Genomic DNA, 144,179 nt, shown 5'->3' on the forward strand with positions numbered 1-144,179 from the left:
TGAGAGATGGAATGGGCCATATCTCATAACAAGCTCTGCGAGTATAACAATCAGCCAAATGGTACAATAATAATACTAATAATAATACTAATAATAATAATAATAATAATAATAATAATAATAATAATAATAATAATAATAATAACATAATAATAATAATAATAATAATAATAATAATAAAATAATAATAATACAAGATACGGGTTATAGATGGATTTCCTTGTATTTTAAGTGGAGTTACTGTATACACATTCCTTGCTTCTGCAAAATGAGTTTGCGAATAATGTTGACGTGTTTTTGTTATCTTGTTTGAGCTATTCAAAACTATTCTGTTTCTTTTATGTTTTATTTAGCAAACGTTGTGTTTCAAATCTTCATTTTGACGAGTCAAATCTTTGAACAAATCACAGTGCGTGATTTCAAATAATTAGTCGTGAGGAAATGGAATTGGAAATAAAAGATTTTTTGTTAAGTGGTTCTCTGAAAACTGTCAAAATTGCTTTTTTCCAAAGTGGGTTAAATAAATTTTATCAAAGAAGTGCAAGATTCTCATTCTCCTCGTGATTTTCTTTAAAACTATACAAAATAGCTTTTGAAAACAAACTTTTCAAGTTTTCACAAAAATGGTTGAAAGGTGCTACATTTTCTACAACATCATAAAAAACATGATATTTTACCATTTTTATTTTGCGACTGGACACTACGAATCAGCCGTAAAGTCGGCCCGGTTAATTTTGTTTTATTTTGTATTTAGAAAATATATATCATAAGCTTTAAAATAGTATATCATTTGACTTCAAACGATATCCAGAAGCGGGGTTATGGTTTGTTGAACTCTGCTCCTTCAACAAAATGGTAGCTTTTTTTTCGGCTCTACGTGTGTCTCTTTTTCCACATTGCTGGTAATAAAGTCATAATTGGCGGTCATTTCAAATCATTCCCAAGTCAACGTGGTTCAGGAATGTTCAATATTGTTATTGTTTGTTATACATACCTAGACAAATACAATGCAATTGTAACCCACCACTTGAACAGGATTTAGCCAAAGTAAACAAAGACTAGAACTATTTAATGATTAGATTATTATCCGCTTCAGCAATAGGATTATTGATTGGTTTAAACGCTATCAAATGAGAAACATGTCGCGTCTAATTAAGACACCTATGAATACGACCTTCACACACATTTTGCACTGTATCTCAGAATACAATTTGCCGACTTTACGGCTCATTCGCAGTGTCCACTCACATTTTGGGTGAATATATCAAGATTGAAAATAAAAAAAATGTGTGTATGAATATAAAGCAACTATTCAATACGTGACTGTTATTTTTTGTGTTAGGTTGTCCTAAAAATCTGGGTCAAATTTTGTATTTTTTTAGCATTTTGCCACGCAAAAAAGAGCATTAACCTGTCTTTAAATATGTATCCTCTTTGTACTTTTAAGACCAATAATTTATCAGTTGTTAGGCCCAAAGTTTCCCATACATCCAGGGTTAAGACAGACCTTAATTGGCCAAATAGTGTTAGTGTTGTCTATTTATGAGGTATTAGTACATGGTGTAGACACTGATATTTTACTTTAGGGCACTGGAAAAATGATGTAGATAGTACTATACTGCATATTTTGGCTTGATTTTATAATAAAGGAACCCGCAACATGACAGAACAATACTTTAAAAAAAAAACACCAAAAAAAAATCGAACATTTCTGGTCACCGTATTTTAACTTGGGGTATGTCAGTTTTCTTACTTTGCTTTTAGGTTCGAAACTCAATAAAAGTCTTTAAAAACACCGTTTATATACAGGTTAATATTTTAAAGAGAATTCTATCAAACACACATTCAGCAAAAATGTTGCATGTAACAAATTACACACTGTACATGATTTTTAAACTTTTAGCACACAACTTGCAGAAAACTACAGCATGTTTTTAACATGCAGCTATATGCTACACATAAAATACTAATAAGAAATACCGGAAATATTCATACATATAAGATATTCATTTATATTGAGAAAACAAAAAGCAATCAAAAGATTGCTTGCAGAACCATAATTAACTTGAACACACATTCGCATTCCTCTGATGTATCAGATGTGGTGCTACCCTCTGTAAAGTGTTTAATAATAGCTTTATACATGGACTCTAACCTACATCAATCTAATGGCATAGCTTAAGACTCGTTTAAAGTGCACTAGTTTACCCAATTTTAGTGGGGAGACTGAGTAGCATAAGGATTAACCCAACATTAATCACATTAGTAAATAGTGAACAGTTAACCAACTCAAAGTGTTATAATTTATGGGCATATAAACGAAATCCAGGCCGGTGCACAACCCAGCTGAAAAAGCAAGGAAATGCACCGATATGGGATTCGAACCCACGAACGTTCACTTACTCTAGTCGGATGCCTTGAAAGCGATGATTAAAGCTAGATACACAAATTAATGTAGGTATTCGGGGTATACAACACACACACACCTCTTGCAGCGAGCAATCGTTCCCCATTGTGTTTATATGTGACACGATCTAATCCATGGGGCCAAATAAGGCACATTTGAAACTAAGACATAGGCAAAAATATGGAGTAACAAAAGCCAATAACATGCATAAGAAAATATGCATAACAAAACTTATGCTTATAACAAAAGTATGCTAGACCTGTGATGTTGTCAGTATATGATAGCCAAATGTTTGTATATGGTAATACTTTTACTTAAAAGTAACCCAATTGTCCAAAATGCCTCCTTTGGCCACATGGAACAGATCGTGTCACTTGTTTCTTGAGCAGGATGTATATAACCATGCTTTATTCACAGCATTCTTCATGGAAAAATATAGTAGGAATTGTCGTCTATATCGGTAATTCCATATACAATTTGAACATGTCAAGCATTATACAACCAAGAGATTAAACATTCAGAATTATTGAACAAATACACCCAATAACCACACAGTCATCACGTTGACTTGGACAAGGTCCAAATCTTAGATAGGAAGCCCCAATATTTTGAGAGTTAGGAAATCTATCGACATCAAGCCCAGCTAAACATCAAATGGTGCTACCAGTTACCAAATGTATTTGACCCGATCATTACGTGGCACATCAACAGTGCGAGATCGGGCTATTCAGTAGATGAAGGATGAAGTAACAACAGCTGAATATTAGGTAAACTAGGTGGGTGTGAGGGTGTGTGTGTGTGTGATCAAGAGTTTCAAATACCCAGGTAAATAATGTATGTTAATGTATGTCATATTGTATGGTGGTATTAGGCCTGGGTGCTCAATCTCGCCGATTAACACTTCGGCGTGCCCGGAACCTAAGCCGCAGACCCACACCGATGCACATATACTGAAATATAACAAATAACAAATGTGTGTCTACTCAATGAAAAGCCATGTTCAGTCACCCGTTCATCGGCTTGATCGGCCCAACTCCTGCATTTCTCGCAACCGGCTTATAACACTTGACGACAATACCCTTTACAAATTAGTGTCCTTGAGTGCGTTGATTCTTTGCCGGATTATATCGACTGATGCGCAAATTGCTCACGCCGGTGCCTTAACCACCCCCTAGCACCCCCCCCAACGCACCCCCCCACACACACACACACAAATTAGATATCCACCATAGTTTTAAAACGGATTTTGCCGGAAATTCCTCTTCCAGATGAGAGCATTATACAGTGAGACCAGTGAAACGTAATTTGTATCGCAGAGAAAGTCACAGAATACAATCCCATAATAGTCGCAGGCCGTATAAACACGTTGTAGATATGCCAGCATACCGACAATAGTTTCAAATAACACGACTTCCTGTCACTTCCACGACTAAAGCAACAGCACGTCAAATCAGAGAATAATTTTGTATATTCCTTGGGTCTCATGACTTTATAAAATTACGATGAAAATTGGGTGATGGGATGTCAGTAGAAAAACGAATGATGACAATCGTAGAAGAAGTATTACACAATATTTAATATTACCCAGCAAACACAAAAATAGTCTTAAAACGTTTATTAAAAAAGTTTTAATAACACTTAAATATCGGTTTAAATAAATGTCATGGATACGTTTTTACAACGTTATCATACACTGTTTTGGGTAAATCCTTGTCAACACCGAGATAATAGTTTGCATCACGTTATAAACATAGTTCATGAATGTTATTAAAACGTTTTTACACCATTTCTTTAACCCGACATTTAAACGTTTCGTGTAAACGTTGTGTGTTTGCTGGGTAACTATAACATCTGGCATCAGCTATTAAAATCTGTTGTTCTTGTGTGGCGAAAACTTGAATTACTTGCGTAAGATTTGAATGATCCTATTTTTCTACTCAAACCGCCCCTGTTTGTTTTTCGACAACTCAACGCATCTTTAAACGCGTCGCGAAATTTAGTTGAGATTAAATTATATAACAGTGGATTAATCGATGAATTGATATATAACATAATCCTGTTACAAATAATAATGACCATTACTGTATTGAATCCTACTCTATTGAAAGCCTCGCTGGAAGCAAATATCTGCCATAATATCATGACCCGAATAGGTAGCCAACAGATGAAGAAAACGATGACGACACTACCTAACATATATATAACACGACGATGAGTTTGACGGCTGGAAGCCGTAAAGGCGTCCCCGTGGTTCACGGCTGGTGATCTCTTATACGCTTCCCCACCACAAAGTCGATCTTTCTCTGCTTTACGTTCATCGTTTGGAGTCGTAGCACATTTCACATATCTGTTATTTTTAAAATTACAACTCTTAACAGGTGATAACTCAATCCTATTTTTGTCCGATAAACGAGTGGACGTCTCCTTATCTTTGATAGCATTCATATACGCATCATGTTTTCTCAGCGTATTTGCAAACAATGCGTATACGATTGTCAGAAAGAAGCACGGAAGGAAGAAAAATACAATGGTAGTTCCGATTACGTAACTTTTACCTAGAGCACTAGTAATATACGTTATGCATGTATGTCCAATACGACCATCCCAATGCTCACATGATGAATACGCTACCATAATCACAGGCGGTATACTACAAAGTGAAGCTAGGAGCCACACTAGAAGGCATACCATTAATGTACGTTTGGGAGTACAGGTGTAGCTGACTTCCAAGGGTCGCCAGATGACATAGTATCGTTCAACTGCAATGGCCATTAGCGTCAGTATCGAAGCTTGGGAAGTGACGTTTTCCAGAAATGGAACAATATAACCTGTATCAATAGAGAAAGCAGAAAAAACACATTAGATGTTATATTAAAATTAAACATAAAATGTAATATTTTCTTCGACAGTTATTGAGAGAAAATATATTTTATGGTATTCGTATAGATATTCCAAATGATTGCTTTTCTATTTGCAGGTTCAAGATTACCAAACCAAAGAGTTACGAGCTTTTAGAGTGACTTTAATCATTTGGCTTCCACAAGGATCCATTCTCAGCCCATATAGTCCTTAAAATGTATTGTTAATACCCATGACCTAAATAAAGAAATGCCATTTCATTTTTTACAATACATTAATATAATTTGCGTTGATGAACACATACTGAAAATCCCAACTGAACCATAAAAAACAAACAAGTCTTTCGGCTGTTTTCACTTGTTTTGTTTTACATCATGTCACCTTTTCATAAAGGTGTAAATCATTTGATGCTATTTATTTTCATTCGTGTCATACAAATAATTGTTGTACATACTCTTTGGAAAAGATATGTTCTTTCTGTTGGGTACTTCCACTCTATTAGTGTCAAATATTATGCTACTGTTTGTAATATATGGTATGGTATCGTTCTTGCACTTATTTGGGAAGAAAGTTTAATAACTGAATATTACTGAACAACAAATAATATTACAGTTGAACTATAAAATTCTTCTAAAATACGTATTGAATGATGCGAACTTGTATTAAATGCGCCTTTAATGATATAACTTCGATGTATTGTCTTTATGTGTTAAAGAATCAGCAGTAGCAAGTCCGTATTCAACTGAGTAAATTGGATATTTCTTGAATATTAGGCAGCATTGACCACAGTTAGAAGGTTGAAAGCGTCTAATATTGCAAAGTGTGACTCAAATTCAAGGCACAAATAAAAGTGGAACATGATGCATTATTTATTGGGTATTTAATTTGTAGAAATTTGCCAGTGGGTTAATGAAATCAATCATTAATGAGGTCGAGGTAAATATGCCTTTTGAGTTTGCAGAATATAGTATAAAGTCTGCACAAAAAGTAACGCAGCTGTTATAAATACGCCTATAGATTCCGAACTAATAATTGTTTTCACAATATTTAGAGAGAAGCATGATTTATTTACACGCATTTTGATACCCCATTCGTCAAATGTCGTTCAATATTAACAACACAGTAGTGCTTTTACAGAAAAATACTAGAATTTAAAAGTTGCATTTTAAAGCGATCAATACCATTCAATGGTTATAATGCCAGCACTGTAAACACGTAAAGCCCGCTATTATCTTCGCGCTTACTTCAAATCAATACAAATAACTGCAACTTTAAAATTGGGGTATTTTTCTTTCAAAACACTGCTGTATTGTCAATATTGAACAAAATTGGACAAATGGGGTATCAAAATGCGCGTAAATAAATCATCCTTCTTTTTATGTTAAAATATTGTGAAAACAAATATTAGTTCTGAATCTATAGGTGTATTTATAACAGCTGAGTTACTTTTTGTGCAGACTTTACAAAAAGTACACTGAAGATCGAACGTAACATATAATGTGCGCTATTCTGTCAAGTGATTGATTATGTAAATCTGGCAATTGAGGTTTCGTTTCCGAATACAACAGAGAACGTAACAAACTGCCTGTAGCTATTAGGGTATAAAATTAACGCTGGGCATACAATTCTTGTGTAACAGGCTACTCTGTTTTAGGCTAGTTTGATTATTCTTCCTTGTACTTTATTGCAAATGGGATATAACATTTAATTGTTCACAGTAAGAACGTTTAGTACTTGTATTTTACGAGGGGCGTATTTTTGTTTATTCTTCGCAGGTCTTAAATAGTACATTTTTTTTACATTATTAAGCTGCTAGTATATTGAGCACTGCATTTGCCATCTTGGCTTTATATGAAACGTTTATAAGTTATCAGAATTCCTTTAACTTGTTGAATACAACTCTCCAGATCGTGCAAATACACGGACTTGACGGAAGGTTGACATCTGACGCACTCACCTGGGACTCTTTGTGTTTATTTATTTTGTGCGTATTTGCACACGTTCTACGGTAGTAGACATTTTAAAGTATGGCGTTTGTCGTTCTTCTTCTTTAAACACAATCACGAAATAGTGCCCATGTTAAAGAAAGTATACTCTAAAAACATGAATACAAATACTTACTCAAAATTTCAACGAGTACGTTTTGTATTACTTTACACGAAGAAGTATGGGAGGCGTTGCCCAGAGTTAACAGTTTCCCTAGTAATTGAGGTACATGTAACAAGTTAAAGTGTTCAAAGTATGTTAGTAAATAAAGCTGTCAAATCGTATGCAACGCATTCTACAGTTTTAAGTGTAAAGTAATAACAATTAAACACGGTAATGATACCGGTTTTTAGAGTGTGGGCTAAATCCAAGAAACCTGTAATTTCATAAGTATGACATAACTAAGTAAAAGTACTTTTATTGTTACTCTATTAACACGTTACTCGCAGTACGATTGTCGTGTTAAATGAATAGCTTTCAAATACAGCTAAGTAGAAACAATTCACAACGCAATGTGGGATATTTGCAAAGCAGAGGACAAAGATATGTTGGTAAATATTTTAATTATAATCAATATCAATGTCAAACTAATCGGTTCGTGTTGAATGAAAAGTTATAAGCGACAAGAAACTCATTTCACTACATTAAAAATTGGAACAGTCGTCTGTACTATTATCTCTTCGATACACTCGATCACTCTTGATATCAAACATTACCGCAAGTGTTTTTGATAGCCCAGTAAACGTATTCCATTAAACATGAATGCAGGACATGTATTGAATAATTATTTTGTAGATATGTATGGACGTGTCCTGTGTGTTGCAGAAGCTGTTCCTTGACAAAACATTACACATAATCTACGTGTAAACATTTCTGAGGAATCCCTTTCAGGGCCCGGTATGTTAACAGTTATTATATATTCTGAGATAGTTCACATGGATACTCAAAACATTTAATTGTGCGCTTGATATATCTACCCAAAAAAAGTTTCAAAACGTGACAGTGGCAATGAAGTTGAAAAATGCTTTCCTCTAGTCTTTTCATTATTTTAAACTTGGTCCCAATAAGGAACGTTACATTGTAAAATATATAACTATGCAAGTGCCCTCAATAAAAGATCTGAGCTAGTATCTAAATGTCGCCATGGATACAAACCAGCCAACCGTGCTAAGAAAAAATAAGACTGTGTGATCACTGTCATATCATTCCACCTGATGATTGCTACATGCTTGTAGCATGAAACTCGGAGTAGTGGACATGATGTGTTAATTAAACTTAATTAATTATTTTATAATTAGCTCTACTGACAGTAATGTTAGTATTGAGCACTCTTGTATAAGGCCTATGATAACTTTTTCATTGGATATAACTATGCATACATTTATTTTGGATTCGGTGGGTTTTTCCCGCAGTGTTCTTTCGCAATGTCCACATCAAACAGCTTTATATCCATTTTAAAAACACAATTTATTCACATGCACATGAAGACCTGAGCTCAAGAAGACTGTAAGTCCACTTTTGACGAAATTGAGTTACAAGTGGTTTTAAAGTTATTGGATAATGACATTTGGCCTCTTCTTCATAGAGACATGTCAAATTACTCGTCTTATCACAACAATTGCGACAATATATAATTGATCATACATTTTGAGCTCGGTAAATGAGTTAGAGGATTACTTCCGGTTAAAGGTCAGCTGAGGTCAAATTTTAAAACAACCTTCAAATTCAACAAACAAGGTGTCAAATTGCTCGTCTTTGCACATAGATTACCAATATGTTTAAATATTTCCAACATCTGCATTCAACGTTGAGTTATAAGTTTTTGTTTCAATCCGAGCGCAAGAAGACCGTAAGTCCAAAAATGCTAAATCGATCAATATCGATCAATATTACATGGTTGATATACAGAATGATTCTTCTTGCCTATACCCATGTACCTGAGAAGTCTTTTTGGTTTCCAATTTATCTTATTTTAAAAAGTTTAAACGATCAAAATGCCAAATATGGACTTACGGTCTTCTTGCGCTCAGGTCTTCATATACACTGACGGACGCATGAATATGGTCTAAAGTGCTCCTAAAAAAACTTTCCTAAATGCATAAGCGGATGTCAATTTTGAATACAACTTTTTATTAGTGAATACTAAATTGATTAGACTGATAATAAATGTGACCACATCTAATCCAATCGGGTTAACGTCGGCAATAATGAAAGAGAGGAGAAAAACAATAAAAAACATAAGAATATGGACATATCAAATTCTCACGTAAAACAGTAAGTGTAGGTACTGATCAAGCTTGCAAAAGGTAGTAACTCATTTTTCAACATTTCCGACTTTGGCCTGAGTATATCAGATTAGGTCACAGATGGCCATTATGAGAGTGAGGTAATCAACTAGACTGATGTTTAAATTAATCGACCCGTTTTTGTTCATTGTTGAATAAGTTCCCTAAATAGTAGCAGGTATACAAATGGTGAAAAGACAGATAGTAAAGCATTTTTCAACTTTGGCGACTTCTTACGCTTTTTAAAATAACGTTTTGGGTAAATATTTGGGTAGAACTTTTATAAGTAAATAAGTAATATAGGAATATAAATGGCGGTCACATTAAGCTATATTTCCTTATAAATATGGATATGTTTAGTCTAGGAAGGCTATTTTTGTGACATACTTATTAACAATACACAAACACTAAACCAAACAATGTAAATATTAACAAAACCATTTCCGGCCATCTTATTTTACACTCTACCTGCTAAACGTATTTGGAAACGATTGTGAAAATAAATTAAATGTAGTATGTACTGAAATTTGTGAATTTCACGGCTGATTACATTAACAAATGCTCATTTGGAATATGGTCAATTAAACAACAAGACAATCGAACATTTTGTTAAATGTAGATTGCAAGCATGACAAAAACTGACGTTACTATGATTACAGCAAGGTCATCAATCTAATGATCGAGACATGTTAGTTGACAAATATTACGTATATAGGGCATAATTTTGTAACAAATTGCCCTCATCAAATTTCGTAAGCTTTGATTTGTATATTAACTATTTGATCGACATTTGATATAAACGTAGGTGTTGTCATAGCCAATACAAGACTGCAACTGTAAATGACATGTAGGCCTACACAGAAAGAAGTCGTTCGAAATTTGAGGTATTTACATCAGCAACATAACAGTATAAACAGTATTCTGCTTCTTCTTTACTGTCAACTGTCACTTCTATGAGTTATCTAGACACATTCGTATAATGTGCCCTACATATTGCGGTTTAGATTGGTGGGTATCTTAAGGCGTACCTGTTAACTTTGGTAATAGACTGAAACCCGATGACATTCCTCAACTAAATGTATATTGCAAAAGATACAGCTTAGAAGTTGTCAAATTGTAATTGAAATAAGTAAACTTATTTCCCTCAGCATATTAATATTACCAGTTAAAAGAAATGAAAGTGTTCCACGAATATGCTGTGGAATTTTGTCAGTGAGGGTCTTCACTTCGTCAGAACTGATCTTTTACAAAAACAAACGCCAATCCTGACGAAAGCATGAGACGCTTACGTGTGCGAAGATGTACTTTTTTGAAACGTGTTACTAATAAAGATTCTTGGACAGAGCACACATGAACTCGTCACTTGTTATGTCACTCTCTCTGCTATGCATTGGAGACGACGTATATTGAGTTTGATGAGCGTAAATAGATTGACATTCGCTACTGTCAACTGTTTGTGGTTATTATCGAAACTAATTGCTCTTTCGTGTAGACCATTGATAAAAGTAATAGACAAGCCACTTCATGCCCAGGGATTAAATGATATATTGTTTATGCTTTCCCGTTTAACGTTCACCTTCCATTTACATTAACGACAAACGGGCTTTGCGTTGACTAATATGGTAGCTTACACTACTAATCATTCTCCGACATTTCCGTAAGGGTGAAGTACCTCCACGTGTGTTTTAAGTTGCACTAAACTGGCTGTTTATAAATAGACCTTTCTTTTTTGGTGTATAGCAAAGAAGTAAAATGTTATAATATTATCATGGATATACAATCAGTGGTATGTTTGTCATCAATTTTAATTAAAATTCAGTTGATTTGCACAGTTAAATGACATTAAAAAAACCGTTCGAAAAATATTGTTATTTAGATTATTTTGCTATTGCAAATTGTCAAATTAGATGTAGATATGTGTGTGAATGTAAAAACAAAATCGCGATCATTTATAAAGTCACCATTAACAATGTAGGGCTTATAGGAAAAGTTACAAAAGCGATACCTGTTTCCTAGGCAGTCAATCTGACCGGACTGGTTAAAAAAACTTAACTGGGAAATATTCAGGTGACATATTTTAATGGATCGATTGGGGGTGTTATGGTTCTGACGTTACTATGATCATATCAAGGTAAATTAAATGAGCTATTAAATTTCATATGCATTGGATATTGTCTACAAATTGGCTTAGAATTATCACATGATATTAACATGTCTTACATCATTGTTGTTTATTTTTTCTACAATCTAACTCAACATAGGGAGAGCGGAAATCAGAATTTACTCTATTTTAATTCAGATGTTGCCAATTAAATCAGTATTTATTATTATATTGTTTTATCAGAAGTATACACATGTACTCTGGCACCGTCTCTGGATACCGTGTTCCTTACATTCGTACCTTTGGATACACTGAATGTTTAATGCCAGAATCAAACATGTTAAAAAAGAATTGTATGAAATAACTTATTTTTAATCCATTTCATCTAAAGAAACAGGCACTGAGTTTTAGGCGTCTATTATCATTATGTTTAACTCATAGAATGGATTAAAAATTAGGTGTGATTTTTACACTTGATTAGTTAATTGTCAAAATTATATTATTTTATTTCTCAACAACATTGTATAGCCGTTTGGGTAGGTTATCTAAAATATCGAACAAACAATGAAAACGTCCTGCGTACAGCTATTCCATATCAAGTCAGGCAATAAAGTTTGCTACACCGATCATCATCATCAGTCGGCTGCGGAGTAGGCGACTACAAGTTTCCTCCAACTATTGCGATTTTGGGCAAGCGAAACAAATTTGTTTGGCTGCAGCATCCCTTCAGTATCTCCCAGGAGGTGCTGAACATACTGTAAGTACAGTGTGCACGACCGTCCCGGTTTCCTCTTCCCATTTGGTGGAATATAAAGGGCATATTCCTACACCGAAACCGTTATATGTTAAAAAGGATAAATGAGCTGTTCCTTTCAAGATAGATGTGTTAATAATGTACAGAACGCATTTTCTGGCAATCCAAAGTGTCGGTGAGATTTTTTTAAATCACCTTACGGCAAATTGAGCTTGGATTTATATGCTCTATTTCATCTGTACGAAACGAACTGATGCTATTAATAAAACACCTCAGTTTATACAGTAGGATCCCGTTAGCGTCTGCTGTCAATTATATGAATCATGTAAGCACCAGTCGTATGTATGCCCTACTTTAACAACAGAAATGTGCACGTCTTTTTCACTTTCTGTTAACTAAAAAGATGAACAAACGGGAAGAGATGTGACAATTTGGGGTAAAAATGTCAAAAAGCTTTTTAAAAATGTGACATTTGCTATGGAAACAGAATAGAACGCGCGAGTTACAAACGTAACAAAGTAGTATAAAACAATGTTCCAGACTTTTCTGAACATTTATATACATGATTTGTTATCCATTTGAAACATCAGTAATAATATGATATCGTTAAATATACGTCTAGCCCTCTTCTTTTGTTCCATTATCTATTGTATTTCTTTTGTTCAAAGTCTGGTCAACTGTCGATTATATCAAGTAATGTGGACAGGTCAAGATAATCTGGACAGGTCAATATAATCTGGACAGGTCAAGATAATCTTGGTCAGGTCAAGATAATCTTGGTCAGGTCAATAAATTTTGAACAAGAGAAGTACATGTTCATATTTAGAAACACTGGCCACATTATTTGACTTTTTGGACATTTCAACAAACTTAAAATGCATCAAAGTTTAATATATTTTACACGATCAGCATAAATTATTATACAAGTTTATGCATATTAGATTTAAATGAAGATGGTAAACAATACTTGTGTGTATTGAATGACACCTTCCGAGCGACTAACATGCTCACCATACCTCAACAAGACACCGATTATCTATGGTAATGGTCTACATAAAGCTCTCCTCTACACTGATTCAACGGGATATTGGATAAATGTTCAAATAACAGTTTATCGCATCCTTCTTTTTCGGCGATGTTGCTATACATGATTGTGTGCAGTAGTTGAAGTATGTAGTTGGCAATCACCTTTGTGTTTCCAGAAACATGCAGCACTATTTTTTTTTTTTTTTTTGATTAAAAAAAAAATCTAAACATAGCTTAATCCTAATCCTTTAGTTAGTCCTAACTGGCAATTCAAGTAACATTTTAATATTTGGTCAATTTTTGTAAATAAGGGCCAACAACGTACATTTCTAGGGCGTTTTCGACCTTATTTTTCGTATATTTATTAGAACCTACTACTAAAACTTTCTCTAGAGTACAAGTTAACATGTGAGCCCTTTTTATTCAAAGTTCAGTGAACGATGGATCATGCACTGCAAACTCATATAAGGCTAATACTATACAGGCTGAGTCAAAAAGAAGCAAACTCATGTTTAAGGGGCTGTAACTCGAGATCGGAAAGGAATCTGCTAAAAGGAAAATACCACTGGAAAGAGTAAATTCTACACGTCTAAATAAAAATAATAATAGTTGCAATTGCTCACAGCAAACGAAAGTTATGCTAATTTGAATACAACCACCCAGTTTTGTAGCTGCACACGGCTGATTGATTTTCATCCATTTCAATTTCGACGAATCAGCAAAGTGCTAACAGGATTTATTGTTGGAAAGACAACTTTTGCTGTTAATTAATATTCAACAAAGTCCATGACGGTACTTTAGTTTGTAGGGATAACAATTCAAGTCTTTACGAACGATCCGGCAGAAGCTTGAAGGATTGAGCTGATCTTTAGTCTTGCTGTAACGCATGTCTAACTCCAGCAATGTTCATTTGTGATCTAGCAGTTCGTGGTATGCCTGAAGCTTCCGGCTGTCTGTTCCTTAGTGTCCCATACACATTGAGCTTGTTCACATTCTTATATACTGCTCCCTTACATAAAACCCGGTTAGCAGTGGGACATTGGAGACGAAAAAGACGCTGAACGTCAGTGGGACTCTTAGTTTCATGATACTTCGTCGACAGAAACGTGCGCTCCAGTGCGGTAAATTGTGGTGCCATGTTGTCATATATTTGGCCCGTTTTATTATAATGTAGTGCAATGAGGTAAAATTCATATTGAAAAGAGCCCTTTAACATGTAGGAATTATTGATTGAAACCACACCTTCCACAGAATTTTATTTCCATTTGAATATCGCGCCTTACCAATCAATAGATATGCCCCTACTTGGGAAGTGAAACCGTGTGCAGCTACACAAATGTGTGGTTGTATTCAAATGAGTATAACTTGAGTTTGCTGTCAGCAATTGCAACAATTCTTTTTTTATGAAGACGTGTAGAATTTGCTCATTTCAGTGGTATATTCATTTTTAGCAGGTTTTTTACAGATCTCGAGTTACAGCCCCTCAAACATGAGTTTACTTCTTTTTGACTCAGCCTGTAGAAACACAGCGAAACTATTAAAGCTTCGGAAGCTCCCAGCTCACTTCAAGTGCTATCCTATTCAAGTATGTACTTTTTGAAATGTGTTGCTTTTAAATGTGCCTGGTCGGAGCACATATGAACTCGTCAATTGCTATGCATAGGTGACGACGTATATTGAGTTCAATGAGCGTAAATAGATTGACATTCGCTACTGTCTACTGTTTGTGGTAATTATCGAAGCTAATTTGCTCTCACCAAGCAATTTAAGCTTAGGAAGATCCCAACACATTTCAAGTGCTATCATCTCACACGATGACCTTGAACAAACCATTAATTTTGCTATTATTGTCATTTATTTATTTATTTATTTATTTAATTTTTTTTAAATGTATTTAGTTAACAGAACGTGTGCTTAAAACTGCAATAACCTGAGTTATTATTATTATAAATTATGATATTTAAAGAAACAAACTACTGAAGCGACCGAAATTAAGAACATGCATATATATATATACTTGGTGTATCAAAATAAAGTATACAGTTTGAAAAATGTCACTAGATTAAAAAGTATGAGATATAAATTCAAAATGCTATAGTTAAGAACTGAAGGAACATCTTGTCCTCCCATAACTGCAAAATCACTGACGTCGGATCATTAATAAGGACTCGGTGACTATTTTTGTGAGCCAAGTAAAAATGCAGTTGCACGGAATCAATTTTACTGAAAGCAACATAAACATCGCATGTTTAACCACTTTCCTCTTAGTAATTGAATACATGAATCCAAAACCCACCCAAGTCCATGGGAAGTGATTTTGAGAAAAAAACCTGTGTATCATTTTAATTCCTTCAGTTAGATTTACCTGGTCAATATGGTAGGTTGTACGTGCAAATGGGCGGGTTAAACTGTATTAGGTATGACGATTAGCATTTCAGGGACTTCGTGGGGTTCATTTTGAATTCTGGACTTGGGTGGTTTTTTGAATCATATACTAAGAGATTACCACTAGTAAGATAATACAAAATAAAGCACACAGTTATGTATAATGTTGATAAGCAATCTGCCATGTAATATAACCACACACTTACCTTGATTAAACCCATTTTTTTTCAAAAGTAACTCTCCAGCAATGAATGTGTTACAAGTGGACTTTTATACATACTGGATTTCAATCAATGTGTTACAAGACTCAAATCATGGACTTGGGTTGATTCTTTCATACATGCTATTTTTCACATATTCAATAGACACAGAGGATGAATTTGAGTTGTTCTTTCATACATATGACAGGCCTTTGTATAGCAACACTTTCCCATGCTTAACTTAATTTGGCCAAAGTATGGACTTGGGTGGCTTTTTTTTATTCATATATTCAATTGTCAATCTTGGTCTTCCACATGGCCACCACTCCTCTGTATGTAGATATCAGGTCTCCTCGACATCCTTAGCATGATATTCACAACACGTCTTGTGAGAGACATAGTGCCTGGGATGTTAACTTGTGCAATTATGGGAGCCTGAAGTTCATCAAGCCTGTATGATGACTTTTGAAATCCTTTGATTTCAGACAGCTCCACAAGAAGAAATCCAGAGGTGTAAGTTCAAGAGACCTCAAGGGTCATTCCACTTTGATTTGATTTGATTGGTTTTTGACAACACTATATGTGGCAAGAAAGCCTATATTGATTTTTTCTTTCCAATGGGGTCCATTTGAACACCAGGACTGGTTGGGCACAGTCAAGTGTGTTAAAACACCCTACTCTTTTCTAAACCGGCTGCGTGATATATGTATCTATTAACATGTGACCGACGGCTTAACGTCCCCTCCGAAGGAAGAGGTGCTTTTATGATTCATTTACCCAATTCTAAATAAAGCATTGGAAGAGCGGAAGTCTGAATTTAATCTACGAAGGTTGCCAATTAATTTGAGACAGTTTTTCCAAGTCAATGCCCCAGCAAATATCCACCGCCGGGAATTGAACCCGGGACCACATGCACTAAATACAAGTACCCCAACCAATAGTCCACTGGGTACTTCAAATTAACACGCGATTGTCCAACAATAATGAAAGGCGTCTTTTTTAATTACTGTGAAGAAAGTGGTGAAACCCATGTTATTTTAATTGACTTCGCGCGACTGCATTTTACGCTTATTTTACACGCCAGTGATTTTACAGTTGTGGGAGGACAACATTTTGATTTAGCTAGCAACTAAATTAGTTTGACCAAATACCTCATACTTTTTAATCTAGTGGTAATTTTCAAACTGCAAACTTTATTGTGATACATCCTGTATTAAATGTCCTTTAAATTGCACCTCTTATTTTAACCTAGACGAGTTTCCAAAGCTTCGCCGAAAATAGATAAGTAAACACATGTAGCAATAAAACGCAATACTTGTTCTACTTCCAACCCTAAAAACTAGTGTTTGACGTTTCAGTGCAGCTTATTCAAGTGATTCTGTAAATCCAGACATTTATTCAGCAATATTTTGTATAGTCGTTTAGCAATTTTAACAGAATTCCTTTAATACACGCCTCTTATTTTAACCTAGACGAGTTTGCAAAGCTTCGTTGAAAATATACAAGTAAACACATGTAGCAATAAAACTCAATGCTTGTTCTACATCCAACCCTGAAAACTAGTGTGTGATGTTTTAGTGCAGCTTATGCAAGTGATTCTATAAATACAGACATTTATTCAGCAATATTTAGTATAGTCGTTTGGCAACTGATGGTAATACAAAATACAAATGTACAACCGAACACTCCAAGCGCTGAGAGAAGGGATAGTTGAGAGATTGAGATTTCTGACGGCAAATGTAAGGTTAATTAACTTTTATGTGAACATCGGTTAAATCAAATGAACGTCTGTTTGTCTTCAACTATATTCTATACCTCACACCCAAAAACCTTCACATACAACCATCCCACACATACACATACCCATAAACGCACTCACGTATATATATTAATATCATCAAAGAAAGCAAATATAATAAGCCCAAATCAACAAATTATATCCAGAAGACAGATACAATGACATCGACCCAGTCCTCTATCTCAGTAGCATTGACCCAAGTTATTTGCATACTATACTAATACGTTGTATTGGGTTACAGGCGCCTTATAGAAAATGTAATATTTTTACGCTTTTTTAGCCAAATCGATGGCAATAACTCCTTCACTCAGATACTGCCTGTAGCTGCTCCTGGGGTGAGACTGTCATTGTGACAGCCAAATGTCTCAGTAGAAGGTCACATGCTACATATTACATAACAGCGCAAGATACATTCATTGTCCCAGTCGGCAAATTATGTGTGTGTGACCCAGTGTGGGTCATGTACTGCCTGTGGTTATGCAACACATTATGTGGATATGACCCAGTCTTGGTCATGTACTACCTGATGAAACATATTTATGGGTAATGTTGCCAATCTAATAAAATTGAACCACTAGAATAGTTATAACAAATTGGTAGTTATCTTTAAAAAAAAAAAAAAAAATCCCTTTAACCTCCCACGTGCGAAGAAGAAAATGATAAATATATAGGATTTTTTTTTACAAAAGGAGGTATATCCAATGGATGGCAACCATTTTAAACTCTGCATTGGAGAATTTTTAGGAGACAATAAATGATGCTGAAAACAGGTAAAAAATCCGTTAAATATTATTTAAACTTTAAAATGTTAAAATATACCAGAAAAAATGTGACACAAGGTAGCTATTGGATTTAGCGCCTCTGGGAAACAAACTCTGCAATATTGATGCCGCGATGAGCTTCACATTGATTGTTTGCAATCACCAACCAATGCGTGTGCTATACTCAATGGAAATCAAGTTAAATTGGCGTCTAATTAGCACCTCATTGTGTGTTTTTTAAATGAATTCAAACATGTTGACCTCTCAACACTGAAACTGGGGCATCTGAACTAAATTCTTCTCCTTCTTATATAGTAAGCTTACTAATTAGAAATCAGAGAGAGTAATGGAAAACAGGTCAACGTAAAAGCTCAATCGCAGCTTTGGGTTCGAGAAACGTCACAAAACAAACCAAAAAACTATACAGATTTATGCAATTGGAAACAATTCAACCTGTCGTAAGTCATTATAGTGTTGTTTATTATTTAATGCACATGTTTACGCCCCCAAACGACTCAAGCTAATCGTAGATTCATTTTATTGATACAACTGGGCCCCGACACCTTACCCGGGGTAGGGTAGAGCACCGACCATAGCAATGAACGGGTGGGGTTTCATGAGCTCAATCAAATGTTACAACATTAAAATCAGCTATATATTGAACTATTGTACATGTTCGGTAAAAATTCTAATATTTGTAGAAACTTTCGCTGGAATTCAATTTGGCCTACACTTTTATAAATTCCCGAATTTCCCAGGTTTTGCGAGAACGCTTTAACATTGTGACTTTTTTGTACATATTTTGGCATCACGAGATAGAGAAAACCCATAGATACATTGGTATCCCTGACGTTACATGAGGTTCTATAATGAAAACTTGCACCCCTCTTCGTAGTTTTGCTAGGAAAAGTGGTTCAGTAGGATGAGAGTCAAACTGTGTTCCACTCTGTGGGAATCAAGTTCAATCAAGACTCAATTTGCAACTCATTTGCCTTTTTAAGTGTTGCTTCAAAGAAGTATGTCGGTCAAATTAGGGCAGCTCAACTGCTTTAATTAACGTAAACTATTTGTATATCGTGGAGCAATTGATGTTTTTGCTCTTTACTATATTCCAAACCAACACTTGATTGTGGGTTAGAAAACAAACTTGGACTATAAACTGCTCGCTCCAAGTTGTATATTGTTTGAATTACAATTGTGTGATGTGCGGTTGTTGTCCTTTTGCACTCCATTGGCTTTCGTGAGTCGAAATATTGTTGGTTATATATAATGTGCTGCCAACTAAAAAATAAATATTAACGATTACAAGTGGTTAACGGTACTTATAACATGTTATGATGACTTGTCTTATGCATGCTTCAACAGTGGCGTGGCCAGGATTTTGGAACCGAGGGGGCACAACTTGTAAATGTGCCGACGGAAATATTTTTTGCCGACGGAAGTTGTGATTTGTTTGCATGGTTTGAAAAAGTGAAAAACAAAAACAAAAAAACAAAAACAAAAAGGCGGTACCAGCATAAACACACAAATTTTTATGTAAAATTCAATTTCATTCACAATGTTTCATAATTTTTTTATAATTCTCCCTTTCTTCTATCACCATGGGTAAAAAATAGTCTATTGTTATAACCATTTTTTTTCACCAACACCTTCCGTCTACCGATGGCCTTAAATTAACAGACGGCCGTGAGAGCGGGGGGGGGGGCGGTCACATGGCCCAACCCATTGACTACGCCACTGTGCTTCAATTATTGTGTGACAAGTTGCATGTTCCGCACTGAAGTACAAATTCATGACACATTTTGCTTGAAAATGGTTGTGATCATGAAATGGCCGGAAGAGTTTTTAGTTTGTCCTAAGCTAAAATTGGCTAGGAAAATGGTGTCATTATATCACGTACATTTGATGATCCAAGATCTATATCGGTAAAATACTGAGGCAACGATGTCATGCACTTCCCGTATTAGCAGTGTTAGGAATCGAGAATAATTTTTGTTGCTGTTAAGTTAACTATATATTTCTACCAAAAAAATCCTGTTTAAAATATATATAAGTTTCGCAAATCATTGAATATTCCCCCAAAATTGAGTCGCTTTCCGTGTAATCCTCGACGTTCCCAAAAAACAAACCCTGGGGATTGGTAAAGTGCATATGAAATGATATAATACATAGTCATCAAAATAAACCTACTAACTTATTGGTACAATTTCATGAAGCGAGCAACAGAAAATTCAGAAAACAGAAAAATCGTGACATTTTAAATAATCCAAATTCATTCAACATCAAAAGTACGTGTAAAAGTTCGGTGAACTAACTGAACTTTGGATATCGAATCACTAAATTCGCTTATATTTTTGGTTGATATGAACATTTCAATACTGTTCGAAAAGCAAGTATTATGCAAATACAACATGTTTTGAGAGGAAGTAGTCAAAACTACTGGTCCCGAGGTGCTGGATGATTTGACTACTTCCCGACGCGTCAGCGGAGGGAAGTAGTCAAATCATCCAACACCGAGGGACCAGTAGTTTTGAATACTTCCCCGAAATGGAACATGTTGTATTTGTTTTACTATACCTCATAAATATTTTCACTATTACGGTAAAATCGTTCAAACAAAAGTCAACAACACACCAGTCAACGTGCCGGCCAGCATGGTAAATAGGCCTAAGCTTAATATTTTGCTTACCTGATTTTATTGGAGGATGTTTGTTCAATCAATTTACATTTTGATGTATATTATTCTAATTTTCTTTTTAACATTCCATAAATAGCATTTTGTTTCATAAAATGTCAAATTCGCGTGTTATTATCCATCGGTAATCTCAGCAAAATAACTGCAGCAGACGCCATTTTCACGATAAACGCGTCTGCAGAATCGCCGCTGTGTAGATAATGTTACGTCTGAAGGAACGGTGACGCGTGGGGTCGAGACACCGTGTGGTAGTGGGGTGCGGAAGTTTTTACTACTTCCCCGCGTGCGCGTAATTGCACAGGCGCGGTGAAGTAGTCAAAATACCGTACTCGGACGCTGGCGTTATTAACCAATTAGATGTCTGGATTACCTAATAAATATTTATGAGGTATAGTAAAATGGACTTTGCGAAACTCATTTTTTCTAGGGCGAGTAATTGTGTATTCTATTTTAAAATATATTAGTTTATCAAACTCTTGGTTTTCTTCACTACTGGGAAGATTTATCTGAAATGTTAGTTTCATTTTATGTTATGCTAACAATTTCTCCTTCTTCAAACTAAGGTGCCAGCTTTTGAACACCAGATATAAACCAGGAAATATATAAAAGCGCATTATGTGTTCCCTTGTTATTTTTACTCAATCATTTTCTATCATTCCATAACAAGTAAAAGAAGAGAACGAAATCGTTCACGAAGGTGCATATTAAAATTCTGAGGCAGTAAAATGTTCCTTTAATTGCTTTTTGTATTAGTATGTTTCCTAATGGGCCCTATCAATAGACACAATGGGAACGATTGCTCGCTACGAGAGGAAACTGAATATAATTAATAAGATAGAAAGAACAGATTACCAACCCAAAGTGTTACAATTAAACGAGACAACAAACAAACAAACACAAATCCCGACCGGTACTCAGCCTAACTTGAAGCAAGTGAATGTGCCTATCCATATCTAACTAAGAAGCTACCAGATATCACTGATAAACGGTGGTACTAATGTAGCAATCGAGAAATATAATGCGCACACACCCCACGCCCATACCCCCACAATACGCAAGTACACAAGTATAGAAGATCATTAATATTATCCTTATTTAAAAGGAAGTTCATTTTGTATGCTAATACCTTGTGTTTTTTCCTAACCACCTTCGGCATTTTGACACTACTATGACATTCTTTTTATATTCTCTATATATATTGTATGTTAAGGAAATGAGTAGTTGCAATCTATGTAGCACCTGAGTTCATATTTGTGAATCGTCTACGTGTGCTTTCCCTAGCTGCCACTTATACATCATTCATAATGTCACCCTATATTACTGAGAAGGGTGAATGTCTTTGTTAAGCCGATGTTGCAACCACATACATTGCCATAAGACTGCTAATAATGATATCAGCACCGCAAAACATTTATGTGTCAGGAATGTAATACTACACTTTTTTGTTGAAAAAAGTGACATTGTTTTATAGTTACCTCTCAAAACTTTTCAAAATTGATTTATATAGCGACCAAGCAAATAATTTAAAAACACGGTTACTTTATTATAGTATAGTTCCTGCTCTAATGCGTAGCATTGGCTAAGGCCTGATTGTGCAATGGATGTGCAGAACAACTCTGGAGTGGCAAATAAATATCATTGTCATTATCATCATTCATTACAATTCACACAACAGGCATATGTATATATGATTCTTTCTAAAACTGAGACAAATTCTTACTATTACGCCATTCCTCCCTAGTAGGGGATAATAGAACTTGTGCAATTGTTTTTGTCTAGCCCTTCGGGAAACCTAAGACGTTTTAGTTGTTATTGCGCAGGTTCCAATTACCATGCCCTAAATCTACTGATCTTTTATGTAAATTTTATAAAGCACCTGAATTAATTTCATAGGTAATAAAACTTCATAATCATAAAAAGCCACAAAGAAGTATGACATTTTGAATCTTCAAGATATTCATTCACAACGTTCGAAGTTTTCTTTAAAATATTCAAGTATCTCCTCTGGCATATTACTTTCTACATGACCTTGAATAAATAACTTGCTCACATTCTCTTCCTATCATTACTGTATCAAACATTCTTCAATGCTATAATTTTCCGATTCACTATGCTCCGAGAGAAATAAGAACAAATCCTATTACATTTCGATGGCTCAGCAGTTATTGTAGTATTTTGACGTAAAAGATTTAACTAGTAGCTGACTGCTTTCTTATGAGTAACTTCTCTTGTTATTTTTCTCATTTTTCTCTGTCTCTCTTGTTATGAATTAACCTTTAAAAATCAGAGCATCAATTAAAAAGCAAACATAGATAAAATATCGATTGGAAATGGAAATAAGAAAATATGTTTACTAATCCCCATTTATATTTGAAAGCTTCTAAAAGCTTAAAATATAAAGTCATATTTTGTTAAAAATACAGTCGGTATACACAGCTACAACCATCATAAATATAGGAAAAACTTACACATTAACTGATTTTGATACAGATTTAGCCTAAAAGCTTAACACCATTCATGATTTAAAAGATGTTCGATTTCATTCTCTCGACGCAAGTTATCCTGTTTTTTTATATTATGTTTTTCAGTCCTTTAACTATTTCTTTAAAATATATAGGTGTATTTGCAATGACTTAGTGACTGTGAGGTCTTTATAATTGCAAGGCGTGGCCACGACCTGGACTGGCTTAGGCAATAGAAACAAATAAGTTCGATCTTTCGATCGACCATCAATGTTTGGTCGATCCTTATTATTTATGAAATCGATTAATTGGCCATTATTAGTGTGATAACATATAAATCTTGTCCTGAACTGATATTGAAAAATATAAATTTAGCATTAATTCCGATTAATAAGTTGTTAGTTCATTATAACAAGCATCAAAGCAGCATCGACGGTCGATAGACCCTATCCAATTCAGCAAAAGAATCTGTCCACCAATCTGTCCTGCCATTTCAATTGTTCTACCGTTCCGGTTATTGGATATGGTCTATAGGTGATGATATATGTGACCTGGCAGCACAAACGAGCCGTAAATTCCCTAAATTGTATTCCGAGTTATGGTGTAAAATGTGTACAAAGGTCGTATTCATCGGTCACTTAAGCTGGCGCGACATCTGTCTTATTTGGATAGTCACAACACCAATCAATAATCCTATTATTGAAGTGGATAATAAGCTTCTACCTTAGATGGCTATAGAACTTTTAATAGCTCTGGTCTTTGTTTGCTTTTGCTAAATCCTTTTCAAGTGGTGGGTTATTTGTATAGGTATGCATAACCAACAATTAACAATGAGAGAACCTTCTTAAACCTCGTTGACTTGGGGATGATTTGAAATGACCGCCAATTATGACTGTTTGATATTTATTGCCAGCAATGTGGAAAAAGAGACACACATAGAAACGAAAAAAGCTATAATTTTGTTGAAGGAGCAAAGTTTAACTAACCATAACTCCGCTTCTGGATATCGTTTGAAGTCAAATGATATACCATTTTTAAGTTTATGATGTTTATTGTGTGACGAAATAAAACAAAATTGACCGGGGGAGGAATTTACGGCTCATTCGCCGTGGACGGTCACATATGTGATTATATAAATATAACTCAACTCTCTGTAACATTTTGGATAAGCATGTACCTTTGAAATCCCGTACCATTACAATTCGCCCTTCCCATCCCTAGTACTCTCCTGAGATTGATGAAGCGAAGAAATTGAGGAAAAGACTTGAACGTAAGTGGAGGAAAACCAAATTGGAAGTGGATCGTCAGCTTTTTATAACTCAACGCCAACATGTTTATAACATGATTTATGATGCCAAGGCAGCATACTATAGAGACAAAATTTCAAATTGTTCTGACCAGAAGGAACTTTTTAAGATTGTTGAAAGTCTGCTGCACCAAAAAGGAAAAGCAAAACTTCCTTCTCACAACTCTAAGGAACAACTGGCACAAAAATTTAAAAGTTTCTTCACTTCAAAAATTACTCAAATACGTGATGATTTGGACTCTGAACTTACTGCTTTTGACAAGCAAAACACGTCCACTACTTCGGACATTGAACATGATTTAAAATCTTATTTAGATGCTTTCCCGCCTGCGTCGGAAGAGGAAATTTGTAAAATCATCAGTGCTTCACCACCAAAATCATGTGACTCTGACCCTATTCCTACTTGGCTTTTAAAGAATCATCTTCAGCTGCTTGTTCCGCTTATTACACGCATTGTTAATCTGTCATTGGAATCGGCGGTTTTTCCATCTTGTTTCAAAACTGCCCTCGTCATACCTCTTCTTAAAAAGCCATCGCTTGACTGTGAAATCTTGAAAAATTACAGACCGGTCTCAAACTTGGCTTTCATCTCAAAAATAATTGAAAAAGTTGTTTCATCTCGTATAGCTGATCATCTTACTGCGAACAACCTATATGAGCGCTTCCAATCAGCGTATAGAAAACATCATGGAACTGAAACAGCATTACTTCGTGTTCAAAAAGACATATTGTGTAATTTGGATAAAAAAGCGTGGTGTATTTTTGGTATTACTTGATCTATCTGCTGCCTTCGACACCATAGACCATGGTGTCCTTCTGTCGCGTCTCTCCTCTTTTTGTATTAGAGGTAGTGCACTTGAATGGACCCGTTCTTATTTGACCGACAGATTGCAGGCTGTCAACATCAATGGTTGTTTGTCATCATTCATTCCACTCCTTTTCTGTGTACCCCAAGGATCTGTATTAGGACCTCAATTCTTCACCATTTACTCGTCTCCAATAGTTAACATCGCCAGCAAGCATGGATTACAAGTTCACATGTACGCCGACGATACACAGCTTTATTTATCTTTTGATTTAGATAGTGCATCAGATGAATTTTCTTCACGTTCGCAAATTGAATTATGAATCAAGGACATTAAATCATGGATGACTGTAAATAAATTGAAATTAAATGATGACAAAACTGAACTTCTTATTATCACCTCCAAATATAATCAATCAAAACTTCGCTCTAACTCTCTTCACATTGATTCTGCCAACATTCACGCTTCTACTAATACTCGCAATCTAGGAATTATATTTGACAACATTCTCTCAATGGACGACCACATCAAAAATGTGTGCAGATCAACTTATTTTCAGATTAGAAACATTAATGAAATTCGCAAAGTGCTCGATTATGATACTGCTGCAAAACTTGTCCACGCTTTAGTCACATCACGTCTTGACAATGGAAATGCTTTATTATATGGAATCACTGAACGACAACTCATTAAACTTCAACAGGCTCAAAATGAAGAGCTTATTTCCAAACCGTGTCAAGTCCACCCACCTTCAAAATTGAGATTTTGATAAAAATGGGTTGTGAGTCACTAGGGCTATCCAGCAATGTGTGTATTTTTTTCCAAAATGAGTCAAGTCCCGAAATATTGACATACAAAGTATAGATTTTTTTTCCAAAACGTGTTAAGCCCAATCCAGTTTGGTAGCAAACTCTGTTAAGTCCACGAACACTGCCCTCATGGCCAATAGTCCAATCAGAGCAAGAGAAATGCGGCAGCTTGTAGGCAAGTTGCACGGCTAAGGGCTTCCAATAGCGAATCGCCCAAGTTCTGCATGATTGATAACACTGCCTTGCTTTGCGTCTTCGTGCTTGTTTGGTCTGAATAAAAAGTTGTTGTTGTTGTTTTGTTTTTTATATTAGTAGTTTGTATGGGATTTCTGAAATATTTGATAGATACCTCCAGAAAGACATGAACAGGGTGGGAAGGGGGAGAGGGAGAGGTTGTGATGGTAGAATTAATGTTAGAGGACGGTGGTAGAGTTAGTTTTTGATATTATTATTTTGTATGATTATCAACATGTGCTACTAAATTCAAGGTATTATTTTTAACTTAAAAACTTAAAAACTTACGACTGTCAATATGAGATTAGGGTGGCAGCATGGGGGGATTGTGATAATGGGATAAAACTAGTGGGGGTAGTGGATATTTCAGGTCATCAGTTATTGTCAGTGAAATGATGTTTATTCAATTCTGAGAAATGCAATATAATCACTAAGTTTTGAACTATTTTAAACGTCAAATTTTGGTAAAAAATATGGGCGGGAGGGGGGGTTCGAGATGCAAGGTGTTTTGTGGCAATATTCTGTTTTATAGTAGAGTGACTCACATTTAGTATGTTTTTAATAAATTTGTTATCTCTTAAGGTTAGCAACTATTTTACACTGTTGCAATTTGGTAGTTCACAGCATCTTGCGAATGGTAGTGAGCTTTGGCAAAAATTGCATTTATAATTTCATAGCGAGTGTGTGGAAGAATGTAAATATCACAGATATAATCTTGTAGGGCCTGTTGTTCTTGAGTTATGTTGTAAATAGGGCTGAAACAACAACACTTTTGTAAAACGTACATAACTTATTCACAACAATAAATCAAGCAAGTTTTCAAAGTATATGATCTGTAGAATGAACTTTTGCAAAACATCAAAGTGTTATTTTTCAATAATATATTGATTTTGATAATTAAAATAGATTTTTTTTTTCTGCTTCGACCAACAATAGACCGTGTAGCCTTAAGAGTAGTTTGAGAAAAAATGTGGTTAGTTCTGTGTTACAGATACTGTGTTTTGTGCCAAAATGTGTTAAGTCCATGCCAGAAATTGCGTTTTGTGTCAAAACGTGTTAAGTCCTTGATATTTTTAAAACAAATTAATTCATTACAAAAAAATCAAAAGTCTCCAGATTTTAACTTAACATGTTTTTATGGTCCTATATATGTCACCTTCACTTCACTGTAATTTTATAGAAATCTAACATTTTTTCATTGCCATAAAGAAAATTCCTGATTTTCTTCAAAGTGAATCTTGTGGACTTAACATGGTTTGGAAATAAGCTCTTCAAATGCTGCTGCACGCAAGCTCACAAGCTTATGACAATTGACTTCTATATGTGACTGTTTTTATAATTTTGTGTTAATTATTAATTGTTCAATGTCTGCGCCTCGGAGTAGGTTGTCTAGATAGATGGCGCATTATAAATGCATTATTATTATTATTATTATTATGATGGTCCACCTGTTTTTGTTGCACGAAATTATATGCGCATTATCTTTTTCCTAAACAATGGCATTAAAATTATGGATTTCGTATCTTATTTCAACTGGTTTACAATGTAAATTGAGTTTTGTTTAATACCAAAATTTCTTTCCAAGAATATATATATATAACATTTTACTCAAGTTAGACTATCTTTTGAATAAAGTGCTCAATCCCAAAAGGCAGAGCGTATCAAAGAAAGACCTTCAATAGTAACTCTGAATTGTCTGACGATTCCTTTTAGGCATGAAACTCAGAGTAACGACTACCTATTCTGGAAGGTCTGTGCTTTGAATATATATATATATATATATATATATATATATAAATACGCAAGGAATGTATTTATATAAGCTGGGCCTATTCTGGTAAACCTTAGTTCATATTCACATTTTCATAACAATGTAATGTTTCAAAGGTGGGGTTTCAACGACGTGCTACGGCTTTTTATAAAAAATATCGCGGGAAAAGACCAAAACTGAAAAGAAATGGGGTTTCAAATTGAACTTTGGAATTTGAAAATTATAAATCACGTTGAGTCTAAGGCTGTGCTAACACTTTTCTTTGATGACTTTGACCACAGTGTTTTGTTTTTTCAAATATCTTAAAAATACAAGAATCTAAGCTAATTCAACAGACAGTAGATTCGTTCAATCCGACAAACAGATTTCAACATCTACCCTTTATAACCAACCTCCTAAAAGCAATTTATTTATTTTTCTTGCCAGTTATTTTTTGATATTGTTCTAAATCCAGTCAAGTGCAATTCCAATGTGTTCTTATTTATTTTTATTTTTAATATTTGAGTATTTTAATTATAATGTATGTATTTTTCATAATGCTATTTTTAATGTAAATGTCATGCTATTCTGCCGTTGGCTGCTATGCAGTTTATAATAAATATACAAGACAATAGAATATACAATACTCGTACAACCATAGTTAATTATACTCGTATTAGAGTCATGTAAAGTGTAACCTGTGGGTATATTAGGGTAGTCGACCCATTGTATTTCAGTCTTCAAATATTTCAAAATTACACAGAAAATTTATTTTAAAAAAACCTGATTAAACCACAGACATAAAGTCATCAAAGTGACACTTTTAGTCGTTAAAGTTATGTTCACAACGTTCAATGAACTTCGGTTAATGAACTAAAACTAATGTATTTGCCCATGTGAGATATGAGGAAGCCATACATTTTTACCACATCTTATGGAATAAAAGTGTCACATGTGATGTTTTTACGTTTTCAAGGTATTATTCAGTATACTCCTTGGGCATATTAATAACGGATGTCCTAGAATAAACTTATTTTAATCCACCTCTCAATTTCCCGTTTTCCCGTTTTGATTTTATCAAATATGTATGCTTAATAATTCCTTGTCTACTAGGGGTTGAACAAACAGCTTGATGATACAAGGTGTACATGTATACAAAGCACATACATTTAGGAGGGAGCGGCGAGAACTAAAGCATATCTTTTTTCGGCCTAACTTGAAAAATATTTTATCCATGAAGGCAAATGCCATTCTGCAATAAAATGGCACTCGCGTTGTGCATGAAAAAAAAAAAAAAAAGACTACTGGCACGCAATAGTAAAACTTGCCAAGTAGCTGGAGTTTATGGGCCTTTGATAGACGTCGCAACATAATAAGAACTTCAGTTGTTCTATTTATATGCCCTGAAATAACATTTTGCCCTCCAATGGTGTTTTCTTAGGCAAAACAATAGATAGTTAATCAATCGACTTAGTTATAAAATTAGATGTGTGTCAAGTTCATAAATGCTAAAAACATAGTGCATGGATGTGTCTTGCATATAAATGAGAACGGATGAATCCAAGAATCCATCTGGTAAAACAGTGACACTAAATAGTACACTATCCCCGAAGGTAACAGCAATTAATTGACGCGTATGGAGAATCGACGTTTTTTTTTCCTGTCAGGATGAAGAATAATTGAGAAGTTCCTGACACTATTTCTCTAAGCGTTACCATGGACCCGGAGAGACACTGGCAATTAATGATCATTGTACTATTGTGTGAATCATGTAACGCAAAATGTAGGACGTGTTCGTCATTTAAGAGAAAGGATATCTTAAACGGGATACTGGAGCATTTAGTACTGTTGAATTAAATCATCTTAAGACTCAAATTAATGATAATTTGATTCACCCATAATGCGTACGGATTGTGACACTTAATCAAGCGTTATGTTTAAAGCTACGTTTCCATTTTATTCTAAGAACATAACTAATGTGTTTGTTGCCGTTAACTTTTACCTCCATTGACTAACAATATTGGATACACTGCTGCAGCAACTTAATTCCGTCCTGAAGTTCTTAAATAAAATATATCTGCACAGATCATATTCATGATATGTGTGAATGTTCTCAATCTTAAAAGTAGATACCTCTGACCACAAAGCAAGGCTTTTTGTTTGCTTTGATTGGGGACTTAAAACCATTGCGGTCACACAAATACTAAGACTTTGAAATGATAACAGAGAATACTTCCTGCCAGTGTTCTGTTGGGCTTGTAACAAATGGTACAGACAAAGGCATTGGCAATAGGTATGACAATATAAAACTACGAGACCAAACAAAAAAAACTTTAATTTTAAACAAGGCAATGTTTATCAGGAGAGTTCATTGGAAACATAATTCGATGCATGGAATAATGTAACTTCTGTTTGTTTGTTTTATTTCTTCTTTAACCTGGGACACTCAATCAGTTGAAAACACAATTAATCATCTGTTCTTCCTTGAAGGCTGCTAGTTATTGGAATGTCTGCACGTAATGTTGAATATTTAATATACCACATGGGTTATATTTGTAGATTACGAATTCATTACTAGAAAATTAATGCATAAGACATATTTATAAATGAGCAAATTAAGTTGTTGTTCCATGGAGAATCTGTAAAAATTGAATGCAGAAGACTACCAGAAGACTATTGTATAGTATATTCTACGACAATCGATACGGCTTTAACTCAAAGAGACTCACATTATTGTTTGCAATCACATATTGCGTTGGCTAAGTAGTTTTACGCAGTTAAATGCATTGATTCGAAAATATCAACCTACTAACGATGGAACCGGGCAGATGAACTCCTTTCAAAATATTTAGCTTGTTACTTACAAATCAATAGAATAATGAAAAACAAGGCCGGAAATTAACCTTATGATAATATATGTACAATTGTTATTGATTCAACTTCCAAACGACTTAAGTTAATCGTAGATGTATTATTCTGTTATTTTTTTAGTGATAATATTTTACCAGCACCTAATTGATACATAATTGTTGCTAATTTCATGAAAAATTCAAGTTTCATCGGGCTATGAACTGAAAGGTAACTATGATATAGATGATGTACAATTTAAATACCATAGACGTATCTAAACATGAGGATAATGTGTAAATATCATGAGCAGAACCAGTTTGGAGTTATATATTTTAGAAATACATGATTTTAGTTTCATGCCAATAATGCCCAAATCTGCGAAATTATGCAGGTTTTATCAAGAAACACCGGGATGTTTCATTAAAAAATTACTACTTTCATGGAAGGCGGTTCATCATATCTGAAGCAAGGACCAAACTTTGAATGATTTCTCCTACCTTCATCCAAGAAGTTCAGGTGGGGTTTAAAGAATAACACCAACATCAGTCTGTTGGAATCAAGTGCAATCAAAACTCAATTTGCGCTTTAAAGTACTGCTTCAAAGCAGTATTTGGGTCGAGTAAGATAATAACATCATTGAAATTAGGGCAGATCAAAACCTTGCATTAACGTAAACCTTTTGTGAAGTGCTGGGTCCTTGATATTTTCCTGCATTCTGCTATACTCGATACTCTAATCAAACCACTTGATTGTGGGTTTAGTCATGTTAAGGGGGTACTACACCCCTGCCCAATTTTGTGCTTATTTTTGCATTTTTCTCAAAAATCATAGCGCATTGGTGACAAGTATTTAAAAGAATTGGTTAATACATATCACCCCACCCGTTCACTACGTTCTACTAGACAAAATGTGTTGAGTGTCCTAAAGTGCAATACAAAGTTTTATGGTGAGAGAGCTTTTTGTAATGCAGCTCCAGCTTGTGGAATACCTTGCCTATACAATCAATCATTTTAAGAGTATTTTAAAAACTCACCTTTTTACCAATGCAAATAGTGATATTTCTTAACCTTTTAAATTTGTACGTAACCTTTTAACCTATTTTCAACTCAGCTGGCTCTGAATTTTATCTGGGTATCGGTTGTATATTATTTGATATTATTTGAAATTTATTTGTGCAATTAATCTTTGTAAATTGTAGCTTTTGGTGTTTTTAACATAATTATTGTAAAGCGCATTGAGATTTTGTATGTAATGGCCTATATAAGAAATGATGATGATTATTATTATTATTATTATTAAGTATGATATGTATATTATAGGGGCAAGGACTACAACTACTGCACTTGAAATTTTATTTCGGCACAGGCAACAGTTGTGGAGTTACAGTCAAAACGAGGGGAAACCAATATTGATAATCAACAACTACTTGCCTTGAGTTGCTGAATTTTCAGTGCAGTAGTTGTAGTCCTTGCCCCTATAATATACGTATCTTGTACGTACTTGAAAAATGCAAAAATAGGCACAACATTTGCCAGGGGTGTAGTACCCCCTTAAGTTAAACTATAATATGGCCTTGTTTTGTTTGCCGGTTAAACATGTGCTCAAAGCGCGTCTTAAACTATCCACGGTTAACTCTTATAATGCTGGCATTACCTTTAACCAATTATCATGATTATTGCGTGTATGTAAATACATTTGGCCTATTTCAGTCTTATGGTGACTTTATATCGGATTCCGTGACTTGAACTATATAAGTATGTGCTTCAAACAATAACAATACACTACTACATATTGACAATGTTTTTAAATCATAACCGGTAATATTAAAATGACGACTAGAAAATGTTATTCACCTGACAGTATGAGTTGTCTTTCCAGATTTCAATCCTTTAGCCACAAGCAACATGTTACGTTCTGAAAAACGTGAAGTACAAATCCATAAACATATTGCTTAAAACAGTTGTGATTGTGAAATGGCTAGAAGATTCTGACGTGTTTCATGATCTAAAAATAGCTAGGAAAATATTTGTATTTTATGCCTCAAGATCTATATAGTTATTAAGCAAAAGCAACGATGCTATTTGCACTTCCTGTATTAGAAGTGTTGGGGAATCGAGTATACCTAATCGTTTGTGGCAGTTAACTATTACATTTCACTTCTATCACACAATGTGCTATTCTTATATCGAAAGATGATAAAAATAATAACTTGAGTAGCGCTCTCCAACAGAGTCTGTTGGAGAAAAGAGTTTCAGGTTATACAGAAAATAGATTCCCTTCCGATGATATGAAACTCGTCGCATTTGTCAAGATATTTCACCCGCGTTTAAGCGGTTTCACATAAATCCAATAATAAGTTTCGACAAATTTCGCAATTCATTACGTTTTGTTACCTGGAGAGATTTTGATCATGTCTCACCTCCTTCTTCAACCAAATCGACGGTAATAACTCTTGTAGTGAGGGATCAGCATTTAACCACAAATTGCCTCAGGCAAAACTCACATCATGGGAACCAAATACCACACAAGGTCATTTTTATGTAACTCATTTACCCATGTGTGCCATATACGACAGCCTGGTGATGACAGATTCCAACCGCAGGAGGGAATTCAATTTTTGATCATTTCTCTTCAGGTAGTGAAATGCAATGTATCGGTAGGGCCATTTTGAATGAAGTTGTAGTCACCAACGGACTGCAGCATTGTCATCTATTGTGTCCGATTTGAGGGATGACATATTGAAAATGTGGCAGGTCAATATTCATGAGTTTAAACGTCCAGTTCCCCAAACTTGGATGACTGGTGTGTGAAATACATCCAATAGATGCCAAATTATATGTTGCCTGCACAGGCAATAAGCTGCATTTTGCTCGGCAATAATTCCTGCTCAGGCAGTTGGACCGGACTGTACATGTATTTAGACTATGCAAGGCGATAGATATGGCAAACTTGCACTCAAATATCGATTAATAATGACTTACGCAACTAGATAAAGTATAATGCAACTGATCCTGCGTCATATACTGGGGTACCCCAAAAAGATGGTTTTGTTACATTGATTAGCAGCAAGTAGCTCTTAAATTGAGGCTAATTTATTCTATATTACTCATGTTTTTAAAACAATTTTAATTATTTTCTTATGACGTTTGGCATGAAATGTGCCAAGGGTGGTTGTTGATTAAGGGGGATTCATATCGCAAATTTGATCTAAAACCCCCATTAAAAATTTGAATCTAGTAAACAAAAATGTGTAAGACATCTAAAAACCAAGTAAATGTCATTTAAAAGACTAATACTTGCTCAGAATTATTGTAAATGTGGAAAAAAGATGTAGGGTAAAATCCCACCTACTTTGTGATTGTTTTTGCCCGCACTCTCTCATTTTTAAACTAATTTCCATTAAAAAAAAGGTGTCAAAATGCTCAGGAGGATGAACCACTTAAAATGAGACGTGTAGGTAAAATGTTTGAAACATTTCATTTTTTACTATGTAACACAAAGGTACCCAAGTTGGTGACACAGGACCAACTATGATATGGGCTTTGAGTACACAGTGAGAACAATAAATGGTTGACTTTACGGGCAAAGGAAATTGTACTTATTTATTCTATATAACTCATGTTTTTGTCATATTTTAAAATAATTTTTAATTATTTGCTTATGCTGTTTGGCATGAAATGTGCCAAGGGTGGTTGTGGATTAGGGGGGGGGGTAGGGGAGGGATTCATATCGTAAATTTGATCTAAACCCCCCATTAAGAATTAGAATCTAGTAAAAAAAGTGTAAATGAACTCCCAGACATTTACACCAAGTAAATAAATACAGAAGGTCATTTAAAAGACTAATACTTGCTCAGAATTATTGTTAATGTAGAAAACGGAGGTGGGTTAAATCCCACCTACTTTGTAATTGTTTATGCCCGCACTCTATCACTTTTAAACCAATTTCCATAAAAAAGGTATCAACGTGCTCAGGAGGATGAACCACTTCAAATGAGACGTGTAGGTGAAATGTTTGAAACATTACAATTTTTACTATGTAACACTAAGGTACCCCAGTTTGTGACACAGGACCAACTATACTATGGGCTTTGAGTACACAGTGAGAACAATAAATAGTTGATTTTGCGGGCAAATGAAATCGATATACTGATCCCATATTTAGTAGGCTAATAGGCTAGTGGGCCTTGCAAATAGACGTAACCAACATAATCCCAAACATTGGTGATGTTCATTCTTATTATTCGTTGCATAAAATAGAACGATTAAAATACATTATGCCGGCAAAAACACACTGACGGAACCATTTGCTATAAATGAAAGTATTCATAAAAAATAATTCGATCAATGGATCTCAATTTATATGATAAATTATAACATTTTCGTGGTGGTTCCGATGTAGCATTTCAGTGTTTAAAAACAAACACTGCTCAAAACCATCGGGAATTTTAAAAGTGCATATATTACGATGATATACATAATATAATATAGTCATCAACCTATCCTACTAACCTATTCATAAAATTTGGTTATGCGAGGATATAAAGACGCATACCATTTTAAAGAATACGATTTCTTTCAAGATCAAAAGTACCTGTAGAAAGTTCAGCGAACTTTGCATTATTGAATCGCTAAATTCACTAAGACTGTTTATATCAAAATATCAATACAGTTCGAAATGCAGGTATAATGGATTTCATGAAACTGAATTTTTTTGCTGGGGCGAATAATTGTGTGTTCCACATAATATTTTATATCTAATTTTACTAAATTTCTTCGTTTCCTTCACAACTGGGAAGATTTGTCTCAAATGTAAGCGCTGTATTGTTTTGGTTATGCTTGATGTAAACGATGTCAACGAAATCATTGGCAAAGGTGGATATTTAGTCATAATGGCATTTTCTTCTTCAAAAGACGCACGAGAGTTGAACATTTGAGCCAGGGAATGTTCCTATTTTCTTTATGCATTGGATTGTGTCCTATCCTTTTTTTAATGATGTATATATTCTGTAGACTCTATGATTGTTTTCCGTAACCGTCCTACGGCATTTTGACACTTCTTTCTGATTCTTGTTATACTCCATATTTCTTAGTATTAGTTGCAATCTATGAAGTACCTGAGTTCTTGTTGTGAATCGATCATTCATGTGCCGTGCACATAATGTAGAATAGTGAATGTCTTTTTAAAGCCGATGTTGCACCACACAGGTCCGTATGCACAAAACGTGTTAGACCTGGTCTAAAGTTAGACCTGGTGTAAGTGGAAGTTAGTTCCATCAGGAATGGTCTTTTACTCTTATTTCCTTCCTAGAGTAGCTAGCAAGTTCTTAAGATTTAAATGCAACGTAAACAAATAATGCAAATTAACTTAAAAGAAAATGTAAAGGGAAATGTCCTTTCTTCTGGTACTAAATTCCACTTAGACCAGATCTAACTTTAGACCCGGTCTAACTCTTTGTGCATACGGTCCATACAGTTTTGTGTATTGTAAGAGCTTAGAGTAATATTCAACCATTTGGCCATATCACCTGTTAATAACGATATCTGTACCGTAAAACGTTTATGTGTCAGGAATGTAATACTACACTGACAAAGTAAGATCGTGTCTGGAATCATCTAATTTCCCATTTCACTAAAGAGTTACATTCAACGGGTTTAATAATTGTTTTAATTTGCACATTATTCTCAATTTTAAATAGTTTTATATAAAAATGCAACTGTCTCAACGTTACCTTACAGAACTTTGGGTAGATGAATTTATAGGACATTTTATTTGTTATTGCCCAGATTTACTGATCTTTTATATCAATTTTATAAAGCACGAACATTAACTTCATAGGTACCAGTAAAACTTCATAATCATAAAAAGCCACAAATAGGTATGACATTTTGAATCGTCAAAATATCAATTCACGACGGTCCACGAACGTCGACAAATCTACAAGTTTCATGAAGACACCGGTTTTCTTCAGAAAATATCTATTCTCCTCCTCGGGGATATTACTGTCCACGTGACCTTGAGTAAACTATTTGCTCACATTTCCTTCCTCTCTTTATTATCAAACATTCCTCAAGGCTATAATTCTCTGATTCACCATACTCAGAAATACACCAACTTTACACATCCTATTTTGTCATTTCGATATAGTTCAGCGGTAAATACAGGGTGCACCTGAAAGAACTGTGTTGTCGAAAACGTTGATTGTGTATTTTTAAACATAACTAAATAGCCGGTGTGGTTGAGGACTATTAGCTATCACATACGACGTACTTTTTGAATGTTCACAACTCAATTGACCACCACGTTCTTGACATATATTTTACGAAACTCCATAATTTCCACGGATTCAAATATCAATCGGTGATCTATATTCGGAGTGCTATTCACTGCGCATCATCAGCGCATGATGTGTCTATTGTTTTTAATGTTTTATCATGATAAAGGTATAATGGTTCTCTTTTTCCACTTACGACAAAATGAGGTAGTTATTGGTTTGATTACTTAGTTATGAGTGGTCCCTTGATCATAATGCACTGACTGACTATGTTATCCTATACATATATGTTGTGATTTATCAATCACAAACAATCATACTTATTATAACCTGTGGGTATATTAGGGTAATCGACTCCGCGTATTTCAGGCCTCAAATATTACGAATTGTTCAAAATTAGTCTTTCACAGAACAATTATAAAACGCCTGAATTATAGCTTGATAACGTCATAAACATAAAGTAATCAAAGTGGAACTTTTAGTTAGTAAAAATATGTTCACAACGTTTAACGAACTTCGTTAATATAATAAACTGAAACTAATGATTTAAAAGTTTCAGAAAGACTTCAAGCCTATTTGATATACGAGGAAGCAATACATATTTAACATATCTTATGAAATAAAAGTGTCACATTTGATGCTTTTATGAGTAAGACGTTTCAAAGCTATTATTCCGTTTACTCCTTCGGCATATTAATAACGGATGTCCTTGAGTAAACTAAGTAGTTATTTTAATCCACCTTTCAATTCCCGTTTCCCCGATTTTATTTCATCATAACATTTATCCTTAATTTTTATAATTCCTTGACAACTAAGGGATGAACATTAATTCACAATTTTTACTTATTCACATTAAACAGCCCGGTGATAAGAGATGGAAAAAAAAGAGAAGAGGATGAAGATGAAGAAGGAAAAAAGAAGAAGAAAAAAATGTCGCTCACAAAAAATATGATGGCTGGAAGCTCAATGTTTTTATCGTATTCCCATAGATCGAATTGAAATTAAGAATACGAGATAGCAGTGTTCAGATAACATTTATATATCCAGATGCATGATGTGATGTGCCCTGAGTAATTTAATTTAATTTGATTATTTAACTTTGTTTACAAGCTGAAAGTATTTCATGAGATGGGAAACCCCCTTGTACGTGCAAGACAATGGTGTGGAAAGTCATTTTGGTATTCCCCCAAATTATTGTAAACAAAGTCAGAGCTATGTTTGGAACTTGGAAAGCCCCAGTTCATTATTGCACCATCAGGAAAACCCCCAGGAAGTGATGTAATGTGAAAGGTGAATGTGTATAATTAATCTTGGGAAATCCCAAGATTGCAGCAATGTTGTGAAAATGTGATTGAAGTAATGGTTTTATTTATAGATGATGGGTTTTTTGCATGAGTACTGATATAAAAAGCTGAAGGCTTTTGTTGGGACTGGACAGAATGCCATGGGAGATTGAAAACTCCACATGTGTGTGATGGTCTTCGTGCTTCAAAAAAGAAGTATATTTTAACCAGTTTACATAGCCAATAATTGAGCTAATTTTAATACAGCAACGAAGAAGACAGCGAGCACACAAAAGTGCTCTTCCTCATCAAAGGATTAAAAGTTCTTCTGTCAAATTGCTGGAGTTTGCTGGGTTTGTGAAGGCCACGCATCTGTCAAGAAACAGTGGAGCTGTGTTAAAGAAACCGGTTCCCTGGAAAAAGAGTGATTGGTGAAAGAAACACCATTTTTGGAGAAAGCAGCGCAAAAAGATATATTTGAGGAGAAAGCAGCGCAAGGAGATATATTTGTGGAGATAACAGCGCAAAGGAGATTGGAGAAAGCATCATCATTTTCGTATGAGGATTTTATACGCAAGGATTTATAAGCGCAAGTGTACACTGGTCTTCGCAGAACAAGCGAATAAGGATATATTACATCAGTCGTCCAGAACATTGCAAGAACTCTAGGATCACCAACACGAAGACAGCTGGTTAAGTAGTCATAGAGTAAAACTGTCATTGTGTGATTTTATTGTATATGCGATATTGTTATTATATGTACCAATCATACTCTGTTTTCAATTAAAGACTTAGATTTGTTAGCTTAAAATCAAACAGTGTATTTGTGTTGTGCATTCGTGTGAATTTGGGTAAAAGGTGATTTTGGCCTTGAGTCAAGTACGACTCGTAACAAAAATTGGGGGCTCGCGTCCGGGAAAATACACTGTAAAAAAGTTAACATTAATTTACTGAGTCTTGAAAGTGAAAGTACAGTATGGCAGAGTTCAAAGCTGAAGAGTTTCTTGAAACTATAGATTGGGAGAAATTTGATAAGTTGAAGAAGCCTGATTTATTAGCACTTGCCAAACATTATGACTTGAAAGTAAAGCAAACTACAAGAAGACAAATAATCAAAAATGTCTTGATTGAGGTTTTAGTTGATGAAGAGTATTTTGATGAATCCATTTTGGGCAAGAGAAAAGAGGTCGAAACTGAAATTGGAGGGGATTCGGCATTTAAATTGAAAGAGCTGGAAATTCAATTAGAAATGAAGAAAATGGAAATGGACCAAAAGAAAATAGAAATGGACCAAAAAGAAAAACTGGAAATGATCAAGTTAGAGAATGAAAATAAAGAAAAACAACAGAAACTAGAAATGGAAGAAAAAGCACGCCAAGAAAAGATGGCGCTTGAGCACCACAAATTAGAAACAGAAGAAAAGGAAAAAGTAGCAAAATTAGAACTTGAAAAACAAAAATTGGAGATGGAAGAAAAGGAAAAACTAGCTAAGATTCAAATGGAAGCACATTTGAAAGAAAAAGAAATTGAGTTTGAACAAGAGAAGTTAGCAAAACTAGGTGACAAATACTCATCAAGTTTCTCCTCAAAGTCAAAGTCAGGGTTTGATGTTACAAAGTATGTAAAGCTTGTGCCTAAATTCAAAGAGAAAGAAGTTGACGAGTACTTTCAACATTTTGAAAAGGTAGCTACAAATTTGAAATGGCCTCCAGAGCATTGGACCCTACTGTTACAAAGTAGTTTTGTGGGGAAGGCCAGGAAACTTACTCAGCTCTACCAATAGAGAAGTGTAATGATTATGAAGAAGTCAAACAGGCAGTTCTCAAGGCATATGAACTGGTGCCTGAAGCATACAGACAAAAGTTCAGAGATTCAAGAAAGCAAGCAGATCAAACCCATGTAGAATTTGCTAGAGTAAAAGAACAAATGTTTGACAGGTGGCTTGGGTCAAAAGAAGTCAAAGATGATTTCGGCCAACTTAAGCAATTAGTTCTTATAGAAGAGTTCAAGAAATGTGTCCACGTTGACATTAAAACCCATTTGGATGAAAGCGCTAGCAAAATTAAGACGCTAAACGAAGCGGCGACAATGGCGGACGACTATGGCTTAACTCACAAATTAAATGGGAGTAGATTTGGTCATAACAGAAGTTATTCAAACAGGTTCAGCCATAATCAACCTAGAACAAATCAGGGTGGTACACAAGAAGTGAAACCTCAGTCTAATTCACAGCATAGTGCTGGTGGTAGAGGGACCCCAGGGAGTTCAGGTAACAGAGCAAAATTTGGGACTGAATTTAAAGCCAAAGTAACTTGTACTCATTGTAAGAGACCAGGGCATACAATGACCCAGTGTTATTTCTTAAAAGGCAGACAAGACGCACAAAAACAGCAGCAAACTGCTAGTAATACTGTAGGATGTGCAGTGTCACTTGTGTCAAAGAAACAAGTCAGTCAAATCAAGAAACAAGAATTCCCACAAAAGGGAAGTGAGACAGACAAGGTGTGTGAAGAATTTGAACCATTTGTGTTAGAGGGAGTGGTATCACTTGGTGATAATGGTAGTCCAAAGCTCATTAAGATTGTGCGAGATACGTGTTGTGCACGGTCTATGATTCTGGAAGGAACTTTGCCCTTTAATGAGGATAGTTCAGCAGGTAATGCTTTGATCCAGGGTATTGGGATGGAAATAATTAGTGTACCTCTCCACAAAATTAACTTGAAATCTGACTTAGTTTCTGGTCCTGTAACCATAGGAGTTAGACATGAATTGCCAGTCAAGGGAGTGTCCATGTTGCTAGGAAATGATCTGGCAGGGGGGAAGGTTTTTCCTGACCCAATAGTCACAGATAAGCCCTGTATACAGGATGATAATAGTGAGGAAGAGGAGATATTTCCTGCATGTGCAGTGACACGGGCAATGAGTAAGAAGGCCTCATTAGAAACAATTGAGGACAACCAAATTGACGACTTAGGCTACAATTTGGAAGACACATTTGTGTCAAAGTTGAATGAGAAAGAAGATAAACTTCCTTCTCCTGGGGATAAAAATACCTCTAAAGATGACACAGCCTCTGAGCATGAACAAATTGGGGAAACCATGAAAGACCCATTAAGTCATGACAAGCTGATTCTGGAGCAACAAAATGACTCAGAACTCAAAGAGATCAATCAAAGGGCATTGACCCTAGAAGAAGCAGAACAAAATTCTGTCTGTTTTTACAAACAAGATGGTGTGCTAATGAGAAAATGGCGCCCTCTTGATGTTCCTGCCGATGAAGAGTGGAAGGTAGTGCACCAAATTGTGGTACCAAAAGTCTACCACACTGAAGTTATTAACATAGCACATGATAGTCCCATGGCAGGGCATTTGGGTGTTAAGAAAACTCATGAAAGAATTCTGAGACATTTCTGGTGGCCCACTCTCAGAAAAGATGTTTCTGAATATTGCAAAACATGTCACATATGCCAAGTAGTAGGGAAGCCAAATCAGAAAATACCTCCTGCTCCATTGAAGCCAATTCCAGCCTTTGATGAACCATTTAGTAGGGTTATTATTGATTGTGTAGGCCCCCTACCAAAGACTAAGTCAGGTAATCAATACCTTCTGACAATTATGTGCGCGTCAACACGCTTTCCTGAAGCCATACCCTTGAGAAATATTAAAGCAGTGACTATAGTGAAAGCTTTAACTAAGTTCTTCACATTTGTGGGGCTCCCCAAGTCCATACAGTCAGACCAAGGATCAAACTTTACTTCTGGAGTATTTCAGCAGGTCATGTATCAATTAGGTATAGAACAGTATACCTCAAGTGCTTACCATCCAGAATCACAAGGTGCACTAGAAAGGTTCCACCAAACATTGAAAAACATGATCAGGACATACTGTTTGGAATTTCAGAGGGACTGGGATGAGGGAGTACACTTGTTGTTGTTTGCTGCTAGGGAAGCTGTTCAGGAAACTTTGGGATTTAGTCCTTTTGAGTTAGTGTTTGGACACACAGTGCGGGCCCTTAAAGTTGTTGAAAGAAAAGTGGCTCAATGAGAAATCAGATATCAATTTGTTGGATTATGTCTCCAATTTTAAGCATAGGCTTAACAGAGTAACTGATATTGCCAAAGAAAACTTGAAACAGGGTCAGGCCAAAATGAAACAATGGTATGATAAACATGCCAAAGAGAGAGTGTTCAAACCAGGTGACAAAGTTCTAGTACTGTTTCCAATTCCAGGACACCCATTACAAGCCAGATATCATGGCCCATGTGAGGTAGAGTCAAAAGTGGGTGAAGTAGATTATATTATCAAGACTCCTGGTAGACGCAAGAGCAGGCAGTTATGCCACATAAATATGCTCAAAGAGTATGTTGAAAGAAGTGACAGTGGCATTCCAAAACCTGCGTGTACAGTAAAACAGGCTGATAATGTAGACAAACATGCCGATGTAGACAAAATCGCCAATGTAGACAAGAGTAAAGATGACAATTCTGATGTCACATATGACCAGGATAAAGAGCTAGAGCACAAAGAGTATAATGTAAAATTGAACAATTCTGATGTGCTCACTAATTTGGACTCAAAGTTAGGTCATCTTTCTCAAGATCAACAAAAGTCAAATTGCAAATTTGATTCACAAATTTGACAATATATTTCCTGATACGCCAAGTAGAACAAATGCTGCATTTCATGATGTAGATGTTGGTGATACAAAACCAATCAAGCAGCACCCTTACAGAGTCAATCCATTGAAAATGGAACATCTCAAAAATGAGATCAATTATATGCTAGACAATGATATCATAGAACCAAGTAGTAGTGAATGGAGTTCACCGTGTATACTTGTTCCCAAGCCTGATGGTTCATACCGATTGGTCGCAGACATGAGAGCTGCAAATGTTCATTCAAAGACAGACTCGTACCCAATTCCAAGAATTGATGATTGCATAGACAAAATTGGGAATGCAAAATTTGTTAGCAAATTTGATCTTTTGAAAGGGTACTGGCAGGTTCCACTCACAGACCGTGCCAAAGAAATTTCTGCTTTTTGTACACCATTTGGTCTTTACCAATACAAAGTTATGCCATTCGGGTTGAAAAATGCACCCGCAACCTTTCAGAGAATGGTAAATCAAATTGTGGCAGACATAGAGGGATGTGAAGCGTATGTAGATGATTTGATTGTTTACAGTCAAACTTGGGAACAACACATGGAACAACTCCATCAATTGTTTAAGAAGCTGTCTGAAGTACAGTTGACAGTCAATCTGGTAAAAAGTGAGTTTTGCCATGCCACAGTCACATACTTGGGATATGTTGTAGGTCAAGGTCAGGTGAAACCTATCAAAGCCAAAGTTGAAGCAATTGAGCAATACCCCACACCTGTAAACAAGAAGGCACTCATGAGATTTCTAGGAATGGTTGGCTATTATAGAAAGTTCTGCCCAAACTTTTCAGAGATAGCAAGTCCTTTGACTGATTTGTTGAAGAAAGATGCAAAATTCATTTGGTCAGAACAGTGTGAAAATGCTTTTCACAAAGTCAAATCGATACTCATGAGTTCACCAGTGCTTACTGCACCTGATTTTCAGAAGCAGTTCAAGTTGACTGTTGATGCCAGTGACATAGGCTGTGGAGGTGTTGTGATGCAAGAGGGTGAAGATCAAATAGATCACCCCATTTGTTACTTTTCAAGGAAATTCAACAAGCACCAGAGAAATTACTCCACAATTGAAAAGGAGTGTCTAGCATTGCTATTAGCATTGCTACATTTTGATGTGTATTTGGGTACCACAGTATACCCTGTGCTTGTTTTCACAGATCACAATCCCTCACCTTCATCAACAGGATGAAGAACAAAAACCAAAGACTGGTGAGGTGGAGTTTGACCTTGCAAGAGTACAATCTGGACATCAAACATATTAAGGGAAAAGACAATGTAATGGCTGATGCCCTGTCCAGAATTGCATAAAAAGGGCTGATAAACAAAAATTTCCTTTTAAAGGGAAGTTGTGTGTGACAAGTAGTCACTGTGTATGATGAGTTAAATACTCAAAGTTAATAATATGTTGAAGTTGATGTAAAAGAAAAAAAACACTTAAGAAAGTTTTCATTACATTCGAACTTTCTTCTTTTAAGGGGGAGGGTGTGATGTGCCCTGAGTAATTTAATTTAATTTGATTATTTAACTTTGTTTACAAGCTGAAAATATTTCATGAGATGGGAAACCCCCTTGTACGTGCAAGACAATGGTGTGGAAAGTCATTTTGGTATTCCCCAAATTATTGTAAACAAAGTCAGAGCTATGTTTGGAACTTGGAAAGCCCCAGTTCATTATTGCACCATCAGGAAAACCCCCCAGGAAGTGATGTAATGTGAAAGGTGAATGTGTATAATTAATCTTGGGAAATCCCAAAATTGCAGCAATGTTGTGAAAATGTGATTGAAGTAATGGTTTTATTTATAGATGATGGGTTTTTGCATGAGTACTGATATAAAAAGCTGAAGGCTTTTGTTGGGACTGGACAGAATGCCATGGGAGATTGAAAACTCCACATGTGTGTGATGGTCTTCGTGCTTCAAAAAAGAAGTATATTTTAACCAGTTTACATAGCCAATAATTGAGCTAATTTTAATACAGCAACGAAGAAGACAGCGAGCACACAAAAGTGCTCTTCCTCATCAAAGGATTAAAAGTTCTTCTGTCAAATTGCTGGAGTTTGCTGGGTTTGTGAAGGCCACGCATCTGTCAAGAAACAGTGGAGCTGTGTTAAAGAAACCGGTTCCCTGGAAAAGAGTGATTGGTGAAAGAAACACCATTTTGGAGAAAGCAGCGCAAGGAGATATATTTGAGGAGAAAGCAGCGCAAGGAGATATATTTGTGGAGATAACAGCGCAAAGGAGATTGGAGAAAGCATCATCATTTTCGTATGAGGATTTTATACGCAAGGATTTATAAGCGCAAGTGTACACTGGTCTTCGCAGAACAAGCGAATAAGGATATATTACATCAGTCGTCCAGAACATTGCAAGAACTCTAGGATCACCAACACGAAGACAGCTGGTTAAGTAGTCATAGAGTAAAACTGTCATTGTGTGATTTTATTGTATATGCGATATTGTTATTATATGTACCAATCATACTCTGTTTTCAATTAAAGACTTAGATTTGTTAGCTTAAAATCAAACAGTGTATTTGTGTTGTGCATTCGTGTGAATTTGGGTAAAAGGTGATTTTGGCCTTGAGTCAAGTACGACTCGTAACAAAAAGTAAATTATCTTTTGAATCATGCCTTTTCCAACTCGTTTTGGTTCTCTTTAATAGGATTTTCATGAATTGATGAGGGTAGGAGGTTCTTTTTCTTCTGCATAAAAAACGTCCCCTATAAAATTAACATTGTTAGTAGTGTTCGGGGTATTCAAACACTACTTGAGAAAAGAAAAGAAAATATTACGAATGTGAGCTTATCAGGAATAAACCCTATAAAGTACCACAGCAAGACATGGCAATGATCATTGTCTTCTAATAAACTTATTTTGTGTATAAAGTTTTACTAACACATTCTTAAACTGTTTGAAAAATCTAAAACAAAACCACAACACTTTAGGAGGAAGGGGGCGAGAACCAAGGTACATTATCTATGTAGGTAAGTCATGTTGCAATAAATGGAGCAGGAGTTATAGCATAATAATAACAACTAGCCAAATAGCTAAATTATGGGGGCCTTTGCAGAAAGTTAATCAAACAGCTTAATAATAATATTGGATAATTGTCAAATAAATGAATTATTAATACGTAATACGTGGGCGTGTCTTGCATATCTAAATAAAAACAGGAAGGTGCATGAATCCCTCTGGCAAAACAATGACACTAAATAGTACACTATCCCCAAAGGTGAAAGTAATTAATTGACGCTTACGGAGAGTTGTCATGTTCCTTTCCTATCAGGATGTGAGAAGTTCCTCACACTATTTCCCTCAGCGTTATCATGGACCTAGGGATACATCGGGAATTAATGATCACGATCGAGCTCCTGATATCAATTGTGTGAATCTTGTTACACAAAACGTATCACGGCAACCTTTAGTTCAAGTCTTTAACTCAGTAACATTCCTCCAGAAATACCAATGTCACTTGGTTTAGGGATGTTCTCGGTATCCCTAACGCCATTTTGGGATGATTTGAAGCGACCTCCAATGAAGCTAGGCGAATTTAAGTATGACGTAGGGAGGGTGCGTTGCATTCAACCACTGGAATTACATACACATTATGCCTCCTTATGACGATGTGATTTAATGCTGTGCCATAAATATTGCGTTCAGAAAATATCCACTGTTCATTCACAATGAGAACGCATGACGTACTTTACCTGATAACTTTTGAATCAAACAATCAAACAGGTTCCTGCTGGAGTTAATACTACGCATGGTGCCCGTGGAAGTCAATTGATTTTTGGCGAGATAAAGTAGGCCAAGGAAATGTATAAAGAACTCCCTGGAGGGGCCAGCAGAAATATGATGACATATGGATTACTAGTAACAATTGCAGAGGCATAGATGCCTCAATTATTTTGGTATGTAACCTGACTACGAATTTGTGTTTAGGTTAATCTGCAGTTTTTAGTTTCTTTACACATCATATTTGATCTACTCCAAACATTTCCCTTCAAGTTTTCCTGAACATAAAGAGTAATTCACTTCATGGTATCATCAGTGATTTGTTCTTTGAAAATGACATATTCTCTCAGAGAGATTTTGATACTATCATACACTGGCTATCATATACTTGGCCAAAGAGTAGGCTATCTTTACACTTCCCAATTTTTAAACTAAACCATATTTGGGTAAATTTGCTTTAAATATAATTATGTTCTAATCATGTACATTATGACACCCCGTTGAATCCAATGTGACTTCAAGAAGAAGTAAAGTTACGTAATTGTAGGTTGTAACATGTAGGAGGAGAAGCATTTTGAAATGTATTGCCAGAAAGAAGAAGAAGAAAGAAAGAAGCATTTTGAAATGTATTGCCAGAAAGAAGAAGAAGAAAGAAAGAAGAAAGTTCGGATAGCAAAACAGTACCTAGCTAGGTAACAAACTGTACTGTTCAAGAAAGGCTTCATCTAAATCTGACCATCGTGACCGTCGCAATATGTGGTGTTTTGTGTACTGTGGTATCGTGGTATCGTGTTTACCATTTGGTGAAGATATTTCACTCGCGTTCTCATTGAAGACCGTTCCATGATACCCACAAATACCATCTTACTTTACTGCTGAATGTTCCTTGAGAATCTTCACAATTTTTGTAGGATTATGTCATCTCTAAGGGCGAATAAGTGTTCCGTGGATATATGAACCTTCATCTTGTTGAGGGGAACGTTCCTAATAGTCGAAGAATTAATGACTTGATTGACAGTCTTGGTCTAATCTTCTCTGTTGTTGGCCCCGCTCATCAATATCGCCATACTATCATGTCTCGCAAAATGGACAACCTAGATCCATCAACATCCGTAACTTAAATCTGATCATAAACTTGTCTGCAAATATATAAGCCAAAGCTACTCCAAAACTCAATCACACCTAGGAAATCCATATCAATGACCAACGTGTTAGTTAAGAGGACATTGTGATATCTAATCATACTTTCCTGTCTGTTAAAACAATATGCACCAACCGCTCTAGATCTGTGTGCTCATCATTCTGTCATTGATCACCTGCGTTGGCATCTGTTGTCAGTTATGTAAATAATTGAAACATGAGATGTAGATGTGTCTAGCATTTTTTACGAACAGCTTAAATGGAATGTCTAACATCTGTGTCATTTTGACAAAACGAGACTTTTGTTTGCGATTTTTTAATAACATTACATATCAATTTTGTGACCATACAAGATTTCAGCAGTGCCTTGAAATTTCCTTATGATGTAGGATATGTCGTTGTTATAGATGACTTCTGACGTCATTGCCTGGTAGTATGCGCGAGTATCATCACAATAAATGTCATTGTTTTTTTTTGTCTGGCAGTATTCGCGCGTATCATATTTTGTTTAAGGCCCGTAGTTTTAAAACTCCCTCCACACCACAATATGGATATTAAACAGTGTAGTGGTTGTATGCAGTTCGCTCAAGCATATCGATATACCAGTCCCTTGCCTTTGTTAATAAACATTGAGGTCAACTCAACTATACACACTTAATTTGTTTTTGCATGAATATGTTGTTTCAGCCTTCAAAGTCACGGTCTCAAATAATAATTTAGCGTTATCGGTTCTTCGTTAACTTCTTTTCTTTTTGGTATGACTCTATCATTTGTATCATTGTTTTTAAAACATAAATGCGTACATGTCTTAAAACCAGCAAATACGTATGCTTGTTTTCTTTAATGTCGTGTTTACAAACTTAATGCTCCTCAGTGCTTTTTAACCGGAAGAACACGATAATCAAACCTACTCCCACTTGAGATGCCCATTACGCATTGTTCGTGGAAGTCGATTGATTTTTAAATGAGGAGATAAATAGGCCACGGAAATCCCTACAGAAAACCTCGGAGGAACAACTAAAAACACGATACGATATGTTTAGGAATTCGAAGCGACTCGCATTATATAGTTTGTATAGTTTGAGCGTTTTTGCCTTTCTTGGTTAATCTCACTTGTAGGCCAAAAGCTATTACGTTCCAGCTTGTTCCAATTACTATGACCTACATGCCACAAAACACTAGTTTCCAGCTTGTCGCATTTGCTACCTACATATTTCGTGCTCGGAATTCATGCCGATTACCATTTCATTTAGGCTCTCTCCTCGGTATTTTTTAGACACAATTAGCCCACAAGTCAATTATTTAGTCCTACTTTTAAAACCAAATCATCCATACACTTAAAAATACATCATTAAGTGCTGCGTCTTCTGAAATCAAATATGTGCCGATAATATAACCAATAGTCGCAATATTATTTTAAATGGTATAAGATGACGAATTAAATATATTGTAATATTTATTGATAATGCTTTATTTCACTTTTCCATACACCATGGTAATAAAGGGAACCTAGAGGTGATCAAAAACATAATGAAACCATATACAGAGTCCATTCTAACAGGAGGACATGTGGGTTTAAGATCTGGTCATAGCGCTGTTCAGCAGGTTGTTTGCCTTAATACTAGTCATCCAACATCGCCATGGGAAAAAATTGGAAAAGTACTCTCTGTATTCATAGACTACAAGAAAGCTTTTGATCGGGTGTGGCATGAATATATATTTGCTGTTCTCCGTCAGTATGTGGTTCCTTCACTAATACCATCAACGTTCTCTACAACAATGCTAAAAGCTGCATCAGAGTGAAGATAAGTTGACCGAATGGTTAAGGACATGTTCTCTCACTTGACCTATTTTCTTCCCAGAAAACATCCTGTCTGGGGCCTGGATAAATACGTTGTATATAATCTGGCAAAGCAACTCAGAAATGTTTAAAAACATTAATGGCCCAAGCAGTAAGTAAACGCCCCGAAAATAAACGATCATACGATAAAACGATGATATATTTGGTAATACTTGACCAATATACTTACTATATAGGGTAAAATTATAATATATTGCAAACATGTAGTTGCCTGGAACCAGAGCAACATGTTACTATTTCAAGAACATTGCGCACATTTAAAGAAACTGATGTAACAATATGAATTTTCTTTATCGATTCTGGCATTAGCATCAAATAAAAACAAATAATTTAGATGTACAATTTTTCATTTACAGATACCATAACACTATCATCCTGATTATGCATTATCTTATGTGAACTGCCTATTACGTTTAAAACAGTTTATTCCTTTTAATGTGTTTGTTTTTAAAACGGCATAGTATTGAAATAAACCAGACTAGAAAAAATATTAATTCGGTTTGCTCTAGTTTCTAACGCAAATGAATAAAACACATCGAGTAGAAATCTCGATCTTGAAAAAAAAATCAATTGATTCGGAGAAAAGAAAATAGATAGATAAAAATCTTAAGAATTAAACCACCTGTTTCACCCATTTTCAGAGGAAATGATCGTGACTTCCTCATATTACGAAATGATGTGGAAAAAATGTGGTATCAGATGGCACTTGACGCTTTTGTCTAAAACACAAAGCACCAACTTAATTTATCCAAATTGGGTATTGCCCTACCTCTTCTGCGGAATATTAAAAATACTGGATCTTTCAAATGCAATATTCGGAGAGGATAAAATGAATAATATGCATAATATGCTATGCCTATAAACTTACATCTAAAGATTTCATTTTTTTTTGTAAATCAAAGTAGGAACGGCATAGAAAAATAATATTCCAAGATTGTAAAAATGCGACATCTTCTGATGCATAATAAAAGTACTTTTTCTTTCAATTGCAATATTTTCGAAGGGATAAAATGCATATGCTATACATATAGACTGACACTTTTTTTTTTTTTATTGTAACACAAAATGAGAACGGCATGGAAAAAGAATATTATTAGATTGTAAAATCGCGACAATACCTGCGGAATATTAAATAATATGTTCCTTAAATTGCAATATTCGAAGGGGTAAAAATGCACATGCTATAAGTAATTCGTCGCTGTTTTGGCATACTGTCGTATGACGAAAAATGCCGTTTTGAGAAAATCGCATTTAAAGTTTTTCCAATTTTTGAAGACCCACTGGAGAGCACCAAAGTAAAATATGTTTATTATTATCAAAGAATATAATCAATAATATATTTGTCTTTGTTCTCAACTCAATACAAACTTTTTATTCATTCACTAATTAGAAGTAATTAATCTGCAAACTCATACGGCAGTATGCCAAAATATGCACAATTTGACAACCTATGTAAAAATATATGATACGCCATGTGATACGACAGTATGCCAAAACAATAGGAAACCCCAGTTACACGGTGGCCTATGGCGACGTATCATGATACGACTGTATGCCAAAAAACAAAATGAAGATTTAGGGGGGGTTTGACAGAAAAAACATGTCGTATCATACTAATTAGTGCCATATCTCATTAACTAATTACATTTAGGTCTCAAAACTTTGTGAATATATAGAGTTTCATTCATAGATTTTGAAAGTTTATATAACTCATTTTGCCAAAAATCGTCATACGACACTATGCCAAAACAGCGACGAATTATCGACTGACATCTGAAGATGTCACGTTATTTTTCTAAAACAAAATGGGAACATCATGGAAAAAAAAATTGCATTACAAAATCTCAATATTTAAATTTGTCTTCTTCTTAATTGTAAGAGAACAAATTTGCAGTTAAATGACGTTCAGTCAGTTCAATGCAGATAATGATGGCATCGGGTACCATGGAAGTAACATTTGTTTGTTTTATGTTGAATTGCATATAAATAGGTATTTCGTGATCGACAACCTCATCCCTACCTACTTTCACTTTTTTTTCAATAGGGATGATAATTGTCAACCGGCGATGGTCCTTGATATGTTTCTTTTAGAAGAAAATGTCCAATGCAAACAACACCTGAATGAAATGGCATAATGTTTAGAATGAATGTTCAAATGACCTTATACTGTCGTTCCCATGACGAATGTTTCATGTTATTACAAGATTAATGTACTTTTAACAATAAAATCCCTATTCCCGAGTGGACTAAATCGCTTGCTATTTTCAACAAAAACATATTACGGGGAATATGATTATATTTGAAAAACATGTGCGCAAACATCTTATATTGCTGCTTGTCTATTGTCAACATTATAACCTGCTAAATCTTATCTGATCCTATGTCGGAACATTGAAAGGCTTTACTACAGATAGCCGACAGTTACCATTTAATACAGGCGAATCAATATTTCTAGAATATTTCTAGAATATTTCTAGAATATTTCTAGAATATTTCTAGAATATTTCTAGAATATTTCTAGAATATTTCTAGAATATTTCTAGAATAACTTGCAATGCTTTTGGGTGAATAAAATTTACGGAGGTTAAATTAATTCAAAGTATGGCAATGCAATGAGGAGTTCAACTAAAATTAAATTTTGCATCACCACTAGAGCATTGTGTAAATAATTGCCACAACGAGATCCTTGGATGGTTCACAGATTAGCACAAGTGATTTGGGGGTTTAGAGTACCACGTGGAAAACCATACAAGGGAATTAATGAAGCCGTCACCATTGCTATTAAAAAGAAGAGGATTACACACATAAACCAAATAAATATGAAATTTGAAAACGTGGAATGGGTGTTTAAATTGTGTGTTCTAATATGTTACATATGCATATTTAACTTTAATCTGCAAACTCGAATGTTATATGAAAATACACTACATTAAAATGTTGTGAACATGTTATTGTGACATGGTTTTTGCACACATTTTTTGTCAAATATTTTGTCAACAGTTAAATAATATTATTGTAGTAAGTTATCAAAAATGTTTTTGAATGTTATGAAAACGTTTTTCTCCCATTCTGCAGATAATAACGAAACGGATTATAGGATTATGAACAGCATTTGCAAAGCTACATCTTGCAGAAAGACCAACTGAATTTGGACAACCAGTTCAAAAGATATGAGCAGTTAAAGAATTTCCAAATCAATAGGAACATGCTTCCTTTATTTATCCTATTATTTATCTCAAAGATAATATTTCCGACTCCTGACTGATTTTGCTTGGTATGATATATGATATGATATATTGTATGATTATATGTAATGCTATACAAATTCCCTGCACTGTAAAACCGAAGCTAGCCGTGCTTTGTGTGAAGCTCCTTATAACTTGTGTTGCCTTTCCAAAGTATTTTAGCAGGAAAAGTGGTCTTAAACCAAACAAGAATTAGGGGTTCATTCATAGGATTGAGGGCATGATCGCTGTTTATGCCCGAGGCGTGAGCCGAGGGCATACATACCCAACATTCTTAGCAATTCAATACAGATGAAAATAATAAGGATTTACAAGGTTAAATAACATTTCCATACCGTTTTCCTTCATAAATTGGAAGAAAATGAGTAGGCCTACTTGCAGGAAGCAGCTCGGCTCATGAGGTCAAAGGCCGGGAGTCAACGCGTGATACGCGTCATATTTTGCGCTCAGCGTGAGATGGGCGCGGTGACATGCGCGTGTACGCAACACTAGCAAATCGTGGATCGTGTTAATTGGGTTCCAACGCTGCGTGACGCAGCTTGTTTATGCTCTGCGTACTGGTCATAAACGGTATTTATGACCAGCAAAAAGGGGCGCAAATCCAGTCAGAAACGTCGTTATATCGTGACTATGTATGAACGTTTGTTAATCTGACAAAACGAATATGAACAGTAATTCAACTTCCTCAGTGACAATATTAATCCCATTGTTTGTTATTGTGGAGATAATGACAATTTGTTCCATTGGAAATAAGAAACATCGATCTTGAGTGTATACCCATGGTCTAACAGTTGTCATACATCTTTTATTCAGAAGTAACGAAAGAGCGGCGTGGTGCAGTGGTTAAGGTATTTGACTCTGTTGCTAGAGGTCTCCTGTTCGTATCCCCGTACATATTCAATGAACCGCTCTCTCCATTACTGTATTTCAATTGGTGGGCAGATGCAAGTACTGACAAAGACATTGCAGTCAGTTTCGTTTAGGGTTACTCCCTGGGCATCATAGGAGTACATCGCAAATGCTTCAACACTGAAAATTAACCCATGTTAAATAAGACCCAGCCAATAAGTAAATGAAGCACTTTTAACATTTTAAAATTGCAAACAGAGATACCAAAATATCTTAGAAGTAAATTAATCTTAAGTAATAATGCCACCTTTTACTCATCAAAACTCCGTACTCATAAAAACAACATACATCGTGTATGACATGTATCTTTAAGGTATTATGTTCACAACGTTCAATGAACTTTAATCAACTGCAAATTCAAAAGTTCCATAGAAACGCCGACGCTTCAGGTGCATCATGTCATGATGACCTTGGGTAAATGATATGAATATTTGCGTTTCCTTTCATTATTGATCATGTTATGTGATAACATTCTCCGTTGCCTTAAGTTGTCGGCTCAAGAACAAATATTAAGTCCACCAGTCTAAAGTTGATGTCCCAGGTGGCAACATATGTTGTTTGACGTCAAATAAGCGGCTTGAAGCTGACACTATTTTGTCAGATTTCTTACTACATCCCTTTAGTCTCTGTGTCTGTCTATATGGCTACATATCGTTTTCTCACCCTCTCCCTCTCACACACTGTATTATTTTCTGAAAGCATATTTTTACGACCGGTAACAGGGGCTCAATATATAATAAAATATGCAGTTTGAAGGTGCAATTTGATCCATTCAACTCCTATAAAGCATACTGAATTTAAATTACATTACCATCAGAGTGCATGATTTAGTGCAAAGGACATACTGCAATTTTCAAACTGCTTTTTTTTATAACCAAATGAGCCTTTGTGACCACAAACAACAATGTGTGACCAATGTTTTTGGTTTATTTCAATAAATATAAGGGAGGAACTTATAGCTGGTGACCTTTTTTGTCACTTTTTATATTTGCAATTGTATTTTACACACGAAAATAAATCATTAAAAACATGCATTCAGTCGCTTATTGCTTTAACAATATTTATGAATATTCTCAATCATTTAGATATATAAATAAATAAGATGATTTTCTGCCTCATCCAAGACGTATCATCAGACTGAACTATTGACCCGTGGCATATGTTTGAAGATAAGGATTTGAGTGCTAGATGAAGAACATCAGTGATTTATTTGTTTTTCATGCTATGAAATGATTGAATTTATGTAATTATTTCTTCATGTTATTTATATGTCTTCCTCGTATGTAATTATTATGTTTGTAGTGCAAAGGGCCAAGGGCCTATTGTACAAATAAATCTAAGCTGAAACTGAAACTGAAAGAGGGGTCGAACCTCCCCCCGGATAAAATTATTGCAAAGCTCCAAAGTGGTTTGGTTGTTGTTGTTTTGTTTGCCAGTTATGTAGGTTACGTTTGGTGCCCGCCCATTGCCAATCCATCCCTGACAATAATGCGACCTAATCACTGCACCTAGAAGCATATGTCATATTTAACTTCTTTAAATATGTCGAAATCTGATCCTGGAACGTGCATGTTACTCAATACATCTGTGCGCATACAGTGGAGCACCCTTTCGATTATTATGATTCAAATGTTTGCGTTACGGAAAATCTCCCCCAAGGCGTTGACATCAATTAAATGCAAAAGTAATTATACTTTTTGTTTCTGAAAATGGTGTATATTATTTTCTTATAAATTGTTCACAACAGTGAGAGCCCCTGACTCTTGTGACCTATTTGTGTATACATCCAGGAAGAATTTTGACTTATCCTCAAAACAATCAAGCATTTATGAGGGAATAACGCGTGATTCTCGCGAGCTTCAATTGATTTGTAAATAGCGAGATAAATAGGCCACTGAAATAGCTACGGGATCCTTAGGAGAAACGACGAAACATGGTATCATCTGAATTCATTGAAGAGTCACGCATTTCCCAATTTCAGGCTTAGTGTATAGCTCTGTCACGCGTATTTCATAATCTCAATACATCCCAATTTTTATTCCATTGCAGCTCATTTTTCGTATTCTATATTTAAGTATCCTATTACATGACCCCAGTCAACTGATTTCTTATATACCGTCTATATACTTCATGAAAAAAGAACTGAACATATCCGCTCTAGCAATAAAAGAAACTGCTGCGATATCGCATCAATTTTAAGAAATAAATTATGGCATTCCATAGACACGTCAGAGCAGTATTTCTATCATTTTATCATTTGACATCTCTGTCTGACTCTCTATCGATGTCCCTCTCTCTCCGTCTCTCGTCGAAGGAACATTGTTATTTGAAACACTGATAATAATATTTTAAAAAAATCAATGTGTTTCATTGACGCTTCCTAATTGAATAAATATTAACAAACTCTAAAGGCAAAAAACATAACGTAAAAGCTGTATGGACAAGGTAACTAAAAATATAGAGCTTTTTTGCGCTGGTAACATTGGTAAATACAAGCTCCTTACAATATACTTTAATTTATAAAGTCACATTAATACCGAAAGTAAGATATGATACATTTACAATTCATATGCAATTGGGCAGGAAATAAAGTAGACTAGTTGCTTGCGTAACATGGTTCTCGAGCACAGACTTGGTAAAAATCGCCGCGCGGGTTGCTTTTAGCACCTGTCTGTCCGCAAATGTATCCAAAAATTATCCCTAAGAAGTGTTGAGGATATCGCAATATCCCACATGTGTATCCAATGTAATGATTCTCGTGTGCTGAGCATAATAAACCTATGAATTTGGTTTGTATTTAATATAATTATGGTGTAATTCAGCGCAACATTAGAGAGTTTCCATTTGCAATTCCAGAGCTTACGCCCGGAGCTTACGAAGTCAGACATCTTGAAAACTCTAGGATTATAGCCTTTAATGGATTAGTTTGGAGTCGAGTACGCTGATCCTCCAGGATCCCATGGCCAGAACATGGCTATTGGCACGTGTCCTCTAGTACTTGTACTATTGTGGAACCTTATGCGTTCGGCTGCAAAAAAAAAAGGTTAATAAGACACCTGAAATGTGACCATCCACCACGCACAGACCGTATTGTTAGCAGAGCTTGTTTAGAGATATGGTCCATTGAACCTCCAAAAACAATTTATTTCCCAACCCATCTATTGATTCGTCACTCCATTACAACATAATCAAAAGGCATGTAATATATCATTGTAAAACTTACTGTGAGGACACGTTGCCTGTCCAATACCTCAAAATGTCAAAATGCGACATTACACAACAGAAATATATTGGTGGAATTGCTGTCAATTGTATACTATATCTTTTGCAATAATTAACATGATTAATTGAATCAAAAGAAGACTTGTCGTTTTAATCACCTGCCATAAGGTGTACCCGGAGGGGGTTCTCCCTGGTTGAAGATATACGGGGATGTGCCACGGTTTCGGGGTGTTTTGGTATATCGATGGGTGGGTTTTCAGTGGAGACCAATGCGCCTTGAGCGAATTTGGGCAAACGTTTGGGTGCTTTTTATGTGTTTTGTGGAACATTGGTATACTGATGGGTGGCAAAATCAGCAAAAAGTAGGTATAGTCAGCACCCAAAAGTTTGCGTGGCATATCCCTGTATTTTTTTTCGGGAAGGTGTACCGTATCTCGAATTTGTTATCTGTCCTAGTTAATACATGTAGTTGAAATGGTTACTACATCATCTGAGAAAGACATATTTCCAATGCAGTTATGAGATATAATTATGTTTGACGCCACCAAAAGTATAGTATGTTTGCAAAATAGAATGTTGTTTAATTACAATTTCCATAACGGGATGAGGTGCCATCAAAACTAAAGCATATTAAATACTAATAGTGACCAACTCTCTTGTCATATGTTATCCCAGCAAACAAAAAACGTTTTCGACATCATTCACAAAAGGTTATAAAAGGTTGTCAGAAAACGTTTAAATGTCGGGTTATATAAAGGGTATAAAATCGTTTTAATAACATTCCAAAAACATTCTTGAAAACTTCATACAAAACATTCTAAACAGAATGTTATTTTGGGGGTGAAAAAACGTTTTGCAAAAAATGTGTGCCCAAAATATTTGCAATAACGTTTTATAACCGTTTTCATGACCTTTATATAACCCGGCATTTAAATGTTATTAAAAGGTTTTGAAAAAAACATTTTAAGAACATTTCTGTGTTTGCTAGGTTCAAATATTTTAACATAATGTTATATAAGTATTGACAGAATATTTGGCAAAAATGTTTGCAAAAATAGTTTACAATAACATTTTTTGAAAACATTTAAGCAATATTGTTGTAATGTGTTTTCATACAAAACGTTTTAAAACGTTTTCATGACCTTTATACAACCCGACATTTTAATGTTATTAAAACATTTTTACCAAAACCAAAAGCCAAAACATAACTTATTTAAAACGTTTGTAAAACGTTTTGGTGTTTGCTGGGATTAACGTAATTCTGACATGCCATGTATTCGCACGCATGCGATGATCGACGATCAACTGACTTTAGACAAATGCATTATAACACTGTATTTCCTCGTAAAATAGATGATTGAGCATTCAACACACCGATTTCGGATATTTCAAAAAAAGCACCATGACCAAAAGCACCTTCCTCGACAAATGCGACGAAGTTGGATATAAAAAGACGTTATAAACAAAAGGAATCAAAGCAAGAAACCAAAACATGATACAAAAACTAAGATTTGAAAAATAAATTTTATGTTACTAGTAGCTCGATTTAAAATCCAAACGAATCAATGAGAGCATTTTTTGTAACTCCTTATACTATTCTTTGTGGTTATCTTACGTAGACTGGGATTTAATATTGTTCATATTCCTTGCATATACCGTTTACTACTACCTTTTTATAATTTTGATGAACTCATCACTTTTGTTGCATCACAAGATGTATCCACTTTTAAGTTAACCTTAAAAGGTTAAAACGCCAACAAATATAGCTTGCCAAAGCTTCTAGGAAAGCGTTAATTTGTACTTGTATTGTCATAACTGCTTCGGCGTCTGATTTTGTTTAGATACTTAACGTGAAGCCAAATAGTAGATGTGTTTGCACACAGTTGGTTACAATTGCAACTTTTGCAAAAAGGTCACAATTTTGATAGACACTTATAGATTATATTGGATTAAAGAGACCGGACAGGGTGAATCTTTTAATGGGAATATTGAGCCATTGAGAAGAGGCTACTGACGCCAACGTTATGAATATAAATGTGATTATTATTGTATTCACTATACGGCATCATCTATAACAGTTGGTATGTTTCATGTATTGAGTGGTTTACCGTGTGCATAAGCATACCATAGTTCCAAGTTCTAAGGAGGAGATATCCAAAATATCCAATATAGCTGTATGATGTATACGGTTCACAACTTGTAAGTTCCTCCCTAACAGTTTTTAGAATAAGTCGAAAAATATTTTACAAAATGTACAAATATAAACAGATATGTATAGCCCTATTTGTTTTACACATGTGGACCAATTTATAGCGTCACACGTCATTGCGTTCAGTCACAATGGTTAATTGTGTAAGAAAAGAGGCCGTTTTAAAAGTTGCACCAGAGTCCATAGCAGTCAGGTTTTCTTTAACAAACACATGAATAGACCTGGCCTACTGTATTGTTTGAGAGCTGACTCCTATGGATTCAGATGCAACTTTTAACCCTGTTTAAAACGGTCTCTTTTTTACGTAATGAACGATTGTGACTGAACGCAATGACGTGTGACGCTGTAATGTGGTCCACATGTGTAAAACAAAAACTGCTACCCATACCTTTTTACATGTTTGCATTTTGTCAAATATGTTTCGATTTATTTAATAAAGTATTTAGGGGAACTTATAAGTTGTGGACCCTATATTACATCATATATGTGAGCGTACACTACGAATGAGCCGTAAAGTCGGCAAATTGTATTCTGAGATATAGTGTATAATGTGCGTGAAGGTCGTATTCATAGGTACTTAAATTAGGCGCGACATGTTTATCATTTGATAGCGTTTACAACAATCAATAATTATATTGCTGAAGAGGATAAAAATCTACTACCTATTCCTATAGATTCATTAAATGTCTCTAGTTTTTGTTTGCTTTGGCGAAATCCTGTTCAAGTGATGGGTTACAATTACATTGTATTTTGTCTAGGTATGTATAACCAACAATTAACAATGTGAGGACATTATTGAACCTCATTGACTTGGGGATGATTTGAAATGACCGCCAATTATGACTTTATTACCAGCAATGTGGAAAAAGAGACACATGTAGAACCGAAAAAAGGTACCATTTTGTTGAAGGAGCAGAATTCAACAAAACATAACCCCGCTTCTGGATATCATTTGAAGTCAAATGATACACCATTTTAAAGCTTATGATATATATTTTCTAAACACAAAATTAACAGGGGTTCGACAGCTGATTCGTAGTGTCACATATTTTGGTTGATTTCAGGTCTTCTAGGGACAGTCTCACAGGGCAACAAGTGTGTTTTCCAAGGCCACATGGGAGAATGCTGTAGAAATTCCCTTATTCATTTGCATATTCTGTTACAAAAGGTTGGTCGCCATCCTAACATCTTTCTAAATGTACACACAGCGCAGAAAGGTGAATAAGGATAATTTAATGGGTGAGCAATCTTGTATTTTTTTTCCTCAAATCAAGAAAAAGTATTTACTGGGTGGGCACCTGTAACTAATGACATAAAAGCGTTTGGATTTTCCGAATTGTAGACTTATACTTTAATTATCCCTGAATGAACGTTTTAAAGGCTCCTTTTATCATATCTCTTCAAGAAAATGGTTCTTTTTTATATAAATACAAAAAGGCACCCATGTTACTGTTAAGTTATGGCAGCATTGCTAACAAAATTGAGCTAACATGTGCAACTCACTCACATATGGACTCTAAATCTGCCATAATGTCTACAACCAAATCTTGATTAAATATCTTCATAAGATATCGTACTAAATCGCGATTGCTTCATCGAAATTATGCGATTTACCATTGATGTAGGTAAAATTGGACTTATACAGATTAGCAGACCTTGCTAAGATGAAATACTCTTACTATTTTATATATGATTTGAACGAATTTGTCTTTCAGAAGCAAATATTCAATGGCAACAGTACACCAATAAATTAAAACGATGTTTAAAATGACCTTCACTGTCTTTATTGTGACAAATGTCTGATGCCCGTAGGGAGTTGAGTGTTTTTAACAATAGCTTTATTCTCGAGTGGACTAAATCGCGTCATATTTTTGGAGCATTAAGATGGATTGAAGGAAATATTACCATAAGGAATATTTCAACAACATAATGCGTAAACATGTTTTATAACAGCTATCTTTCTGTTGTTATGACTAAAAGCTTTCAAAGCTTTTATCTGATCATTTGTCGTTACCGTCATATTGTCTCCAACCATAGAGGCAAGTGAAATATCATATACGCCAGCCTATTAAGTATATGTCACAATTGCAATTGAAGAATGCAACATTATTCGAACTTTTAATAATATACCAAGACCCACCCGGGGTACTACACCCACACAGATATAACTATAATACGTATATCTACATTTTTTGGAAAAATACATCTTGGACGTTTGAAATATGCGATCGTGACTCAAAATTCTAAGGCACGTGGTATTATGTTCAAGCACTTTTGCCAGGTTAATTTGCAGTCGAAAGGACACTACTCTGGAGTACCTCTCATTTTTATTGCCCCACATATTTCGTATTCTCAATAAATGCCTGTACTAATTTCATTGCAGCCATCATGAGTGTACTAACTTTGAGGAAATTAGTTGACAATTCGATGATGTACTACTAAAGATGGTCTCCTTCAGACTGAATACTTTTATTGCAATCCATAGCAACCCATTCTAAAAGACTGTCTTCGCACTAGACGCTCCTGAAGTGCAATAATTATCGTGATATACGACCTCTCCTATCATTTATAAAAGCGCATTTATATATACTAGGCAATCAACCCGTATTAGGCGGGTGCGATTACCTGACTGATGGTGACTGTGCCCATCAAGTTTTATGCCCACCCAACAGTTTTTACTAATTTGACCTCAGATGACCCCTGGTGACCCCAAAATGATCTTCCAAAAATGTGGCTCTAAATGTTGACTATACCCACTAAGTTTCATGCATATGACATTTTTTTAGTAATTTGACCTCAGATGACCCCTGGGTGACCCCCAATGCCCCGAAATGACCTTCCAAAAATTTGGCTCTAAATGTTGATTGTACCCACTAAGTGTCATGCACAAACGAAAGTTAATTATTCTACCTCAGATGACCCCTGGGTGACCTTGGATGACCCCGAAATGACTTACCAAAAATTCGGTTCTAAATGTTGACCCCAATGTTGACTGTACCCACCAAGTTTCATGACCATATGACAGTTTTTAGTTATTTGACCTCAGATGACCCCTGAGTGACCCCGGGTGACCCCAAAATGACCTTCCAAAACTTTGGCTCTAAATGTTGACTGTACCCACCAAGTTGCATGTCCATACAACAGTTTTTGCTAATTTGACATCAGATGACCCCTGGATGTCATTGGGTGACCTTGACCCACTAACCAATACAAATTTGTTCTGTCTGGGGTCAAGATGCACCCACCCACCAAGTTTGATGAACGTGCGACCAGTAGTCTCCTAGAAAATATATGGTGTTAATAAGAGAGACTGGCCATGGTAACCTATGGGGTGTAAGAGAGAAGACCCCAGTATGGGGTCCCCGGGGTAGTAATCCACTAACAAATGCAAACTTGGTCTGGCTCGAATCATTTCGCACCTACCCACCAAGTTTGAGGACCCTGCTACCTATCAGTTTCGAGAAAATAGGCGGACAGACAGACTCACAGACAGAGGCACAGAGTCACAGACTACCAGTATTATTATATAAATATATAACCGAAGTACACTGATTATTCCATTCCACTTGTCCTTTTCACCTTGGTGGCAAATTTCGTCATTCTTGGAACCAATTGTCCATATACATAATGAATACATTTTATAATGAATACATAAAATGTATTCACTGAATGCATTGTTGTTTTTTTATATTTACACGTCTCGTATTCTCATTAAAGCTTATAATATTACATCCCCTGTCTCCTAAACTAAAGACAGGATATTAACAAATTACATTGCAATATAACCTTTATGAACCACACAAAACGAGGAGCCAAAATCTACGTCTTATTAAGGGGGTACTACACCCCTCGATAAATTTGTGTCTATTTTTGCATTTTTCTCAAAAACTTATAACACAGTGCAAACAAAAGTTATGTATATTATAGGGGCAAGGAATCCAATTACTACACTGGAATTTCAGTGACCCCAGACAAGCGGTTTGTTATTTATGATAAGACATAAGGTACCGCTAGGGTGTACCTCATTTCCTATCATATATACTGAACCACTTGTCTTGAGTCACTGAAATTTCTGTGTAGTAATTAGATTCCTTGCCCCAATAATATACATAACTTTTGTTACCAGTGTATTATTATTTTTTGAGAAAAATGCAAAAATAGTCACAAATTTACCACAGGGGTGTAGTACCCCCTTAAAGAAATGAACTGGCGTTTACCAAGCATAAAGTAAAATATTATTTTACATCCATGACACAGATCACCGATCACAGACTAATACGGTAATCGTGCGACGACTTAAGTAACAGATACTTCCAAGATGAAGTCATTTACTAATTGTTAAAGATATATAAATTGAGACAGGTTATATTTGGTTAGTGGTATCGTTATGTATGGTATCACCATGTGACCTATATTTCGTCAGGAACAATGTAATGTAATATTTGCATCGGGGATATGTGACGTTTTCAAATTATAACATTCAGAAATGTGACATGAAGGGTGTGTGTGAGTGTGCTTTTTCATAAAATACAAGAAAGATTGAGGTAGCATCCAACACGAAATTAAGTCCATAAAAGTATTTTCTATTTAAACATCTCAAAAAAGTAACTAATCCCCCATAAACAATGGCCATTATTCAAAAAGGGGCTGTTGTATTGCAAATCTGAAATATGCGTTGGAAGCAGAATTTATTTCTGCGCATTTTGACACCTCATTTGATACAATAGCGTCGAAAACAATAAAACACCGGTCAATTTGACGTATTGAGGTCCACATTTGAAAGTTGCACTAACATACACATTTTTACAATACAAAAACACTCAGATATCATTACACAGATTTTCTTCCATTACACTGAATGCAAAATCAATAGAATTTACTGCAACTTTCAAATCTTGGGCTACATTGATTTAAATGTACGCTGTGACGTCAATATCTAATCAACTGCTACAAATGAGGTGTCAAAATGTGCAGAAATAAATTTCTGCTTTTTTTTTTAATAATGGTCATTATTTAAGGGGGGTCAGTTATTTTTTTTGAGATGTTTATAAGGGGCTTGTAACAAGTCCAAGATCTTGATTTTGCAGTGACCATGTTCAAATTGACAGAATGGCTTATACTCTTTCAAGTACCTTGTTCGCCAAACTCCCAAACACCTTGGACATATATTAAAAGTTGAAACAATCAACAAATATAGCATCCTGTGGGAATATAATGACTTTATGGATGTCATTACACCGAGTAAATTCAGACTTATCGTATCATATACCTCATGCCCTCACCATTATAGTCCTAAAACACATGAACAAGGAGTTACAATAATTAGGATGAATGTATACTTGTACATACAACTAAACTGGAATATTGCTGTTTTCCTGCAATATGAGCAGCATTTTTGTTCCTCGTTGCCAGAAGTATCAGACGAGACGTGCTCGTTATTAATAAACTGTATTTCTACATAATAACGAAGCGTGCAACAGCAAAGGGTTACTAATAAAGTGACGTTATGCACTGGAAGGATTCGCCAGTTACATTTTGGCTTTGGATCGTGCTTTATTCCCATGTCGTTCCCATTTCGGGTTTGAAGTTGTGTTGTTATACTTTAACACATTGCATCGCTGTCTGGCGTAAAATCGTATGATAGCCCGGAAGTGAAATTAGGGTTTGAATAATGCCCCACGTGGTTTGTGAGGCATTATGTTTTAAAACATTTGATAGGTGTCCATTGGACGGGTCGGTTAACACGTATCACGTCCGAAGACGAAGTAGCCCCCCAGCAAACACAAAAACGTTTTAAAAACGTTTTGAATAAGTTATATTTTGGCTTTTGGTTTACATAAAAACGTTTTAATAACATTAAAATGTCTGGTTATATAAAGGTCTTGAAAACGTTTTAAAACGTTTTGTATGAAAATACACTACAACAATATTTTTAAAATGTTTTTTTGCCAAATATTTTGTCAACACTTAAATAACATTATGCGAAAATATTTGCACCCAGCAAACACAGAAATGTTCTTAAAATGTTTTTTCAAAACGTTTTAATAACATTTAAATGTCGGGTTATATAAAGGTCATGAAAACGTTTTTAAAACGTTATTGCAAATATTTTGGGCAAACATTTTTCGCAAAATATTTTTCAACCCCAAAATAACATTCTGTTTAGAATGTTTTGTATCAAGTTTTCAAAAATGTTTTTGGAATGTTATTAAAACGTTTTTATACCCTTTATATAACCCGACATTTAAACGTTTTCTGTAAAACATTAATGTTTGCTGAGCAGTACTTTATCAAAGAATGATTTTTAATGTTATGAAAGCGTTTTATACCCTTAATATACCCTTTATATAACCCGACATTTAAACGTTATCTGACAACCTTTTATAACCTTTTGCGAATGATGTCGAAAACGTTTTGTGTTTGCTGGGCCGTCTATGACGTGCAGAGGAGCGCTATTATACACACCAGTATTATTCTTATTCCTCAAGGATGAAAGCCATTAATATAATTTTTCATGGAAATGCCGATGCTTTTATGGAAGTGTAATCCTAGGAACTTAGGAATGGCGATACCGATATTACTAGATCGCGTCACCTCAACGCGCGTCGATGCTTCTGTTCAAGCATATAAGATTACATTCATGTTGCTGGCATTTGTGCTTAATATGAACTACAGTATAATGACACAGACTTACCTAAGCGACACCCACAAAGGCAAACGTGATAAAAAACGATTTGTGTTCATTTCAGGGTAAGTGCGTGGGATATTGAGATTACTTTACACATGCTAAACAACATTTATCTAACCCGAAATGTTATTTCTGGTCCTTTCAGATATTGTTGTGTGTACAGTGGACAAAAATGAAATTAAATGATTATGCTTGTCATCTGCGAAGCCTTCAAACCTACTTTGACTGTTTGCCTATGTTGACTGAAACAACAGGTCCTTGTGTTCTTACCAAAAACAAATCACACGTATTGACCAAAAAAATCGTCCTTGATATGATTCTTTGAAAAGAAAATGTTCAATGTCAACAATTCTGAATGAATTGAAACAATATTTTAGACTGAACATTTAAATGACCTTGTACACCCCGAATGTTTGATGGCCGTATGGGAGTAGAGTATTTTTAGCAGTAAACGCCTTACTCCCAATGCATCACGATGCCGAATGGACTAAATTGCCTGATATTTTCATCAAAAACATATTGAGATGAGTATGGTATTACCGTAAGGAATATATTCAGCAGCAATCCATGCACGTAAACATCTTATATTGCTCGTTTTCTATTGTCAAACTGTCAAATCATATCTGATCCTATGTTGGAACATTTTTTTCTACAAAATGTTGCTATCTTTACACATACATTTATTTAATAAAAGAAATGTTTATAGTCAACTCCAAAGCAACACAAACACAGCAGCAGCAACACCAACAAAAAGCAAACAAAAACAACAACAACAAAGCAATGTTGACCTTTCGTATTATAAAGATAAATCATTATAATAAAGTCTTTTGGAGAAAAATGTATATCATCAATTAAAGAAAGGTCAAGTTTTGGACGGATTTTCATCCCAGCTACATACACTTTAAGTACATAATTATCATCATATTTGTTTAACGGATTTTCGCTTAACCACTAACAGGCCAATGTGGATCATTTTACGATCCTCTGGATGAGCAAATCACTGATTAATCCTTTAACACCTTTTCACTGAGCGACGCGCGACTGCAGACCCAATATAACATAAAACCCTCGATCTTATCTTTTTAGTCAATAACTAAGGAAGAAAAATTGTTCTAGTTATACCTCTCATTCTATAGAAGATTTAAGTAGTATGCTGTATTCACTGAAATTTATTAACATGTAATGAAGTAAACGGAAACTATCTAATTTATTTTCAGACAGGTCCTAGTATCTCAATATTAATAATATTATAAAAGTGTATTTGTTACGTTCATTGTAGTTTTATACACGCGTTATAATATCATACACTTCTAGTGCCCGTTTCTATTCATCGTTATGTATTCTTCTCCCGTGCATTATTTTCGCGAACTACCCTTCACAGCCCAAATTATATAAACCTGCACGCTAAACAATGCATTATCTAAAACCTGCACGCTAAACAATAGATTCTAGATAATACGTGCACGCTCAAATACTAGAAATACTACTTTCACATAACCATAAAGTAGAGTTAGGTGGCGCTTTAGACACAGAGATCACATAACTATATAATTGTCTGTTCGATATATATACCAACAAAAAAGTACGAATATACATTCTGTGGTGTTAAAATGGTATAGTTACAAACGGTGTACAATTACCGAATAAGGTGCAACTCGCTAGACTTGAGTCCAGTCCTCGTTTACGGAGTTTAGGATTAGGGTTTAGGGTTGGGATAGGGCAGTCTTGTAATAAGACTAGTAGAGTTGCACCCTTGCAAATATCATTGTCATAAATTATGATTAATGACCTCAAATAAATCAAACATCAAATGAGAATAATCGAGCTTCTATTAATTAAAAAAAAAAAAAAACAGGTGGATCATAATTATACACGATGACACCATTGCAAAATATTCAGCATTTTACAAATGAAATACATGTAGGCCTATATCTAAAATAACATAGCCGGGCCTGGGAAACACACACTAGCGCATAATATCATGATCATGCTTTATAATACCATAGGCCTTCAAACACATGTGTTTGAAGGCCTATGATAATACTGAACAAATTGTTAAATCCCAATGTCGTGTGTTTTAATATAGTTCAAATTATAGAGCTATAAAGTCCAGTTGATATTCACCGTAGTACTAGTCTGACATCTAAAATCGATCGTTTCCAACTGGTTCAGTGCTCTCTGTGTTCGAAACCACGATATTAAATGATCACAACATAAAGTCAAGTCAATTAAACCATGCGTGAATAAGTTACCTAAGTATGACGTATGGCGCAATCGATACCATTGATTACAGGGATTGATTTTCTTTACCAGTTAAATGCTACGTAGCTGGTCAATGTCCTGACGGTGTTTTTAAAATGTAAGATATTTTCCCTAATATTAAAACTAATATAATGAATGCAGCAATTAATATTGCCTATTGTTTTAATAGGCCTACACTCAAAGTGTATGACGGATAATGTACTCGTGCAAATGCATTCGTCAAGATAATTGCACTTGCCATGGAGTTATTGCATTTAGCTTTCGAGCCTATCGGCTCTCAAGCTAAATGCAATAACTCCACGGCGCGTGAGATTATCTTGACGAATGCATTGCACTCAGTTCATTATCCTTATCATAATGTCTATTACAAGCTACATTATTAATATTACATCCATATGGTAGTGAATCATCCTATCGCCTAACACTAAAGCCAGGAGATTAACAAATTGCACTGACAGCTTTAATGCAAGGTGTCCGATTTCAAAATCATCACAAAAATAGACGCCAAGATCTACTTCGTTACTTAAAGAAATGAGATGACCTTTAATCTACCAGGGATAGAGATGCTATTTTTTACATTGATGGTGCATTAGATAAGCAAGCATCATGTCAAAAAGGATCGTGGTAATTGCAGGACGACTCAAGTACTAGATAATTCCAAGATGAATCGAAGTCGATTACTATTGTTTAAAGATATATAACATGAGACAGGTTATATCGTGTCATGGTATTTCAATGTAAGGTATCATCATATGACCTACACGCACCTAGACGCACCCTCATCCCCCCACTTTTTTAAAAAAGAAGTTGAGATTTTTATACTACTGGATACGTCTGGCTACATAATGTTTATGTACCAAAATTGCTTGCAGATTCATTCGTTTAGCAAACATATAGCCAAATTTGAATTTCGTTCTGGTATAGCAGAACGAAATTACAACAGTGGCCTATGGAGCAGTGTAATACACATAATCATGCATAACTCGCAAACGAAAATCGGAATCAACTGAAGTTTTGGGAATAAGCTCTTTTCGTGGATATCTACTGAAAATGTCATAAAAAGAGGATGCTAGGATAACGAAATCCTCCTATAAGCGATGTATTGATATGGCATCATTATGTGAACGCACCCTCAGAAAATCACGAACATGCGATTTGCAACAGATTTTTTAACAAACATGAAAGGAATTGACTATTATAAGTACCTTATAAAGTCACTAACTAATTATTCAAAAAAGTAAGACTTTGACGGTCGGTCTTACCTCAGATAATATGGCGTTGTCATTTTATATCATTAAATTATCCTCAAAGGGTGGATCTTCAACTAACTTTGACGGTCGGTCCTACCCAGAGGATGATTTAAGCACTACCCACCACCCACTGGCTTTCCTGTGCAGCAGGAGAGCAGTGTGAGTAACATGACACCGTTGCTTTGCTATGCTGCATAGAAGTGCATGGTTAAATTTGAATTTGTACAGTCATATTTACATAAAAAACGCTGTGAAGATGCTGGTCGATTTCACATTTTATGTTATCTACAGAAGGTGTGAATTATCCTTTAAACACACATCACTTTTGTTCTGAAATCGACCAAGTAATGACACACGCACAATTCTAAAACAACATCGTTTGCACATAGTTCAATGGGATTTGAAAAGTAAAGTGACAGTTGAAACTCGAGTGATAACACTTTCGTAGTGCATGATGGGGCTTCCTTAAATCATCCTCTGGGTCCTACCTCAGATAATATGGCAGTGCCATTTTATATCATTAAAATAAGCTCAAAGGATGGGTCTTCAACTAGCTTAAGTCTTTTTGTACAAACGGAAGCGTTTACGTGTCTCGGACAATCGGTTAAACAATCATGTGTTACACCTCTCCCTTCCCAAAATACGCAGAACATACTTCCGGTAAGAGCAACAATTAAGTGAAATAGACCAATACCAACAATCTAAACATTTACAATTCATTGGAGGTTCAGTTTCTTACGGGTACCCCGGGGTTGTTAATTATTGGGATGGGAGGGAACATCTAGCGTAAATGGGGGCAAGTGATTTTATTTCAATATTAAGTAAGCCCACAAAAAGGTTTAAAAATAGGTTAGGGAAACGTTTAAACACGCAACGTGTCCTGCTTAGCTAGCATTACATTATGAGACAATTAAAAGTTTGGATTTGGATTCCTCAAAATCTGGTATTTGTGGGGGAACGTGACCAAATGGATGTTGAAGCAATTCGTGTAGCATTTCGCCAAAGCATGATAGAGACATTATTTTATTTTCGGTTACAGGATGATCTTTTTCATAAATCGAAATTTCATGAATCAAAATACATGACATACTCGGTATTATATATGGTATGTTTATGATTACGACACTAAATACTGAGATTTTTTTAAAACAATTGTCTCACTTTTCCACCCATTCAAACTCAATACTCAAAGCATTTGTCCTTAAGATATTACGTTCATACCGTTACACGGTTGTTTAATGTATATAGAATTGGCTTCATTATTACCTAAATACAAACTATAGATGGCGCTATTATTCATGCAAGGTATATCATATCTTTATTTGCAAGGGGTAGGTGATTAATACTGGCATTAAAACAGCTGGAATAGGTGTAACAAGCAACACGGCAATTTTATAAACATATTTTATCAAACAATAAAAGGCATTATTTGTATTAAAAGCTTGAAAGAGTAATTTCCAGTTACGAAATAGCGCCACCAATGTTGTCATTAATATATATATATATATATACATTTTATATCCAAAAAAGCTTTGAAAAATGCTATAAAATTAAATAATTTTGTAAAAGAGTGAAAATTAAAGTTGAGAATGACTTAAAAGCATCTTTATACATCAGCATGATATCACTTTTAGCTGTTTAAGCCTAAAATTTGGTTGTACATGATGTTTTATTTGAAAAACTTATAAATGATCCCATCAAACAACCGTGGTTAAACTCTAACCAAAGGCAAATTCAAAAGTTTCATAGACAAACCGACTTTTACTACGAATATGAACAACGACTCTCGTCTTCAGGTATTATATTACTTCACCATGACTTTGAGTATACCATAATGCATCTGTTATTACCCATCACACTATCCCTTCATTGTTATCTGATCATATTTTTCATTGCCTTATTTCGCCGACTCAGGAAGAAAAACATCATTAAGTCCACACATCTTATCATCGGATGTTGCAGGCGGCAAAAATGTTGTTTTGTTGAAGCTGAAAATCTGCACAATGTCTATGTTACTATATATCGTTCTTATTCCCTATCGCCATCTCATGGGATTAATTCTACAATAAATGTGAAGAGAAAGACAAGTGCAAAGGGGTGAAAGTTATAGACAAACAATTCCTTACACTGTCCTTAACTATTACTAAACGTTTACAAACTTCAAATAAATAGTCATTAAGTTGATAAGAAACAATATGAACATTGACGTAGAAACGCTTTTTCCGCAGTTAACATTGACGAATCAGGCTTGACTAAGAAACAGTATCCCAAAAGGTAAGTCATATATCGTCAGCCTGCTATAGCTACGCTAATTGCCTTGTAATTGTGTTGTAATTTTGAGAACAAAGTTCAAAATATGGTTCAAGTATGTATTGAAACACAATTTTCACCAATCTTTGCACAAGAACAAATAATAATCCTACAAATGAAAAGAAATAATCGGTAATAATTAGGGTGATTACTTAACTGATTCATGCTTGAACCACATTTTCTTCTTTGTTTCCAAAATTACAAAAAACGACTTAGGCAATTAGCGTGGCTGACGCTATTTAATTCATTTACACACGGCTTCGTAGGAAACAAACTAGACATTTAATATTAGTGTATTTTGTCGGCTTTGTGAGAGTCGTTTTAATGTGTGGGCCAAGAGAACAAGACGGCCCTGATTTGGTAAAACGATCTAACTTGAAATTTGGACATTTTGAGATAAATCCATATTTTGGGTAATATGAGGGTGCTCTTTCTATTGGTGACATCCTCAAATCACCACCATGCTTCGTTTTAAAGATAGCAGAACCTATCTTGGCACTTTTTTGTCACTTTCCGTGTATTTAATATCTCAAAGTTAGATCATTTTACCGCATTAGCCAAGATCCCTAGAGCGCCAGAACACATTAATGATAATACGGCAAAACAACCTATCTCAAGATAGATCATTTTACCAAATAAATGAGTCTCGCTTTGTTTATTTTTGTTACAAGGTAAAACAGTGCAAAAGAATCGAACTCCCTAAAAATGGTTGTTATTTCAAAATTACTCAACCAAATTAGCCAAACTTTTGCAAATAATAAGATTGTTACATTTTCTAAGATATTAGATGTGTTTAATAATTTATTTTATACAAAAAGAAAACGTCAAGTGTTCAAACTTAAAAGCTCTTTATCTCAAAACAGCGATTTTCAAGTTAGATCATTTTACCAAATCAGGGCCGAAGAGGTAGTAGAAATTCCACAAAATGTGATACCATATCGGTAAAATAGAGGAAACCCAATTTGAATAGCATGTCCGTAAGGGATGCTGAAACTGCACTCAAAACGGTTGTATTCGTTTAAGAATTGTGCTAAGCTTTATTAAGTTTCTGGGTTATCTTCCAAAATTTACATTAATACGCCGGAAGTAGAGCAACAATTGTGGGGAAACAATTGACACACCAAATAACTGTATTCGTTATTTACGTTGTATTTGTTGCATTATGTCAATTAAGTATGAAGGATTTTGCTATTGACGTAATGTTTCGCGATACACCATTGCTGCCCAAAAGTGATGAGATTAATAATGGTATTAACAAAGACCGTCCCACCACCAGATTTTCCTCTGATCCTTTGTTGCTGGTAAATCAGCTTTCTAAAACTGAGTGCCACAAGATGGGCTTTTTTTCAGCGTATGGTGCCCATTTGGAACCAGCTCCCTAGTATTATCAGATCTACAAATTCTGTTGCTTCATTTAAGCACCAAGTTTTGGAGTTTTACCAGTCCAAATTTGCTCGCACCTTTGATGCAACTTCTGTTTGCACTTGGACCTCTTTTTGTAATTGTCCAAATTGCAGGCAAATGTAACTTACCTGCATTTTCCCCTCTAATTTATTTTTCCCTTCCCTTCTTTTTTGGTTTTGGTGGGGCGGTCTTAGAGGTGCCTGGCACCTGTTCGCTCCAGCCATTCACTGGACTTTTTAAAACAAAATGTTCCTTTCATAATATTGTGTAATTTTTGATGTAACTTATGTGCAATATTATATATTTCTTGTAATTCTGTGCCAGTGATAAAGTGTAATAAATAAATAAATAAATAAATAAATAAAATAGAAATATGCCAATTTATAGTCAACAGATACTGTTACCCGCAAATAGTGTTTTGTTTTTTTATTATTATTTTTTGTTGGGGGGGGGGGGGTTATAGAATATCATGGGATGTTAGAAATATGTCTCGTCACTTTTTTCTAAAGTGGTGCAAGTAAGATTTTGGTTTGTGCGTTTTGTACATTGCCAATTAATTACAGGTGTTATATAGCGGCCATGTTGGATTCTGGTTTGAATGTGCATCTCTTGCTTCAAGAATATACTCTAATACACGAACCTGACCTAGATCTTAGCCATATTAAAAAAGAACAAAAGGATTTAGAAGATTTCCCGTTCTCATCTGTTGAAATCCTGTTCTTTTTGTGCTATCAAAGTTCATTCCACTGGTAGGCCAGTTCTTCTTTAGGAATGCTAGTAATATGCTCTCTGCTTCACCCATATAATTTTGTGTGTAAATATGCAACACGTTCACCTGATCTTTTCCGACTTCATAGGGGGAACGGTATGTCAAACATATTTTTAAACATGTTAAAATGTTTATTACTTTTCAAACTTTCCTATACATTCTGATTAAATCAGTGTCCTCGCATTGTTTTGTTTCTAATGGTAACTGAGAGCACGAGAAATCAGAAAGAATGATGCTTTCTTGGTTTTGCGATTGAATTTGATATTTATATAATGCAACTAGAGCTACTGCTGTTTCAAGCTTTTTACAGAAATACTTCATTGAATAGTTTCGTAAATATTTTTCCATGCAACGTCTTGCCAAATGAAATTAACACTAGGTATAAATTAGTTTTGCTGCAAGAAGACGGTACGGTATGATACTGATGAACCTGACACTTATAATGTTCATTTGATAGATACACTACACAATGTTGACCATATATCCAAGCCCCTCAAATCTGTCTTATTATCTATGTCCTATGAGATAACGCTGGGATATTTAACAACCATTTCATCCCATTTCATACAAACACTACAGTCCAAATATGTCGAAAATATTTAAGCAGGTGAATATTCTAGCAGATGTCGAGATAACTCAATAACTCAATGTGACATTCAATAGCTATTATTACATTCTTCAAATGCTATTATCCCGAAGCAATTTGTGTTATGAAAAAGAAAAATAATAGGAAGATAATATCTATAGAATAATGTTGCCCATTTGAACCTATGCAACATTTTATCCATCACCAGCAACCAGCATATGTTACTTATTCTTCTCCGTCTCCGTCTCCTTCTTCTTCATCTTTAAAGCAGATCCACAGTGATCATATTCATTACAATGACAATACATTCAGACACTATTTTTCAATGTAATTAGGATAAATTATGATAGCACAAGTCAATTGAAACTTTTACAATTTGAAGATTGCAAAAAATGCAGAAAATTTACTTTCACTTAAATTGGTGGGTTTTTTTTTCAAACATCCCCTTGCTTTTATCTAAGTAGATAACAATCATTCTGCTTATGTGTTTAGTGATTGGGTCAATTTCCTGATTAGTATAGGAACTACATACGTGACGACAATATACTATTTTATCACATAGGCGTGCACATATCATACATGACCTGCTTTTCAGATTCATGTCCTAATCACGAATAGCAAATCATTTTATAATTGAATAATAGGCGGAATGGTGAGAGACTTTTGCAAAATGTAAATATATTGTGTACAAAGTTTTTTTCAGTATTTTAACCGATAAGCATTACGCTGATGGAAACTGGCTGTGATATCTTTGTCATTTAGAGGGACTGAATTAAAATGCAGTAATCGAGGGAGAAGATATACGTGTTTGCCATTTGCCATCGGGAACTAAAACCAGGACCTCTTATACTAGAGTCTATAAGACAAGTTTGTTTTATTACACATTTTTTATACTATACTATACTATATTATACTATACTATACTATACTATACTATACTATACTATACTATACTATACTATACTATACTATACTATACTATGCTATGCTATGCTATGCTATGCTATGCTATACAATACTTTTGGGTATTTTCGATAATGCTCTCGTCATCGTCGTCATGTCCCCAGTCTCAATGAATGTTACAGGCGGAGATGTAAGTATGAGATGCACTGCAATTGCCTGGCAGTGATAAACGGCAACAGGTTAAAAGAGGAAGAATCCTCGTTTAGATATGTTGCATTACATCTAAACAAATACCGAGTAAGTGGACAACGCATTCGCAATAGCCTTCGTTAGGCCTTTGTTTAAACGTATGTAAACCGATTTTATTCATCACCACCCCACCCTGTAGTTTACCCTATCAACATCAAACTGCAGATTTCTGTACCATGTAAAGCTCATTTTGTCATAAACCCATAATGAATATGAATCCTGGAATGTATTTCGTGCAGGCGGTATGAATCAAAATCGTGGAAGTCGGGCACCGATACAGTCCAATGTGATACATTTTGTTGTCAAGAGATTGCTGGAGCAAGTTCATTCAAAACTTGTAGCAATGTTAAAGTTTATTTTCCACCGGAAGATATGACAAAAAAACAACAACAAAAAACAACATTATTTTGATCACATAAAATTTACTGCGGACAGAATTATTATTCAGCTTACATTAATATATCAACTTTTTTATATTGTGTATACTTTTGTGTACTTTTTGTGATATATATATATATATATAAAGCCTTTCGTCGAGTGAGGTATTACTAGGTCTTTTCAGATTCAGATTCAGATTAAATTTATTTCAAATTCGTGGCCCGTAGGCCAAATTACATGAAATATTACATTTGCATTGTTTACATTAAAAGACATAAAAAACACATATAAAATATACATAAAAACACCAAAAATTAATTGCACTTGTTGAGGCAAAATCTCACACTCACACTCATACAGCTCACACACCCCTATATCTCCACACACACTTTACATACACCCCCACCCAAACTATCAGCCCTCCATATACACACACCCCCACACACCACAGATGCTCAAAAGAATTTAATTTTATAAAGCAGTAATTAATAAATAACATAACAAAATATTGCACATATTTAAACTGGACCAGCCAAATTATAAGGAACAAATTGAATACATCAAGATAAAAATGCTGTCATAAAATCATTAAAACACACCAGCTGAATATGAACATAATGAGATGCACTAATTAAGTAGATGAGTGAGATAGGGTATTGAGCTGTTCCCATATCTTTTGTTTTGGTTCTGGGGACCTGATACTTATTGCACTGTCTAAGGGTCATATTGTGGGTCCTCATATTGTGTGGAAACCATTCTGAGTACCTATCAGATTCGACACATTTTTGAGCAAACTGTGTACAGAGATGTAGTCTTCTATCATTCAAGGTTTGGAGTTCCAACTGGTCAAGGGAATCTGTGTAGGATGAGTAATTAGCACCAAGGATAATGCGGCAAGCCCTCTTTTGGATGCGCTCTAATTGATGTGCCTGGTCGTTGGTAATACTACCATGCCAGACAGGGGCTGCATATTCACATGTTGGGCGAACATAACCAATATAAACAGAGACTAGGTCACCAGTTGGAACACCAAAGCGTTTGAGACGTGAGAGCATGTACAATCTTACACAATGGTACGCCCACACGACAAGCATCGCTTGCATTTATTGCTCACATTACTCTATGTGTCATTACAGAATATTCGTCAATGACTTGTTCTCATAATTTTAGAATTTATTCATATCCACGACACAACGATTTCGAAAATGTTTCATCATTGACTTTTTTTCAAGAATCAAAACAACCGAACATCTTGAGTAAAGTTCACCAAGTTATGCATATACACTCATACATATGAATATTTGTATTACAATATAAAGTATAGATTACTCGATCAAGATATAAGTCACATCTATGACCGAGATCATGTCATTTCTAAATATTCTGGCGTTTCCAATTATCTATCGCGGGTCTACTGATTTTTTTTCCATAGATCATGAAATATTCGATAGTAATTTAAAAAAATGATTATCCTCCTGATGTACATACATTGCTTCTACATTACGTAAGGTAAAACTTGCTTAATGTCACACTATTATTCCAAAACAGTTAGCCAACGGTATATCGTAAGCCAAATTTGGGCAATGCATTCTAAGAGCATTATGACACATCATTTATCACAATGTTCTCAATACTGATGTGGTAGCATGTATTGACTTAAAAGTGCCCAAGATTTAAAAGTTGCCTCGTATTAGTATCCATTGACGGAAATGCGTTTGGGTCTCATTGGATAATGTTTTTGTTTCATGCATTTGGTGGGGATCAAGACGTATTGGTAATCAATCAGGGACGCACCATTAGACTTGGGGGGGGGTGTAGGAAGTTTTGAAGAAAAAAAAAAACTTCCGCTGCTACATGAACAAAAATAAACTTTCCCCGCCAAACACCAAAATGAAACTTGCCCAACCTAGCTGAGTATAAATGCATGAAAATTAAAAACGTAAATCGCCGAAGAAAAAAAAAATCTTGCCCCGACCACCACTTGAAGCTTAATGGTGCGTCCCTAAACAATTGTCATTATTCACCTAATAATACATGAACAGTTCAATTTTTGTGCCCACATTTGTAATACAATTACTTATAATTGAAATTTTTCATTTTATGGAAATATGCCTTTACTCAATTCCTATCAGATCAATTTACTAACATGCAGAAATAAACTGTATCATTTAAACAAAATTAAACGACTTCTTAAAGGGACCAAGCAAACACGATGATATCTTAATATATAAAGAAATTATAGCTGTATGCTCTGGCCGTTTTGAGGTTCATCTCCGACCAAAAAGACAACAGTTTCCTGCTTGTTTCAACAATGTTATTCCCCCACAAAAATCTCAATATATGGTGATAGTAATACCGTTGAGGCTTCTGCTGTGTGTACTTTGTCTTAGAATAAATTAGTTCACTAGCCGATGACGTTATCCTCAAGTTTACATCTTTTCAAAGGTTTCAAGTCCCTACAGTTGAAACCCAAGCCAGCAAACTATATCAGAATATGTTTGCACTAGACTCTCCTGATTTGCAACGTGTATAGGCTAAATGGATACATCTAAAATTCACCCACGTTCATTAAAATTATATTGCAATATTTTATCTGAAAGCTGTCGATGACCTGTGAATCGTTTCTTCTCCAAAACATTTTCTTTTCCATGCGGTGAATAAAGCCGATGTATTCGATTGGTCTGCTCTGGTTTCATATCATATGAATAACTGACATTTCAACCTGGCAAAACTGAATTATATTGATTGTCGATGTATTCAGGTGGCCCGGTCTGGTTTCACATCGTATTAATAAAACACTCACAACTGAAACCTTAACCTCGCAAAACTGAATTCTATTGATTTCGGAACAAAATGAGATGGATAAAAATGTATAGAAGTAAGTCAACTGTTCCACCCATTCTTAAGATGAAAGCTTCGTGACTTCCTCAAAAGTATTACAAAAGGAAATGCCAAGTAACATGGTATTACGCACTTGACACTTTAATCTATATCAAACACAAAGCGTCATTTCAATTTAATGTGCGTAAATTGGATATGGCTTCCTCACCATGCTTACCTGAGAACGATTAAGAATTTTTTTCCTATTGTATATATAAAAATTGCTTAACCCTAGAACAACCGAGCCACATTTAATAATAATAACAGCACTTAATCAGTCAGCCGCCTGGACAACCAATTCTTTAGAAATGCTTAGTCGCGCTAAAAGTCGATCGATACATGTAAAAATCAGCACAATTCAGAGATACACCTTTTGCTATGAAATTTATTTTCTCGGTCAAATATAAAGCAACATTTTTTTTTTTTCAGTAATGTCAGTTAAAAACTTGGTGCTTAGATATACATTTATTTTTTAAATCCTGGTGTTAAAATTAAGCATCAAATTGTGTCTTTTAGTGTGATATTTTTGATTTTTATAGGCCTTGAATTCGCCTGCGAGCTTTTTACGGAATTCATGTTTTAGCGTCTCAAACTAATATAGTTTGCTAAAGAAAGATATTTCCCACCTCTGTAAAGCACATCGTGTGGGTCTATATGTTATAGTTTTGTCAGAATTGCCGTTTTTGTTTTACCCTTTTTCCAATCATGCTCCGAAAATGTCAAACTAAGTAAAAATAGGTAATGGTGAGTACTTTTATCTCGAGAGCAACCAGCAAAAATAGTCGATATTTCCTTTGTTGTTATCCAGGTCAATTTTTCATTGAAAGCAAATTGCCCGACCAGCGATTAAATCCCCAATTGGGTGTTCTGGTTAAACATGATCAGTAGGAACGCTATAGGTCTGGGAATTTCTTTGCTATATTGAAGTTCTGGCAACACTATAGCCATGCCGGTATTCCTATTAAACCCAGGGATATCGATCCACAATGCTAGTACTAGCCTTAGATTTCACGTGTTGATTTTGAAATTTTTTCGGCCGACAGTGAAAGATGGTGAAATCAAAACGGAAATTCTGACAAAACTATGATATATCGCTCACGGTGATGTGCGTTAGAAAGTTGGGACAAATCCTTCATTAGCGAACTATCTTACTTTGAAAAGCTACAAGGCTCGCGGGCAGAGTTTAAGCCTATCAAAATCGAAAATCTTACACTAAATGACTAAATTTCACGCCTAAGTTTAACACTAGGATTTGAAAAAAAAATACAGTATCAAGCACTACAGTTTTTTCTGACATTTACTGAAACAATGAAAAGGATTGCTTTTCATTTGGCCGAGAAAATAATTTTACAATGAAAAGGTGTAACGTAAAATTTAACTCATTTCAACACCATATTCGATCGTTTGTATTGCCTCATTAAATGACTGAGTGAGCCTTGCAGAACAAAAGAATCGGTTGTCCAGGCTGCTAACTGTAATATAGCGCTTTTCCAACCTGATCAAAGCACTTTACAAAGATACAAAATATATACAAAAACATATAATACCAGAAAAGAGGCTTAAAAACAGCAACAATCAGTACAAGTGAGTTTTTAGGTTACTTTTGAAACTATCTACAGTGGGGCAAACACGGATGTTTGCAACATGGACTACGAAAAGAGAAGTTGTACCCCCCCGCCTAATTTTCAATTAGAAATGTCACCAACTTATGTGTCTCTTTTATCTAGTGATACCAAATTAAGTACAAACATTCCCCACATAATATCGCTATGACGTCATTGCGTGAGGGCACCCGTGTAAATATTTGAAATTCTGGCCATGTTAAAGTATAGGTAACATTGATTTTGGCTACGAACATGCGATTTTCACAGAATTTTCTCCTATTATGCAACAACTAATTCAACCTAACTAACAAGTAAAAAATAATCACGGATATCACTAGTAGAAATCAATGGTGCCCCCCCCTCATGGTCATCTTTGATGTTCGATCCTACCCCCGGGTAAGGTTCTGTAGTAAGAATGTTATCACAGTCAGCCACCTGGACAACCGATTCTTTAGAAATGCTTAGTCGCGCTAAAAGTCGATCGATACATGTTAAAATCACCACAATTCAGAGATACACCTTTTTGCTATGAAATAAATTTTCTCGGTCAAATATAAAGCAATATATTTTTTTTCTTCAGTAATGTCAGTTAAAAACTTGGATATATATATTTTTTTAAATCCTGGTGTTAAAATTAAGCATCAAATTGTGTCTTTTAGTGTGATATTTTTGATTTTTATAGGCCTTGAATTCGCCTGCGAGCTTTTTACGGAATTCATGTTTTAGCGTCTCAAACTAATATAGTTTGCTAAAGAAAGATATTTCCCACCCTTGTAAGGCACATCGTGTGGGTATATATGTTAAAGTTTTGTCAGAATTTCCGTTTTTGTTTTACCCTTTTTCCCTTCATGCTCCGAAAATGTCTAACTCAGTACTTTTATCTCGAGAGCAACCAGCAGAAATAGTCGATATTTCCTTTGTTGTTTATCCAGGTCAATTTTCCATTGAAAGCAAATTGCCCGACCAGCGATTTGGTAGCCCAAATCCCCAATTGAGTGTTCTGGTTAAACATGATCAGTAGGAGCGCCATAGGCCTGGGAATTTCTTTGCTATATTGAAGTTCTAGCAACACTGTAGCCATGCCGGTATTCCTATTAAACCCAGGGATATCGATCCACAATGCTAGTATTAGCCTTAGATTTCACGCGTTGATTTTGAAAAATGGTCAGCCGGCAGTAAAAATGGTGAAATGAAAACGCAAATTCTGACCAAAACTATGATATATCGCTCACGTTAGAAAGTTGGGAAAAATCCTTCATTAGCGAACTATCTTACTTTGAAAAGCTAAAAGGTTGATCAAAAAAAAGGCTCGCGGGCAGAGTTTAAGCCTATCAAAATCGAAAATCTTACACTAAATGACTAAATTTCACGCCTAAGTTTAACACTAGAATTTGAAAAAAAAATACAGTATCAAGCGCTACAATTTTTCCTGACATTTACTGAAAAAATGAAAATGATTGCTTTTCATTTGACCGAGAAAATTCATTTTACATCGAAAAGGTGTAACTAAAAATTTAGCTCATTTCAACACCAAATTTGATCGTTTGTATTGCCTCATTAAATGACTGAGTGAGCCTTGCATAACAAAAGAATCGGTTGTCCAGGATGCTAACTGATCACTCAAATAAGCGCAAAGGATGGATCTACGATTAGCTCAGGTCGTTAGGCTGTAAACACGCGCGTAGTTCCAGGGTTAAATAATACAGGGATCCAGGGTGTGGAGAACGGTGAAACTGCGATGTAGGGCCATATCGTCACGTGAATAGGTGTTGCTGTCAATTTCGTTATTTTTGCTGTTGCTGTTGGGTCATCACGTATTTGATGCTACGCGACCCCACGATGCTATCACAAGATATATGATTACATTAATTTTGTTTCACCAAAGAATAAATATCTCAAATTTATCGGCACGTTCTAGGATATGGTTATAAAAGTTGAAGAATTCGATGACGCTGTTTTATTACAGTTACCCCGACAACATCAGGCGCCAATCAAACTAACCCATTAAATGTTGATTAATCACATTAAAAGGAGCAATTATCTTGTCATAGTTCATTCATGTAATGCCAACATGTGTGCATTCCTCGTCAACAATGCCTAAACATGGCTTTAACTACAGGGTGGGTCAAAAAAGTGCAATAGAGAAAAGAATCCATTTTTATTTAAGAACCGAGTTGAACCATTTAGGTTTTAAAACATTTTATAAATAACATATCCATTAGTGATTTGTGTGAAAAAATCAAGGAATTAGCATTTACCGTTTTGTTTTATGAGACATTTTATAGCGATACCAATTTTAATGTTTGTCCAAGAGACATCTAAAATTTGAATGTCAGCCCACTCTATGTAAGGTTGATTTGGAACAACTGCCATTTTTTTTAAACCTCATTGACATTGAAATAAATGTGAAATGGAGCACCTAAAGTGTTATTGCCCTTGGTCTTTTTAAGGAGAAGAAACATTACTTGTTGTTATTTTCATTTTCCCTTTACGTTAACGATGTTTATTTTCTATCAAAAACATATACATTTGTTGGCGGGTTTTTCAAATGTCGAAATGAAATGCGCGCAAATTGAAGTGGAGTGAATTACAAAATATCTAGTAAGTTGGATATATTGGGACTTTAAAAAAATGGAGTTGGAGTCGAGTGAGGTATGAAGGACTTAAAGTAATGTTAGAAAGTTTGTTTTAACAGAAAAAAATAAATCAGAATAACGCAAAAAGCAACCTTATTTAGGTTAAAGTCAGTTACAGAGCTGGTGCCTTTATCGTGCATTGTGTGCTCTTATTCAAAATACATGGTACCTCGAGGAGAAATAATGAAATTGGGTGTCGCAGAAAAAGGACTCATAAAATTAAACTGTAGTAGCGAGTCACTTCATTCTTTCTCGAAAGGTGACTATTGAGTGTGGCATTTATTACAATATTCAACAATGGGAAAGTTCAACTTGGTTCTTACATAAATATCGATTATTTGCTCTATTGCACTTTTATTGACTCACCCTGTATATTATTACAATCAGTCGCTGACAGACAAGCAATTTACTTTTGACCAACCCACACTTTTAAGAAATTCCTAATAAAACACCAGGATAAATTAAGTTTTCTCCTTTGTGGGGACCACTGAAAATGGGCCATTCCATTTAAAATCCACACCACCCCTGTGGAAGATTTAGGATAAAGTCTTCCAAAGAGGGAGTATGAGTTTTGATTAGAATAGACAATCGGGTAACTTTATTTAAAATACTTACTCCAGGTGTGGAAGATATAGGTAAAGCCAGAATACAGGGGAGTATGGGTTTCAAAATGATTAACCCTGAGTAGTTACATTTGAAAACCATACTCCCCATGTGGAAGATATTTCCAAAATCTTCCACAGGGGTAATGTGGATTTCAACTGGAATAGCCCAATGCCTTTGACAGAAGACAGACGGTGAACATTAGAGTATTTAGTATCAAATTACAAAAACTAGAGAACAAGGCACTAATACACTTTCTTGAAATGAGATGTGGTTTATACAATCTATCAGCTATTAAGACATACCCAATTTCAATTGATGATTAATTACAATATTAGAGCAGTAAAGTGTGTCGCAATTGGTTGTCGTGGTAATCGCGTGGCGACTGATGTGTTGGATAATCTCAAGATGGATTGACGTCATTATTATTAAATTGTTTGAGATTGATTAGATGAGACAGGTTAAATCTTTTAATGGTATTTTGATGTATTGTCTCATCATATGACCTATATTTCTTCATGAACATCTACACTTCTAAAGTAGTTCAAGAACTCACCAATTTTGATTATAGTTGTTTAGTATTGCATATTCGGATTCAGGCTGTGAGTGTTTTGGTTAAAACAGGAATTGGCGAATTAACGTTAAAAAATGAATAAATAAAAAAGAAGAAGAAGAAAGGGATCTAAAATGGAAATTTTAAAACCAAACCACGGGGAAACTCAGACAAACACTTCTTATTCATAATACCGTAAATATTCGCTTAATGACGCACATGGGCTTAATTGCCTAGGGGTAATTTTCACGTACAAATGCAGAATTGTCTCTTCTGAAAATTCCAAGAAGAATTAAGGGTCCGTGTCTTCATTTGCTGGTGAAAATTTTACAAGAGGGCAGTTTCTGCCTAAAATTCCGGTTATGCCAAGAGAACCATATGCGCCATTAGGCGAATCTTTACGGTACATATGTGATGTCATCACCATGATAACTTCTGATAGTAGGAAATTCATAACAATATTAAAGCTTTTCATTGATTTGCAGGCATTGTCAACAAAGTTGTTTGTTACCTTTTCATCGCAGATTGAGCTGAAACATGTACGTTCCTAATCGCAAATACTGCAAGCAGGTGTTTTGAAATAATTTGCACTCTATTAATCATTTGGGTTTTTCGGTTGTCCACCTTTATCTGCAAAGGGTTACTTCTAATCTGGCGTAATGGACTGGAAAGATGCGCGGTAAGTTTTCGGTTTACCTAAAGCCATATGAGACCTTTTTGTTCCCATGTTGTTCCCATATTGCAGAGGTAATGTTACCCTTTTAAAGCATCGTGCTTCGCCGTTTGGTGTATTGAAACTTAATTACAAAGGTATAATAGCACGTAAGTGGGATTTTGGTTTGAATGTGTGCAAGTGGTACGTGGGGTATTTATATTGTTATAATACATGCACCCGACCTATATTTTATCGATATTGGAAAGGAAGAAGACACTTTAGAGGATTTTCCGTTTTGATCTTTTAAAATCCTGTTCTTTTTGTGCTATCAAAGTGCATTTCATTGTTATAATTCATTTGCGCGGCTGCAATATGCTAGGGACGTTAGGTTGAACAACACATTCATTGATCTTACCGCCTTCAGATGGCAAGGATGACGGCGCAAAAGTAATTTGCTTGATTAATATTTATAATTTTAATATATTTAAATATTAAAAGCATGCTTAAGTGTGAATGATCCTCGTTGTCTTCATCGGGTTACGAAATGTAATGTCTCCCTTAGCTTACATAACATAACATACCATAACATATAATGTTGGAAGCAAACTGTATATAAGGGGTTATTGGTATACATTACTGGTCCAATTGTGATCAAATGCTTTGATTACACGCAAACGAGACTGGGCTACTTCGTGCCACCATTATTTATTTGACATTATGTTCATATGAAGTGACCCAAGCAGATTATTGGCGGGTCATTTTACTTGCGCAATATTCTATTTTTTTAAAGCTATGCTATACCACATGTATAAAAGCAAATCGCCATATGGATACAAATCGTCGGCAGAGTGCAACAATGTCGTAGTGCAATAGAATGTAATAGCTGCCTTTTGTAAAACACCTATTGTTTGCAGCACAATTCCCACATCATGTTCATTGTAAAGTGTTGATGTTCTGTATACTTTCCTGATGGCCACTAAGCTAACCCCAAGATATCACCTTTACATGTAGTTGGGTGTTTTTGCTGGTGCTATTGGTTAAAAGTAAGTACATTTATTCAAATGTTGCAAATGGCAGCCATTGCATTCTACTGCACTCTGCCGACGAAATGTATTGTTTCTTGCACAGAATTTTGGATTAGGCGAGTGGGACGGTATGAGTTTGCAGTTTTAGCCATTTATAATACTAACAAACTGCAGTGTAGTTGTTAATATTCATACATTGATATTGCAGGAAATGCGTCCAGGAAGTAATAATCACATTTGTATTTCTATAGCCTACAAGTTTTGAATTAAGGCCAATAATAATATCAAAATGGAAGTATTGGACGTTATTTCTTTTCCGCGAAAAAAAACCCCGTTCACATGAGGGGGAAATGACACCACTTGGAACTTTAACGCCATACGTTTCACCAGATAAAATGTGAACGTTTTGATTTATCAAAAAATACGACATTATTTGGCTTTAGCCCAGAATAATGTTGTAGAAACAGAAGTACTGTATTTTGCTCTATCAATCTTCATAAACGTTGTGAACCCTTTTAGAGACACTTGAGATTCCCTAGAGACACTCGATGTACCCGAGATTGAGAGGATCCAGTGCCATGTCAATTTGATTGGTCCATCACGTAGGCATACCCAATTGAAACTATGATTTGGCTACACATATTTATTGCCCTGAGATAGCTGTCAACAGTCAATATGCTCTACGCATGAGAAGTACACATGGCACTATTGCATACTTAACTCTATTGCTATACATGTTACATGTGCAATCACGAGTAATGCAATAGTAATAGTAATAGTAAATAGTAAATAGTGGTCCAGTGACCCTACAACACAGCGTCAACGCCAAGTAAATAATGGTTTTAGAACAGGCAGGGCTACAAAGAACCATCGCGAAATATGATACATTCAACAAGCTTAAATTAAAAATTAGCCCCTCGATAGAGGGCGGGGCTTGACGAATGACGGAAATTAAGGGGTAAAAGATAAAAACATTAGAAAACATTAAAAACATTAAAAACGTATAAGGCCTCCCAGCAGAGAGTAACCTTAATGTAAACTAGTAACCTTAAGGTAATTTGATACCACATAATATATATTCAACTTTTAATATTAATATATATAATTCAGGTCATGAATTAGTGATTTGCGCATGTTTTGTTTAACGATAAGCGATTAGGGACCTAACAAGCGCCCCATAGAGCCAATCCCCTGAAACTGACAGAAATTCGGATTTTATATGCGCATAACAAACAAATAAGTTCTTCAAGCAGATGAGGGGTATGTGTAGTGTGGGTTTCCGCCATGAAGATCCCAGCAAACACAAAACGTTTTCGACATCATTTGCAAAAGGTTATAAAAGGTTGTCAGAAAACGTTTAAATGTCGGGTTATATAAAGGGTACATTAATGGTATAAAACGTTTTCATAACATTAAATAACATTTGTTGGTAATTTACTGAACAGCAAACACAAATGTATTACAGAAAACATTTAAATGTCGGGTTATATAAAGGGTATAAAAACGTTTAATGACATTCCAAAAACATTTTTTGAAAACTTGGTACAAATCATTCTAAACAGAATGTTATTTTGGGGTTGAAAAAAACGTTTTGTACAAAACATTTTAAGAACATTTCTGTGTTTGCTGGGTGCAAATATATTAACATAATGTTATTTAACTGTTGATAAAATATTTGGCCAAAAATGTTTGCAAAAATAGTTTAAAATGACATTTCGAAAACATTTTAAAAATATTGTTGTAGTGTGTTTTCATACAAAACGTTTTAAAACGATTTCATGACCTTTATATAACCCGATATTTTAATGTTATTTAAACGTTTATACCCAAACCAAAACCCAAAGTATAACTTATCTAAAACGTTTTAAAAACGTTTTTGTGTTTGCTGGGGATATCGGGGCGATGACAATGTGCTCTATAGGACCAGGGGAAATTCTATAATAGGAAAATTGCCTAATACGAGTATTTAAATTTAAAAAAATTGTGACTGAGTTGGGCAATATTTAGCGTTTTGATTTTTTTTCCATAGCTGTTTTAGAATGACTGTTTAAATGACATCATGTTGTCTTGAGTGTGTCAAATGTTTAATAGCCGCAAGCATTTGAGCAACAAAAGCCTTCTACTCATCATGCTGAAGAGGAACGCGCCAGTTTATACCTTGTTACCGGTTCTCAAATAAGAAAAAGATATATTAAAGCGGAATGTGATATTACCATAAACCCCATGATACTTTTTTTTTTTTCTTTTCCAAAAGTACAATGTGAAGTACTTGTTTGTATATGAAACACTCACTGACCACATAATTTCCACTAAAGACAAACTCAAGGTAAATCCTCCTTTATTTGACATGTACACATCTGGCAGACTCAAAATACTGCATATTTAAATTCAGCAATGCTTTACTTGTTTGTGTAGACTGAAGATTTAGATGATATTATATGAAATGTCGCAATCCAAGTACGACTGGAGAGGGGAAAACATCCGTGAAATTGTATTTTACAAAATTTATTTTATATCTTCAGTTTCTAAGACAAAAAGTCATGACTTTTTGGGGAAAATTTTGAAACAAAAATTTCAAAAAAAAAGTTCCACGGTCGGGACTGCCAAGACGGACAAGCAAACAACTTTTTTGGCCTAAGAGACATTTCGGCAGCATTCACTTAAACATGCAGGGTGTGTTATAATATCAGCAAGAAAGCTGTCAAAGCTTGTCTGATCTTATGCCTGTACAGAATCGAGACTAAGCCTTGCAGATAATTCCCCGAATCGGTGTTTTTAGAACAAGTTTTTGATTATATCAGTATCACGCAATCGCTGTGCTTTAGCCCAAACACTGCACGTGTTTGTCAAACCTTTTAGGTAGCAAACAATGCAATAACATACACACTACACGTACGTACAGAACATTAAAAACGAGACATCTGATATTTACTACGCCATAGTATTCGTTCGAACTCAAGAGAACACAACATGATGCCCACTTGATCCTAAAGATCCCATGTATTTGTTACTTGACTATACGAGTTGAACTATAGAAATCCGTAAAGTGATTTAGTCTTATTCGCAAAAAAAACCGCACGATGAAAATATCGATATTGATGGCATCAGTAATATCTTCTGGAAAAAATGACGTGTGATATTGTTACCGGGAAACGAGTAATATGAACATTAAATCTCAACGCACTCGAAAATTCATTTTAGGCTGTTTGTATATAGTCAATGCACATCTCTCCGGTTTGCTGTAACGTCCCAGGTTCAAGTGCCAAGATTCACAACAATGTCTCATTCCCGCATACCCCACCCAAAATGAATGACTTTTTAAAACGATCTTGTACTGTCTAATGTCTTTACTGTGGCAAATGTTTGATGACCACAAGGAAACATTATATTTTTGACAATAAAACCTTACCCTAGAGTGGATCAAATCAACGTATAGTATATGTTACAGGCAGGTTAACAAACGCTCAAAAGGGAAAGATTGGATGATAACATGATATTACCATAAGGGACATTGGAGCAGCATTCACGTAAACATTCCATGTGTGTTAGTGTCAACAGTGAAGCTGTCAGAGCTTGTCTGATCCTATGTCTTTGCAATCGTCTTGCTTCCTACAGAATCACACGAATCGGCTTTTTATACCGCTGGTATGGCTTGGGGACTCTACAAAAACACTAATTCTGTGACAAGCCAGACGTTTGCCAGTGTAACGACATAGGATCAGACAAGCTCTGACAGCTTCATCATGGTAGAAAACTAGCGCGGATGGTTTAAAACTAGTCACGGTGAGCCAAAGTTAAGGAAAATAACTTCAAACCATGCTTAATGACAGGAATGTCATTTTCAACCTGATATGGCAGTGCCCAATGAGGGTGAATATTACAGGTTATTATAGTCTACCGTTACCTGTCCATCCGTTGCTGAAGTCACTCGTGCGACCAAAACCCGTATCATGTGGTAGGTATCAGAAATAAAGCAAAATAATTGCAAGTAAAGAGTTCCTTAAATACCATTTATGTCCGAGACATTGTTCTCTATAGCCTGGTGGAATTGGATTGGGTATAGAACAGAAGTAGGATCTTTTTGTATGGTCAAATAACAAAAAAACATCGTCTAGCGGTTGTCACGAATGTTCCTTTTGTAATATTGGCTCCAAGTAGATTTATTTTGTTATCAAAAGTACGCTGCTTTTTTTCTTAAAATGAGTATTGTTTAAAAGGCTTATAGCAGCACGATGAAAAGAATACTTTCGGGGGAAACAGCTTTTTTAATATACTTGGGCTGGTTGAAAAATATCTTCCACTGTCATCTTTGATGGCTTATCCTACCCCCGGGTAAGGTGCTGGGGTGAAAGTTTATCACTAAAATGAGCACAAATGATGGATCTACGATTAGCTTAGGTCGTTTGGGAGTAAACGCGTTCGGTTTTTTTAGGACGGATAACAAGTCTTAGAGAGGGAGTTGTTTCAAACCCCCTCGTAGTTTTAGAGTTAATTATTGTTGTGTTTATCAGAGGGGCATGTACGTGAAATTTACCATAATGCAAAGGTGCATGTGCACTATTTGGCAGATCTTTATGGTATATCAATATATCTGCTGAAAACGGTCAAAACAACTTTTGGATTCTACGGACCTACATACGTGGCAACGATATAATCCTAATAATATAATCCTGATACCATATTGGCGCAATTTGCAGAAGAGATTGTAAATTTGCAGATATAGTGATTTTTGGTCATTTTTTTGTTTTAAATTGGCACATATGTTTTTAATGATATTCTCTTTCATTTTTCTAAGTCTCATCTGTCAAAATTAGCTAATTAATTAGTAATTAATTAATTAGATGTGGCGTATAGTTAGAAAGTGAAATGTTATTGTTTCCATAGTGGCGTATCGACTATACGCCTCTTTTTATACATATTTTATAATAAAGAAATATCGGCAAAAATGAAAAAACATTGTATGTCATAGTGGCGTACACCTCGCTACATGTCATGGTGACGTATTGGACCTATACGCCACTATGGAATGAAGCCGATGAAAAGTAACGCCATAGGGATTACACGGCGATCGAGGTGGAGTTAGGTTAACGTTAGGTTAGGGTATTGCGGTTTGTGTGTTTTCCATAGTGACGTATAGTTTTGCACTTATTGTTTTCAGTTTGCCGGCAATATTATGTATTTATTTCTTTTGAAAAAAATTATAAAAATTAAATCTATTTAGTTTACTACAGATATGTCACATCATTTACAAAATATGATGAATGTCTAATTTACACAACTCGATTTTAAATTGGCATTTTTTCAAACCCGATTGTCTTTCGAAAAGTTGTTTATTCGCGGTGCCCCACTATACGCCACTATGGAATACAGCCGACGAATTGTCATTATTCACTCGCCGCTTATTTAGGTCGACAATAATTGAGCCTGCAAATATTCAGTAGCCAGCAAAAATAATAATATATATAATCGGAATGTGTCATTTCTATAATGAAAATCTCAACCCTCGAGTTGATCTATCTAATCTAATCGCATGGAAAGAAACGAAGGGGAACTTGAAGCTACATATTTTGCACATAATATTCTCTCCCAAAGTCAACATGTCTGCTTGTATTACTTACTCGAAGCAAGCCTTCACAAGCAAGTAACATTATTAACCACCTGACGGCGCAAAACGTACGGAAACTACATTGAAACTCTCAATTTGCAATCAGAAAGGTGCTTGTAATTGCCTTCTCTGTAGCGAGCTATCAACAAGCGATGTGGCAACAAGTTGCACCACAATTCTCCATCATTAGCTGGGTGACAATAATGTACTAATGTGTCAACTCGTTAACTGTACAATTTGTGGCTTCATCTAAAGGAATTAGCAAAATCGAATACAATAAACAGACTCGTAGAAATTCATTGCTTACAGGCTTGTCAAAACGGAAATGACTCGACGTAAGTCTTACGACTCCAAAATTACTAGAAATGACTTGATTTACGGCTTGTTAATACTAAACATCACATTAAAATGCTGCTGTATAATTATTGAACATCAAAGGAACCAGTTCACATTCTCCTTACCCTCATTTTTTCTCCAAGAAGTTCGATCAACTAAATCAAAGGTGAATCGGCTTTTGAAAAGAACTAATCGATACTAAATCAATACGAATATAATTTTAAAGGATCAGCATCACATTCTCATTAAAACATTGCAATAAAGGTTTGGAATAAACGAGTGAATGTTCTTAATGATATACAGTGGCTGTAAACAGAGTGTTGGAAATAAATTTAATACGGAATAACATTTTGCAACTTTGCGACGTTGCGTCTGGAAAACCATGCAGCAACGTTGCTACGTTGTGTCTGGCAACAGACCCGCTGGACTGGTCATGACATCTAGCGTCTGTTACGTGACCAGTTCAGCGGATCCGTTGCCTGGTGAAGTCTGCTAACAAAGTTGCAAAAAGTAAGTTCAAGTATTATATAAACTCCTCAACGAAAGTTTGGAAAGTTTTGTGTTGCATATCACTGGATAGCTACAATACTCCCCTTTACAATGACACCCCATTTGAAACAATAACATTTTTCACGGCTGAGTACATGCCTTGTGATTGTAGTGGGGTCTCAAAATGAATTTGCCAAATTGACCATTATTCTGTGCAGCAAGCTGCAATCCCATAACTTCACAATCTGGGACCTAATGCAATCCTCCAAGATGACACCGCTCGCCCACATAGCCACGGTAGTCAACGACTACCTACAGAATATGGGAGTAGAGTCAAAATGGCCTGCCATCAGGCCAGACCTGGGGGCCAGGCCTCAACCCGATTGAACACTTGTGGGACCAGCTTGATCGCGCTGTGCGTGCCAAAGAAGCCCATAGACAACCACATTGAATGACCTGCGGCGAATCCTTGTGGAAGAATGGAATTCCATCCCACAGTAACGTGTAACCAGGTCGGTGAGCAGCATGAGGAGAAGGTGCCTGACTATTGTGACTGCCTGTGGTTTTTCCACCCGCTATTGAGGTTAGTGGCTAGCTTTGTTTGAGCACAGAATAATGGTCAATTTGGCAAATTCATTTTGAGACCCCACTACATTCACAAGGCGTGTACTCAGCCGTGAAAAATGTTGTTGTTTCAAATGGGGTGTCATTGTAAAGGGGATAGCTATCCAGTGATATGCAACACGATATGAATATGTCACAAATAATTGGAGATACAGATGCTTGAAAAAACTTTTCAAACTTTCGTTGAGGAGTTTATATTTCCATAACTCAAGGAATGGAGTAATAAGGTCATAAAAAGACACGGAAATATATGTCCATCCTTTCTCCTCAGGAACATTTCTAAATAACAAAGAAACAAGGTACTTACAAAATGCCCCTGAGGAGAAAGGATGGACAACTATTCTTGCAGAAACACTATGGAAAGGCGACGTAACAATATGTTAGCTGCCGTTAGATATTGTAGGGGTGTTAGTAATGCGCTTGAAGTATCCCCCTTGCTGCAAAGGCAGACGTCTACTTAATAACATCATATGCAAACATCTCAAGGCACAATATTACAGCTGATGGTATCTCCAAAAGGATCGAGCAAAAAGGTATAGTTAGTCCGACCAATCAATATATTCAATTCAGCGAACTTTCATTATGTTCATATTATTAAACCTATCTATAGCTGATATTTGTATGCAGGGTGGTGTTTATTGCAAATGCATTTCCTTCCAGACTGACATAAATACGCTAAATGTGATTATGTGGAGAATGTGTTGTCCTATGGTCAGATGAAAAATCGATCATTAATGTCTAGCGGTTGTCATGTATGTTTTTCTTGGCAATCCCATTACAATATTACTTCAGATATAGAAGATTGAATTGGCGCCATGATGTATTTTTAAACTTTTCAAATAACACGTATTATAAAATTTAACATAACAATTTTCGATAATGGAAAACAATTATTTTGATTGATCTTTTCGGTATTTACATTGTATTTAAATGTTTACAGTGTATAATTATATTTTCCCTTGTCAATCTTTGGTACTAATGGACAGCTGTGGGTCTTTTCAATCCACTCATACCAATGTAAGTACCAATATTTTCACAATTCGTCACCGCGACATCATAATGTAACCACCCCTCTCAAATTTAAAAGGGCATTTCGTGATCCACAGCCTCATCCCTCCCCCACTTTTCTCAAAAAAAAGTGTTTTATACCACTGGAAACCTCTGGCTACATAATGTTTATGTACCAAAAATTTCTTGAAGATTAACTCGTTTAGCAAAAATATCGTCAAATTTAAATTTCGTTCTGGTATACCAAAGCAAAATTACAACAGTGGCCTATGGAGCAGTGTAATACAAATATTCATGCATAACTCGCAGACGCAAAATCGGAATCCACTAAAAATTCGGGCATAAGATGGATATCTACTGAAACAATGTCTTAAAAAGAGAATGCTATGATCACGAAACCCTCCTTTAAGTAATCAAAAATATACAAACAACTCTAAACGTGCTTTTCGGAAGATGTTATACTTTAATGGGGATAACGTTTGAAACCACTTTGCTTGGGTACTTCGTAAAGATTCGCGTTTATCTTCTTCACTCTAAATAGAAACATATGTTTGCGGTATATATTAGTTTGTTCACGAAATCGACAGGTGCTTGAACCTTGCTTGGTACCTCAATATTATCATCTCCGCCAACAGATAAAAATCACGTAAGCCATATGTCTTATTCGACCTCCAACAACATGAATACTATACATATTTCAGAATGTTTAGATTAGCTTAGGTTTAATGAACTTTTTTTCAGTGTTTCCTTACTAAAATATTACTGTTACAGCCAATGTGTTTGTCTTTCCGCTAGCAATAATTGATGGTTGGTTGTCGTAAAGGAAATTGATTTTGGATGTACTTTGATGAACCCTTAATACTGCGCTGAGATGAAAACAGGTAATGAAACAAACAACAAGTTAAACAAATCAACATCCTCCATACGAATAGCTACTGGTTCAGTTCATTTACTTTAGTCAAGGTTATAAATACAGAACGACCTGTTAAACGCAAACTCAAAACGCTATTCAGGCAGCACAATTTAATGAACTCATTATGTTTCAACTAAAATATTTACAGCTTGCTTCAATGCCGCCTTGATCTAAATCCAGCCGACAGTTCGTCATCTTTAATAAGTGAAATTTCCCTTTTAAGAGTGATTTCTGCTGAAAAAACAGGTATTTACAATAATGTCAAAGGACTCCTAATTTTACAGAGGCTTACTTACAATCAAGCCACCCATTGAGAAATGTCATTTCCCAGGAATAATGTCAAAGAGCAACATGTCACCTTTAGCATAGGGATTAGGGTATGATTTCTCATGGGCCACCAATACGCCCTACATAGGACTACGGCTGGTCAGTAAGACTCTAACTTCAACATACATTTTATGTATTTTCAAGTGATGGCTTTAAGCGATTGGGGTATCAAATTTATACAAACCATAGCAGGACAATACTAAAAAAATACCATTTCTAAACTAATGGTTCGATCATTTGTTTGATATACTGTTCTGACCAAAATTAGCCTCTCTGCAGTCAACGCATGCTATTTAATCGAAAAGTTTAAACGTAGCCATGATAGAGCTGAGCAACAACGTCATCTTTCAGATCAGACAATCGTAGTAGATTTCAACGTATTTTGGTCATAATGTAACAAGCCTTTACACCTGCTTTTTATGTTTAAAGAGAACATCTTTCCTCAATTTGTCCCAGAAATGTCACTACACTGCATCGGCTTATCAATGGCTTGCAAAATCTGATTTGAAAGGAAATAAAAAGTGGTGAGATAAACTAGTTAATGGGTATGTACAACGTCATATGTCGAGTAAACTGTTTTATGTACTGATTTTTGTTTTCAATTCAAACTAATTTCATCTAATAATAAAGAGTTTAAAATGTATATCTTTGGTCCATTTGGTAATAGTTTTAAAAGCACACACATGTCCCTAAAACAATTAATGTTCTTTAGATGAAAGCATATAAGACTATTTTAAGACTCTTATATGCTCTTAAAAGAGAAAATACAAAAACACCTCAAAGTGTTTCTTCAAATCCGCCTCAATCTTTATAAATTGAAATTACCAGCACCGACGCGACTTCCGTCTCATTTAGGCGAGTTAACTTAAGAATAACCCAATGACATTATTGACGTTTAATCTCGGCCGTATCTGATATAGAGTGTAAAGACATCCGACATACTCTAGTAGTGTCTACTCAATTTATTAAAGCTTCAACTAAACCTTACAACACCATTGTGTCAAAGCCAAAATGTGTGTATGTTTGTATGTGATAATTGACTTTCAAGGAAAGATCATTTTAAAATATATATTGTTTTGTGAATAAGGAAATGTTGTTGTATCAACATTAAGTTTACAAAGATTTACTTTTATGTCACAAATAATAAAATATGCATAAATTAATATCATTAGCAGCTGATTTCTATCAATCTGTAAAGTGGATTAACGTAGATCTTTATTTAACAAATCAAAATATAGCAGACACTTTAAAATAAATAAATATAATGTAACATGCATACAGGGCGTAACAATATGTTACATTTTTTTTTTACTTTTTCCGACTAAAAATGTTTGCTTCATTGTTATTTGTTCATAGCGGGATATTGGCAAGGTCCGGATTTTTTTATACCGTATGATTTAGAGCTTTTGTGTAACAGTGACAATCAATTTACAGGAGCTCGATTCAACTGATCCATTTCTATACATGAAGTCATATGACAAGAGTGAACCAAAATGATTTCACATTATTTATTCAACTCATCATATCTTAGAATGTAGACACTTTTAGGAATGGGATTAATATCAGTGGTTGAGTAATTATTCCGCCTTCTAAAGAAGACCTGTATATTTGTAATACTGTTCTTTGAATGGTAGCGCGTTAAGGTTTAGATGCACGCTGTTTTCTTAAAAGAATTAATAGCTTGAACTAATCATTATTAAAATCAATTAACCACTCATCGCAGCTCTTGACCTTAAGACAAGTCCTTGAAACCATCCTGGCTGCAACACGTTAATTGTCACTTAGCACCAGGCACTGCGTGGTACAACTACACATAGTGCATGCCTGATGGCGGAGACCACTCGTATCAGGAACATTTATTATTCCTGACTCCTTTGGGGACTTATCCTTCATATTCATTAGGAATGAAACCTCTTTATCTTAGGGGTTTTAAGTTGTTTACCAAATTTTAATTCTATTTTTGTTTCTATTCCTAGTCAATACGAAATAAAGGCCAGTCGCCTTTCAGACCGGGAGGGTGGGGCTATGGTGTGAAATTGGTGACAGAGTGTCCCCTACCCCCCGAAGGCAAATGCAACTGAACTTTAGAAGTGACGGTATGTGCCTGTCAATAGCCCCCCCCCCCCTCTCTTTTTAGGTGCGGCTACCCAATGACCCCCCTTTTTTAGTCGCGCCTACCCAATGACCCCCTTTTTCTAGAATTGCATCATCAAAATGCCACAAAATAATGCGGAAACGTTCAAATTCTCTTATTTAGCAAATTGGTATTGGAAATTTGGAAAATTTGGAACAGTCAAGAAATAGAATTTTACTCATTTTTTTCCAAATTTTCTGAAACCTGTTACGCCAGAATAACGCGCTTATACGGGGATAACTAGACATTTAGCTAGTCATCATTCATTTAGCTAGTAGCCTATTTGAAGACAAATTGTCGAAACATAAAGACAAACATGTACTTACACATTGCTGGTCCAAGCACCCATTCCATCGGCTTAAATGTTTCCAGTAACCCCGATGGTATACAAAATATGAGCACCATTAAATCCGCTATACATAAATTCACTAGAAAGTAATTAGTTGAGCTCCTCATATCGGCATTCTTCCATATCACAAAGGCAACTAAAGCATTGCCGCTTACACCAAAGAAAAATAGTAATCCATACGTTATACTAGCGAACACTAAAATAGACGTTGCTAAGTTGTCGGTACCATTTGCACATATATCAGAGCCAAAGTCGTATAAAGTAGAAAAGTTTTCGTTAGCAGAGATATTAACAGCGTATGTTTCAATTGTTTCACGATATCCGTATGCAGGCTCCATTGTATTGAAAAGATTGATGACGATTCTAAGATATACTCAGTTATTGAATGTCGAAATTTGTTAAGAATTCATTGATGATATTATCGATTCCAAAATATAGTGCTGGTGTTGCAATTTTGCGAAGTTATGATTCTTCTATTTCTCGTTTAAAAATCACGCGGTTAAAATCTACGCAGAAATATAGGTTTAAGTATTCCTTGCACTTATGAAGTGCTTACACACAATATCAAAAGGAAAAATCAGAAGAAGCAATTGTTGCTGATAAAATCCAATAATTCAATACACAAAAGGCAATTATATGCTACTGACAAGGGAAATAGAGATGAAATCACTACTGAAATTTTCAAAGTATCAATGTCGATTCTACGCTACTTATTTCCATCAACTGTTTCCGAGAATAATTTTAGAACACAGGGATCATATAATCCATATCTGTATACTAATAATTTCAAATCTAACCAAATATCTCCCGAGATATATCAGCAAACGTTGAAGACTATAATGTAAAGTTGTTCGTTGAGTCGAGAGACAAACAGAAAAGAAGAACTGTTGCTGCAGCAGCGCATGAATGCCATTTGGTATTAAATCCCGCAGATGCTAAGCTGACAATGCAAGACTTCGTCGTTGCTTACACAAATAGCTTATCAGTTCATCCCAGTCGGCAGTATCACACTTTTCTGCGTCGATGGGTTCCGATGAAAGAAACCTTAATTGTTGCGATTGTTGCCTGCTGCATAGATTTTAGCACCAAATTGAAACAAATATGTTGAAATCGTCAAGTTTTACATTGTAAGAATAAAAAAAAACTGATCTTCAAATAATTTCAAATGAGTTCAATGGAGCGTTTTTGGTCATTTTCAATGTTAAAATGTTACCTTATTGCCATTGTTTGATTTTAATAGCCACGTGTACACACTCGTAAAATTATACTGGACATGTGCAGTCCAAAAAGTTGAATCGTATTCCCGCGCAATTGGCCAATAAGTCAATAAGCGATGTTATCTGCAACAATGGAGGATTAGTAGCTGATAATCAGATATATTTCTTTCCACTTTGATGCTATTTCTAAATGCAGCAGCTCATAGTAAATGACATAACATCTTCCTGTAATGTACATACAGTATATGTTTATTTGTTTTGTATTTATTGAATATCGACAGCAGATAACACAGTTCCAGACTTTACTGCAATTACAAGCCTTAGTACAGTACCATATACTCTAATCTCAATGCTATTTTAAGAAGATGGTTTTTAAAGAGGGCGCTAATGCACGAATAGTTCAACAATATGCAAGTAGTGGTACATACGCATCGATCCAAAATATGCTGCTGAAACAACATACCGATTATGAGTTGTAACAAATACTTACAATGTTGTATGTAACCGTGATGTAAAGAATATTAATAGAGGTCGCTATAACTACCAAAAAACCAAAGTAATCATTGCCAGTCGTGTAAATGTTGCCACCAATGTTCAACTATTTGTTTTCAATATGGTCTTCATGATTGTCTATTATTGGATTGACTATTGTATAAGCACCAGAGTTGATATTGTTTACATTTAGATTATCATCTCAGCGTACAATATTAAGGGAAGGGGTATGAACGTTTGGACAGTATTTATTGTGGGACATTAGAGCACATCACACATATCAAATTGCATTCTGAATACGAAGAATGTCTTTCTGATATCAAATAATTTAGATTTTTTGAAATTCGCAATGTAATACACATTTTATGGCAAATGATTAAAAATTGATATTTTTGATATTTAACAGTATTTTGAAGTAAACTTTATAAATCTGATGATTTATACTTAAAGTGTATGTAGGTGGGATGAAAAGCCGACGATCAATTGAAAATGTAAAAATATAAAAGGTCAACATTTCCAATTGATCGTCGGCTTTTCCTCCCAGCTACATACACTTTAAGAATATATCATTAGATTTATAAAATTTATTTCGAGGACTGTTATATATCAAAAATTTGAAAAATATCAAATTTTAATAATTTGTCATAAAATTTGTATTATATCGTGAATTTCAAAAATGAAAATTATTTGATATCAGAAAGATATGCTTCGTATTCAGAATGCAATTCGATACGTCTGAGGTGCTCTCATGTCCCACAAAAAATACTGTCGAAACGCCATAAACGCTCATTCTAGATCCCTTAAGCAACTGATGTTTAATAAATATTTAATAAATACATTTTGAAAGAGAACTAATACTTTAATGAAACCAACGTTATAAATTATATATGTGTCTCGTATCAATTAAAAGTGTTATCATACTTTGTTTCTCTTAGTTGACAATACATTGTCCACCTGCATTACTCCTTTTTTACTCATATCATGTAATTCTTTCATAGTTTCACCTACATTAAATACATTGTAACCATTGCACATTTTTCCAAAAAGTGGTCGCACACATTCTTCAGTTCTTCAAACATAATCGTACTAATTACCACATACTAATGAAGCTGAGATAATTATCAACCGGTGTTTGTGATAATAAGAACTACAGAGGGCGGCATTACTTACAGACGTTATTTTGCCTAATGTCGCTGGTTGCGCTCGTTCAATGATCATCCATTTTAATATCCTGACATGGATCATATTCAAAGCGATAAGGGCTTTGATCGGAAAGGTGCGGGTTCAAGCACGGGTGATGGTATCGTACTGAGTGTACTTAGTAAGGTCCTTCAATTCTATTGTTTCTCTCCACCTATTGACTAGCTAACTGAATAGTGCTGACTCGTGTTGCCGGAGTAGTTACAGCCCCCCCCACCTTCACATATACACCCCCACCCCCACACATGAATGGTCCTCGGGCACCTCTACGGGTATTTGTCTGGCAAATGGGGATCCTGTACTTTCAAATGCGGATGTGTTTTTCGTGATGTTCTTTGCCTAGCCTGTGACGTTGACACGTTTTACACAAATTAAATACATTTTATTTCACAATGGGAAATCTTTAGAGGCCTTGCATGTGACGTATCATCCCGTAAATATGACGGACTACTCAAATGCATTCAACAAAAGCATGATTGCAATCTACCGTGACAGTTCGTCTCACACACATAACCCTGCACTACGATCAAATAGGTTAATGACAACATTTGATTGAATGGACTGCACTCCGCCATAACTAAGGTGAAGGATATATACCGGCTCAAATCCTTCGTTTGGAGCCAATCGATAATTTCATGCAGGGCCTCTATAGGGGACGCACTCTCAAATACATTGTTATTAGGCGGATTTGCACGGTCAATTACACATCTCCGCTAAACGGGCTGTCCATGATTGCGGTAAGACGGTTGGAATGTAAACTTCATAGAAATGCTCTTGTTACGGCAACCACAACACTCCACCACCAACAACCACACACACAACAATCTCTTCTAAGAGAAACAGGTCCAAGTCAAATGGAAAGAAGATCCGTTACACCCGACTCGATATTTTGACAGTTTGAGCTTCTGAAAACATAGTTGTATATTTAAGTGTTTTTAAAAATGTAATCTGAGCTTAGTTGAGTTTCTAATTAAATTGTCTCCAATCTTTCGTCTCCAATTCATTCCAAATTTTTTTTCCTCCCTCCCTTGTAGTCGTTTCTCCTTTTACCTGGTTTTGTTTTTTCAACTGAAATACATGTGTTTTACGAAATACATGTGTTCTTAAAGAATATCAACCATAACATTTGTCTCTCTTTCTACCCTCGCATAGACTCAAAGTGATTTACCTCCGAAATGCGATATAGGATAAATATAATTGTGTTGAGAAATCAACCGAAAAGAAAAACTCTGATGACACTTCTAAGACAATAATAATCGCTGTGGGATCACCTAAACCAATATTGACTAAATTGGATCCACAGGATTGGAGTATTTCCCATACAGTTTTTAGCTTTTGCAACTCGGAACTACAACTTTGCAGAAATTAATATATTTTTTGTTTGAATTTGCCCCCAAAGCTTTATTGATATTTTTGCTGTACTTCTTTCTGGTTTAATCATTATAATTATTATAATGTGATGTACTGTTTCTGGTTTGACTGTTTGAAGTATTTACATATGAATATATAATTTCGATTAGAGAGCCAAAACTTTGTATGCGTCTGATGATACTTAAATGAATTAATGTCAGCAGCATTATTAGAAACATTATCAGAATATCAATTTAAATCCTGTTGTAATATTTCCAGATAATTTCCACTGAACTTTTCTCAATTAATCTCTTGCAGTGCTAGCTACTAGTGCTACTTGTTTTAACCTTGCAAAAGGGATGTTTTTATGCTCCCGAAACGTCGGTTGTTTTGTCTTTTTAACCCTAAATTTTGGATGTTGTTGTACATATTAAACAGTTTTTAACATAAAGAGGAAAGGTTATAAAATTAACCAATAAATGTTTAAATCACGTTTGTTGTACGTGGTTTTTTTTCCTGGGCATTGGAAAAGGGTTTATGAAGGACTTATAACCACTTTAAATAACCGAACCAAAACTATCAGTATTATCACAGCAATTTAAACACAGTGCTGCCCTAACATACAGATTTCACATCACCAAATAATGTCTCTAAACGCTTTCCGTCCCGATGCAGTGTTTTTGCATTTCGGTAAAAGTTGACCAACATTAAATCAATATCAAAATCAAAATAAATTGGCAGATTTTGTGCAAAATTTGTGCCAGGTATTAAATGTAGGCTTGAATCCAAGCATCTGCCAAGATTTAAAAAGACTCAGTACTTTTATTCAGATTTTAAATGCATTTCTCAAGACGCCAGTTTCTAGGTAATATTACAAGTGGCGCTATTCTGAAAATTAGGTGAACAAACTTGATAATCTTCGCGGTCCAGTAGTTCGAAAATTCAATGGTCAACTATATATATCTTTTTGTTTGTTTACTTGCTTATTTGTTTATCTTTCACGAAAATATTACCGTATTCGTCCGAGTATAGTCCCACGTTCGAGTATAGTCCCACCCCCTATTTTTATCGTTATTAAACGGTGATGAACAACGGTGAAACATGATTGAATCCCTAATTGTATTTTGTCTAGGTATGTATAACCAACAATTAACAATGAGAGGACGGTCCTGAACCTCGTTGACTTGGGGATGATATGAAATGACCGCCAATTATGACTGTTTGATATTTATTACCAGCAATGTTGAAAAAGAGGCACAAACCATAACCCCTCTTCTGGATATCGTATACTTTTATTGTCACTAATTATAAATTCTTTATGACCATTTTACTATTAATTATAATACACATCAATATAATTTTGAGTTCCAACAGGATGCGTTCATCATGATTAATAATAACATATTTGTATTTATCAAAATTCGACTATGGCATAGTCTACATCAGATCATCTGCAAATAGCGTTTGATGATGACCAGCAGTGCAGTCGGGATAACTGCAAGTCGATCATACCAACTTTTTGATAGCAAAAGGGTATTGACGTCATAATGAGCCTCGTTAAACAGCGCCGCCACTTTTTTCAATGGAATTTTACTGTGTAATTTACCGAAAAACACGGATATTTTTGACTATTATTGATTAAAGGGTTTATATTTTCTTAGATGACAAGGTTGCTACGTCGGCACGCATAGTAGGTGATAAAAGTTGTTTTCCGAGTAAAGTGTTTGGATGCGAGCCGTTAGACCAATATGCCTATAAAATAAACGCCGTGTCAGGCAAAAGTCACATGGCAAAAGTTCGAAGTCAGCAAAAACACCTAAATCCAACGATGCTGAGGTCTTCTTCAGTGCTCGGGCCCCAGTAAAAATTAGAAATACTCGGAGACTCGTTTCTGATTAGAAAACATTAGCACAAACGTGTATATCTAACCCGAGCAGTTATCTTAGCAGTTAGGTTTGATAAGTTTTCCATTTGTAGTATCATTACAATTTAACATTTTCTACGGTTATAGGGGGTGCAGAAAGTTATTTCAATTCGGGAGAAAATATGTTAAGCAGTGACAGTATCGTTTTTCAGCAATTATCCTTATCGTAATTTTTGGTTGTCAAGTGACGTAATTTTAAAGGTAAGTCTTAGTAAACATTTTTCGCCTGCCGACTTCACATTTATTTGTCTTATTCTTTATTCTTTCCCCATCCGCTTCAGCTTTATTCCGAATGCAATACAGAACATTAAAATCACGCAATATTTGACAAAGATGACCAACATTCTGCTCATATGATAACAAGTTCAGTAATATAATCCACAGTATATGATACATTATTCACTATGTTATCTCTTACAATAATTCGTCGGCTGTATTCCATAGTGGCGTATAGTGATTTTTGGTCATTTTTTGAAAATTGGCACATATGTTTTAATGATGTTCTTTTTTATTTTTCTAAGTCTCATCAGTCAAAACTAGCTAATTAATAAGTAATTAATTAATTAAATGTGGCGTATAGCTACAAAGTGAAATTTTTTGTATTCCATAATGGCGTATCGACCATACGCCACTTTTTATACACATTTTATAATTATGAAATATCGGCAAAAATGAAAAACATTGTATGTCATAGTGGCGTACACGTATCGGACCTATACGCCACTATGGAATACAAACGACGAAAAGTAACGCCATAGGGATTACACGGCGACCGAGGTGGCGTAAGGTTAACGTTAGGTTAGGGTATTGCGGTTTTTTTTTGTTTTCCATAGTGACGTATAGTTGTTTGCTTTTTATTTTCAGTTTGCCAGCAATAGTATGTATTTATTTCTTTTGAAAAATATATAACAATAAAATATATTTAGTTTACTACAGAAATTTCACATCATTTACAAATTGTAATGAATGTCTGATTTACACAACTCGATTTAAAATTGGCATTTCTTCTAACCCGATTTTCTCGAAAAGTTGTTTATTCGCGGCGCCCCACTATACGCCACTATGGAATACAGACGACGAATTATGAAGCCAAAGTGTTACTCCTTTCTCATATGACAGGCCAAAACTTCAATATGTAATGTAAACAAAGGTGCAGAAAGTTAACAGCCTTGATGTATGTATTTTTCTAATGGTAAACAATGTGGTACGACACATTTTGAACAATGGAGTGAAAGTATGTTGTTTTGTCTCCTCCTACCAATTTTCATTTTCTATTCCTTGTTTTTCATTTTAAACTTGCTATTTTTTTTTATCGCTTTCGATGTTATTTGTCATGTACTTCTTTGTTCGACCCCGGTGTTCGACCCATATTATTATATACTTCCTCATTTCCTTCTATTCATAAGTTCTATTTCTGCTTAATTTCTTTCTCATTTTTTTATTCCTTGGTTTTGTATCTTTTATTTCTGCCTAGTTTTTCCCTACTCCTCTCTCATGAACGATTTCTTCCTTGTTTCTATATCGTGTTTTTTTCTGATATTAAGTAAATATTGAAACATTGTCGTTGTTGTATATGTTTGAAAATGTCTGTAATATTGTAAAAGTTAAAAGACTGATTGTGCCAATTGAAGAATGTATAACATTTCAAGTCCCATTTAGTGATCTCAGCGAAAATCTAAAAATATTGAATAAGTTGATTATAAATCGCTTAAAGGTGAAGGGAAAGTCATTCAAATTGTTATTATTATTTTTATTTTTTTGAAATGCAAAATTTGGCAACAAAAAACCAACAAAAAACAAACACAAAAACAGCAGTATTTGATGGTTGAAACATGCATCAGTTACGTAATCATTATAATTATCTATGATCATTTTAATACTTTCATTTATCTCATTAGTATTTGTCCTTGTGTAAAGATTTCAACATATGCTGTACTTCGTTCTGATAATAACAAAAAAATGACTCTATCCAATTAGCGTAGTAGGCTGACGATATGTGTGAATGGATGTGTGTCCATTTGTCCTATCATACTATGTTGTTTGGTCTTTGAAACATTTGAATTTAAAAAGTATAACAAAGAAAGATTGAACAGTTTAATAAACTGGATACTCAAGGAAATCACTATAGGCCTACGTGCGTGAATTGTATGATCTAATTTCGCTTTGTGAAACACGTGTGACCATTTTACAACCAAAGCTGAAACCTATAAGAGTAAACTGTACTTCCCCATTTTGTGCTGAAGAAGATAAATCAATCAGTACGGAACCGGGAAGTACATGCTAGTTGTTTGTTATGTACTACACTCGCCATATTTTAACCTAAATCGGAAATAGCAAAAGTTCAAATTAAACACAGGATGTATTGTTGCAACATACTTCTTTGAAAAGTTCATACAATATTAAGTTAGGTGGTTTCTGTTAAGGGCAGTGGTCTGGTTTAATTGTGCTACATAAACACGTGGTTTTACTCTGCAGTTTGTCTCTTTTTTCACATTTACAGTTGCAACATACTTCTTTGAAAAGTTCATACAATATTAAGTTAGGTGGTTTCTGTAAAGGGCAGTGGTCTGGTTTAACTGTGCTACATAAACACGTGGTTTTACTCTGCAGTTTGTCTCTTTTTTCACAATTACCCCCTGCTAAAATGGTATGATCGTTATAACAAAAGAGGTATAAAATACAATGCTAAGCCGATTCTCCTTCACGCATGTTATTTAACAACGGAGGTGATCCAGGTACAGTCAGCAGCAATGGACACAGAAAATTGCTCCTTCATCACCAGTGATGAATTAGAATATTTACATTATCAGCCATGGGCTATTGCTATTATTATCGGTATTTTGCCAACTTTTACGGTTTTTGGCTTGCTTTTCAATATAGCATTTCTGTACGTCGTTTATCGAGGTCCACAGATGCACACAATTACCAATCTCTTTCTCGTTCAACTATCCATATCGGACATCGTCTCAGTATTATTACATACTCTTCGATTTCTCATCACCTACTTGAAATCTCCGGAATACGAATTCCAACCGGGAACAAGGACTGGGTGTAGCTATTATCATGCCTTTGATTTCTTGATGTTTTTCAATTACTTCGTTGGAGTCAATTTCATTTTCATTGTAGCGGCAGAAAGATACGTTGCGATCTGTAAGCCTGTGCAATATCAACGGTTTAAAGGTCGATCCCGAGCAAGACACATATCTGCAGGTTGTTGGTTTGTAGGTTTCATTTTCGCAATTACAGGACTTGTAGGGAACGAAGAAGTCAACATATGTGCTGAGATTACACAGCCATCTAATGCTGCAAACGTCACTATGTTGGTGTTCCAAACCTGTCAACCATCATGTTCCTGGTGCCATCATATGCTCCTTATCTATGATACGGTTCAATTCGTGTTCGTATTTACAGCAAACGCGATCATGTATTATGCAATTATCAGAACACTCAAAGCGTCACATATTCTTACCGCGGCACATCGAGCAAGCAGAGACGTAGCACGAATGTTGATCATCAATGGAATAGCTATATTCATGCTGCTTGGTCCATGGGAGGTCTGGAACGTTGCCATTCTGGTATACGATTACACGGGAGTTCTTATATATTCTCGCGGCGTGCTTTACTTTTTCCATTGGCTGTCACACTTATCTTCACCGGTAAACTTTTGCATCAATCCCCTCATATATGGTGGCAGCAACCCGGGATATCGCAAGGCATTCCTTGAAGTATTCGGATTCTCCAACATGAAGAACACAGATATCAGCACCACTTGTGATGAAGACAATCCTAAAAAAGGTGGATATGCAAACTCTGTGAACTCAGAAACAGTGCTTTGAAACAACGATATATAAAAGTACAAGATCGGTAATACATAAATTCGCCGCACAGCCATCGCCACACTCAATAAATTTGGGTGAACAAAACATTTAAAGTAGCTTTCTTACACATTCTGCGAAGATAATCAGTCTGGATTTCGGTTGCCTTTAGTTGAAACCTTTTGAGCTTTAGATATTCGGAATTTCTTCTACATTCGCGTGAGGTGAATTTAGGTTCATTTTCTTTTATCATTACGTATAATGAATAAATGTGAGCGTAAAACAAGTATTTTAAAACTCAACACAATACGTATTGTACTTTTGTAAATCATAATGTAACAACAAATGTTGCAAAAGGAAAAGAAGCAAATACCCAGCAAACACAAAAACGTTTTAAAAACGTTTTAAATAAGTTATATTTTGGCTTTTGGTTTAGGTAAAAACGTTTTAATAACATTAAAATGTAGGGTTATATAAAGGTCATGAAAACGTTTTAAAACGTTTTGTATGAAAACGCACTACAACAATATTTTTAAAATGTGTTCAAAATATTATTGTACACTATTTTTGCAAACATTTTTTGCCAAATATTTTGTCAACATTTAAATAACATTATGTTAAAATATTTGAACCCAGCACAAAAATGTTCTTAAAATGTTTATTTCAAAATATTTTAATAACATTTAAATGTCGGGTTATATAAAGGTCATGAAAACATTTTTAAAACGTTATTGCAAATATTTTGGGCAAACATTTTTCGCAATATATTTTTTCAACCCCAAAATAACATTCTGTTTAGAATGTTTTGTTTGAAGTTTTCACAAATGTTTTTTTAATGTTATTAAAACGTTTTTATACCCTTTATATAACCCGACATTTAAACGTTTTCTGTAAAACATTTTGTATTTGCTGAGCAGTAAATCATCAAAAAAAATGTTTTTTAATGTTATGAAAACGTTTTATACCCTTAATATACCCTTTATGTAACCCGACATTTAAACGTTTTCTCTAAACCTTTTATAACCTTTTGCGAACGATGTCAAAAACGTTTTGTGTTTGCTGGGTAGTCACTGTGTCTTCATGCTTTTCAAACTTTTTACAATAATTCCTACCATTCTTACTCTCTACTTAAGCTTAATAGCAGAAACTAACGTGAATACTTATTTTCCCAGTATGATTTGTTTTACTTTATTGAATATATCTAAACCCATTCGACATATTTGTTGTGATATCTGTCAAAGAAGGGCCGTGATAATAATGTTTTTGTAGAACTTACGATTACAGGTCTTTATTATAATGTAAATAGTTGTATGAAACGGCTTTTGTACTTTGTATAGACAGAATAAAATTTTAAAAGCTTTTATCTGTAGTGTAGTAATAGTAAAAGTGGTATTTAATATGTGCAGCTACTTTTTAAGTGCGTCGTAAGATGTTCTTTGAACTGGACTTACTTTCCATAAGTTTCTTGTAGTACTTGCTTTTAATAAAAGCTTTATGATCTGTAGTGTAACAATACTTAAATTTATCTTCGATTAGTTACCTGTGTTGTTAGATGTGCGGTGAACTGGAATTAATTCCGATAAATATAAAGCGAATATATTTAATTATATTCCCCCTTTACGAGCCTTGCCACTATTTACTAGAGAAGATGAGGGAAGACAAACTCTTGACTTGATGAATTCCAAGAGCAAACAACGTATGCCGAGAATAGTAGCAATCCAGAAACAAACCGCGCTATATCATAGACTATGGCTATATCCAGAGAAATGCTCAACCCAGGGACCGCTTTCCACGAAAAAGCGCGCAAAATTTTGACTTTTACTGCTCGGAAGGCGCTCAGGACACGTGCTCTCCCTAAGCATCTCAACTGCATATTTTAAGCACGGATCTTTCATTGTCACTGCACGGATTTTTAATCTCGCTGCACGAACGTGTCAGGAGGCACGTTAAAATAGCCCCTGACCAGAGAACTTCAATGTCAGAACATTGTAGCCCAAAAAGAGATGTATTTTGCTATTTTGTTAAATACATTTTTAAAATAGACTAGTTTTTTTCAAAACAACACAAATATATATAGGTTTTCCCGTCCAATTTCAAACTTTGGTCGTTCAGTTTAGTATAAGTGTCATTCCTTTTCGCGCGAAATTGAATGAACGCTTACATTCTCGATTTCAATTTAGCGAATGTGCAATCTATTTCATTTAATACGCATTCAAAATTCTAAATAATGCACCCAATTTCGCACATTGTGCAGCAAATTTCGCAAATTGTGCAGCCAAATTCACGTAGCCTTGAATTCAGAGCCTATTTGGAAATACAAATTCATATATGCGAATTCAAAATGGAAAAATGTTCAATCGAATTCGCGAAGTGCAGAATCAAATCCAGAAGTTCTTATATATTTTACAATGGTTCAAATATGAAAATGCTATTTATCGTGTTTATATTTTAACACATGTATCTAATGCTTAAAAGCATTAGATACATGTGTCATCGACATTGTTCAAACAAGCACGTTGCTATATTAAATGTGAAGGGAAAACATAGTTTTAAGTAGTGTTAAAAATTGCCTAATTGAAAGACCTAGTAAAAATGAAATGAATTATAACTAATTATATATTTAAAAGCATTTTCCCGGTTTAGTTCAGACACCATAAAGTGATGTATGTCCCATAGTTCAATCAAGCTCAGTGTAGTTAATCATACAAAAATATATCTGCTTCTTCTAACGATTTATATGGGTCTTTTAAAATCTTCGTATTTTTAATTGTATATGTACCGTCGTATAAGAATAAAAACTAAATGAACACAGTCAAAACAACATCCAGAAATTAAATAGCTAAGCATATTTTGCAGTCAACTTGTAAACACATCCTTCACATCACAACCTGTTTAATTTTAATATAGACCCATTTCGTGTCCATTTCATTGTGTGAAAAAATCTGGATAATATGATTACAGGCCTAGTATAACATTTTATTAAATTTTGAGGTGTATGCAAAAACATTTGAACATGTTAATAATTTTTGCAGTGAAGGTGCGTCGGAATAGTGAGTGTTCAATTATAAACACATGAAATCCTGGAAACGTGAAGATTAACATGTTTAAGTGTTAATATTGTTAACACCCGAACGTGTTAAGCGATGTTTTAAACATATTTTAATACGTTCTTGTGTTTAAAACAATATTAACATGTTACATTCGTATTCGTATTTGCAAGCATTATGTGTTTATAATTGAACACTATACCTAAAGTATATTTCTCATTACAAGCATTACCCATTAAAACATTTGTGTGTTTATTCTGTGTTACATAGGACTACTCACCTTTTTTCCTGCAGCAACGTAAAGCTATAAGCCTATGTCAGTATACTTGAAAATGCGCATAATTTCAAATTGAATTCCTTTTCGCTAATTAGATTGTCAATGCATGAAATTGAAAATCGGATTAACAACGTTTCGCAGTCCATCATGCATCTATGGTGAAATTGATTGTCTATTTCTTTAAATTCGACGTCCAATGGTGAAATTGAAACATTCAATAACGAAATTGAATTCCCAATAATGAATTGTTCTGATCTTACATTAATTTGATTGAACTGAAATGAAATCGATTGCTCATAATGCGAAAAAGAAATCGGGATTCGTTGCGATCATTCAATCTTGCGCGAAAACGAATGACAATTTTATTAAATCGAACGCACAAATTGCAAAATTGACCGGGAAAACCTATATTAAACGCAGTATGTTCATATATAACAGATTTTGTTTATATTTAAAAGGCAATATTAGTAATTTAGATTTAGAACATATAACTTTGTAGCTAACAAAATGCTGTATATCAGGAACATAGGATGTCCAGGAAAGTACTATTTCGTCTCAAAAACATTTTGGGTATTTTAAACCCTAAAAAAACATATTAAAGTAAATAGGTGAATTCTTACAATTTACTGCTCCGTTCTTACAATATTTATAATATCCGTGGCACCTTTTGAAAATATTTTTCATAAAATTCAATTTCTAGAACGGATTATATTACCCATTATCAAAATTTCTGATGATGCAGTTATTTCAACAATAGAATAAGCAAACTGGTTGGTCTTCGAATATTTATTATAACTTTAGGGATGAAAACAAAATCAATCGGTTGATCGCCGGTTTCGTCCAGTTTCCATTGTTAAGAACAATAGAAACCGGACGGAACCGGACGGAAACGGCGGTCAACCACTGGTCGAGTTTTGATTTCAACCCAGAGGATGATTTAAGGAAGCCCCATCATGCACTGTAAAAGTGTTATCACTAGAGTTTCAACTGCCACTTTACTTTTCAAATCCCATTGAACTCTGTGCAAAAGATGTTGTTTAAGAATTGCCCGTGTGTCATTATTACTTGGTCGGTTTCAGATCTAAAGTGATGTATGCATGAAGGATAATTCATGCCTTCTGTACATAACATAAAATGTGAAATCGACCAACCTTTTGAAGGTGTTTTTATTGTAAATATATCTGTCCAAATTCAAATTTAACCATGCACGTGTGTATGCAAGTGGGCGGGCAGTGGTGTCATGTTCACTCACACAGCTGTGCTAACCGCAAGACTTGCTGGGAAGTGCTTAAATCATCCTCTGATTTCAACCCTTAAACTATGATATAATAAATCTTAGAAGAACCACTCGATCTTTTGTTTAATAATAAGGTACCCTTGGAATAACTGTATCGTCAGAAACTTGAATTTATTATGGATATAATGTCAACAATTTCTTACACAGAATTTAAGGAATCTCAAAGAGATACCTAATTGAGAAATGTTAGTGCAATTTTCCTGTCTTGTCCACTTTCGAAGTTCAATAGAATATACATATTTTTTTTTAAATCTATAACGTTGCTTTAATTACCATGATTAAACGTTTTTAAATAAAAACTGAAAAATGATTTGTACTTAATTTATCTTCTTTATGTCATCAAATCGTCCCAGATATTTTAAAATTAAGCTTGCACCGTTATTATGTTTTTGGTTGAAACGTTGGATTGATTACAATATCTTCTTGCTAATACACTTTCGAGTGAACGTATATTTTGACTACACAAATACACACTGTTGATGTACGGAACGTCTGATATCGTGGTTAAAAACAAAACTCTTTTAAAAATTGAAAAAGAATCTTAAAATAATTGAATTGGATCATTTCGATTCCAAAGAATTACACATCATTGTTGCCATAACAGGAAGTTTTCTTTATAATAGCGAAATTTGTGTTAAATCCCAACTATGGGTAAACCTATATTACAAAATGAAAAAAAAAATCACATAATATTAAATTTTAGTTTCCTTGTCTGTTTACTCATCATTTGTCAATACATGAATTGTATTCTTTCGATTTGAAAGGATTACAGGCTTACAATGAAATGTGTGTTAAGCTGCCGTGGGAGGGGCAGGGCGCCCCCGACAATCTCAGAAAAAGAGAAAACACGGGGAAATTAAGTTAGTGATGGAAAAAGGGAATTTTCAAACAAATTCTTATCATGAAAAATGTAAAGAATAACTTAAATAATGTAAATACTCAATTTACACACATATAGTTTCTTGAATAATAAACAACCGTGGGTTTGGATGTAATTGATAATAAAAACAAACTCAAGATAAACAGAGTTAATAGACCGAGTTTTCGGATGAGAGGAAAATACAAACGATACTAAGTGTAAATTGAGAGGCTGCTTACATTTTGTTAAATGTAGACAGTGGTTATTTTGTACTTTAAAAATGTTTTAAACCGCATAACAAAAACACAGGGGCAGAGGCGGCACTACGGGATAGGGTGGGTTGCAAGGGTGCCCTCCCAACAAAAATACCAAACATTCCCAGACCGCCACTCCACATAACCCCCAGGAATTATTTTGACCATCCCCCACACGAAATTTACTTTGCCCTGCCAACCACATCCCACTCCCATCCACTGCTCAGGGGTGTTCAGAAAGTTGAGTTTACATCAGACAGAACTCATGAACAAAATGTTATCTAACTCTAAAACGACTCTTAATCCGATCAGTGTGCCGAAGTGGGTTTAGTTTGGAATGTTCACTGGAAGATTTAAAATATGCGATGTCATTTGCCAAAATATAAAAATCATCTACGAAATCTGCGGCAAATTGACGCATGAGTCCATCCTCTGTAGATACGTAAATAAAGCGTTAAGCACGCCCTCATCCTGGAATGATCACTTCAAAGTAGAAATGTTTATTCACCGATAGAGTTCGCCAGTTTGTCTTCGCCTTTGAAAAAGATTTTGGAATGTCTTACACTATTCAAAAATAATTTTGGAACAAGCGGTATTATCTGTAGATTTTTGTCTCCTATTTATGATTTTTTTAATGATTTATGATATCTGTAATATCTTACTACTGTTTTAACAACACGTTAATATTGTGAAAATCGGGGATAGAACTTAGAAGTTGTGAATTCTGTGGAAAAACTGCAACACAGTTCATTCTTGCCGGGATGTCAGGCTGTTAACTTTTTCCCAATAGAAACTCATGATTTTACAATTCTCCGAGATATAAATTGTAAACATAGAATATTATCATCTCTTGTACAGTGACTCTATAATTATCAGTTTTGAACAAATGTTCATGTTCATCAAACGTTACCCTTGTAACAATTGTTCTTTCGCACTGTCTAAATAGATATCTATCTGCCCATCGCCCCATCCCCTCTCGCACACACTCCAATAATTCTCACCACTATTATAGGCAAAGTATCTAATTCTCGACCATAAGAGGTAACTCGGGCACGCACATACAGTAAGCCAAAAAAATTAAGGTACCAGTTGTGTTCACCCCTGTATCCTAAATAAAGACAAATATGTAAGATTAAAACAAGCACCCAATACCTGTCCTCTTTAGCTCTGATTTAAGACCTTACTTGTTGAAATTGGTTGAAAAAACAGTGATCTAAAACCTAATGAAGAAACGAAATCAAAAGTTGCACTTTTGGGTTATAATCAATGAAAGTACGACGCTAGTTTTAACGTGCTAATCAATGGAAGTACGGCGCTAGTTCTCTTGTTCAAGAACTCGTTGTGTACAAATCAATAGGGCATAATATGGAGCAAACTGAAACTTTTACATTGGCATCTTCCTTGAGTTTATGAATCGTCGTGTCTTTATTCCTTGAACAATTTCAACAAATGAGGTCTTAAATTCGAGCTAAAATATGTGGCTATTGGCTGCTGGTTCCGATTATGACATATGTGATGCGATCAAGTAAAATCAGTCGGAACTCGGACATATTGATTTTGATATATAGCCATACAAAGGAAATATTTCCTTTTGTTTCCTTTTGTTTTGGGAACTATTTAATCGCTCATATCTTTGGAACTGGTTCTTCAATTTCAATGCTGTTTACTATCCTATAAGAAACTGAAAATTTCCGAGTTCCGACTGATTTTGCTTGATCGCATCACATATCTGTCTTTGTTTAGGATATACAGGGGGTGAACATAACTGGTACCTTAATTATTTGGCCTACTGTATATCGGGAGCGTACTACCAAATGATTACGGAGTAAGCACGTCTTTTAATAATACTTGGCCAATCACGGTCTTAGGTCGGGCGATCATGTTGTTCCTCGAGAATTATATAGTTTGCATGTACTTTCAAAAGTATAACTTAATTTCGATGTGCAAACTGAAACAAAACTCCTGCTTGCCTTGTTCCACTTAGGACGTTAAGCAGTATCCGATAACAAGAAGAAGGATGTATACCCCTACCCGACATTGATGCACATTAATTTTCCGTACGCTTACTTTAAGACGTGAAGTGAAAGCAGTAATATACTCCCCCAACGGTGATTTGACTTCGGTAGATTTGCCGGTTGAATTCACCTTCATTGGTGGAAAAGATTTCAGACTAGCACCATGACAAACGCTGCGTAAGACAGAGCTTACATACTTGATGATAACGATTGGCATTTGTGTATTTCGCATGATCGTGTGAATGGACCTCTATAAACATTTTTCTATGAAGGACACTTTTCTACTAACCTTTTCTCATCATTGAACATTATCGTTATTATTATTAAACCACTAAGTTGTTGCCGCACGATTTACTTTAAACAAAACACAACATGCATTTGGCTTTGGTAATGTGTATAAAAAAGTAATTAACCAGTGGAGCTCATAATATATCGTTCACAATTCATCGGAAGATATAGTGTGATACATACTCAACATAATTGTGGAACCAACATTTTAAGTCGTTTAATAACGCGTATGACACATCAACCGACAGAAATGGAGATATCTCAAGGATCTGTTGCATATTCACCATCTAACTTATCTTTAATAGACTTTATGCAATCGGTTTGCGTTGTCCGAACACATTACGTGGCGCGAATGACTATCTTTGCCATATTCGTCTTATTTGGCATCATTGGTAATACTCTGCTCTTAGTTGTGATACTTAAGGATAAACAATTACGTAATGCACCAAATATTCTAATATGTAACCTCGCAGCGGCGGACTTGGTGTTTATATTGGTAACAGGTCCTATAAGAATTGAACATGAAATACACCCATGTTGGCTTATTGGAGATATGCCGTGTGCGCTTCGATACTTCATTCCGTATGTTTGTCAGGCAACGTGTGTATACTCTCTGGTTGCGTTAAGTCGAGATCGTTTCTCCGCGATCGTTCATGGGATACACTCTCGCAAGTCGAACCAATTGAAGAAAACGGTATTTTGGGCTGTTCTCACATGGGTATTTGGTATCCTATTCGCAGCTCCGATTTTATCGAAACAATTTCACTACGTTGACATGGAGGTGCTTTGTATGTATGTGGAGCACGGAAGCCGGGCGAGTCAGATTTACGAAACATTTCGCGTTTTTATTTTGTACATAATCCCGGCGATAATAATAGCAGTTCATTACAGCATCATGGCAAAGACACTCATTAAAAGTACAAAAAGTTTCAAGGTCAATAGCGCAACTTTTGAAAAACAAATTGAAGCGCGGAAGCGACTTGCTTACTTGTCGATTACGTTATCCATATTCTTCGGTATATTCTGGTTCCCTAGCCATATTTATAACCTGATGTACAGTTTTATGTCAAATGAAGATTTACAGAGTAGTGAACCATTTAAGAAATTTCGCCACTTTCATTATTATATGTCTTTAGCAAACTCAAGTCTTAATCCGTGCCTGGTGTTTATTCTTAGTTCGTCACATCGTAAAATACTTTTGAAATGCTTTGGAAGAGAAGAAGAGACTCGAAACATTACTGAATCTCGTAGTAGTAGAAATACGGTGATAATGAGAATGTACAATGCTGCTGATAATGGGGATGCGATGGTCACTGAGTGTGATAATCCGAACAATGTAAGTGATACGCAACCAAATCAAGACAATGAACCGGTAGATGTGTAACGTGTTTTTGTAAGATTTTCTTTGGAGATGTAGTACTCTTTTGCAATCATGGTGCCCTTTCTTCTAAACTGTAACTGGTATTTTCAACAACTTTATTACCATTTATATCGAAAACAAATCCTTTGTCATACGAACGCAAAGCTAATACAATTAAGAATATTCAGGCCATGACTTTAATATTGACTTTCTTATTGAGACAATCTGTACCGGTAAAACAGCAACTGTTCGACATTTAATTTCGTATACTTTTATCACCAGCTTTCAAACAAAATCATTAAGTGATATCCCCATACAATAATAAATGAAACCAAAGCAAACACTGAACAGATTTTAAAAAAATGCAATGCGGGGACCACATCGATTTCCATAGTAAATACCTCGACGTTTTTATGAAGTTGAAACTAGTTTCTGAGAAAAAAATGGCCATGTTTCATTCGGATGTGGCTATTAGTGTTATTGGTACTCTGGTGGCAACAAACAAAGAATAAAACCGGGCTTCTCAATGCTCACATTACCACAGTATTTTCAAACAAAAAGGTATTTCAAATAATGGATGACTGCTCTAAAACCTTATCTAACCTTATTCCGTGTAAATTACATGTGGGTAGTGTTACCAAAAAAAACCCATAATGGTAGGGAACACAGGTATTAATATGGAATCTCTTTAAAATTGCGTAGTCAGTGTAATGGAATTTCCTCTAAATTGTAGCATATTTTATTTTACAGTGTAGCATACTTTTCCTTAAGAGCTATAGTATCAAAAACGACTGTTTGTGGGGAACGGATATTTGTTCAAATTTCAAATAGCTCATTTTAGTGAGGTTTATTGATTAACTAATTCGACTTTAACCGATATATGACGTGTTTGCATATGTATATATAAGATTGTTGTTGTTGTAACTGAATAATAAGTAGAATATATAGCATTATAATAACATAAGTTAGGATGATGTATTTCATTAAACTTTTCACGCACTCATCACGAGCGTAAAACCCGACAAAAATAATGCCAAAGGAAACACTCATATTTTAAACGAAACACTATATTATTTCATAAACGTCGCTGGACATTAAAAAACATATAAATTTAACATCTGAAGTAATACTCACATGAAGTTAAAAATACCCAATGACAAAACCTCAGATTACAAATTTAACGATTATGTGATTTGCGTGAGGCACACGAAAAAAGCGGTTGATTTAAAAAAAAAGTTTTTAAGTTGGCACACAGAAGCAGAAATATACCGAGACTCTTCAGTCTGATCTAAATACCTTGGTGGAGTGGGCAAACATGTGGCAAATGTCTTTCAACACAAAGAAATGTAAAACTTTAAGAGTCACTACCAAGAAATATCCGATTATGCATACCTACAAGATGGCATCTGATCAACTGGAATCCGTTTCACACCATCCGTATCTTGGAGTTGAATTGTCATACAATATGAAATGGTCTCACCACATAAATAATATCACAGCAAAAGCAAACCGAGCATTGTGGTTCCTCCGCAGAAATCTATGGAGATGTCCAGTAGCGGTAAAACAACAGATGTATTTTGCTCTGGTCAGACCCTTGCTTGAATACGCGTGCTCCGTTTGGGACCCCCATACAGCATCGGATACTCATAAAATCGAGATGGTCCAACGTAGAGCCGCAAGGTTTGTTACCAGAAATTACAAAAAATCACCAAGTACAATGACAAACATACTGCACCAACTTGAATGGCCCACACTTGAACAAAGAAGACTGGAATCACGATTAACCGTTATGTTTAAAATCAAACAAGGTCTCATTGCCATTCCCATACCGGATTATGTTCAGAATCAGACAGCATCCCAAACCCGCCAATATCATCCGGCCAAGTTCAGAGTCATGGGACCCAAAGAAAAGCAATGCTTACAAATTCAGTTTTACCCACGCACCATTCTAGACTGGAATTCATTGCCAACTTCAATACTCAATATTCAAAATATCAATGGTTTCAAAAATGCACTTGTAGATCTAAGGGTGTAGAGTAAGGTAATTTAAGATTGTAGTTTTGTAGTGTAGTATTTGTTTTTCATCCAGTGCCATGTTATTTCTCAGCGTGATATTGCTTCGGCAACTTTACTGAGTATTTGTATAGAAATAGAAAATAGAATACATTTTTTTATATACTGGACCAACTTTGTACAAATTATTAGGTTTGCATTAACCTTTGATATTACAAACGAGGTTCAAATGCTCAGCTACAAAATGCATCAAACTTGTAAGTGTCATGACGATCTTTTCATTAAAATGTACATACTTCACTTTTTTCAAGTGCTGTTGAGTCTGTCCTATTATTGCTGTAAGCTAATGTAAGTGACACCAAAGTTGAAATTGAAAATGTGTATGAATTATATAAATAAAACAATTCAGTGCACGGGTTGAAGAACATTGCCGCACGCGTCTTTTCTTAACCTTTCAACGGGACTTTAAAAATCTAAGATTTGGTCTGTCTACCAAAACAAGTATTGCGTATGCTCACTGTATGTGTCTTACTTCGAACGACACGACAGGAATTTAATAATAATAAGTCACCATTATAGTTCTTCGAATTTGTGTAGTTAGACAATTGTTGAAGATGGGGAATACCGGTGTTTTGAAATTACCTTTCTGTATTAAGAAAAATAAATTTGTTTTAAGCCGATTAAACGTAGATGTTTAGCGTCCGGTATTTTTTTTTGGGGGGGGGGGTCTTTACCTTTAATTTTAGCTGGAAAAAGGCGAAATTCTTTTCTATTTTTTTTTTTGTTATGGTAGGGTATATCCCTTTAATGAACACACAAGTGTTTATATACATTTGTAAGGCCATGGAATGTGTTTCAACTACTAAAACACCTTCAATAAAAAGGTTATAACTGAGATTTTGGAAAATAAAAAGAATAAGAATCTTCAAAAATGAAACGGGAGGAGAGGCTAAATATGTATTTTTTTCTCGTCCTTGTGTGCTAATTTAGGGATAATATAGGGTTGTACGTATTCAGCTTCGTTAGTAGTCGAATAGACATCGCCAAATACTCGCGACTAAGACGGTCAACGTCCAATAAAAATAAAAAGCCTAAAACGGATGACAAAAAAAACACGCACGAATGCTCAAAATAACAAGAAGTGCATTGCAAGCATTTATGTATTTAAACATTCAAAACACAAATTGCTATTAAAGTCTGCCTACATTAATATGCATCTTAGGATATACCAATTTCACTATATGGACAAGGATGCAAATGATGTGTAGTGTCAATTTAGCAGCGTGTTATATCTCCTCATATTATTTTGGAGGACACAATGATTAGTCGTCTTCATCAAGTCATAGTAGTCAAAGTCAAAGCTACGGCTATGCTTATCATATGCATAGGAACTAGGAGGCTTGGGGACGCAACCCCTCATTTATTTTGGTACGAGGGCTCAATTAACCTACATACCCCCTCAATAATTCCAGGTGAAGTGACAAAATGTCATCAAAAAGCAGGATGAATTTTCTGACTCCCAGTTAATAAACCCCCTCGGGCACCCGCTAACAATGGATCGTTAACAAATAATGTCCATTATTTGTTAGCCTCCCCCACTCTTCGCTCGCCCATTTTTTCGACGTAAGTCGCATAACAAAAACTGTTTATACAGCTTTACCACGGATCTTATATTAAATGAATGTGATGAAACCCTAAAGAACAAGCCTAGTTTAATGTACTACTATAATTATTTGCTCAATATATTCAGTAATTACATGAATGAAGGTGAACAAAATAATGATCTTTTATATAGAAAGTAGATCGCATCTGTTGTCCATAATACTAAAAGGTTTATAATGAAGAACATTGATCCAAATTCATGTGCATAAAAAGTTACGTATTAGGTAACAACGGAAGCTAAAATTCAATAAATTATGAATGTCTTATGTTAATACGTCACAACAATGATGTATTCACAATTATTCTGTTATACTACACAGGTACTATAACATCTCGCAGAATGAATGATACATAAATTCCAATCAAATGGTCAGTATTGTTACATTTTAACCATTAATATACTGACGCATGAAAGACACATTTTTTCACCAGGTTCGGCGTCGCAAATAATAAAGGAGACAAGCAGCAAAAGTTGAATACATGACATCAGGTTTACAAGACCTTTAAACTTTAAACCTCTTGGCCATGGGAGCTTTGTGACTATAGATGTGCATTCAATTAACGTCATACTTCTTAAAATCTTTCTTGATTGATGTCTAGACCGTAAAAATGTGCGTAGTTTTAAAGAAGATAATGGAGCAAATGATAATGAAAATTTCCACACACGAACTTCTGGCAGTTTTTTTTTTTTTTTTATTATTATTATTTTTTTACCGTGTTACGTTGTTTTACCCTATTAACACCATTGTCACGAGCAGAAAATATTGTAGAATCAGGTAAATATTCTTTACTCTTTAATACATGCATGTGGTTTCAATAATTCATATCTCAATAATTCGTTTTATTGAGTTTTATTGATTAACTAATTCAGGTTTAACCGACATGTTCTTGTATTTTAATGTAAATATACGATTGTTGTTTACTTGACTTGACTGCATAATTAGTAGAAATATATTAAGTAGCGTATTTGAAGACAGACTATTTACAGTTTATTATTAAATGTCTGGAATACAAAATCAATTATATTCGGAGGGTATTATAAAGAAAACGAAACCCACACACAAATATCACGAGCACGGAACAACGCATACCATGCAAAATATCAAACATATAACTTGCGTCTAATTGAGCCACTGAACTATTGAGGAGGGTGTTGCAACCCACTAATGTTAATATGCGTGCGTATCGTAAGCCATAGCTATCAGAATTCGAGTGGGCCCAGTCGACCGGGAAATTTCTCGGTCGTCCGGGTAAAATACGAGCGAATGGCTGTTTTAACCAATCAGCGCAAATAACCCACTCGTTCTTATTTTAGTTCACTCGCACGACATACTCACTAAATCGGACAGCCCATTTTTAGCCTTTGTTTCACTCGACCGGGATAAGAGGCGTGGTATGTCCACGTGATTAGCCCGGTCGTAGAGTACAGAATGTACTGGCTCCCAATACGACCGGGCTGCTAGTTCTGATATCATTTACCAGACAAAGAAAAATACACATGCCTCACATCAGAGAAGATGCATCTTCTCTGCTCACATGAAAGCATAGACCATGTGCGTATATTGTGACCATTGAACACAATTATTGCTGGGCCTACCTATACCTTACATGCAGTGAAGCGTTCATAAACACTGCATGGTTAAATTTAAATATCAAAAGATAACACAGAAGATATCGACAATTAGGCATATGCAGTCTTTTGAATGTTATGCATTACAAGACTATTACATGTCATAAACTGCGTTTTCGAGTTCTTATTGCATTGTTGAATTAACAAAGTACGCAGAGGAGACTTGACATGATAGTAGTCTGTTACTATGTTTTCTTACGAAACACATTCTAGATGTCATTGTTAGTATTATATAAATAGGAACGACTAGAAATTTAAAAGTACCGGAATTATGGAGTAGACTTAAAGTAAACCTTTGTTGTCTAATCACATAGGCCTACCTAAACATAATGTAGCTACCAGATTTTGAAAAACGGTGCATTCATTGCATTCTAATTAGACTATAAATAATAGACCTCCTCTTTGAGTAATTACACCCCCCCCCCTTCAATTTACAATATTAAATGCACTGTTCTTGCTTCAGTACAGCGCTCTATAGGCATACCGGACACCACCTTTTGACCTAGCAGAAGTAGCCGAGATAATTGGACATAAATCTTCATTCATGCCTTGAACTTGAACTCTGAGAATCCCGTGTCCACATCTCAGTTATAGTTAACTGACTACAGGTGGTTGACATTGGAGTTGCCATCAGGGGATTTCCATGCTACATGTTGCTGAGTTGAGATTGATACCAAATGCCGTTAGTTTGTGTATCATTACTTGTTCAACAACATTTTATTTGGTATTTTTGAAGTATGAACTTTCTATGAATGAAATTCTCTTGTAGTTGTTTTATGTACTATTATAAACGTCTGAGGCAGATGATGTTTAGATTGTTATTAATTTGGATAATAATTATACTGTCATGAATAGTGAATAGATAATCAGGAAAAATAGGATAAACCAGGGGATTCAATAAGGCTACCCACTCCAGTGGCGTATCTAGAAGGCCCTTACCCCGGGGGGCTGAGATGGTTTGTGCCGCCCTGGAGAAAAGATACAGGATGCCGCCCTACCCCCCCCCCCACACACACACACGATTATTTGGGAAGTCGTCTGAGGGGAATGTTACCTCCTAAGAATTTGGAAAAAAAATTTGGTGGACGATTTTGACACTATTATATTGTAAAATTATACTTAGAAAAAGTGAAAATGAAGGCCCAAATGAAGCAATTCGTGGACCAAAACTGATTTTGTGTTCTAAAGAGAAGAGAAAACGGCCACTTGTTTATCTATACGTAGGAGGTTGTCTGCTCAGAATGATGGTCCAAATTGAAGCCATTTTGTGCATCATTTTTCACTTGTTTATCCACAGGCAAGGGGTGTCTGAGAGATGTTCCCCCCTCATAAAATGTTGCAAATGAAGGTCCAAATTGAAACCGTTTGGTGCATCACTTTTTACTTGTTTTATCCATAAGCTGGAGGGGTGTCTGAGGGAGATATTTTCCCTCCTCCGAAGTTGGAAAATTTTGCCAATTAAAGGTCCAAATTGAAGTCATTTGATGTATAATTTCAAAGTTGTTTACCCAATAGCAGGGGAGTGTCTGAGGAGGATCCTCCCTCCGAAGTTGGACAATTTTGCCAAATGAAGTTCCAAATTGAAGCCATCTGGGGTATAATTTTTCACTTGTTGAACCAGGGGAAGGTGTCTGAGGGATGTTCCCCTGCCAAGTTGGAAAACTTTGCTAAATGAAGGTCCAAATTGAACCCGTTTGGTGCATCGTTTTTACTTGTTTAGCCATACGCAGGGGAAGGGGTGTCTGAGCGTGGATGTCCTCCCTCCGAAATAACTGTACAATTTTGCCAAAATTAATAAAGGTCCAAATTGGAGCCATCTGATGCATCATTTTTCACTTGTTTAACCATATGCAGGGGTATCTGACAAGTCTGAGGGTGGATGTTCTCCTCCGAAGTTGGAAAATTTTGCTTTTCACTTGTTTATTCATTCACAGGGGGTTGGTTGTCTGAGGAGTGATGTCCTTTTGCTGGTCCCTGCGCAACATGAGTGCCACCTCTGGCCCATCAAATAGAAGACACCCCTCCCCACATCTGTAACCCAAGTTTTTTCCAAGCTGTCCCCATAATTCCTTTACCGGGAAATTTTTGAAAAAGTGCGCACGTAGCGCGCAGAAATTTGCTATTTCAATTCTAAAAATTCAAAAGGGATGTATCGGCATGATCGGAGTCACCGAGCCAGGGGCCGAAATTCCTAAGGCCTACTAAGAGAACATTACCGGGACAAGTGCGCGCGAAGCGCGCGAATAATTGCAGTTTCAATGCTAAAATGAACACAATTGAGGACTATTGTGCCAAAGGAAGATGTATAGGCGTTTTACAACATTTGGTTAATTTAGTCCCGGTGTTTTGATCCAGCTCATGAGTTTTATGCTTATTACAGGCATCAGAGGAGCTGCATATAGCACTCATATTAATGATTTACATAATATAGAAAGGATGGAATTATGACTCTCCTTTTTTTTTTTCGTGATTGTGTTCAAGTTTGAGATGAAAAAGAAAAGAATTTCCAATGGGGCGTCTCACAGATCTACTCACAGAGAATAAGTTTGCCGAGATAAATGCGCGAGAAGCGCGATCCAATCTGGCATTTTAATACTAAATGTTCCAAAATGTTTGGCTATAAGTTTGGGTCTAAAATAGACCAAAAGGAAGATGCAAATCATAAATTGTCACAACATTTCTCTCGAATGAACAGGTAGGGGAATGACTTGCCACCCTGCTCTATGGACAATGGCGTAGATTTCTTTTTAACATGGGTGGGTTGGAAAATGCCTTGAAGTACAGTGAAGCCAGAGCCTTTCAGTGACAAAATTAGTTTATGGTACAAATTCGCTCGAAGCGCCAGAAAAATTTACCATGATTGAAGCTAAACAGAAGTGGAATAATTGGCCTTTTTTAGGTTTATATGACAAAATATAATTGACTTCCATGCAACGCTAATGGCACGGGGCTATATGATTTTTGTTACCCTCTGAAAATGTTGGCTTTGAAAAACTGTCTTTCATAAGGATTAGTTTTTAAATTCGCAAGAGGTGCGGAAACATTTTGTCGCTTGCATCATGGAAGGTGCTCAAAATCCACCGACGGGTGCTGATTCCAACACCGGCTGCACGTACCTTTTTTACTCTCTTAGTTTTAATGATCAAAGCAAAATAATCAGTTTTGTTGAAATTCGCGCGAAGCGCGCAATAATTTTGATTTTTACTGCTTGAAAGGGGCTCAAAATCCATCGAGGGGGCACTGTATCTGATCATGCGTTTATTCGGGGGTTTTTTTCTGACCCTCTGAATTTTGCCGGCCGCAAAACAATCTTTCATAATGATTAGTTTTGTTGAAATTAAGATTTTCACTGCTTGGACGCGGGCTCAAAACCAATTAAAAAGGCGCTGAACCCAACGCAGGGCGGCAAGTTCCCTGTTGTCTCCCTTAGTTAAGGAATGGTCATGCATGGCGTTAATTTTCCTCTCCTTCCCCTTTATCACTCATTAATTTTGGTTATAATGAAGTTGAATATCGTCAATTGATCTTTCAAATTAATTTGTGTTCAAATGCGCGCGAAGCGTGCGAAAATTTTGACTTTTATCGCCAGGAGGGGCGCAGAATCGATGTTGAATTGGTCAATTCGGCGCCCCTAAGGGTGGCGCCCAGGAACGTGCCCCTCTGCCCCCGTCGTTACACAACTGTTGAAAGCCACCATTTATATGCGGTTTCTCTCCTTCATCTGCTTTATTCCTGGTTATAAGCCATCTTCCTTGTATGTGCCGCCCCATAAGCCACCTTACTTTTATGTAGTGCCGCCCACAAGCCACCCGGCCTCCTTCTATGTGTCACAGTGCAGGCCCATAGTTAAACAGCGTGATATACCGTTTTCCACTAAGAATCACGACGTGCCGCCATTTATATGTGACTGACAAGCGTTTTTCTCTCCTCCCTCCCTGTTCTTTTGTCCTGGTGTCACCTCACAAGCCGCCCTCCTTCATCTATATTTATAACGTCTGTTGTACGTTTCCGCCGCTCCCCTCGTGCTCTTGGTTACAAGCCAACATGTGCGGCCCTACAAATAGGTAGCTGATAAGCATTTTTCTCCCAGTTTACTTTTCGTCCTTGTTACAAGCCGACTTCCTTGTATATGTGCCGCCCAAAAAAATCCCCCATACTTCTGTGTGCTGCCCCACAAGCCACCTTCCATGTAGTGCAGGCCCATATAGTCAAAAAGTGTGATCTACCTTTTCACCCCCTCTTTTCCCCTGGTTACAAGTCACGATGTGCCGCCCTATAGATGACCAACAAGTGTTTTTCTCCCCCCTCCCTCTACTTTTGTCCTGGTTACAAACCGCAAACAGTACGGGCCTTTTTAACCAGGGCGGGATTAAACCTATATGGGGCCCTTGGACCAGGACAAAATTTGAGGCCCCGAACTCATGTGCCGAGGAAGGCATATGCACTCAAGTCAGTGGCCAAGTTATGGTTTACGTTTAACATAGACTATTTTAGCCCCAGATCAACACGAATGTTGCTATTTGTGCGCGCGAAGCGCGGAAAATTTTACAATTTTGCCCTGTTTTGGCCAAAAAAATTGCTGTTATTTTGGGTGCCCTGAACTCGGGCCCATCTGGCCCAATGGTAAATCTGGCCCTACTCTTCATTATCAGCCCTTAAGGCCTTATTTAATTTTCGCTTTTGTGCTCATGGCCCCTGAACCCTTGGGCCCATGGACTTCGTCCACCCTGTCCCCCCCCCCCCTGCTTGCTACGCGCCTGCAAGTCGCCCTCCTTGTGAGGTCACCCTGTGGGCATATTAGACTTGTTGTACATTTGCACCCCTTTTTTATCTTGGTTACAAGTTGACCATGTGCCGCCCTTTTATGGATGACTGACACACGTTTTTTTCACAAGCCACCGCTCTCCTTGTATGTGTGGCCCCATGGCGCCCTTCTTGTATATGCCACCCTGTAGGCATAAAAGTGCTCTGTCACCCCCTAATATTGCCTGATTACACGCCACCCTACTAAAATGTGCCGCCCTATAGGTGATAAGCGTAATTTTCTTTCTTCTTTCTGTTTTTTTCTTTTTTTTTCCTTTCTCTTCTTTTCCTTTTTCTCTTTTTGTCCTTTTTTTCTTTTCTTTTTTCGCCCCCAAAGCACAAAAAAAATACGCGCATGTTTATTGTTGTTAATGAGTTATGTACATTCTACAAAAGTTTTGTTGTTTTAGCCTTCTTTACAACATAACTCAAGAACCACAGGACCAACAAATGTATATCTGTGATATCTGAGTTCCTCTACACACTCGCTATGAATTGATTAATGCAAGTTTTAAAATAGTTGCTAACCTTAAATAACCGCTTCATGGCAAAAAAGGTTTTACTCTAGCGTTCAGCTAATTTCTTGATTAGTTTTACATGTTAAAAGCAACTAAAACTTGCGCTATCGTCACCAAATAGCAAAATAAGTCTTATTCTGGAAATAGTGAATTATTTCAATAAGCGTCAATATATAATTATTCCACCTTTCAATCGCCCCTCTATCTCCCGGGCTCTATCTATCTATTTTTCTCCTGGCTGGTTACAAGTCACCCTCCTGGTTTATGCCGCCCTACAAGCCTCCTCTCTCTATATCCCCCGTCTTTTAGAAGCTGCAGTTGTGGTATGTGTCGCCCCCTCTCTCTTCTCTCCTGACTGGTCCTCCTGGAGTGTGTCTCACTTACAAACCATCCTTCTGGTTTGTACCGCCCTACAAGCCACTTCTCTCTATCTGCCGCCCTACAAGCCGCCCTATATCTGCGTTCCAGTTATGTGCCGCCCATTTATCTCTCTATCATGGTTGGCTGGCTACAAGCCGCCCTCTATCTGCATTCCTGGTATGTGCCCCCCTCTACCTCTCTATCATAGTTGGTTGGCTACAAGCCGCCTCTATCTGCATTCCTGGTATGTGTCGCCCCTCTATCTCTCTATCATGGTTGGTTGGCTACAAGCCGCCTTTATCTGCATTCTTGGTATGTACCGCCCCTCTATCTCTCTATCATGGTTGGTTGGCTACAAGCCGCGGCCCTCTATCTGCATTCCTGGTATGTGCCGCCTCTCTATCTCTCTATCATAGTTGGTTGGCTACAAGCCGCCCTCTGTCTGCATTCCTGGTATGTGCCGTCCCTCTATCTTTCTATCATGGTTGGTTGGCTACAAGCCGCCCTCTATCTGCATTCCTGGTATGTGCCGCCCCTCTATCTCTCTGTCATAGTTGGTTGGCTACAAGCCGCCTCTATCTGCATTCCTGGTATGTGTCGCCCCTCTATCTCTCTATCATGGTTGGTTGGCTACAAGCCGCCTCTATCTGCATTCCTGGTATGTACCGCCCCTCTATCTCTCTATCATGGTTGGTTGGCTACAAGCCACCCTCAGTCTGCATTCCTGGTATGTGCCGCCCTCTATCTCTCTATCATGGTTGGTTGGCTGCAAGCCGCCCTCTCTCTCTGCATTCCTGGTATGTGCCGCCCCTATATCTCTCTATCAAGGTTGGTTGGCTACAAGCCGCCCTCTATCTGCATTCCTGGTATGTGCCGCCCTCTATCTCTCTATCATGGTTGGTTGGTTACAAGCCGCCCTCTCTCTGCATTCCTGGTATGTGCCGCCCCTCTATCTCTCTATCAAGGTTGGTTGGCTACAAGCCGCCCTCTATCTGCTTTCCTGGTATGTGCCACCCCTCTATCTCTCCATCATGGTTGGTTGGCTACAAGCTGCTCTATCTCCCCTTTTCTCCTGACTGGTTACATTTCGTACTTGATATGTGCCGCCCTACAAGCCGCCCCTATCCCTCATCTTTTCTTCTCAGTGCTGATTACAAGGAGCCTCCTTGTATCATAGGCCTAAGGCCTATGCTTGTATGTGCCGCCCCACCCATAACTCAGGCCGGTTTTTTTTTTTTTTTTCTTTCTTTCTTTTTTCTTTTTCTCTTTCCTTTCTTTCCTCTTTTTTTTTTTTTTTTTTTTTTTCTTTTCTCTTTTTTTCTTTTTTTTTTCTTTCTTTTTTTCTTCCTTTTTCTTTCTTTTTCTTTCTTTCTTTTTTCTTTCTTTCTTTCCTCCTTCTTTCTTTCTTTCTTTCTTTCTTTCTTTCTTTCTTTTCTCTTCCTTCTTTCCTTTTTTTCTTTTTCTTTTCTCTTTTCGCCGCCCTTTTTTACCCCGGGCTGGCGCCCCAAAGCCCCCCGCAAAATACGCGCATGCACTCGACTGGAATGTAATAAGACCAGGTTACGTTTCACTCGACCGGGCCACAAGACGAAACTCTATGTTTCGCTTGTCAATCATATGTTTCGCTTTCAATACACGTTTCACATGTATTTGGTACGAGTGATCCAATCAGCCAATCAGACCCGGTCGTAAAGTTTGCTTATTCATGATTGACACATGTGGTCACCTGAATCGGCATCTGCATCCCGCTCGTTAGCCCAAGTATACAGCATCTTTTATAATGCACATGCGACGTCGACCGGGATATACAATCTGATTGGCTACATAAACCCACTCGTACCGAATTCACTTAATACCTACAGGGTTCACTCATGGGCCAGTTCTCGAAGCTTGTCTAGAGACAAAGCCTCTCAGACTTCAAATGGGGTTACCGGGGGGGGGGGCTACCTCAATGGATATTATTTTTATGGATTTACCCCCTTAATTTATACCTAATAAATATGACTAACACTAAATGTGTGAAATTAAATATATGGCTTTTTTTAAAGTTCAACAAAATTAAGAAGAAAAAGTAAAGTTACTAAACTGATTGGCACACGACTGATCATACGCCCAATGGGCCGAGTGTCCTACAACCAAGAAACCGGCCCTTTATCGTATTCTCTAGGTGGGTATACCAGTTTTGAAGGCTACGCCTATAGTATCACGGAAAAGTATACGCAATATAAGATGATATGATTGTAAATGAAATTGCTGCATTGCCGGACCTGTATGCGTTGTTGTCTTATAGTTATACAGTCATGCTTAGTATTCTTGAGCTGTGTATAAGTGGGAAAAGGTATATACTTGTAATAACTATATTCATATAGTTTGTTTAAATTATATGAATAGACCTTCTCAGCTTGCAGCACCCGGTAATGTCATCCATCCATGTGTTGCATTCGACGTGTCTTATATAATTTTAAAATATCAATATTAAATTAATAAAGCAACAATATTTAGAAATTTATCTCTGCGATGCCTTTTATAACACAATACAATAATAATACAAATAGCATACAATAATATATATATTCACGTTCACAGTATTTTAATTGAGCCGGCCCGTTAGTAGAGTTGTGAATACCCCTGTGATCATATTAGGACGCACCATTAGACTTCAAGGGTGGGTCCCCACCAACACTAAAAAAAACCCAAATCTTTCCCCACCTAACAGTGTATAAATGCATGAAATTAAAAAAAAAAAACTTGCCACCTTCGGCGGCGAAAAAATAAAATCCCCGACCTCAACTTCCTAACCCCCCACCCTTGATGTCTAATGGCGCGTCCCTTATGGCGTAGCTACTACTACCGGTTATATCAGATAGCCAACAAAATTATTATCATGCTCTTTCCACGTGCCTTTTTCACAACCTCCACGCTCTGTGGGCGGGTCAAAAGTCCGGTCGCATGGAAAGTCACCGAGTCGATAATCTTAAGGGCTGGGGTATGAGCGACCTTGCAGTACAGGTATCTGGAGAAGGGAAGCAACGAGTTACCCCAAATCACAGCGACAGGTAGTGACTGGGCCGCCGAGTGCTAATATATATTTATTTTGGAAGGTTCGTGTTTGTTTTAAATTTTGGGGCGTTTTTCCAAAATTTCATATTTTTGGCGATATTTCAAAAAGCGACATGCCAAAGACAAATCTTTTTGCACATACTTTGTTATTGCTAATACAACTCTTTTCTGCATACCTACGTTACAATTCGTTGTGGTGATTTAGTAATATTATAAATTTTGTGACTGCATTTTTGCGTTTTCGATGCGATTTTAGGCTTACCGTGATTTAACGTTGATATCTGGTCTTGCTCCTTTTATAATTTTACTTTGACCGTCGGCTTTTGTAAATAACAGAATGTAGATTGGCTCTGAATAAGTATCGTAGTCCTCTTGGTGGGTTTTTTCATGATATAATTAGTTTGAATTTGCATGTAACAACCCAAAATCGACCTCTGAATTCGGGGTTGAATGCTGTTTCCGGAATACCTGTGGACTCAAACAAGTGCACGAGTGGCGACTATGGTTTTATACTTCCCGCATTCATGATTGCGTCAACGCCTAATAATATACTTCTTTGTATAGGTTGAGTGTAGCTGGTATACAAAAAAATTGGTTACATGTCAATGACCATTAACTTCAGGGATAGATCCTTTGCACGCCTTTCTATCATGCAGTATCTTTACCCACATACATGTGCCCGTGTCACGTGCCAATATTGCGCAACGTTAAAGGTTAATATATATTTTTGACATGGAGAAGACTGTGTGCTTCTATGGCCGAGTGGTCTAAGGCATTGTGGTTTCTTCGTTGCTGTTCTCAGTGTCGCTTGTTCGAATCCGAGCGTCTGTTTCTTTTTCTTATGCGCTGATTTATTTTTCCAGCGTAGGTCCTAGAAAAACTAATTTATAATATAATTTCTTTTTGTATTATTTATTTATTTATTTATTTATTTATTTATTTATTTAGTTATTTATTTATTTGGTTATTTATTTATTTATTTATTTATTTATTTTTCGATTGATTATTTGATGATTGAGTGAGCAGATTTATCGATTGCTACTTTAGTTGTGGGACTTCTATTACAGTTTGAATGACATCGTACATTAGTATTGATTTTTCCGTGAAACATTATCAAGAATTAATATCACAGGTTTTATTGCAGACAGGAAGTTGGCTTAGTGATACTATCTGTTGATTCAGAACCGGAAGGTGCCGGGTTCGATTCCACCTATGTCTATTTTTTTAAAGACTTGGAAAATTACTGCAGTAAGTTTATTTGGCGCGCGATCTCAGTTATTCATTTTCTGATGGCTGTGCCTCTTACAGGCACCCTCCCTCTGGAATCCAAACCACGGTTCGCTCATAACACCTCCCTTAACAGAATGGAAAACTGTAAGACCGAGTGGGCTCATAGCGTGATTGGTTAAGATGTTCGGTCGTGCGGATTTAGCCCGGTCGACCAAGAAAAATCTCACTCGACCGGACCCACTCGAAAACTGATAGACATGGCCAACGATACGTGCGAACTTTTTTAGGCTCGCGACATTGGAAAATTTCTGGCTATATACAAAAGTATACCAAAACTTATTTTCTGCTAAACTTTTACGAGTATGCAATTTTACTGGATTTGAAATATGTAAAGATACGATTCAACAGAATTCTCAAGTAAAAAGTCGATATCTCCTGGAATAATTGTGCAAGTAAACAAAGATCATGGATTTATATTATGGAGATTCTATGGTATACCTCACCAAGCCCGCCCTGTGATTTTCTATGCTGGATGACCTACAAACTGTAGAGGATTGGTATAACCATCCTTCCCTTGGTAGTACTAAGTTAACGTGAAACAACAACTTGTTATTATCGCTGCGAAAGAGACAACCTCATACGTAATTTTGACCGTTCACCTAAAAACATCTTATGTAAAAAAAAATGAAAAAAAAAACCCTCTGATGTAGCGATTTTGTAAATCAATAGGATTTGCATTTGCAATGGTGTTAGTTATTAATTCGAGACATTAGCTGACAAACTTTGTATTATGTTATGAGTTTTTGCATACATGTTGACCTTTGGAATTATAAATGAGGATTTTTCAACCAGTGACGATATAATAATATAATTGACGATGTGTTCATTATTGTTCATACTTTATACAAACGTTCCCTTTCTCTTTTCAATTGCTGTGAGTCTATGCTATTATTACTGTAAGCTAACGTAAGTGATACCTAAGTTGAAACTTTATGCGAGGGTCTTCCAAACAGTTCTATCTCAAATTTTGTTAATTTTGGTTCTAAATGTGAGCTTCTTCAATCTCGGTATAAAATTACATCTACACATGTATGCAAATGTCGATTATTGTAGGTGACTTCAGAACCATAGTAAGATTTTATATACCAAAACGGTAAATAGTCGTAAAGCATTTAAGTGTATGTATATCCCTCTCACGAGATTAGCTCAATATGCAGGTATTACGATTATGCTTGAGGATTATAACTGTAACAATATCAATGTGAAACCAAACATCAAGGTAACAAGTTAAAAATACATTGTATCTTTAAAACTTACCCAAGCATCCAATTTATACTGTTATAAGTAATGGTCTTTCAGAGAATCTGCTTGGGGACTTTTCTAAACGCTGAAATTTAAAAATAAAGAACCCAACCACTTTTTTTGTCTTTGGTCATTTTCAAATAAGTTTCCTTGGTGTTAATTATCAAGGTGCTATTTCCTTAGCAGGTTGAAAATGCTTTCAGTTAGCTTCCAGTTAGCCTTTTTTTTTCCTAATTTCTACATCAATGTCTTTTGGGCATTTTAAATAAAACATTAAATTTTATTTCAGTTCTTATCGCTTCGTATCTTGTCTTTTTTGTTGTTGTTTTTTTTTTTTTTGTTTGAGTGGTGGAGATTTGTTGATGTTGATTACATGATTTGCAATATCTTTCTTACATCAGCGTCAATGTAAGCCCATCTTAAGGGACTAAATCGTAGTTTATGGTTACCCTGGTGTCAGTTTTACTTCGCTTGCAACGAACGGGAAAAGACATTAAAATACCAAATGTCCTCATCAGCTAGATAAGCCATAGGTTATCATCATGGAAAACCTGAACAGCATGAACAGTGATGAATGGGCTGCTACTTGCAGAAGCTGAGATATGAGGGTGGAGGTAGAACATTTTGAATGACCCTCGTATTCAATATTTATGTAAATCAATATTTATGTAAATAAGTGTAATGTTTTCTTAACCTCTCAAAGGGACCGACTTTAAAATAATTTAACATAAGGTTAAGCATTGTTCGTCTACGTAAAGAAGTATTGCATGTGATCCATGTACGAGTATTACTTCAAATCACCGGCATTTGATTGAAGCATGTTACTCATTGAAGCCATCAGCCAGGCGGCGAATGGCATGATCGAGCCGGCAACTTGTGAAACCGCCCGGCCATATAGCATTTTCCATACTTGGTTAGTTTTGTGGGGTTCATTATCGAACCCCAACGGTTTTAGCTTGTATTTATATTATTTGTTAACATATGCCTATTTGTTTGTGATATTTCAAGCGTTTCAAAATAATCCCATTCAATTACACGGTTGACGATAAAAATTTACTGAATTTAGAGAATGCAATGCGACCACCACCTACCATCAGCTTTAAAATCAACAGATGATTAAAATGACGGATTGAATAGTGCAAGCAAAATAATCGGTGTATATAAAACCCCAAAACACAAACTGCTAATTCTACCCAGAAATGAGTATTTTATTAGGATTTTTCCAATTTCAATAACATTTACAAACATTTTATGTTGTATATATTTAGCCGCATTTTATGTCCCTTAATATGCTTTTAGAGGACAAAATAAATAAGTATCATTACAAAGTCATGGTCGGAAATTGCGACTACGCTAAAAGTAGGAACTACTACTATTAACAATGCAACTCATTTAGCTTGATCACATCACTTTTGCCGACGGAGTCGTGCAACCCTAATGGATAGGATCAATGTACTTACATTAGTCTCATCCACAAGCTTTATTTTGTCTCGACACGTCAAGTCAATGTCAAATAACGAATGTGATTTAATGGATAGTTTGTCTTTAGGTTGCAAGTGTATGGTTAGGATTAACGTTCCCATTAGACTCATTAAAGTATCAGTATAACTCACAAAGGACAAAGGAGTTATTTTAACATTACCATCTTGAAATTTTGAGTTGCACAAAGCAGATATTCAAGTGAATATTTTTTTTATTTTTTTTTTACTACTAAATATGCTAAATAAAATCTATTCTGTTACAGTAAATTTAATGACGAAAATAGTTTTGCCATCAATAAAAAGAGTCGAAACGAGAACAACGACAGTGCTACACAGGGTGTGTTTGTCACATAACGTTGCGTCTTGTTAATTGTTTGAAAACCGCATTGAATTTACTAAAATGTTGCTTACCATACATTATAGAATCTTTTGGTTTTATAATAAAATATGAATGGAACTGTCAAACAATATCTTCTTTTCTTAACCTTGGGTCCATCTGAAACAAGATTGGTTAATATTCTACGAAAAGCTGTGTTACAACTTTAACGCTGATAAATATGTACAGATTTAACTGTAACTTAAGTGTCTTCTTTAATTATCATTAATGATTGTTCTCCAAATCCCTGCACTAATTATAAGCACTTACATATAGAGTGATTTCAATGTTTTTCAAGTTTTGTGAGTCATTGTTAAATGATACAGACTTGACATTTAATGTGGAATATTTTTTAGCAAAACTCCAAGACTGGTCTGGAAGGGGTCTGCATAAACCGCACAGGCTAAATATTAATTGGGGTGTGTCGTGAGATGGTGTAAAATAATTATTTGATAGAAAATATGATTTCAATAAGTTAACATTATGGTGCTCATAATGTAGCGAATTTACCTAAAATGGCGGATTTTGAGCTGAATTTGAGCTTTCTGTGGGACACAATTTCGGACTTTATGCAACATTGTTCTGTTATTATCAAATTTATAAGGGTTTGAGGTGACATATCTTAAACTTCGTCTGCAATTGGCATTCATCACAGCTGAAATACACTTGGATTGTACCAATTTCTTTAACATGGGAGGGGCTTAAAAATAGGGCTTTTAAAAGTGGTGCGTACTCAGAAAGTTTGAATGCCCCTCCTGGGGTCAAATGTTATAAACCTACGGTACAAAAACAACTGCGCGGATTCCTGACTGTCCAATGAACTCACGCTGTTTCTTTTTGTACAGTAGGTTTATAACATTTGGCCCCAGGGGACCATTCATACTTCCCGAGTGCGTACCACTTTTAAGAGCCATATTTTTAAAGCTCCTCCCACTTTCAAAACTGATGGATTACAAGTACAATTCAGTTCTGACGAACAATATTGGCATTTAAGTTCAATAAATTTCGCCTCAATAAACTTGATAATATCAGAATAATGTTTAATTCAGAAATTTTACCCCCACAAAAATCAAATTCAGTCTCTTTAAATCCGTCATTTTAGGCCAATTCGCTACATCATGAGCGCCATCATGTAAACGAATGGAAAGCATATTTTCTGTCAAACAATTATTTTACACCATCTCCCGACACACCCAATTAATATTTAGCCCGTTCGGTTCATGCAGACCCCTTCCAGACCAGTCTTTGAATTTTGCGAAAAAATATTCCATATTAAATGTCAAGTCTGTAATTGCATTTGTCCACAAACGTAAAAGAAATATACGCAATGACAGGTGATTCACATGGCATAAGCAAAAATAAAAAGGTATTGTTTTAGTTTAGGTTTTCGATATACGTCGTCAAGTTTATACTAATCAGTATCCAATAAAAAAATGTATTAACACATTATAAGAAATGTAGCTATTGCCGAGGCGAAGAACCTTACAATGTGGCAATGTTTTGGTTATAAATGATGTTATCACTTTCAACACTTAGTACCTAACCTTAACTAAATTGGTTAATTTATCTTGGTGCTAACAGCAAACTCACGAAGTTACAGTTGTACTGTTACACAAATATTTGTTACACAAATAACTCCAAGTTGAACGTCGTTTTACACAGATTACCATAACATGAACATGTTATTTTGTTCGTCTATACACTCGATTGATTGCTTTCATTTTCTTACAAGAATACATATTAATTCAACACATTGTTGGCTTAGTGGTGACAGCGACACTTTGTAACCAAGGGCAATCAAATCCAGTGCAATGTTCATTATGAGCAATCACTCTCAACCTTGTCACGGATATATCGCGTGTCTCATAACATATACCATGTAAAATTCCTCTTAAAGATGACACTGCGAATCCGTAATCACTTAGCGGGTTTTTTTTCAACTTATAATGTCTAAATGGGTCAAAACATAAACACCTATCAAATGTAATAGTAACATCAAGTATTTCTTTTCAAAAAGAGAGGGTTATTAAAACCTTTTTCTCTTCATTTATCCATCCATGTGAACAAAATGTCCTGAAGAAAAACGTTGTGTAAAGAACTTGACCAGCTGTCTCTCTATCTTCTTGAAGTGTAAAACCGGCAGATATTGATACGTCCAAATTCGGTAATCTTGGAATTTGATACACTCTGAACCACATATGCGATAGATAATCCCAAGAAGTATTTACAGGAATGGAGGATGTTAAACATTGTGTGTCTCTTAACCATATTTGTCATTAATCAGTGTTTTAACTACAGTGTAAAATACATGTGGGTAACGCTGTCAAATGCGATTGTAGATTAGAAGCTGGTCACGTTTTCACCTTATTCGATATATGTAATGCTGTCACTATAACTAGTAGTAACATACCGACCGTCGAAATACCAGGGTAAAATTGACCAAAAGTGCAATAGTTATCTTTAGTTTGGCATTTTTAAGGTCTCAAATATCCTTATTGACGTATTTTAAAGTATTTTTGGTGGCGATCTGCTGAACGATTCCGGGTGGACGATTTGACAATTTTTCCCACGATGGAAATGTTATCCACATAACTAGGCACTATGACAGTGCCAGAGCACCGATACATCAAAACCAAAGTTACACATTCAAAAAAATGGACAGACAACTTTCAGGCCGGACGGGTTACTTTAAAGAGCAGCTCTCCCGCGGAACAGTCGCTTTTTGGCTGATTTTTAAAAACTTGTAGGGATATTTTGTTCAAGTTGGCATACAAAAATTAGAATTGTAATATGGTGCATCATAGTGAATCTTTTAAGTATATTGACGATTTTTTTATTCAAATTTACATACTTTAAACAAACGTTTTCTTTTTCCAATTGGTGTTGAATCTGCCTGTTATTACTGTAAGCTAACGTAAGTGAAACCTAAGTTGAAATTGACAATTTGTACAATGATTTATGTAAATAAAAAAATCAGTGCACAGGTTGAAGCACGTTGCCGCACGCTTCTTTTCTTAACCTTTAATTGGGACTTAAAAATCTAATTATTAACCTAAGCCGTGGTCCGTCTACCAAAACAAGTATTGCTTATGCTCCATGTAAATGTCTTACTTCAAATCACAATTTATTGAAGAATGTTACACCTAGAGGCCAGTGTGTGGATAGTATAGGGTTGCACGACTTCAGCATCTTTAGCAGTCGACCAGACGAAACCAAATAGTCGCGACATAGAAGACCATTTTGAGGCCAACATCCAATAAAATCTAAATGAAAAAAACGGATGACCACAATAACAATATGCAGTGTCAGTTTAGATTCACATTAAAATAAAAAGCAATAACTTCCATTATTTCAGTAAATATCACAAAAAACAACAACAACATAATGATTAATACCATCTTTTGATTTTAAATCCTGGTGTAAAATTTAGTCTTCTAGTGTAATATAAGTCGCTAATGAAAGATATTTCCCAACTTTGTAAAGCACATCGTACGAGGCTATATATCATATTTTTGTCAGAAGTACGGTTTTCATTGCATCATTCTTTACTCCGACTGCCATTTTTTTGTTGTGTACTTCATCGATCACCAGCTGGGTAAACAAATGACAATGCAATTAAATGAATTCACATTGTAAAGGAAAAAAGGAAAACCTACCCCTCTAAATAAATGTAATTAAAACTGTTCTGATTACTATTTTTTTTGCATTCGGATTAACATTTTTAAAATTGATTTGGCATTAGTGAACCATATAATGCTTTCATCGAGCTGTAGCTAGGTTTAACAGTCACCTACCTGGACAACCGATTCTTTAGAAATGCTTAGTCGCGCTAAAAGTCGATCGATACATGTTACAATCAGCACTCTTCAGAGATACACCTTTTTGCTATGACATTAATTTTCTCGGTCAAATATAAAGCAATATTTTTTTTTCTTCAGTAATGTCAGTTAAAAACTTGGTACTTGGATATACATTTTTTTTTAAATCCTGGTGTTAAAATTAAGCATCAAATTGTATCTTTTAGTGTGATATTTTTGATTTTTATAAGCCTTGAGTTTGCCTGCGAGCTTTTTACGGAATTGATTTTTAGCGTCTCAAACTAATATAGTTTGCTAAAGAAAGATATTTCCCACCTCTGTAAAGCACATCGTGGGGGTCTATATATTATAGTTTTGTCAGAATTTCTGTTTTTATTTTACCCTTTTTCCCTTCATGCTCTGAAAATGTCAAACTCGGTGCTTTTATCTCGTGCGCAACCAGCAGAAATAGTCGATATTTTCATTGTTGTCATCCAGGGCAATTTTCCATTGAAAAGCAAAGATCATGAAGATTGCCCGACTAGCGATTTGGTAGCCCAAATCCCCAATTGGTAAATGAGGTGAATTTTAAAAATTTGCTCCCGTGATAGCCTGCAATTTCCATGATTATGAAAACCATTTTGTCTGTCTGTGTGTTTGTTTACCTAGGTTAGTCCGTATTAAGCAGGGGCTATTTTAACGTGCCTCACTGTCACGTACGTGACGAGATAAAATATTCGTGCAGTGACAATTAACCATCCGTGTAGATATGCTTTAATAGTAGACAATGGTAGAGCCTTTCTTACGGTCACATTCAGGTAAAAATGTCAATTTTTTAATTTTTGAAACGCACTCTAATTCATCAACACTTTTATCTCATTGCACGAACGTGACGGTGAGGCACGTTAAAATAGCCCCTGGTATTAAGAGACGCACGCTTGAGGTTCATGAAAATCCACGGTCCAAACCTAGAAAAATTAGCGTGTTATTATAGGGGATTTTAATCTTCTGTCCCTCCTATCTCCATGTGAATTTTGTATGACTTACCCCCCCCCCCCCCATCGCGGGTTGCCATTTTCATTACACCCTTCAGACTTGTGTTCGGGTTTCTGTAGAGATTCATCAGTGTTCGGGTTTGTTTTTAATTTGACATGTAGGCCTATATATAGGCCTAACCATATTTGTCATAATTAAGCGCTATACCTAAATGTATAGCTATGCTATATATTATTATGTAATATCATGTACATGTAGGCCTATAGGGTGGGGTGGGTGCAGAGGTGTGTGAGGTGGGTAGTGGGGGTGTATGTAGGGAAACTTTGGTGTGGTAATCAACACACTTTAACCATGACTTTCAATGCAAGGCTTATTGTTGCCACAAATGTTTGTTTTTTTCCTTAAGGTTATTTAATAAGTTTTATAAACTTCCATGTTTAACCTGGTATTGTTTTGGCTGCTTCATTAGGGCCTATGACTTTCGATGGGTTTCCAAAAGCAGTTTCAAACAAACACAAACAAAAGGCACCATACCCAGTCACCTTCTTGACAATTGAAACACTTCGTCAATTAACATCCAAGTTATTCTATTGCTTGAACAGGTTTTTGTTTAAAAACAAAAACCTGTTTAAGTTAACAATGAAAATGAATGGTTTTTATAAGGCACAATCTCTGATGAGGAACTCAAAGCGCGTAAAGCACGAAATTTACAAACAAACATAAAAACAATCAATTTATAAAGATGTTTAAAAACAAAATTCTGTTTAAGTTAACAATGATAATGAACGGTTCTTATAAGCCACAATCTCTGATGGTTCTTATAAGGACAATCTATTTCTGGTGTTTAAATAACGAAAGTCTGGGGCGTTACGCCGGGGCGTTACGAAGGTTATTTCTTTGGAAGTGTGTTCCAAACAGTTTGCTTGATCATAAAACATACAGCGTAATATAATGTTTTGTAAAAGAAAGTTTTGTTTAAAATATTGCCCAATTGCATGTAAGCCTTCGCGCAAAGTTGTTTTGAGGAGAAGCAAATTTCAACACATTGGTCCGAATCACTCACGTGATGATGAAATATCCTCATCGTGCTATTAACATGATCAGTATAGGAGCGCTATTAGGCCTGCGAATTTCGTTGCTATATTGAAGTTCTGGCAACACTGTATCATGCCGGTATTCCTATTAAACCCAGGGATATCGATCCACAATGCTAGTATTATTAGCCTTATATTTCACGCGTTGATTAAAAAAAAAATTCAGCCGGTGAAAAAATGGTGAAATCAAAACGTAAATTCTGACAAAACTATGATATATCGCTCACGGTGATGTGCGTTAGAAAGTTGGGAAAAATCCTTCATTAGCGAACTATATTACTTTGAAAAGCTAAAAGGTTGATCCAAGAAAAGGCTCGTGGGCAGAGTTTAAGCCTATCAAAATCGAAAATCTTACACGAAATGACTGAATTTCACGCCTAAGTTTAACACTAGGATTTGAAAAAAAAAAGTATCAAGCACTACAATTTGACCTGACATTTACTGAAAAAATGAAAATGATTGCATTTCATTTGGCCGAGAAAATTAATTTTACATTGAAAAGATGTAACTCAAAATTTAGCTCGTTTCAACACCAAATTCGATCGTTTGTATTGCCACATTAAATGACTGAGTGAGCCTTGCTAAACAAAAGAATCGGTTGTCCAGGTTGCTAACTGTTAACAAATTGACAACAAAAATCAGGTCATATGCACTTTCAAAGTCTACACAATTTATGTATCTATTTGGTTATGTCAAGAAAAAATGTCACATGACAAAATAATGAGAATGGTAATCTAACGAGCGGTTTGGTTAAACATGTTTATTATTTGTAAAATCCTTAGTCGTGTGACCAGTAGTGTAAATTATTTTAAAAACAATTATGGTTACACTAATCATGTGCGTACAGCGTAGAGGGCCGTAATTTTAAACACTGACCAAATATTTCAAAAGTCCCCTAAAAACCAGATGATGGTGGATGCGATATCGGCATTTTTGACGTCGCCATTGGATTAACATATAATCATGAAATCTTCACATTCTAATTCTAAATTTGTTATGTGGACGTGTCAAAGCAAAATTATCTTACTTTAAAACCGTTGGGGTACGACAATGTACAACACTGTAAGTATGTTGTTTTTCAATTTATAACTTTTAACAGTATAATTTGAATGGGGTTGTCAGCCTTGTATTTTCGCCAGCCTCGAACGTCAAGTGTTGCGTGTCCTATGCCGCCTGCTAAAAACCACACCAAGTGATAGCTTTCTCCAATTTTTTTTATTGTGCCACAAACCGTTTAAAAATAATCTTTTGGCGAATCTTGCAGGACAAAAACTGTGTTGTTATATTATCGATATCTTGATTGTTGAACGTGATTTTGGACATCTAAATATCTACATTATTTCTCAACTTTCTGCCGCTCGCTGTCCCACTTCAATTTTACAAGATATTATTGCAAAAAACAGGGTTTTTTTTGGCATAGTTCCATCATCCATGAATCATAAAGGATTATTTAGTCCCGGTAAACCTGCTGCGATAAATCAGAACTGAAATAAATCTTGGGTTTTAATACTTTTTGGTTTGTGTAATGGAGGACGGGTTAGTGTAGTGGTATTCTCTCTCGTTTCTCATCACATTGGCCCAGGTTTAATTCCCCACGTTGCAACATGTGAGTTTTGTTGCCAATCCATGCTCGTCCTGGCAAGTTTTTCTCTGGGTGCTCAACCCCCACCCCCTTCTAAAATTGGACCGCTTATCTTATCCCTGTCCCGTGATATTCGGTTGTCATCCCTTTAATTTTGTAACTTGTGGGCATTATTCGACCGAATGTTATAAAATGTTCTCAATACGCATAACATAAGATACTTATTCTATTGGACAAATTGCACATAGTACAGTTTTGTCCACGGCAAATTCACCGTAACCTTTTCAGCCATAAACCCGCTTAGTGAAGATTAAACCGAAATATGCAGTACT

At 35.6% G+C, this 144,179-nt stretch overlaps 2 protein-coding genes across 2 annotated transcripts; one reads left to right on the top strand and one right to left on the bottom strand.

Moving 5' to 3' along the window:
* Positions 1 to 3,288: 3,288 nt before the first annotated feature.
* On the bottom strand, positions 3,289 to 98,929 carry LOC140161955 (cholecystokinin receptor-like). Its single transcript, XM_072185248.1, has 3 exons — positions 98,526 to 98,929; positions 4,505 to 5,235; positions 3,289 to 3,357 (listed from the first exon to the last, which is right to left on the bottom strand). The coding sequence occupies exons 1-3, from the start codon at positions 98,884 to 98,886 to the stop codon at positions 3,289 to 3,291; spliced, it is 1,161 nt and encodes a 386-aa protein (XP_072041349.1). The 5' UTR covers positions 98,887 to 98,929.
* A 17,515-nt stretch (positions 98,930 to 116,444) lies between these two features.
* On the top strand, positions 116,445 to 119,840 carry LOC140163005 (bombesin receptor subtype-3-like). Its single transcript, XM_072186343.1, has one exon. It carries the CDS (start codon positions 116,813 to 116,815, stop codon positions 117,965 to 117,967), a length of 1,155 nt encoding a protein of 384 aa, XP_072042444.1. The 5' UTR covers positions 116,445 to 116,812; the 3' UTR covers positions 117,968 to 119,840.
* The last annotated feature ends 24,339 nt before the right edge of the window (positions 119,841 to 144,179 follow it).

This window comes from Amphiura filiformis, chromosome 10 (assembly GCF_039555335.1).
Source record: "Amphiura filiformis chromosome 10, Afil_fr2py, whole genome shotgun sequence".
Taxonomy (NCBI): domain Eukaryota; kingdom Metazoa; phylum Echinodermata; class Ophiuroidea; order Amphilepidida; family Amphiuridae; genus Amphiura; species Amphiura filiformis.

What these genes read in the sequence shown, in the direction of transcription:
- LOC140161955 (XM_072185248.1), bottom strand. Translation starts at nt 98,886, where the DNA reads ATGGAGCCTGCATACGGATATCGTGAAACAATTGAAACATACGCTGTT. An exon ending in GGTGCTTGGACCAGCAATGT is followed by an intron (nt 5,236 to 98,525) that starts GTAAGTACATGT and finishes CTATTGATACAG; the next exon opens with GTTATATTGTTCCATTTCTG. An exon ending in CCAGCGAGGCTTTCAATAGA is followed by an intron (nt 3,358 to 4,504) that starts GTAGGATTCAAT and finishes GTTATATTTCAG; the next exon opens with TATATGTGCATCGGTGTGGG.
- LOC140163005 (XM_072186343.1), top strand. Translation starts at nt 116,813, where the DNA reads ATGACACATCAACCGACAGAAATGGAGATATCTCAAGGATCTGTTGCA.